The 121,896-nt window shown below is 56.0% G+C and overlaps 5 protein-coding genes across 15 annotated transcripts in view; 3 read left to right on the forward strand and 2 right to left on the reverse strand.

Moving 5' to 3' along the window:
• Nucleotides 1-2,085, forward strand: part of LOC120405449 (mas-related G-protein coupled receptor member H-like) — a 15,429-nt gene extending 13,344 nt beyond the window's left edge. The window contains exon 2 of the mRNA XM_039539121.1: nt 795-2,085. Within this exon, the coding sequence (XP_039395055.1) occupies nt 801-1,805 (1,005 nt within the window). The 5' untranslated portion in view covers nt 795-800 and the 3' untranslated portion in view covers nt 1,806-2,085. The remainder of the gene's footprint in view (nt 1-794) is intronic.
• Nucleotides 2,086-13,014: 10,929 nt separating this feature from the next.
• On the forward strand, nt 13,015-30,587 carry LOC120404571 (proto-oncogene Mas-like). Of its 2 annotated transcripts, none has more exons than XM_039537343.1 (2): nt 13,015-13,085; nt 28,912-30,587. In XM_039537343.1, the coding sequence occupies exon 2, from the start codon at nt 28,918-28,920 to the stop codon at nt 29,920-29,922; it is 1,005 nt and encodes a 334-aa protein (XP_039393277.1). In that variant the 5' UTR covers nt 13,015-13,085; nt 28,912-28,917; the 3' UTR covers nt 29,923-30,587. The 2 variants fall into 2 exon arrangements, with proteins under 2 accessions (XP_039393277.1, XP_039393276.1); XM_039537342.1 differs by lacking the exon at nt 13,015-13,085 and adding an exon at nt 20,402-20,502.
• A 25,075-nt stretch (nt 30,588-55,662) lies between these two features.
• On the reverse strand, nt 55,663-81,503 carry TNKS1BP1 (tankyrase 1 binding protein 1). Of its 6 annotated transcripts, none has more exons than XM_039536602.1 (13): nt 81,431-81,503; nt 79,408-79,548; nt 74,495-74,645; nt 73,184-73,961; nt 71,973-72,045; nt 68,757-70,505; nt 65,269-67,448; nt 60,131-60,431; nt 59,342-59,489; nt 58,800-58,936; nt 57,426-57,592; nt 57,106-57,179; nt 55,663-56,129 (listed from the first exon to the last, which is right to left on the reverse strand). In XM_039536602.1, exons 2-12 carry the CDS (start codon nt 79,426-79,428, stop codon nt 57,119-57,121), a joined length of 5,766 nt encoding a protein of 1,921 aa, XP_039392536.1. In that variant the 5' UTR covers nt 79,429-79,548; nt 81,431-81,503; the 3' UTR covers nt 55,663-56,129; nt 57,106-57,118. The 6 variants fall into 6 exon arrangements, with proteins under 6 accessions (XP_039392536.1, XP_039392534.1, XP_039392535.1 ...); XM_039536600.1 differs by having other exon boundaries at nt 60,131-60,434; XM_039536601.1 differs by having other exon boundaries at nt 60,131-60,434; nt 81,409-81,473.
• A 3,040-nt stretch (nt 81,504-84,543) lies between these two features.
• Nucleotides 84,544-99,298, reverse strand: SSRP1 (structure specific recognition protein 1). Of its 4 annotated transcripts, none has more exons than XM_039538114.1 (17): nt 99,171-99,298; nt 97,913-98,158; nt 96,525-96,710; nt 94,333-94,438; nt 93,274-93,464; nt 92,886-93,116; nt 92,490-92,593; nt 91,854-91,982; nt 91,112-91,333; nt 90,027-90,099; nt 89,351-89,489; nt 89,088-89,133; nt 86,788-86,905; nt 86,048-86,218; nt 85,614-85,702; nt 85,218-85,389; nt 84,544-85,122 (listed from the first exon to the last, which is right to left on the reverse strand). In XM_039538114.1, exons 2-17 carry the CDS (start codon nt 97,964-97,966, stop codon nt 85,054-85,056), a joined length of 2,100 nt encoding a protein of 699 aa, XP_039394048.1. In that variant the 5' UTR covers nt 97,967-98,158; nt 99,171-99,298; the 3' UTR covers nt 84,544-85,053. The 4 variants fall into 4 exon arrangements, with proteins under 4 accessions (XP_039394048.1, XP_039394045.1, XP_039394047.1 ...); XM_039538111.1 differs by having other exon boundaries at nt 85,614-85,705; XM_039538113.1 differs by having other exon boundaries at nt 85,614-85,705; nt 99,274-99,290.
• Nucleotides 99,299-101,287: 1,989 nt separating this feature from the next.
• On the forward strand, nt 101,288-117,619 carry P2RX3 (purinergic receptor P2X 3). 2 transcript variants are annotated; one of them, XM_039537050.1, is made up of 13 exons: nt 101,288-101,757; nt 104,275-104,410; nt 109,851-109,922; nt 110,169-110,235; nt 110,622-110,715; nt 112,026-112,103; nt 113,025-113,166; nt 113,431-113,567; nt 114,292-114,385; nt 115,004-115,069; nt 115,851-115,928; nt 116,389-116,634; nt 117,471-117,619. In XM_039537050.1, the coding sequence occupies exons 1-12, from the start codon at nt 101,618-101,620 to the stop codon at nt 116,500-116,502; spliced, it is 1,218 nt and encodes a 405-aa protein (XP_039392984.1). In that variant the 5' UTR covers nt 101,288-101,617; the 3' UTR covers nt 116,503-116,634; nt 117,471-117,619. The 2 variants fall into 2 exon arrangements, with proteins under 2 accessions (XP_039392984.1, XP_039392983.1); XM_039537049.1 differs by having other exon boundaries at nt 116,389-116,576.
• Nucleotides 117,620-121,896: the final 4,277 nt, after the last annotated feature.

Consider the following 121,896-nt stretch of genomic DNA (forward strand, 5'->3'; position numbering starts at 1 on the left):
GTTTAGGAGAGTGAAAACAATCACAGCAGTGAAACAGAATGCTAACGCTACCAGTTGTTATAAAGTGCTCAGTGCTTACCGGCAGTTTTGTGATCCCCATGTTCCCTTCCCGCCCTCCCCCCCATGCCCAAAGTGGAAGGATATTTCCCAACAGAGCCTGGCACATATTGTATGCCAAATGCTGCCTAGAGACAGTCAGCTAAATTCTTAGTGCTTGTGGCACAGAAAATTTTCACAAGATCCTATGGGGAGGATCACAGTGACTGAGACACGGAGATTCTGAAGCAGACCCGCTCCTGCCCAGCTTTTGTAAACACACTTCAGGTGCTGAGAGGGGTAAGAGAAGGGTTTGCTGGATAGATTCTTTGGGTTTTTGCATTCATCCAATGGGGCATACTTTATACTGAGAAATCTCTCCTCTGATCTCTACCCCACTATCCACAACCCTTTCCTCTGCCAGTCCTGTCCAGACAGGACTGATGGCCCCTACCAATTTCTCTTACTCTCTCCCTCTCCATATCTCCCTCTCTGTATCTCCCCTTCTCTCTGTGGTTGTCTCTGTCACTCTTCCTCTATCGAGGCTGGTCCCCACCCATTCCTCCTTCTCTGTGCCTCTCTCTGTCCCCACCTTCCCCCATGGCCATTATCTCCCTGGGTATTTCTCACTCATATTCCTTGGGATCTGGTTGTTCCAGGCCAGGAGGTTGGGGAGGGGCTGAAATGATCAGTGAAACTTTGTGCTGGGAATGTCAGAGTCACTGATTTCCAATCCCCCTTCTGCTCTCTGCTAACAGGTGCGCATGAAAGACAAGGAGACACTGGCATCCCTCAGCAGAGGTTTAATGATGACTGAGCTGAGCACAACGTCCCTGCTTCCGACACAAACCAGCCCAGACTATAGGTATAATAAGACTGGTTGCCAAATACACAGTTTAACTAATGTGATCCTTAATGGTGTCACTGTGCTCATCTGTCTCTTCGGGCTGGTGGGCAACGGGGTCGTCCTCTGGCTCCTCAGCTTCTTCATTAAGAGGAATCCCTTCACCATCTACATCCTCAACCTGGCCGTAGCAGACTTAAGCTTCCTCCTCTGCCTGCTTGTTTGCCTCATACTTTATACTGTGGAATCTCTCTTCTGTTTCTATGAATTTCAGCAATTGCTGAGGTTTTTTCTCCTGCTGGTTCTGTTCGCCCACAATGCCAGCCTGTACTTCCTGACGGCCATCAGCGTTGAGAGGTGTCTGTCTGTCTTCTACCCCATCTGGTGCCGATGCCACCGCCCCAAGCACCTGTCTGCCCTTGTGTGTGCCCTGCTGTGGGCGCTCTCCTGCCTGGTAACCGGACTAATGTCTTATTTTTGTTATTTTCATGCAACTGAACACTGTCCGATGTCAGACATAGCCATGTATGTTCTGGATTTCCTGATTTTCGGTCCCATCATGGTTCTGTCCAACCTGATCCTGTTCATCAAGGTCCGACATAGCTCCCAACAACGTCAGCCTGGAAGGTTCTACATTGTTATCTTGCTCACCGTCCTCTTCTTCCTCGTCTTTGCTGTTCCCTTCGGTATCCAGCGCTTTTGCTTGGATTTTAATAATGTTAATATCCCCATTGAGATATGTAATGCACTGGCCTCTTTAAACAGCACCATTAACCCACTTATTTACTTTTTAGTTGGGAGCTACAGGAAGTGGCGGTTCAGGGGCTCTGTTAAGGTCGCACTCCAGAGGGTTTTTGAAGAGCATGCAGATTCCAGAGAAAACAGAGAAGCCACCAGGACAGACACAATGGAGATGGCTAATTAAATCCCTACAGCACCCAGCCTCAGAGACCTTATTGTGGATGTGGAGCTTTATTAATCAGTATGAAAATTAGCAGCTTCCTACTTGTTTAATTTTTCTCTAATTTTCCAAATACCATATTTGTTTGGCACTTGGTTATGATGTTATGTCTGTCTTGGAAAACTCGTCAGCATGGTCTCTGGGCCTATCAGATATATTTTACACATCCCCCAAGTTATATCTCCAGTGAGTGTATATGTATGCAAGGTGACAGTACATGATTTCTGCTTCTGACTACAAACCCATCTACTAGAAAGAGGGATTGGGAAAAAAAGGCATTTTGACAGTGTGGGCATGAGAGGAAATAACATACTGACATTAACATCGATGGCAACTTTATTATATTTGCCCAAAGCATAAGAACTAAAAAGAACAAAAGTTATTCTAAAGCACGAAATACATATAAATATCTATCTAATTAAACAGCATACACATTGCCCAATTCAGTATTAAGTATGATCATTAGAAAATTTAAATAAGTCCAGTGGGACACAAATAAAAGAGCAGTGAGTGAGGGAAATGTAATGGCTAGAGATCACCCAATAGCTATAAATAGGGGCCCTACCAAATTCACAGCTGTGAAAAACACGTCACGGAGGGTGAAAACTGGTCTTTTGTGTACTTTTACTATATCCAATACAGATTTCATGGGGGAGTCCAGCGTTTCTCAAACTGGGGGTCCCAACCAAAATGCGGTTCTGGGGAGTTGCAAGGCTGTTGTAGGGGGCGGGTCGCAGTAGCGCCATCTTTACTTCTGCATTGCTTTCAAAGCCGGGCACTGGAGAGCAGTGGATGCTGGATGGACGCCTAGCTCTAAAGGCAGTGCCACATTAAGTAGCAGCGCAGAAGTAAAAGGGGCAATACCATATCGTGACACCCTTATTTCTGGACTGCTGCAGACAGTGGTGCTGCCTTCAGAGCTGGACTCCCAGCCAGCAGTCGCAGAGCTTCCTGCAGCTGGGGGAGGTTCCTGAAGGTGGGTCTGACACGGGACTGGCACCTGCAAGGGAAGAGGAAGTCCCATCCCTCACCACGCTGGCCAGAACCCAGCAGCTGGAGCTTGGCATAAGGTTGGAGCCCTCGGCCAGGGCACCTCCAGCCCTGCCCCTCCTCGGCTCCAGCCCAGCGCCCCGGAACTCGGGAGTTAAAGGCACTTTGGGATGCTCTGGGGGGAACTACGGAAAATCCCCCCCACAATCACAGTACCCTGGGCAGTCGCCCACCCATAAGGCCAGCCCTGCTCCTCCCCAACAGATTGCGCCCAGCCAGCAGCTGCTGCTCTCTGGCCACCCAGCTCTGAAGGCAGCGCCACCACCAGCAACAGCGCAGAAGCAAGAGTGACAACAGCATGAGCCCACTACAATCGCTTTGTTACCTCCCCCATAGCCTCCTTTTGCATTGGGACCCCCACAGTTACACCACCATGAAATTTCAAATTTCAGTATCTGAAACCATGAAATTTATGATTTTTTAAAATTCTATGACTGTGAAATTGACCAAAATTGACAGTGAATTTGGTAGGGCCCTGGCTATAAGAAAGGAAACAGATATGGAGTCCCAGTCCCACTCCACAGCCATATGGCTGAAGTTTATATTTCAAATGTTTTCTCTCTTTTGGCCACCTTCTCTGTATCTTTAATTGAAGGATAAAAAGTGTTTTAATGGGAGGTGCCAAGAGTAACTTGAAATGAAACTGCTGGGCCACAGTCACCTATGTAATGTTGTAACAGTGTACAAAGGTATCGATAACATCGTCTCCCTTGTGGGCCCAAGACACCACAGAGTTACCCACACAACAGATGTTTAGCCATTTATCTCATGCTTGGCTAAAGTTCAAGGAAAGGAACTGGGCGTGGTTGGTACTTCCTATTGTTTCTGGTGTGAAGAGTGAAAGACACCACAACTGGTGACAAGGCTGGGAGCCTCACCCAGAGATGCGGTGGCACAGAGAGCGACTGTTAGGCAAGTGAAAGTTAAATGACAACTGCACCTCTTTCAGATTTGACAGAGATGCTAGTGCTTATGGTTTGGGGGCAGTATTGGCACAAGCACAAAGGATCTGAGAGGATGGTGGTTTTGTTCAGCAAAAGTCTAGTTCTGAGAGGGCACCACATGGAAGGAACTCCTGCAGTGGTTAAATCTAGAGAACATTTTCATCAGTATTTCTATGGGAGGAATTTTTGGTCAGGACAGACCATGCTGCCCTGCAATGGCTCTTTAGATTCAGGAATCCTGACGAACAGCTTGCCATGTGGTTGGGAAAACTACAGTGCTGCGATTTCCCATTCATGCACAAGCCTGGCCATAAGCATAGCAAGGCAGATGCCTTGTGTACATGGCCTTGTTGGAGAGACTAAATGCAAACATTCCCTTAGCAGAAGAGCAAACAATTGTTAGCTCACAGGGATGTGTGTACTAGGGAGTAGATGGTTGCCTCCTCTCATCCAATAATTTTCAGAATTGCACAAGTTCCTTGTTCATCCACTGGAATAATGGAAGTGGGGTTGCAGAAATGGATGCCAAAGCAACTAGAAACTTCCCAAAGAAAGGACCCTGATGTCAGAATAGTGTGACTGAAAAATCAATTTGCAAATAGAGCCACCCTGGAATGTAGTGGACCCTCACTATACCACTGTAAAAGCTTTCTGATTTGGAGGTGAAAGATGGAATATTGTATAGGTGATGGGAGAAGCCAGAAGGTGATGGGTACAGGTATCATATGGTTGCACCAAGTACATGGACAAAGGAGGAATTTTCATTGGACAAGTAGCATTTCTATTGGGCAATGTTGTGGTCCATGGCCGTCCGGCTCTGCCTCACTCCTTCAAACAGCCAAGTCATAGGGGCTTGTGAGTCTTTGGCCTAGACTCCTGGCTAGGCAGACAACAAGTAACGGTCTATAGCTCAGGCCCTTTGAGTGGGACAGAATCAGAAACAGTTTTCAGTCTAGCCTCCCGGCTAGGGCAGGCAGTGACCACAGTCTGGGGTTATGCCCCTCAGGGTGGGGCCACATAATAAATAGACTGTAGTCCAGGCCTCCTGGCTGGGCTGATGACCTGGACAGTCTCTTGGATCCTCCAGATGGGGCACAGCAGGGAGCAGGCTATAGCCCAAAGCCTCCTGGCTAGGGCCAACAGCAAACGAAACAATATGGAGGGCTCACTACCTTCAGGCTGGGGCAAGCCACAGGTAAGGTGCAGGCCTTCCAGCCTAGTGAGTAGGCCACCACCTCAGGGGTGGGGTTGGCAGCAAGGGGTAGGGGCATCTGAGCCCATCCTACTCCACTGGGTTCCAGCCCAGGGCCCTAACAGTGGTGGATGATCCCGCCACTGGGTCAGTGGGGATCCTTCTGAAACATCTCTCAGCAATATAACGGGATTAATGTCTGAGTTCCCTGGGATACTTCCTACCACCCTTCCTTGATGTGGCTCCATAAGTTCTCAGTCTCCTCGGGGTAGATAGCAGATAGCACTCCCAGCAATTCCTCACAGCAGTCAGTTTCCTTCGGGATCAGGGTGCGGCACAGCTCAATCCCTGATCAGGAGCTCCACAGTGAGGCAGAGACATCTGCCTCCTTCCCTGGCTCCAGCCCACCACTGTTCCCCCCCGGGGTTCCGCCCATTCCACCCCTCCCCCACTACAGCCCCTCAACCCCTTTTGCTCCTTTCTGCCCCCCACCCCCACCCCTCAACTGTGGCCCCAGGACAGAAACTCTGTCAGCAGGGAGTGAGAGCACCTCCAGTTCCAGGGCCACGGGGGGCGGGGGTCCAGGTGCTGCGGCTTCCCCCGTTACCCCCTGCACTTCCGTTGGGGACCAGGGTCGGGGCGCGGGGGCTTCTCCCACCCCACCCGCCTGGCGGTTCTGCCAGAGAGCGGGGTTGGACCCAGGGGCTTCCCCCGCCACTCCACAGCTTCTGCCAGGTACACATGGGGGTTGCTGGGGCTTCCCCCGCCCAGGGGCTTCTGCCGGGGACAGTGTCAGGGACCACTGCTGACCGAGCCGTTAAAAGTCTGGTTGGCAGCACAGCAGGGCTAAGGCAGGCTTCCTGCCTGCCCTGGCTCCACGCAGCTCCCGGAAGCAGCAGCATGTCCCCCCTCCAGCTCCTATGCACAGGGGCAGCCAGGGGGCTCCACACGCTGCCCCTGCCCCAAGTGCCACTTCCACAGCTCCCATTGGCTTGCCCAGCCCAAAGCCCCTCCCATACTCCAAATCTCTCAGCCCAGAGCCCCTCCTGCACCCCTCATCCCTGGCCCCACACCAGAGCCCACATCTCCAGTCTGAGCCCTCATCCCCCCCTACACGCCAGCCCCCTGCCCCAACCTGGAGCCCCCTCCCTCATCCTGAACCCCTCATTTCTGGCCCCAACCCAGAACCCAGACCCCCAGTCCAGAGCCCTTCCGCCTTCCCACACCCCAACCTCCTGCCTCAGCCTGGAGCCCCATCCCATACTCCAAACCCCTCAGCCCCATCCCCCAGCCCAGATCCCCCTCCTTCACCCCAAACCCCTCATCCCTGGCCCCACCCCAGAGCCCACACCCCAAGCTGGAGCCCTCACACCTTCCTACATCCCAACCCCCAAAGCCAGCCCAGTGAAAATGAGTGATTGAGTGAGGGTGGGGAAAGCGCGCAACAGGGGGAGTGGCCGACAGAGTGAGTGGAGGGGGGAAGGCTCAGAGAAGGGCAGGGCCTCAGAGGAGAGGCAGGGCAGGGGGTGTTCGGTTTTGTGCAAGTAGAAAGTTGGCAACCCTGGGCCCGGGTCCCGAGTCAGACTGATTTGTGTGTGGACGGGAAAGGGGGCTTGGGCTCAAATCTGAGTCAGACGCTGGGCTTAGCGTAGACTAGGGGTCTCCAACGCGGTGCCTGGTTTTCGGCGGCATTTCGGCAGCGACGCCTCTGGATGACGCTGCTTGTCGGCGACGACGCCTATTGACGTTGCCGCTTGGCAGCATTTCGGTGGATGCTCGTCCGCTGCCACGGTCCTCCGTTTCTCGTCGTCTGGCGCCCGCCAGACGAAAAAGGTTGGGGACCACTGGCGTAGACGTACCCTGCCACAGCCAGGATGCCCATCGGGAACCATGTTTCAGACTTAAGGGAGCAAATCCTAACCTCCTGCATCGGTGCCATGGTCTCAGTCTCATCCCTGAGTTCACAGCAGCACCTGGTGGTGGCTTTCCATGTCATGTGCTCTAAGCAGCTACAGCTCCTAGTGGTATTTCCTGCCTGTGTTTAACCTCCCTGGGTGCCTTTGTGGTATTTCCCTTTTCTTACTGGTGTCAGGGGCCCTTTACAAGGCAAGAGCATCTGTGAACACCATTGAGAGGCTATTTGCTCCCTTTTGCAGCTCATTAAAAATGCTGTTCAACCAGAATGGGCCTAAACCTCTGGGGTGCCACCCCCTACAAGGCCATTTACCACCCTGCCGTCATATGGGGACAGGGCTTGCCAGGCTGAATCAGATCACATCCAGCCCAGTAACCTGGCTCCCCGCAGCATCAGCTGCTTCAGCAGAAGGTCTCTAAACCTCTGCAGTGAGCAGTCATGGGATAATCTGCCTGACTCCAGGCTAAGGGTTTCTTTCCAGACCCCAGCCTGTTAGAGGTCAGCTCATTCTCTGAAGCATGAGGATTTATAGCCTTAATAAAACTCTTGGTTTCTTAACCTCCCCTGCCACTCGCAATTCTCTCCTTGTCCCTACGACTGTCCTGTTCTGTTTGGAATCTGGCTAAGCGCTGGGCCCCAGGCAGCGGTGAGTCTCACAGATTATTATTGCTGCGTGTGTGGAAAAGCATTCCTTTTCTGTATTGCTTTGCTTTGTTTTGAATTTGATTTGATAGCAGCCTTCAACTACCTGAAGGGGGGTTCCAAAGTGGATGGAGCTTGGCTGTTTTCAGTGGTGGCAGATGACTGAACAAGGAGCAATGGTCTCAAGTTGCAGTGGGGGAGGTCGAGGTTGGATATTAGGGGGAAATTATTTCACTAGGAGGGTGGGGAAGCACTGGAATGCGTTGCCTAGGAAGGTGGTGGAATCACCTTCCTTAGAGGTTTTAAGGCCCGGCTTGACAAATCACAGAATCATAGACTATCAGGGTTGGAAGGGACCTCAGGAGTTCATCTAATCCAACCCTCTGCTCAAAGTAGGACCAATCCCCAACTAAATCACAAAGCCCTGGCTGAGATGATTTAGTTGGGGCTGGTCCTGCTTTGAGCTGGGGTTTGGACTAGATGACCTCCTGAGGTCTCTTCCAACCCTAATCTTCTATGAATCTCTTGGGTTTGGCTAGAGCATATCTTCTGGAGAGGCACTCACAAGCTGGAGCATCCACTACTTCCCTTGGAAGTTTGTCCCAAGGTTAATCACCCTCACTGTTAAAAAATTGGGTCATCATTTAATTCAAATGTGTTTGGGTTGAGCTGCCAGCCACTGGGTCTTGTTATGCCTTTCTCGGAAATTAATACACCGTGCGGTCTCACTGTTTTTGTAGTCCACCATCCCTCTGTGTTCTCCTGTTGTCTCTTAATTGAGTGTCAGCTCTTTGGGGAAGAGATTGTTTTTGTTGTGTGCTTGCACAGTGCCTAGAGCAATGGAGTCCTGGTCCAGGCTTGGCACTATGATCATACAAATGATTATGACTATATAATTATGATGATGCTGATGCTAGAATCCCAGCCTCATTGTCTTATCAGTTGTTCAGATTAAATACCTTATGTGAAGAAGAGATTCAAGCCTTTTGCCTCGGTGTGATAATGAGTGCACTATCTCCAAGGGCATTTTGTTGGTAACCCCCAGGCAAGACACAGAGAGGCTGACCTAGTCAATGAGACTGTAGGAAATTTGCCTGTCACATCTCTCCGCTAAAGAACTGAACATAACTAGGCTGCTTGACCGGCATGCTAGTGGAATCCTGTGGCGGGGTGATGACTCACCGGTGTGGCGCCTCCTGCTGGTCATCCTGGGAATTAGCTCTTTCAGTCCAGAATGCCCTCTGAAGACCAGTGTCTCACCTGCCGCTGGCTCCCATGTCCCTCCCAGACCCCAGTGCCCCCTACATCAGGGTCCTGTCCCCAGCAGCAACCCAGGGGAACCCCCAACCCTCTATCCCCACCTCACCTCAGTGGCTACTGCCAGTCACCCTCTAGCCCCTGCTCCCTGGGGCAGACTGCAGTCTGTAAACCACTCATCATCGGCAAGGGGGGTTGGACCAGCTGCTTCTGCCTACTCCCAGGCTACACTTCCATAGCCACACTACCTTTCCTGGCCTTTAGCAAGGCCTGCAGGTTTTTCCAGGCTGGAGCTCCCCAGCTCCTCTGGCCTTCCCCCAGCCCTGCTGCACTCTAGGTACCCTGCTCAGCTCCCTGCAGCCAGGTCCATCTTTCTCTCTCAGCTCCTGGCTCACAGCCCTTTTATAGAGCCAGCTGTGGCCTAATTGGGGCATGGCCCAACTGTGGCTGCTTCCCCCAATCAGCCTTTTCTTCTCGGCTTTCAGCCCCAGCCCTCTCCAAGGACCTTTAACCCTTTCACAGGAGTGGGGTTACTGCCCCGCTACAAATCCATTGACTTATTTCCCAGACAGAGCATCACGCGTTTATCAGCAATCAGCCTTGGCATTCCCTTTCCCATGGATCACTTCCATATCATAATCCTGGAGCACCAAACTCCATCTTGGCAACGTGGTATTTGCCCTATTCATTTGATGTGGCCAAGAGATTGGGGAGCAGTCAGCATCCACAGTGAAATGTCCTTCAAAAAGGTAGGGCTGTCATTGGCTGAGAGCCCCCCCCCCCCATGGCCAAACATTAATTTCCCCCGTCTCTCTTTTCGCTATACCTTTTCCAAAAGGGCATAAGACTTCACTCTCAATACTTGCTTCAACTGCTGTGTTCTGAGAGGGGCTCTATTATAGGGGGGAGGGATAGCTCAGTGGTTTGAGCATTGGCCTGCTAAATCCAGGGTTGTGAGTTCAATGCTTGAGGGGCCTATTTAGGAAACTGGGGCAAAAATATGTCAGGGATTGGTCCTGCTTTGAGCAGGAGGTTGGACTAAATGATCTCCTGAGGTCCCTTCCAACCCTGATATTCTAGATATCTACCATAAGTAGCATATCTGGTCCTCATCACCATAGTATCTAAGCATCTCCCAACACCCCACATGAGGTGAGGAAGTACTTTTTCACATGTGGGGAATTCAGATACAATAAAGCTAAGTGACTCACTAAAGACCACACTGGGAGACTGTGGTGGGAGCAGGAAATTGTATCCAGGTCCCCGAAGCCCTAGGCCACCACCCTAACCTCGGGCCCATCCTACCTGCCTGCTTTCACACTACTCTTCCCGACTGTTAAGTAACAGCAGACAATTCTGATGCAAATGTCATAAGTCCCATTTATACCAGCCACCCTTGGAAGTGGGACCTGGCTTTGCCTCTATCCAGCCATAGACAGAGAACACGCTTATGTACTTCCAGGACAGAATCTCCTCCACCACCACCCCTCACATGATTATGGCCTTAGCCATGGTTCCCTGACTTCCTTGCTCCTCAGGCAGTAGATCAGGGATTCAGCATGGGGGTCACCACTGTGTAGAAGATGGAAACCATTTTGTCCTGCTCTGGAGAGTGGGCGGACCTGGGCCACAAGTACATGAAGATGGCCATCCCATAGAACAGGGCCATGGCCATCAGATGGGAGGCACAGGTGGAGAAGGCCGTCCACTAGCCCTGGAGGGAGCAGATCCTCAGGACAGCAGTGACGCATACATAGGTGGCCAGGATAAAGGAGAAGGGGATGAGCAGGGTGAAGACGTCCCCACTGAAGATAACAGTCCCGTTGTAGCTGGTGTCGGCACAGGCCAGCTGCATCACCGCCAGCATCTCGCAGAAGAAGGGGCCTATCTGGTTGGGGCCTCAGAAAGGCACCGACAGGCTGAAGATAGGCACGATGGAGAGCAACAAGCCAAACAACCATGAGCAAGCCACCAAGGCGATGCAGGCCCTGAGGCTCATGACCTCCATGTAGTGCAATGGGAGGCACACCACCATGTAGCAATCGTAGGCCATGACAGCCAGCAAGAGGCACTCATTAATCCCGCAGGACAACGCCATGTACATCTGCCCCTTGCAATCGATGTAGGAGATGGCCCTGTGCCAGACATCAGGCTGTGCAGCATGCCAGGCATAGCAGATGTCCAGGAAGGAGAGGCTGCTGAGGAAGAAGTACTTATGGGTGTGGAGGTGCAAATCAAGACGGATCAGCCCAATGATCACCATGTTGCCAGGTGGGTGACTAGGTAGGAAGCAAGGAACAGAGCCAGGAGCATGGCCTGCACCATGGGCCAGCTGGAAAGGCCCAGCAGGATGACTCGGTCACTAGTGTTTAGTTCCCCTTTCTCATGCTGCCAGTGGCCCACTGCCTGTGTGGAGGAAAGGGAAAGATGGAGAAACACTCTCAGGGCCCTGTGCTGCTGCTGAATCCACACCTCGCTCTGCACGATCTGAGCTCCCAAGAGGAAACAAAACATTCTCCAAGCCTTTGTATTTGCAGAGAAATTTTCCCACTATTAAACAGGGGAAGCCTGCCTGACTCTGCAGATGGCCTTCCTTGATATTTATACATGATAATCATGCCAATCAAACCTAGCTCTTCTATCGTGCTTATGAGCCAGGGACATTTTGTTGCCAATTGGCAGACAGTGTAAAGTTTTACAAGGATTCCCTGGGTCAGATGTATGGGTATTAAGTGGCATATGAGATCTCTACCAAGAGCCAGTATTCCACTGATCATCATAAGCATTGCGGACTGTTTGTATGGATAATGTTTACGGAATATGTAGATGTACTGAAAATTAGATTCTCAAGGTCTAAGTTAAGGCAGATTCACCAGAAGATGGTAAACCTGCTCCTGACAGGTAGGAAGGGACACTTTTCTCTCCTTGGTGTGCATTGTGTAATGTCTGCTTCACAATGGAGGCCTGTCTCCAGACTGAGCCGAACGCTAATCAAGAGACGGTGCAATCAACAAGAAAGAGGCACACAGGAAAAAAACAGCCAGTGGGAGGTGTCCAGTTTATGAATAAAGGCAATGGATTGGGGAGTGTAACTGGGACCACGGAGAGACATCCAGGATCTTTTCCACTGATGGGGCAAGCTGACAGTCTGACTTGCCTCCTGAACGGATGATCACAGGCAGGCCTGAGCTTTTGCTCTGTAAGATAGGCAGTAACTAGTTCAGTCCATCTAGGGTCTAGAATGAGACAAGCCACACAAGATCTGGTACATAACCCTCTGGAACAGGGCGGGAGCAGACGTTATTCCGAAGGGTAGGCGACAGTATCGATAAAGCCTCTTATGAGTCACAATAGTCAACAGCTCTTGGGACTTTTCATCAACGTGCATCTGTAAATATGCTTGACTCAGATCAATCTTACTGAACTTTTGTCCCCCAGCCAGGCCTGTGAAGAGGTCATCGATGTGGGGAAGCGGATATTGCTCTGCACACAACACTGCGTTGACAGTGACTTTAAAATCACCGCAAATCCGGAGGGAGCCATCTTTCTTCACTATTGGAACGATAGGAGTGGCCCATGGGCTATGGGTAACTGGTATTAGGACTCCATTGGTCACCAGGCGCTCCAGGTCCGCTTCAACTTTTGGCCTGATGGCATATGGCACAGTTTGGGCTTTCAGATATTTTGGTGGACTGTCAGGTTTAATGTTCAATATCACAGTGATTCCCATCATACTTCCCAGATCCTCTCCAAAAACAGCAGCATGTTTACTTAGTATAGGGGTTAGACTGGTTTCTTCTTTAGTCATTCGGTGCACTTCTGCCCTGTTCAGCTGAATCTTCCCAAGCCAAGACCTACCCATTAAGGCTGGGTAATTAACTCTCACCAAAAACGGTGGCAATTTTGCAGCCTGTCCATTGAGCTCCACCTTAACATCAATAGTGCCCAACATGGGCACAGCTTCTCCCGTATACGTCTTCAGAACAGTTTTTGTTGCCTTAAGCGGAAGATGCTGTAGCTTTTCTTTATACACAGTCTCGGAGACCTGCGAGATGGCTGCACCGGTGTCCAGTTCCATGCGTATAGGTTTGCCGTCCAACAACAGGGTTACCCAGTATTCATGTGAACCCACTGCCAAAGACAAAACATGCAGTGGCACTTCCTCTTGCGATGAACGCCGGGAACAGTACGACCACTTGTAGAGTGCCTATCTTGCCACGTTCGGGGTCTCCACAAGGGATGATGTGAGTATATGGAAAGTCATAGGCTGGATGTGTTGACGGTCCTTTATTATCTCTATCTACTTGGCTGGGTTGGAGTATTTGTACTTTTGCTAACAAAAATATTACAAGGCTGTCATCCAAGTACTATGTGACATTCCTGCAGTATTTGTAAGCTTGCAAACATCATTTTAGGGTACCTGATTAAACGTGCAAGAAAATGCAAGTGGCCTCAGTATAAAAGAGGCAGCGAGGCCTGCCTTAATTCCAAAGTGAATTAAACTAAACTGAATTAAGGGCACTTTAATTATGAATAAAGTGTCCATACAGGAATTGAATGTGGTTTAATTAATTCACTTTCAAAGTGAATTTGAATTAACTTTCCAGAGAATTCCTGTGTAGACAAGCCATGAGTCTGTAAGGAGCAGGACCTGCCATGAGATTAACTGATTCAGGGATGTCTGCCTGGGTTGGGAAAGAGCCTGAGACAGTCATTTTGTGATGAGGGGGAAATGCCCAACACATCTCAATGAGGTGTTAACTCTAAGATCCACTGTTCTGGGGGTCTTGGTAACACCATGGTGGGAGACTGGTGGGAGGAGCGTGCAAGGAGCCTGGCACCACAAACACACTCAAGGAGAGGGACCCCTCCACTACCTCACCTGCCTTTCTGTGGGGAGAAGGGAACTCTTGTTGCTGCTTCTCTCTCACTGCCACCAAAATTCAAATCAAGGGGGTGGAGCCATAGACTGACAGGCATTTCCCCAAAGACCCTTCAAAGGGTCTGAACTCTGCAGCCAACAGGGAATCCCTAACCTTGCCGAGTCTCACAGGGTAGCTCCAGTCTTGCCAAATCCCCAGATCCTGGAGTCCTGTGACATCATGACAAGCTCAACATTCCTTCACGGTAACCTGTTTCTTGCTCTTGTGGTTGTGGAGAAAATCTGGAAAACAAAGCCACGGAAGGATCCCAAACCAGCAATCAAATTAAAAACCCCAATAGGTTTTTTTTCCAAATCTCATGATTTTCAATCCAATCAGTTTTTGAAGCCTGACTCATGATTTTTGAACATTCCAATTTGACAACACTGAAAGTCCTTACAGAAGGCTTCATTTGGAATCCGTCCCGACAGCCTCAGCCTCTGCCTTGCCCCTCTCTGTTCTTGAGATGGGGGATCCTGGTTTTGTTTCCAAATGTGCTGAGCATCCATTGGCTTCACTGGGAGTTGAGGGTACTCAACACTTCTAGCCATGAAGCACTGTAAGGCACCCAAGGTTGCAGTGCACCCAGACCCCCACTAGTCTGGATTGTACCCTATGTCACACTATCCCCATATGATCTGTCTCTCTCTCTTATCAAGCTATTTTCTGTCTACACATCCTAGTGTCTACCCCACCCATCCCTTCATCCCAATCTCTAATCCATCTTCCTGTTTTTCCATCCTTAGCTCTAAACCATCCATCTGTCCTTCTTTTTGAATAACTAATCTAATCCATCTATCTAATCTAATTTCTACTTCAATCTCTCATTCCTTTATCTAATCTCTAAACTCACCTCTAGTCTCCTTGCCACCCTGTTGCTCTACCAACTAATCTCTGATCTAATCTAATGTAGGGTTTACTTTATTTTAGGGAGGTAATAATGTCAAGAGGGTGGAGGCCAACATTATAATGGTGCGAGGATGTTTGTGTAGGACAAGTATTAGTGGTGGAGGTCTGTGATGGGGTGGAATAGGCCCAGAGGCAGGGCTGCCCAGAGGGGGGGCAAGTGGGGCAATTTGCCCCAGGCCCCAAGCCCCACAGGGGCCCCCACGAGAATATAGTATTCTCTAGTATTGCAACTTTTTTTATGGAAGGAGCCCCTGAAATTCCTTTGCTCCAGGCCCCCTGAATACTCTGGGCGGCTCTGCCCAGAGGCCCCCTGCTGGAGGCCTCAGTGTCCTGCCACATCCGTCCCAGGAAAAGAGTAGTAGAGGAGTCCTCCAAGCTACATAGAGAGGCTGAGGGGGATGCAGCCAATCAGGGGGTTGCAGGCTAGTATAAAGGCGCTGCAGTGTAGACCAGAGTCAGTTGCTGCTCAGGGCCTGAGGAGTGAAGCTGGTGCTCCTAGCAGACTGAAGTCTGCAGCACCATGGACAGCTCAGAGCTGGCAGGGATGGAGGAGTGAGGAAGAGTTCATGGTTGGCTGCTGGGACTGAACATAGAAGAGCCCTGAGGTAAGGGTGAAGCATTGGTAAAGGCTGGGGCCACGGGGAAGTGACACAGGGAACTGAAAGCAGTTTAGTTAAAGGGACACGGCAGCACATGGCTGCTATTCTTAGGGTCCCTGGGTGGGGACCCAGAGTAGTGGGCAGACCTGGGTCCCCTCCATAAGCCACTGGGGAAGTGGCCTGCAATTGGACAGTGAAGGAGATCTGAATTGTTAAGAGGCCCAGGTGGATAGAACAAACCAGAGTGAGCGAACACACCAGAGTGAGCGAAGAGTCTCCAGGGTGGAAGCCCTGGGACACAGTCTCCTACTAAGGCCAGAAGCACCTAAAGACTCTGTTGGTCTAATGCCTGTCTGAGTTCTGTACAGACTGTGACTTGGCCAGAGAGCTGAGTCACTAGAAACAGCCAGAAAAACTTCCAGAAGGGGTCACCACAGACTGAAATGCACAGACACACACCTGAACAATGGGGTGCTTGCAAAAGGTGGGTGCCACCACATTGCAAGGTCCCAATCACAGCCAGGCTTCCTCTGGGATATGGGTTAGCAGGGCTGGGGTGTGAATGCGTTGGATGCTAAACTCTTGATATGCGCCCATTACGCGTGGAGGAGATGGGATGATTTTTGTGGCTGCTTAGATGGGTGGATAGAGGTGGATTGGGAAAGGATCATTTTCATCCCTTTGTCCTGCAGTCCTGGAGTCTTCAAACCTCCCCTTGCCCTGAAGAGTGAGAGCCACTGGATAATGGGTCAATTCTGTAGTAACCTTAGACAAACCAGGTCAAGATGAAATAAGAATATGCTTGGATCCAAGCAATATGAATAAAGGGATATGAACGGAACATTTTCAATTGCCAAGAGGAGATGAAATCACCAACAAGTTGGCAAAAGCTGCAACTTTCACTGTCATAGAGGCCACTAATGGATTTAGGCAAATACAGCTGGATGACCAAAGTTCTGGACTCTATATGTTCAGCACACCATTTGGCAGATACAGGTTCACCGGATTTCCTTCTGACATGTGTGCAGCTCCTGAAGGGTACTGAAGCGTGATCCAAGGTGCTGAATGTTACGTAGACGACAACCTGGTGTGAGGGAATTCCAGATGAGAACAGGATGAAAGGCTCAGAAGAGTTATAGACAGGTGTCATGACAGGACCCTGCAACTGAACAAGAACAAAAGCAAATTGGCTCAAACAAAGAGAAAATAATTGCGGCATCACTTGACAAAAGAAGGTCACACGAGTATCAGTGGGAACAGAGACCTCTGCCCAGTGACTCTGCTCCGGTGAAGGCCCCTCATTCAGAATGTCCCCATGTGCTGAACCTCTTCCATATTCCATAAAGAACCACATCCAGATGATGGGGCATCTGCAGGAGAATGCAGAAGATGAGCTGAATGTACAGCCTTCACTTCAGCCCACAAGACCATACTACAGGGGCTGGGCATGACCAGATAGCTCTGCTGCACAGGCTAGCAGCCCAGGGCCTCCCTCCAAGGGAAATGGGTAAATGAGGGGTTACTAAATATTTGAATTTTTAACTCTTTCAATTGTCTCCCCTTCCCCATCCCCTGGGGTGTGTGGGTGTGTTCAATAAATGTGTAAAGGAGTTTTTGCTCCTCGGGTGATGCCCAGCAACCACAGCCAAGTTCCTAACTAATGTGGCATTAGTAGCTGCCCTAAAGGGTGAGATGGTGTCAGCCCCATCAGCTGTGTTTGCAGCTATTCCATGGACACAGAAGAGTCACACCTACAAAATGTCTCCAGAGAACTCAGGAGGGCCAACAAAAGAGTGGAAACAACAAATTGCACCTGGACAGCAAGTCCACGTGGATGTGACACCTCCACCCATGTGACCCAAGGACCTCTTGATGCCAACAGGCAGAGGGTATATGGGGCACAGGGATCCCACTGGCTCACCAAAAGGGATCATCTGCTAAAAACTTGTGTCACATTGGTCGTCATAACCATTGTGAGATGTATGTATAGAAAATATGTGAGGAGTAACGTATATCTACTCAAAATTATGTTCTCTGGGTCTGTAGTTAAAGACAGGTCACTCAAATGTGACATACCTTGAGAACTTCTCCAGATGGGGGATGGGAGACACCTATCTCACTGGTGGACCATTGTGTGCCATACAATGGAAGAGTAGTAGCATGCTGAGTTAAATGCTAATGAAGAACTGAAGAAACTTCAGAAAGGAATTAACAGTAGGGTGGGAAGCCTATTTTCAGGTAAACACCACAGGTCTATTCTGGTACATTTGAAGAGGCAAAGAGACACCCTGTCTTCCTTCTGTCAGTGAAGATAAGCTGCCAGCAGGCTTGATATTATGAAAGTGGGATCTCAGCCCGCTTGGTTGAAAATGCTGGGAAAAATCAGAGAATCATAGAATATCACAGTTGGAAGGGACCTTAGGAGGTCATCTAATCCAACCCCCTACTCAACACAGGACCAATCCCCAACTAATTCATTCAATCCCAACTAAATCATCCTGTGGATGTGGATGTGGATTAAGCTATGGGAGACTGGGGAATGTCTTTTGTAAGCTAAATTTAGTCTCTAGAAAGCAGGTCATGATTTTGTTAATAAAATTCTTATTTGTTATCACTTGAATCTCTGTTCTTTGATAATAAACTTACTCTTGTTTTCACTATATCACTATATCTAAGTGCTGAGTGGGGATCCTGAATTGAATCTGACAAGCTGGTGTAGCCTATTCCTTGGTAAATAGCGGATCTAAGAATTCTGGGAGTGTTCAGTGGAACATGGGCTGAGCAGAGGGACACTCGGAGGACGGTGTCTGCCTATCAACCACCTGCGCAGAGTCAGGGAAGCCTGGAAGGCAGTGCTTGTGTTGCCAGAGACTGGTGGAATTGGGGAGCTGGTTCACAGCCAGCACAAACAAGACTTTCTTGCTGCATTCCCTCTAAGGCGTGTTGCCTGAGCGACCACGCAAGAGGGCATCAAGGGCCGTGCACCTAATTAGTGGAGCCATGAAAGTGAGGCTCCACTAATTAGGTGCCTGGACCATGGAGAGGATGTACATATAAGAAGGTAAGGTGGTGGGGGGGGAATAGAGCTAGGTGGGGGGCTGTGGGGTGAGGTGGGGCGGGGAATTTGGGCATGCAGGGCTGCAGTGGCCAGGGAGAGATGCCTCTCCCCTAGCCCCAGTTGGGCTCCAGGGTCCAGGGACTCTGAATCAACCTTCCTGAATACGCCTTACTGCATAACTTTCTGCTGCAATCACATAAACCCTTAGAAATGCTGGCTTCTTCTGCTCCTGACATTCCTAGCCATGTATTTGGGTTCCTGCCTTCTTCCTCACTGTCTCCATGCAGGGCCATCCTTAGGCACCCCTGGGCATAGGCACTGACTCCTGCTGAAGATTATAAAATCACATCTCTAAAAAATCCTTGCATAGATTTTTAGATCCACTATCTGAGTATTCATCTTTAGCCTTAAATGCTTGGATCTTCAGACATATAGGGTTTTTTTAAATAAATCCTTCAAAAAAACTCTTATCTAAAATACACATCTTAATTTTAATTACTTTAGTACAAAAAACTTGTTTCCAAAGTCTTTCTGTCCATCCCTTTCTTTCTTCACCCCCCTGTTGAAGAGAGGCTAGCCCTTAAAGGGACAACACCCCTTTCCTTCCAGATAGCTGGACAAACAAGTTTCCCTCTCTTTACTTCTGACTATTTGATGAACTAGTTTTAAAAGAACTCTCCAGCAAAATCAGTACCTTCGTAAGAGAGAAAATCCTTTGTTATGCCTAAAATCTTTGGAAACATATTTTTTTAAAGTTGGTAAATTTCATAAACATGTCTGTTATGGAGATTACACAAAGTAAATTAGTGTTGCCTTTTTCTAAAAAGTAATTAACATTGTGATGAACACAGTAAACCTCTGTGACCGATTCATTTAAAATTAATGTCTTTATTTCAGTGAGTTAAATACATAGTCATCTGGAATGATTACTTTATGAAGGCTGAAGAGTGCATTTAAAATATAAAAATCATCTTAGAAATACTGATTAAGAAAATGTAAAACAGAGAAGAGCTGCATCATGTATTCCATAATAATTAATGTTGTATTCAGCAGGGCAGCTGACTTGCCCTTACTGCAAATAAATCTCTGACAAACTTCAGGGTACAGTAACTCCTCACTTAATGTTGTAGTTATGTTCCTGAAAAATTAGACCTTACGCGAAACGTTGTTAAGCGAATCCAATTTCCCCATAAGAATTAATGTAAGGGGGGGGGGTTATGTTCCAGAGAAATTCTTTTCACGAGACAAAAGACATTATATACATACACTGTATAAGTTTTAAACAAACCGTTTAATATTGTACACAGCAATGAATGATTTTGAAGCTTGGTTGAGGTGGTGGAGTAAGAGGGTGGGATATTTCCCAGGGGATGCTTTGCTGCTAAATGATGAACTAGCACTCAGCTGAGCCCTCAAGGGTTAAGACGCTGTTGTTAATGTAGCATCACACTCTACAAGGCATCATGGACTGAGGCAGAAGGGAGGAAACACAATAGATGCAGGGCAGTAGCTGCAAACACTTCCCTGCAAAAACTGAATATGATGATGAGCCCACGCTATCCAGCTGGAGCGCACCACTCCCTCCTCGTGACAGCACATGCACGGCTGCACAGGAGCTGACTTTCCAAAGTGCTGGGGGGTGCGGGCATGAGTCAGAGAGAGAGAGAGATGTGCATTGCCCCTTTAAGTACGCTGACACCACTTCAAGTATATTGCCCTTTTATGAAGATCCGCCCATTCAGAGAGGAAGCAACAGCTTCCAGCCAGCTCCCTCCTTTCTGTCCCTCTCCTCCGCTTTGTGGAGCGGGGGTACAGAGCTTGGGGGGCAGGAGCAGGGGGACATCCTGACATCAGCACCCCCTCCCCCAGCAAGCAGGAAGCTCCTGGGAACAGCTCCAGGGCAGAGGGCAGGGCAGGAGCAGCAGGGCAGTGGCGGGAGGGACAGCTGAACTGCTGCTGGGCAGCTGTCAAGCCACATACCTTACAGGGAATTTAGGGGAGCTGATGAGAGGTGCTGCTGGCCCCCCCTGGTTCTAATCCCCACAAGGAGGGGCTGCTCTTCCAGAGGACAAAGCGGCAGCTGCCAAACGATGCTATAAGGGAGCATTGCGCAACTTTAAACGAGCTTGTTCCCTAATAGATCAGCAACGGAACAACGTTATCCGGGACAACGGTAAGTGAGGAGTTACTGTATATCAAAATACCTGTGACTAACATTTTTTATTCCTAAATTTAGTGCTTTTAATTAGGTACCTTCTATATGTCCAGTCGTCACCTTCTGGCATGCAGTGGAAAACGTGCTCCATTTTCCTTGAAAAAACCCACCCTTCTGCAATTTCTTTCTGTCATTTGCTTCATTTGGATTCAGGGATTTGGCTGGAAGGGGGTGAGCAGGGAGGGGGAGGGAAGAGAGGAGGGAGACAGTGGGGCAGGGCCTGGGGCAGAGCAGGGGTGGAGTATGGGCAGGGCCACAGGCAGAAGAGTTGGGGAGCCAGCCTCCCCAAGCGGCAGCTTCTTCCACCACCCATGACCGCAGGCAAGAGCAGATCAGCTCCCGCACACCCAGCACGCGCTGCAGTGTCTTTAGACAGGGGCCACATTCACAGAGCCGAATGCACCGGTGCTGTGCATTCTGTGTGAGGGCGAGGGTACGGGGGTCTCTGCAGGATACTGTGACTCTCCGCCACTGTGAGGTGTGCCGGATGGCTCGGTATCATTTGCTGCCTCGTCCCTCCCATCCTGGGCTGCGAGCCCAGGCTGCCGTCGGGCATAGGGGCACCAGTTTAATAATACTGCGTAGGGCCCCATAAATCCTAAGGACGGCCCTGTCTCCACGTCTCTTTTTTTTTCCCTCCCTCACAAAGCAGACCTCATTGGATTTCCTGTACTTCTTCTCAGTCCATTACCCTTAAAGTGACAGAGCCTGACAGCAATCAGGACCTCCCTCAAAATGAGGAAAGCAGTAGGGACAGGAGCAGTTACAGGCAGCCGGGGTCTTCTTTCAGAAATAGGCATTAGGGCTCTGACAGGGAAGGCATGCAGCAGCTTCTGAGCTGCTTACCAACCCCTTGCACTCCTCCGTCACAGAACCATAGAATATCAGGGTGGGAAGGGACCTGGAGGTCATCTAGTCCAACCCCCTGCTCAAAGCAGGACCAATCCCCAACTAAATCATGCCAGCCAGGGCTTTGTCAAGCCTGACCTTAAAAACGTCTAAGGAAGGAGATTCCACCACCTCCCTAGGTAACCCATCGAGAAGATCTGGAATTAGTCAATGCCTGGAACAAAGTACCAATGATGAAGACAATAGAGACACTTTTAAAGACCATTTATACAGTCTTCTGGAGATCCTCAGTCTGAAGAGGACAATTTGAGGAAATGGCAAATGTCACAGAAAATGAGTATTGTTTAAACCTATAAATGAAGTGAGGTGGCTATCGAGACATTTCACTGTAAGTACTTTGATGTGTAATTACGAGACCCTTCTTAGATACTTGAACATGAAATCTCAGAAAACAATAACCCGATAGCAAAGTACTTCCCGACTATGCTCTCTGACAATAATTACCGTATCACTAACTGCGTGAAATGATGTCTTATATGAATTAGCAGAACCGACCAAATGCTTTCAGAAGAGCTCTTTAACAAGAGTGGAAGCTGTACACTTAGCAAGGGCCAGGTTGACCACAATGGCGTAGCCAGGTTCTAACATCAGGGGAAGCGAACACATAAAAATAGGCGCCACCCGCCACCATATCAAATTACTAGTTACATACTTTTACATTTGTAATACATATTTATTTTGTACTTAAAATAAAAACACAAGAATGATATTGTTTTATAAGTATGTGTGTTATTTTGCATTTAAAATATAAAAAAGGTTTACAGTATTGTATATAAAATCAAAACATAATAAAAACACGTGTTATTTACTTATTTTATATTTCATACTGTAAATCTATTTTAAATGAAAAATAACACATGTACTTATAAAACATCATTCTTGTGTGGCCCCTAAAAGCAGGCAGCACACAGGAGCAAGGGGGGGGGGCACAGTCCCCGCATGAGAGAGACAATCGGACAGAGGTGGGTAGGGTCTGTTGGGGGTTTGCATGGGAAAGAGGGGGTGGGGAGCTGCACTGGGAGACTCTCCTATGCAGCACCTAGCCATGATGGCTTTGTGCATCATGAGGCACTCGGGAAAAGGAGGCAGCAAGAGAGAGGCGGAGGAGGAGGTGCCCTTCCCCTCCCAACTGGGTCTATGAGTCCCTGATCTCACAGAGTCTCAGCGCTGCAGGCACCCAGCCCCCAGGTACTGGGCTGCAGTGCAAGCTAGAGGGGCTGATACAGAGAAGTCAGGACCAGTCAGAGCACTTCCCATGTCATCATGAATACTCGCTCCGGGAGAGCTGGGTGAGGTAATATGGCGGGGATATATTTGATTGGACCAGCTTCTGTTGGAGAGAGAGACAAGCTTTTGAGCTTTCACAGAACTCTTCTTCAGGAAGAAGACAGAACTCTATGAAAGCTCAAAAGCTTGTCTGTCTCTCTCTCTCTCTCTCACCAACAAAAGTTGCTCCAATAAGAGATATTACCTCACCCACCTTGTGGCTCTAATTTCCTGGGAACAACAGGGCTACACCAACACCGCCTACAAAAATGCAAGATTCACATGAACAGCAGAGTGACCCCCATCACACCAGGACACTATTTTCACAATTCATCTCAGCATAATGTCATCATCACACCAAGGCAGTAGCACTGTCAGCACAAGCACACTGGGATCCACACAGCAGGATAGTCGTGTCGGTTTAGCTCTCAGTCTCTGAGTCCATCCCCACTAAGCTAAGTCCAAAGGTTCAGCTAAACACTAGGGTACCTGCAAAGAGCTGTACTAACAGCAGGATCTACACTGGCACAATAGGAGGAGTTGCATGTCAGGGCACTGATTCCCAAGGCCAGTGCAAGGCAATATGGGATCCAGGCACCAGGTCCTTAGAACCAGAATTTGTACTCACAGGAGAGCGGGATGAAATTAGAGAAGTTACGGAAGGCAACTCCCAAGAAACAAGGCATTGACCAAATGGCTGGGTGGATGTTAAACCACCATCACCAGCCATTGTGTGCAGCAAGTGAATGGCAATTAGTAACTTAATGACCACCATCCCCAGAGAATTACTCAGCCCTGGGACTCAGCAATGCCTCCCCCTCCTCCCCACATGATCAGAAGCCCTTCCCTTAGGAGACAATTCAGGTTTCTCCTGATAGGAGAGGGAAAATCAGGCTACCTCGCCCTGCCCCCCAACATGGTGCCTGGACTTGTGTTTGCCAGAGCACATGGACTAAACCAAACATACTACAACAGCAGATAGTTCGTTCCAGCCTTCCCTTGGGAGACGATTCCATCCACACCCCCAAGGCAGAGATTGTGCGGCTATGACGTTTCCCCTGATAGTCTCAGTTTTCCTCTCCTACTCCCCCACCTCTATCCCTTCCCCACTGCCTCTTCCCTTCCACCCCTCACCCCCTAAGAGGCAGTCACTCAGATGCCAGGGAGGGGGAAACCAAGCACACTACATGGCCACTGTCTCTGAGAGGCAGGCGTCTCTGCCTGGGCAGGGAGGGCCAGCAGGGACACCACACCCAACAGGAGACCAGGAGATGCACCTCCCCTCCCACTAATGCCTGTCCTGGTCCAGCTGCCTGGGTGCAGGAGATGTTTTTGGAGATGGCTCTGGCTGAGCCCCCTGCCCCTCACCATGCAGATGGCCATCCCACCGGCAGCCAGGTGCTGGTTCTCACAGCCACCTGGGGAGTTTCCAGTCCCCCCTCCAAGCCACCCTCACCACAAGAAAGACCCCCCCCTTTGAAATACACTTACCAGCTGCTGCTATTGGCTGCCTTTAGTTGGGTGAGAGGTTAGGAGCTGCTGCTGCAGAGCCAGAGAAAGCACCCCTGCCACAGTGCCACAAGAAGCAGGAGGAGAAGGAGGTGGGGTCTCTCAGCTGCTCAGACCCTTGCTCCAGGGGCAGTTCCCCTCGCTGATTAGCTGGTGGCCAAAAACTAGCTAAACAGCGAGCACTCGCACTCCCCTAGCTAGCTACCCTACTGCCCCCGCCCCCACCCAAAAGCTGATGGCTTGTGGACCCCCACGGGCCCCATAAACTGTTGACTGGTGGGTGGGTGCCCCTGCCCCCTATAGGGGCATGCCCCGACCGACCCCCTTCTTCCCCAAGGTCCCAGCCTCTCCTCCTCCCCAAGAGCCCAGCTTGCTGGAGTTCAGTTCTTTCCCCCTCCCCTCACTGATTAGCTGTCTGTCTCCCTCCTGCTGGGAGACAGCTAATCGGCGAGGCAGGGAGGGGGCAGGGTTTATGCAGCACACTAGGGGAAGCCAGCAAAGCCTGCCTGCCTGCCAGAGCCCAGCTTGCTGGAGCTCAGTTCTTCCCCTCCCCTCCTGCTGGGAGACACAGCTGATCAGCGGTGGCGGGGTATGCAGCAAGCTGGGGGAAGCCGGGAAGGCCAAGCTTCAGAGCGGAGCGTGGGCCTCGCCCCTGGTGCCATGGTAACCCCACCTAAGGCGTGGCTTTTTTGAAAATGTGCTGAGGGGAAGCTGCTGCTTCCCCTGCACCCCACTAGCTACGCTACGGGGTAACCAGACAGCGAATGCGAAAAATCAGGACGGGGGTGGGGGGTAATAGGTGCCTATGTAAGAAGAAGTTCCAAAAATCAGGACTGTCTCTATAAAATCAGGACCTCTGGTCACTCTAGGACCCAGATCCACAAGATGAGAGGACAGTATCGTGGAGAAACAGTCTCTTGGAGCAACAATGTGGAAAAATCTAATTGCATCGAGCACAAGAGATGAACAATTCAGCTGTGAATCTATTCTAAGTTTCATATAATTACTGTGTAATCATCTGAATGAAAGTTTTCCAGAAAAGCAACTCAATGAATGACAGGGGCGGCTCTAGGTATTTTGCCGCCCCAAGCACGGCAGGCAGGCTTGCCTGCGGGAGGTCCCTGGTCCTGCGGATTCGGTGGCATGCCTGCAGGAGGTCCGCCGAAGCCACGGGACCAGCAGATCCTCCGCAGGCAGGCCGCCGAAGGCAACCTGCCTGCCACCCTCGCAGCGACTGGCAGAGCGCCCCCCGTGGCTTGCCGCCCCAGGCACGCGCTTGGCGTGCTGGTGCCTGGAGCCACCCCTGATGAATGGGCAGCTTTTGACTTTGCCTCACTTTCACCACAACAAATCAGTTATGAATTTGGTACTGAAAACATTAGCAAGCTAGTTGATAAATACAGAAAAATTTTGGACCTTGGTCAAGTGAAGTCATCTGCCCAAAACACCATGGAGGAGGAGGAGTTCATTGTGAACTATTACAATGATTACAAATACATAATTGCAGAGAAACATGAAGCAAAGATGATGACAAATTTCCAGGAAGTGGTGACTTTCAGTCTACAAAATACAGAACAATCCAGTATAGTTTCACAACTGGTGGATATATGTGCAACCTTTCAAGCTTCCAGTGCTGATTGTGAGTGTGGCTTTAACCTTATGAATAATATCAAAACTCAATCATGAAACAGACTGAAAGAAGATCACCTGGATATGCTAATGAGGATCAAATTTCACACTTCAAGTGGTGGAGAAGTAAACCTTTACCACTCTTCCAGTGTTTATATACAGTGTCAAGACAGAAGAGAAAAGGTTCATGATCAGTGGCAAGTATCTGCCCCATCATCTGGCTTGCCAGCTACTGACTCAGGGTCTCATTCCAGTGATAATGATTAGTGGTCTCCTAAATCAAGAAAATAAATAAAGTTATTTCTTTCATGTGTCAAAACAAAATGTTTAATTTTATGTCACAAGTCACAACAAAAGTGTGTGTGTGTGTGTGTGTGTGTGTGTGTGTGTGTGTGTGTGTGTGTGTACACAATCCTACATAAAGGAACTAGATAAAAAACTTTTTTTTGTCAAGCCAAGAAACATAATCTTTAATGTCAAGGATAAAGAAAGTGTAACAATTATTTTATTTCATGCATCAATACTAATGATAAAATATTTTGTTTCCTATGTCAAGAAAATGGCTAATTTTGTTTTATGCCTCAATGGAATAGATACATGTACGTTCCTAAAAGGCCACTGAAAATTTTGCAGTGTTAATTTTCTTTTTATTTGATTTCATATTAAATAAACATCTTAAGCAGTGCACCTTGTTAATTAACCCTGGTTTTAATATTCTTCCATACCGATGAACTTTTTAAAAACAATATATTATATCTAGGTTTTTTGTTTGTACTGGTGGCGCACATCCGCATATTACCAAATATTAGTGGTGCACATAAAATTAATTCCACACGTGGATGGAAAAAATTAGAGGGAACATTGCTCCCTTGTGCTAAGGACAGTGGTAGCCAGGGACACTGGAATGAGGGGTAGGGGGCCATGCACCCCCCCCAAACACACACACACACTTTTTACCATAAGGGTGAGCGTGGTAGTGGGACCTCAAGGGAAGAAGTGGTATGAGGGCGAGCAGGGGAAGCTCTAGGAATTGCGGCGCCCCAAGCAGAGCGGCACGCTGCGGGGGGCGCTCTGGCGGTCGCCAGTCCCGCGGCTCTGGGGGACCTCCTGCAGACGTGCCTGCGGAGGTTCCGCTGGTCCCGCGGCTCTGGTGGAGCATCCGCTGGCGTGCCTGTGGGAGGTCCACCCGAGCCGCGGTACCAGTGAACCTTCCGCAGTCATGCCTGCGGGAGGTCCACCCAAGCCGAGGACCAGCGGACCCTCCGCAGGCATGACTGTGGAAGGTCCGCTGGAGCCGCCTGCCGCCCTGCCGGCAAAATGCTGCCCCAAGCACGCGCTTGGCGCGCTGGGGTCTGGAGCCGGCCCTGAGGGTGAGGGCTTGGGGGCGGGGGATGGGGGCCACAGTTCAGGCACCTGTGGCCCCCACACTTTCAGGGCTCTTCTGCCACTCCTGGTGGTAGTGTAGGCCAAAAGCCTAATGGGGAAAAATTGTCTTGAGTAAATTGTACTCTATTTTGCTTTATACTCCATTTTGCTAGCTTTGAATTAGTAAGAAGAAATTGTAGCCTTGAAGTAGCAAGAAGAAATTGTTCTGAGTTTATCCTTTGCAGATTGTGTTGATTGTTCTTAGAAGGATAGAAGTTTTATGGCTGTAATTCTTGCCTTTGAAATCATTTACTGTGTTATGTGTGAGTGAAGAATGTATGCTATGATGATTAACAGAATAGAGATGGGAGGCACCATACTGATGGAGCCCGGATGGTCGAAAGGGGAGTGGAGGGTGGGTGTGAATGGAAACATATGCTGATTTTAATGCTTAAATTGTACTCTCAATACACGCAGAATATTGCCTTATCCCCTTTAAAAAGATTCTGTGCGCTTCTTAGAAGCATAACAGTAGCAAGGTGCCTCACAACCATGAGTACCCCTGGAAAACATCACAGTTATTAATGGGGGACTGAATTAAGGTTGTGGATTTCCTGATTCCAGACCATGTCTGCCTAGCAGATAGTTTGTCCTTCTTAATACAAACCTATTTACCACAACATCAATTTAAAAATATACTCCCAGGAAATCTATCTTTAGGGATATGTAGAACATACACCACGTACCAGACTCATGTGTTGAGGCCAATTCACACACTAGTTACCACAGTAACTATTACACCCTAAATACCCAAGGAGCCTTTCAGTTATAACTGGGCCATTTTGTGGTATCCATCCCTTGAGTTTTAAGCTTTGAGGAGCCATTTCCTGTATGTTTAGGAGAGTGAAAACAATCACAGCAGTGAAGCAGAATGCTAACGCTACCAGTTGTTATAAAGCGCTCAATGCTTACCGGCAGTTTTGTGATTCCCATGTTCCCTCCCCGCCCTCCTCCCCATGCCCAAAGTGGAAGGATATTTCCCAGACAAAGCCTGGCACATATTGTATGCCAAATGCTGCCTAGAGACAGTCAGATAAATTCTTAGTGCTTGTGGCACAGAAAATTTTCACAAGATCCTATGGGGAGGATCACAGTGACTGAGACACGGAGATTCTGAAGCAGACCTGCTCCTGCCCAGCTTTTGTAAACACAGTTCAGGTGCTGAGAGGGGTAAGAGAAGGGTTTGCTGGATAGATTCTTTGGGTTTTTGCATTCATCCAACGGGGCATACTTTATACCGAGGAATCTCTCTTCTGATCTCTACCCCACTATCCACAACCCTTTCCTCTGCCAGTCCTGTCCAGACAGGACTGATGGCCCCCTACCAATTTCTCTTACTCTCTCCCTCTCCATATCTCCCTCTCTGTATCTCCCCTTCTCTCTGTGTGTGTCTCTGTCACTCTTCCTCTGTCGAGGCTGGTCCCCACCCATTCCTCCTTCTCTGTGCCTCTCTCTGTCCCCACCTTCCCCCATGGCCATTATCTCCCTGGGTATTTCTCACTCATATTCCTTGGGATCTGGTTGTTCCAGGCCAGGAGGTTGGGGAGGGGCTGAAATGATCAGTGAAACTTTGTGCTGGGAATGTCAGAGTCACTGATTTCCACTCCCCCTTCTGCTCTCTGCCAACAGGTGCGCATGAAAGACAAGGAGACACTGGCATCCCTCAGCAGAGGTTTAATGATGACTGAGCTGAGCACAACGTCCCTGCTTCTGACAGAAACCAGCCCAGACTATAGGTATAATAAGACTGGTTGCCAAATACACAGTTTAACTAATGTGATCCTTCATAGTGTCACTGCGCTCATCTGTCTCTTCGGGCTGGTGGGCAACGGGGTCGTCCTCTGGCTCCTCAGCTTCTTCATTAAGAGGAATCCCTTCACCATCTACATCCTCAACCTGGCCGTAGCAGACTTAAGCTTCCTCCTCTGCCTGCTTGTTTTCCTCATACATTATACTGTGCAATCTCTCTCCTGTTTCTATGAATTATGGCACTTTCTGAGGTTTTTTCTCCCGCTGTTTCTGTTCACCCACAATGCCAGCCTGTACTTCCTGACGGCCATCAGCGTTGAGAGGTGTCTGTCTGTCTTCTACCCCATCTGGTGCCGATGCCACCGCCCCAAGCACCTGTCTGCCCTTGTGTGTGCCCTGCTGTGGGCGCTCTCCTGCCTGTTAACCGGACTAATGTATTATTTTTGTCTTTTTGTTGGAACTGAACACTGTCGGATGTCACTCATAGCCATATATGCTCTGGATTTCCTGATTTTCGGTCCCATCATGGTTCTGTCCAACCTGATCCTGTTCATCAAGGTCCAACATAGCTCCCTACAACGTCAGCCTGGAAGGTTCTACATTGTTATCTTGCTCACCATCCTCTTCTTCGTCGTCTTTGTTGTTCCCTTCGGTATCCAGCACTTTGGCTGGTATTTTAATTATTCTTATATCCCCTTTCATATAGGTAATGCACTGGCCTCTTTAAACAGCAGCATTAACCCACTTATTTACTTTTTAGTTGGGAGCTACAGGAAGTGGCGGTTCAGGGGCTCTGTTAAGGTCGCACTCCAGAGGGTTTTTGAAGAGCATGCAGATTCCAGAGAAGACAGAGAAGCCACCAGGACAGACACAATGGAGATGGCTAATTAAATCCCTACAGCACCCAGCCTCAGAGACCTTATTGTGGATGTGGAGCTTTATTAATCAGTATGAAAATTAGCAGCTTCCTACTTGTTTAATTTTTCTCTAATTTTCCAAATACCATATTTGTGTGGTACTTGGTTATGATGTTATGTCTGTCTTGGAAAACTCGTCAGCATGGTCTCTGGGCCTATCAGATATATTTTACACATCCCCCAAGTTATATCTCCAGTGAGTGTATATGTATGCAAGGTGACAGTACATGATTTCTGCTTCTGACTACAAACCCATCTACTAGAAAGAGAGATTGGGGAAAAAAGGCATTTTGACAGGGTGGGCATGAGAGGAAATAACATACTGACATTAACATTGATGGCAACTTTATTATATCTGCCCAAAGCATAAGAACTAAAAAGAACAAAAGTTATTCTAAAGCACGAAATACATATAAATATCTATCTAATTAAACAGCATACACATTGCCCAATTCAGTATTAAGTATGATCATTAGAAAATTTAAATAAGTCCAGTGGGACACAAATAAAAGAGCAGTGAGTGAGGGAAATGCAATGGCTAGAGATCACCCAATAGCTATAAATAGGGGCCCTACCAAATTCACAGCTGTGAAAAACACATCACGGATGGTGAAATCTGGTCTTTTGTGTACTTTTACTCTATCCAATACAGATTTCATGGGGGAGCCCAGCGTTTCTCAAACTGGGGGTCCCAACCAAAATGCGGTTCTGGGGAGTTGCAAGGCTGTTGTGGGGGGGGTCGCAGTAGTGCCATCTTTACTTCTGCATTGCTTTCAAAGCCGGGCACTGGAGAGCAGTGGATGCTGGATGGACGCCTAGCTCTAAAGGCAGTGCCACATTAAGCAGCAGCGCAGAAGTAACTGGGGCAATACCATATCGTGACACCCTTATTTCTGGACTGCTGCAGACAGTGGTGGTGCCTTCAGAGCTGGACTCCCAGCCAGCAGCCGCAGAGCTTCCTGCAGCTGGGGGAGGTTCCCGAAGGTGGGTCTGACATGGGAGCGGCACCTGCAAGGGAAGAGGAAGTCCCATCCCTCACCACGCTGGCCAGAACCAGCAGCTGGAGCTTGGCGTAAGGTAGGAGCCCTCGGCCAGGGCACCTCCAGCCCTGCCCCTCCTCGGCTCCAGCCCAGCGCCCCGGCACGTGGGAGTTAAAGGCACCTTGGGATGGCTGGGGGGGAACCACGGAACCCCCCCAACCACAGTACCCTGGGCGGTCACCCATGTCGCCCACCCATAAGGCCAGCCCTGCTCCTCCCCAACAGAAAGTGCCCAGACAGCAGATGCTGCTCTCTGGCCACCCAGCTCTGAAGGCAGCGCCACCACCAGCAACAGCGCAGAAGCAAAGGTGACAAGAGCATGAGCCCACTACAATCGCTTTGTTACCTCCCCCATAGCCTCCTTTTGCATTGGGACCCCCCACAGTTACACCACCATGAAATTTCAAATTTAAGTATCTGAAACCATGAAATTTATGATTTTTTTTAATTCTAAGACTGTGAAATTGACAAAATCGACAGTGAATTTGGTAGGGCCCTGGCTATAAGAAAGGAAACAGATATGGAGTCCCAGTCCCACTCCAAAGGCATATGGCTGTTTATATTTCAAATGTTTTCTCTCTTTTGGCCACCTTCTCTGTATCTTTAATCAAAGGATAAAAAGTGTTTTAATGGGAGATGCCAACAGTAACTTGAAATGAAACTGCTGGGCCACAGTCACCTATGTAATGTTGTAACAGTGTACAAAGATATCGATAACATCGTCTCCCTTCTGGGCCCAAGACACCACAGAGCTACCCACACAACAGATGTTTAGCCATTTATCTCATGCTTGGCTAAAGTTCAAGGAAAGGAACTGGGCGGGGTTGGTGCTTCCTATTGTTTCTGGTGTGAAGAGTGAAAGACACCACAACTGGTGACAAGGCTGGGAGCCTCACCCAGAGATGCGGTGGCACAGAGAGCGACTGTTAGGCAAGTGAAAGTTAAATGACAACTGCACCTCTTTCAGATTTGACAGAGATGCTAGTGCTTATGGTTTGGGGGCAGTATTGGCACAAGCACAAAGGATCTGAGAGGATGGTGGTTTTGTTCAGCAAAAGTCTAGTTCTGAGAGGGCACCACATGGAAGAAACTCCTGCAGTGGTTAAATCTAGAGAACATTTTCATCAGTATTTCTATGGGAGGAATTTTTGGTCAGGACAGACCATGCTTCCCTGCAATGGCTCTTTAGATTCAGGAATCCTGACGAACAGCTTGCCATGTGGTTGTGAAAACTGCAGTGCTGTGATTTCCCATTCATGCACAAGCCTGGCCATAAGCATAGCAATGCAGATGCCTTGTGTAGCTGGCCTTGTTGGAGAGGCTAAATGCAAACATTCCCTTAGCAGAAGAACAAAGAATTGTTAGCTCACAGGGATGTGTGTACTAGGGAGTAGATGGTTGCCTCCTCTCATCCAATAAGTTTCAGAATTGCACAAGTTCCTTGTTCATCCACTGGAATAATGGAAGTGGGGTTGCAGAAATGGATGCCAAAGCAACTAGAAACTTCCCAAAGAAAGGACCCTGATGTCAGAATAATGTGTGACTGACAAATCAATTTGCAAATAGAGCCACCCTGGAATGTAGTGGACCCTCACTATACCACTGTAAAAGCTTTCTGATTTGGAGGTGAAAGATGGAATATTGTATAGGTGATGGGAGAAGCCAGAAGGTGATGGGTACAGGTATCATATGCTTGCACCAAGTACATGGACAAAGGAGGAATTTTCATTGGACAAGTAGCATTTCTATTGGGCAATGTAGTGGTCCATGGCCGTCCGGCTCTGCCTCACTCCATCAAACAGCAAGTCATAGGGGCTTGTGAGTCTTTGGCCTAGACTCCTGGCTAGGCAGACAACAAGTAACGGTCTATAGCTCAGGCCCTTTGAGTGGGACAGAATCAGAAACAGTCTTCAGTCTAGCCTCCTGGCTGGGGCAGGCAGTGACCACAGTCTGGGGTTCTGCCCCTCAGGGTGGGGCCATGTAATAAATAGTCTTTAGTCCAGGCCTCCTGACTGGGCTGATGACCTGGACAGTCTCTCGGATCCTCCAGGTGGGGCACAGCAGGGAGCAGACTATAGCCCAAAGCCTCCAGGCTAGGGCCAACAGCAAACGAGACAATATGGAGGGCTCACTACCTTCGGGCTGGGGCAAGCCACAGGTAAGGTGCAGGCCTTCCAGCCTAGTGAGTAGGCCACCACCTGAGGGGTGGGGTTGGCAGCAAGGGGTAGGGGCATCTGAGCCCATCCTACTCCACTGGGTCCCAGCCCAGGGCCCTAACAGTGGCGGATGATCCCGCCACTGGGTCAGTGGGGATCCTTCTGAAACATCTCTCAGCAATATAACAGGATTAATGTCTGGGTTCCCTGGGCTACTTCCTACCACCCTTCCTTGATGTGGCTCCATAGGTCCTCAGTCTCCTCGGGGTAGATAGCAGATAGCACTCCCAGCAATTCCTCACAGCAGTAAGTCTCCTTCGGGGTCAGGGTGCTGCACAGCTCAATCCCTGATCAGGAGTTCCACTGCGAAGCAGAGACATCTGCCTCCTTCCCTGGCTCCAGCCCAACTGAAGTGTGAGGCCCGCCTCTTATACTTCTTGCCCCACCCCTCTGCTTCCGGTGGGTGTGGCTTGGCTCCAATATTGGCTGTCAATCAATATTTGCTGGTAGCTATGGACTATTTACAAAATAATAAATAAAGAGTTTGTGACAGTAGCTGGGATCCTAGTGAATTAATTTTTCACCACATTTTGGGCCCTGGGTGAGTTACACACAGATCAAGGGAGAAACTTTGAATCCAAAGTGTTTCAATGGGTTTGTGAGATGCTAGGATCCACAAAACCTGCACACACACACCCCAGTCCGCCCCCATTGTGATGGGATGGTGAAAAGGTTCAATCAGCTCCTGGAGAATAGCTGGCTACCTTTCTTGGACAGCATCAAAGAGACTGAGACCACATACCCATTTCTTGTGATGCCTTATAGAACAGCATCAAGGAGAATACAATATGTACCCCAGCACTCCTTGTTTCGGGGCATGAGCTAAGGAGACCAGCCAGCAAACCTTTTATAGGGGGTTCCTGAAGAAGAACAAAATATTTGGACTATGGGAAAATCTTGCAATTCAAAACTGAAAAAGCGCCAGTCTTTTCTGGCAAGCATTTCAGGATAGCCCCTGACAAAATGAAAAGGCTGTATGATGTAAGATCCTATCGGGAAATGTTTCCAGAACCCTAGGAGAAGGAAGGGTAGGAGCCTTAAAGCTGGCTAAATCTTGTGAGGGACCCTATACGATACTGACCTGACTAAATCAAGTGGTATATAGGATATAGCATGGTCTGAAGTCTAGACTCAAAGTTACCCATAACAGACCATCTCAGACGGTATCGGGGGACAGCACCTCAGAGTGGCTGCTCCCCAGAAACTAAGAATGTAGTTGTGGAAGCTGAGGCTGGTGAAGAGGGAAATGCCAGAATGCCACATCCTGTCCCTGAGTACCTGTACCTCCCCCTGCCTGGTCCCACAGAGGGGATTCACGGGTCTGTCTTCAGTCGCAGTTTGGTTCAATCTTTACTCAGCTGAATAAGCCCAGGGCACAGCCCCTCCCCACTCCCCACCCAGCTGCGCCCTCTTGAAAAGATGTGAAAATGGCAAGGCCATCATGTCTTGTTGCTACAGGCAGGGGCAGCTCTACCTATTTGGCCGCCCCAAGCAGTCATGCGCGGGAGGTGCCCCAGAGCCCCGGGAGCAGCAGACCTCCCGCGGGCATGGCTGCGGAGGGTCCGCTGGTCGCGCGGCTCGGCTGGACCTCCCGCAGCTGCGGACTGTTCGCAGGTCCGGCGGCTCCGCTTGAGCTGCCGCAGGCGTGTCTGCGGGAGGTCCAGCCGAGCCGCGCGACCAGCGAACCGTCCGCAGTCATGCCTGCGGGAGGTCCATTGGAGCCGCAGGAGGAGTGCCCCCGCGGCAGGTCCGGTCGTCCCGGGGCTCCGGTGAACCTCCCGCAGGCATGACTGCGGCAGGTCCGCCGGCCCAGCCTACTGCCCCCCCGGGAAAGGGCCACCCCACGCGCGTGCTTGCCGCGCTGGGGTCTGGAGCCGGCCCTGGCTACAGGGGTAGCCAATTGATTTTGACTACCTTTGAGGCTCACCATTAACAATGTTCAAGAAACCAACTAACCAAGCTTAGCCAATTTTTTGTCTAAAGACCAAGTAGCACGGTACAAAGAGAATGTATACATAGCCCTTCCTCCGGGAAGCTGTTTCTCTCAGCACATCTTACACAGATGCTCTGAAGAAGAGGTTACTCCCCTTGTGCAGTGGCTGTGGTTCTCCGAGATGTGTGTCCCTATTGGTGCTCCACTTCAGGTGTGCATGCGCCTGTTGAATGAAGGTTCTTCTTCGAGTGATTGCTCCTATGCATTCCATTTAGGTGTGCGTGCCGCGCGTGCACGGTTCTTCGGAACATTTTTACCCTAGCAACTCCGGTGGGCCGGCTGGGCGCCCCCTGGAGTGGCGCTGCTATGGCGCTGGATATATACCCCAGCCGGCCCGCCCGCTCCTCAGTTCCTTCTTTCCGCCCGTGACGGCTAGTAGGAACAGTGGAGTGCTCCCTTTCCTCCACAGCCCTAGCGTTCTCAATAGTTCTAGTGTATATAGTTGTTAATAGTTTGTTAGTTTTCTTGTTAAAGTTGTATAGTTAGTGTATAGTATAGCAGTTAGGTAATTAGAGGGGTTAGCCCTCTTCTTCCGCCCCGGTGCGGGCTTATGCCCGGGGCACCAGGATTCAAGCCCTGCGTGGCTTGCCAGCGGACCATGCCGGTGAGTGACCCGCACGACTCTTGCCTCCGCTGCCTCAGAGAGTCGCACCGGTCAGATAAGTGCCCCATTTGTGTGGCTTTCAAGCCGCGTACGAGGAAGGAGCGGGACTCTCGATTAAAACAGCTCCTTATGGAGTCGGCTCTCCAACCTCCGGCACCAGCTCCGTCAGCGCCGAAGCCGGCCTCAGTGAGCAGCGCACCGGCAGCACCGAGCCGCTCTGGTACCGACGCGTCTCGGCACCCGGTACCGAGGACCCGGCACCGCTCCCTCTCCCCGGGGAAGAAGCAAAAGGTGCCGAAGACGGCGGCTGCAAAACAACAGCACAAGCCGTTAGCCCAGCCACCACCGACTACAACGGTACAGGCTGAGGCAGTGCACAAGAAGTGCACCGGGCCGTCGACTCCGGCGCCGCAAGGGCCGTCGAGTCCGGCACCGCCCAGCTCCCCGGTGCCGACCGAGGACGAGCTGAGGCTCCCGTCTATGCCAGAGGCGTTCGCAACGGCGAGGGAGCTGATTGACCTCGCAGCGGATACGGGCCATCAGCCACCGGCACCGCCGATGCGGACTCTGAAATCCATGGGAAAGCCTCTGATGATGAGCCCTCCTTCTCTGGGTGGCCGAGATGATCGGATCACCATGATCCGCTCTCGCTCCCGTTCTCCTTCAAGAGGGCGATCGCCACCGCACCGGGCCCGATCCGCACGGCGGTCGACGTCGAGGCGCCGCTCCCCATCTCGTCGCCGGTCGCAGTCCCGGTACCGCTCGCAATCGCGGTACCGGTCGCACTCCCGGCGGCGTTCCAGGTCCCGGTTGCCGAGTCGCCGGCACCGCACCAGGTCCGGCTCCAGACATCGCGGGCGATATCGCGATTCGCGCAGCCGCTCAAGACGCCGCCGATCGCGCTCGAGGTCAGTCTCCCGGCACCGCCGGTCGAGCTCCCGGCGCCGCAGGTCGAGCTCCCGGCGCCGCAGGTCGAGCTCCCGGCACCGCCGGTCGAGCTCCCGGCACCGCACTTCGCGCAGATCTCTCTCGCCGATCAAGCCACATGACGACCGGCACCGTCCATCGGCACCGGAGAGACAGTTTATCCCGGCACCGGATGTTCACCCGGGTACCGCCACGGCCCCTCCCTGGCCTTCGAGGGAACCCTCAGTTGTTCCTCCGGAGGGCAGTGCGGTTGACTTCAGAGCGGGGTCTATTCCGCAAAACCATGGACCTCAGCAATGGGGGTTTTGGGTACCCTGGGCCCAACATGAGCAGGGGCCTCCCCTTCCACCGAGACAGCCAGGTTCGGCGCGTTCAGTGCCAGAGGCCACTGTAAGCAGGCCACCCCCATCTCCCACGCCACAATCTGCCACCAGCGGTACACTGTTGGGGCATGAGACACTGGCACCGGACAGACCAGACGCGGAGCCAGCCCCTGAATAGGTGCTGCCCGGTCACTCCTCGTCCTCCTCTCCCGACGAGGCGGTGGCGGGGGCGTCGCCATCAGAGCCCCCGCCGATAGACCTCAAAGCCCACCAGGACCTTCTTCGGCGGGTAGCGAAAGCCATCAACCTGCCCATCGAAGAGGTCCAAGAGGTCGATGACCCCATCACGGACGTCATGGGAGCAGACGCCCCCGTGAGAGTAGCGCTGCCATTCATCCGCACAATCCAGCGGAACAATGCCGCCATCTGGCAGTCGCCCTCCTCCGTCCCTCCCACGGCACGCGGCGTGGAGAGGAAATATTCGGTACCACCGAAAGGGTACGAATACCTTTATGTCCACCCGACTCCGGACTCATTGGTAGTCCAATCCGTGAACGACCGGGAGCGTAACGGACAGCCTGCCGCTGCGCCGAAGTCAAAGGAGTCCAGGCGCATGGACTTGTTGGGGTGCAAGATTTACTCCGCCGGCGGTCTCCAACTCCGCATCGCTAATCAAATGGCCCTGCTCTCCCGGTATACCTTTAACATCCTGGGATGCCTGGGAAAGTTCGCGGAGCTGACCCCACAGGACTCCCGCCAGGAATTCTCGGCGCTCCTAGAAGAGGGCAAGTTGGCCTCCAGAACCTTGATTAAAGCTGCGGTCGACTCAGCAGACTCGGGGGCCAGGACTGTGGCGTCCGGTGTGACCATGCGACGCATCGCGTGGCTACAGTCATCCACTTTGCCACCGGAGGTACAATATACCCTCCAGGACCTCCCTTTTGAAATGCAGGGCCTGTTCTCGGAGAAAACTGATACGAGAATTCAGACCCTGAAGGACGGACGAGTGGCAATCCGTACTTTGGGGATGCATACACCAGCCACTCAGAGGCGTCCGTTCCGACAACAGCCCTATCGGCCCGGGCCGCAGGCCAGGTCTCGGCCATTTAATAACCGCAGGGCCCCATTCCGCCACAGACCGTCGGGCGGGCGGCGTAACCAGTCCCAAGGCTTGTCCAAGGCTCCTCAAGGTCCCAAGTCGACCTTTTGATGGGACGCCCGAGGACGGCACACCACTCTCCCCTCAGGATCCATCCCCGTTGTTTTCAAGCCGCCTTTCCCGCTTCCTCCAGGCGTGGTGTTCGGTAACATCAGACAGCTGGGTGCTCAACACCATCCAGCACGGCTACCGCCTACAGTTTATTTCGCCCCCTCCCTCCCACCCACCCTCCCCGTCCCTCTTCAAGGACCCCTCTCACGAGCAAGTCCTCTTACAGGAGGTCCAGTCTCTGTTGAGCGTGGGTGCCATCGAGGAGGTGCCTCCCGACAGGCGGGGCAGGGGATTCTACTCCAGATATTTTCTCATCCCCAAGGCGAAAGGGGGTCTTCGTCCCATCTTGGACCTCCGGGAGCTGAACAAGTACCTCTGCAAGCTCAAGTTTCGGATGGTAACCTTGGGGACCATCATCCCTTCCTTGGATCCAGGAGACTGGTTTGCCGCCCTCGACATGAAGGATGCTTACTTTCATGTGGCAATTTACCCCCCCCACAGACGCTACCTGCGCTTCATGGTCAACGAGGCCCACTACCAGTTTGCGGTGTTGCCCTTCGGCCTCTCCACCGCACCGCGGGTATTCACCAAATGCATGGCGGTCGTAGCTGCGGCCCTCCGTCGTCATCGGATCCACGTGTATCCATACCTCGACGACTGGCTGATTCGTGGCCGTACCCGAGAGCTGGTAGCGGCTCAGGTATCCGAGATACTACGTCTGTTTCGATCTCTCGGCCTGCTTGTCAACACCGACAAGTCCCACTTAGTTCCGACACAAAGAGTGGAATTCATAGGAGCCGTCCTCGACTCCACTCTGGCCAGAGCCTGCCTCCCTCGGGCTCGGCACGAGACGTTGGCATCCCTGATACGGACACTTCAGGCCTTTCCAACGACAACAGTGTGGTGCTGCCTTCGTCTCCTAGGTCACATGGCAGCGTGTACATTTGTGACCGCGCACGCAAGGCTGCGACTTCGCCCGTTCCAAATGTGGCTGGCATCGGTGTACCGCCCTCAGCGCGACCCACTGGACATGGTGGTGGTGGTGCCGAGTCCCGCTCTTCAGTCGCTCACCTGGTGGCTGGATCCGGAGACAGTCTGCGCAGGGGTTCCATTCCGCCCTCCTCGCCCGTCGATCACCCTGACCACAGACGCGTCGGCGCTGGGATGGGGGGCTCACATAGGAGACCTGCACACCCAAGGTCTCTGGTCAGCCCAGGAGCTCTCCCTCCATATCAACGTCCGGGAGCTGAGAGCGATCCGTCTGGCATGTCTCGCCTTTCGGACCCACCTTCAGGACCGCTGTGTAGCGGTGTACACGGACAACACCACAGCCATGTTCTATGTCAACAAGCAGGGCGGAGCTCGATCCTCCCCGCTTTGCAAGGAGGCGATGCTCCTCTGGGACCTTTGCGTGACCCACTCGATTCGCCTCGAAGCGTTTTTTCTACCGGGAGTGCAGAACACGTTGGCCGACCGTTTGAGCAGGTCCTTTGCCTCCCACGAGTGGTCCCTTCGCCCAGATGTGGCTTACACAATCTTCCAGAGGTGGGGGTTTCCCCAGATAGACCTCTTCGCCTCCAGGCCAACAGGAAGTGCCACAGGTTTTGCTCCTTCCAGGGTCAAGCTCCAGGCTCCCTCTCGGATGCGTTTCTCCTGCCATGGACGGAGTCCCTCCTCTACGTGTTCCCCCCGTTTCCCCTCGTCCACCGAGTATTACTCAAGCTTCGGAGAGACAGGGCCCGCGTAATACTCGTCGCTCCGGCCTGGCCGAGACAGCATTGGTATACCCTGCTGCTCGAGCTGTCGGTTCGGGAACCCATTTCCCTTCCGCTATGGCCGGACCTCATCACCCAGGACCTCGGCAGGCTTTGTCACCCGAACCTGCAGTCGCTGCATCTTACAGCTTGGTTCCTGAGTGGTTGACCGACGCAGAGAGGGGATGTTCGGCAGCGGTGCAGCAAGTTCTGCTGGAAAGCAGGAAGCCTTCGACGCGCTCTACCTACCTCGCGAAGTGGAAACGCTTTGCGCTATGGTGCGACCAGCGAAGTCTTAACCCATTCTCGGCCCCCATCCAGACCGTCCTCGATTACCTCTGGTACCTGAAAGGTCAAGGTCTCGCGATCTCGTCCCTGAGGGTGCACCTGGTGGCTCTGGCAGCCTTCCGGCCCACTATAGGAGGGCGCTCCGTCTTCTCCAACCCAATGGTAGCCCGCTTCCTTAAAGGGTTAGACCGTCTCTACCCTCAGGTGCGTCCGCCTGCTCCGACTTGGGACCTGAACCTGGTTCTCGCCCAGATGATGGGCCCGCCCTTCGAGCCCCTGGCCACGTGCTCTCTGCTCCATCTTACCTGGAAGGCGGCCTTCCTCGTGGCGATCACATCCGCCAGGCGAGTCTCGGAACTCCGCGCCCTGACAGCAGGTCCCCCATATACCGTCTTCCACGGGGACAAAGTGCAGCTTCGACCATATCCGGCCTTCCTCCCCAAGGTGGTGTCGGCCTTCCATCTTAATCAGGAGATCTTCCTCCCGGTTTTCTTTCCAAAGCCGCACGCCTCACCTCGTGAACAGCAGCTCCACACTCTGGACGTCCGTAGGGCCCTCGCCTTTTACATCGACCAGACAAAGTCCTTCCGGCGTTCCTCCCAGCTCTTTGTGGCAATTGCTGAGCGCATGAAAGGTGAGCCGGTTTCCTCACAACGGATTTCATCCTGGGTGACGTCCTGCATACGAGCGTGTTACGAGCTTGCTCGCGTCCCCCCGTGCCGCCTCACCGCACACTCGACGAGGGCGCACGCCTCGTCGGCCGCCTTCCTGGCCCACGTTCCCATCCAGGACATTTGCAGAGCGGCTACCTGGTCTTCAGTCCACACCTTCGCTTCCCACTACGCGTTGGTGCAACAGTCTCGGGACGACGCAGCCTTCGGCTCCGCGGTATTACACTCCGCCACGTCTCATTCCGACCCCTCCGCCTAGGTAAGGCTTGGGAATCACCTAAATGGAATGCATAGGAGCAATCACTCGAAGAAGAAAAGACGGTTACTCACCTGTAGTAACTGGTGTTCTTCGAGATGTGTTGCTCCTATCCATTCCAGACCCGCCCTCCTTCCCCACTGTCGGAATAGCCGGCAAGAAGGAACTGAGGAGCGGGCGGGCCGGCTGGGGTATATATCCAGCGCCATAGCGGCGCCACTCCAGGGGGCGCCCAGCCGGCCCACCGGAGTTGCTAGGGTAAAAATGTTCCGAAGAACCGTGCACGCGCGGCGCGCACACCTAAATGGAATGGATAGGAGCAACACATCTCGAAGAACACCAGTTACTACAGGTGAGTAACCGTCTTTTTTCCATTTGCCATGTCTGTCCAGTCCGCACATGCGTCCCACGTATCCTCATGCCGCACACCGAGCGTATATAGTGCTGCTCAGGGGAACTGCCCTCCGTTCCTTCTCCATCCAAACATCCTGTGGAAACAGTCCAAAGCAGAGGGGAAGGAGGGCAGATAGTGGAACACCCGATGCGGGACACATGTCGACAAACTGGAGTTACTGCACAGGGTGCTGCACCTCATCTTCTCTGAGCAGTAGTGCTTATCTCTGCCCTCCTTGTCCTTCATAAACAGTACTGGGGGCCTGTCAGCGCCATTTTTTTCTTTAGAGCTCCAGGATTTTCCAGCACCACTGGTACTGGGGGAGCCTTTGCCTCTACCAAGCCGAGAAGTCGAGGCTTCTGACACTGTGGATTTAGTGGGGGATCTGGGCCTTATAGGAGTTGGCTCCTAATGATGAGAGTCTGAGCTCCTCTTCCTTGAAGCTTTTCCTCCACAGCCTTCCCTTTCCTGGGGGAAACCTGCACTAAGGTTGAAGAGGCCATTACTCCACAACACAGGCATTGAGCAATGGAGGAGTGTAAGAAAAAGAAGCGGGGAAAAAAGGAGAGGGGAAGATTGGATGGAGAATGACTGAAAAACTGGAATCATACATAAAAATAAATATTTGTCTTCCTGTGTATTATCAGCTCTGGGAGGGGAGTGGGATTTAGTGCAGCCGTTCCTAACCTTTTTGCTGGTGCAACCCCATTTTAATGAATTATTTCCTCCTAGTACCCCAGACAACAAGGAGGACACCATTTTGCAGAGCAATATGGCGTCCTCCGCACAGTGTGACCTTGTACGTATGGTGCATGCATGGTCACGCTGTACAGAGGATGCCATTTTGCAGAGCAATGTGGCGTCCTCCATGCATCATGACTCGCACATCCCATGCATGCAAGGTCACAATATGAGGAGCAAGGGCATCCTCCGCATACTAGGGATTGCCACAACCCACCTGCTGATGGTGTGACCCACAGTTTGGGACCCGCTGGTTTAGTGGGGCTGGGGCTGGGCACCAGGGCATCTCGATTTTATCCCAGCTCTGGGAGGAGAGTGGCAGCTGCTACCTGTCCCTGCAAAACCTGAGCCTTTTAATTCTTCATCCGCCTTTCTACATTCTGAGTGATCTGCCAAATGCCCCATTTGGCGCAATTCCCTGTTCCTGGGCTACCCGATAAATGCTTTTAAGATTCACAGCCTGTCCCGACCTGCCTAACTTCTCTCCCTCATACTGACTGAACCTTGTCTGATAATCTCCCAGCCTTCCCTTCATTCCAAGCAGACTGTAAGCAAGAGGGGTATTCAAGTTACTTATACCGTAACCTTCTCCTTGCTGTTTTAATTCCTCCCTTGGATCCTGTTCCCCTTTTGACCCTTCTTTGAGTCCTTTAATTTGTTTCCTTTTTTGTGTAACTTGTACTTCATAGCACGCGTCCCGGGGGTCACTTTTGTGTCGCATGGTCCACCGGAGTGAACAAGCCCCCCCATTTAGTTAGTGCCTTACCAAAGATTCACAGGCTGCCTTATTATTGTTGACCCCTTGTCACTGTTAAATCTTGTGCTTGGGCATGTTGTTATGTGAGCAGAGCCTGCCTGAGCTCTCCCCGGACATCTAGTGATGAGCTGGGGAAGAGAACTTCAGGCGCTGACCTTATTTGCATGGGCACACCCACCCTGCCTAGGCACAAAGCATGATGGAGCTGCTTTGCCCAAGTGATCACTATTGGTTGGTCATGGATCACAAGTCTCTGTTATCGGGGCAGGGGCACCAAGGGCTGTTATCCTTGTTATGGGAATCAAGGGCAGCAGGACTGTGCTTGGCATGTCCCGACTGAGGGACTCCCCCTCAACTAAACTGCACTCACTAAGGGGGAGACATGAGTACCAAAGTCCAGTGAGCTGAGAGAAGATGGAGATAGGTATTTGTGTCTGGTGGTGGTAGCTGTTCTGACTAGTCCCAGACACCATTCTCTCTGCACTGTGAAATAACAGAACTAAGTGAGAATCAGTTGAAAGTCTTGTATGTGCCATAGAGCTAAAATCACTGCTAATAGGGTCTATGCATTAGACCTACTTTGGGACAGTGTCTCTGATGCCAGAGAGTGCACACTGTGCATTAGTGTAGCTGGGTGGTTACTGGCTCCTGCCCTGAGGGGTTTAAAAGCAGCCCTGCAGAGGGCTGCAACTCTAAAAGCCTGGGCTGACTGGGGGAAGTGGCTGCAGCTGGGGCCATGCCCCAATCAGGCCCAGCTGGCCCCTATAAAAGGCTGTGAGCCAGAGGCCCAGACAGTCTCTCTCTAGCTGTAGAGGGAGAAGGGCCTGGCTGCAGGGAGCTAGACACAGGGTACCTGAGTGGAGCAGGGCTGGGGACAGGCAGAGGAGCTGGGGAGCTCCTGCCTGGAAAGCCCCAGGCTGTGGCCTAGCACAAGGCCAACAGGTACTGTGGGTTGCAGAGGGCAGCCCAGGGGTAGGCCAAGGCAGCAGGTCCAAACCCAACCTTGCCAGCATGCAGGGGCGGCTCTAGAAATTCCGCTGCCCCAAGCAGGGCGGCGCACCGCGCCGCTCGCACCGCCCTTCCCCGGTCCCGTGGCCGGGGCAGACGTGCCTGCGGACGGTCCCGTGGTCCCGTGGCTCCGGTGGAGCATCCGCAGGAATGCCTGAGGGAGCTCCGTCCGAGCCGCGGGACCAGCGCACCCGCTGCAGTCATGCCTGCGGCAGGTCCGCTCGTCCCGGGGCTCCGGTGGACCTCCCGCAGGCATGACTGAGGAAGGTCCGTCGGAGCCAAATGCCGCCCTGCCAGGACAATGCCGCCCCACGCGCCTGCTTGGCGCGCTGGGGTCTGGAGCCGGCCCTGCCAGCATGAGTGGCTGATACTGCAGTCTGCCCCAGAGCGTGGGGCTAGATGATGACTAGCAGTAGCCTTATACTGAGGCAAGGTGGGGATAGTGGTTGGGGGTTCCCCAGGGAGGGGAGACCTAGATTGGAGGGGTGTACAGCCAGGGGGCAGCACCCCAGTTAAAGGGGCACCGGGGTCCAGGGAGGGACATGGGAGCCAGAGGACAGGCGGATCAGTGGCCTGCAGAGGGCGCTCCGGAGCTGGAATGAGCTAATTCCCGGAGAGACCAGCAGGAGGTGCTGCAGGGGTGGGTCCACTCATCTACAATTAGAAATGAGGCTCCCCCATGACCAGCTCAAGTCACTGAAAGCTGTGTTAAGTGTGGGGACTGAAGGCATCCCAGCAGAGAGGAGTAGGTGGCTAGTGGAGCGGCGGGTGGCCGGTGGAGAGGAGCCTCCTTGTCCCCGTCCCCAGCACAGTGAGAGGTGAACTCTGCACACGCACCTCTGAACTCTGGGTCTGCACTGACCAAGGACAACAACTGTGAGTGGGGTGTGGAAGAGGGAGGGGCAGGGTAAAGGAACTTTTGGTTGCTGGACTTAAGAACCTGAGGGGAAAGGACACTGCCCAACATTCTCTGGGGCGCGGCTTTTGCTCATGGTTTATGTGCTTGCAAGAGTGGAAGTGTTGCCCCCCTAGAGGTGCCCAGGGCATGGTATGCAATTGCCCCAGGTCACCATGTGGGGGCTCGAGCCGGTTCTTTGTTGCACTGTTGACAAGGAACCCCTAGTTATTGAACCCAGCCCTTGTTGCTGCCAACTCCAACTGGCAGAAGGGTTACAGCTGTTTTACCCATTGGCTCTAATTACTCTCTGTGTGTCCTTACAATCTGGCCTCTTCCCCAGAAAAGCATTTCCTTTTTATTAGCTTCTGTTAACGGCTTATTTAAGGCCTTTTGCCAAAGCCTGGACACAGAGAAAAGTTGCCGTGACACGGATTCAAACAGAGATGGCTGCAGTTTGCGTGGCAGAGTATGAAACTCTACACAGTCATGGCTATCAACACCAGAGCCTTTGCCAGCAGCCCTTTCCACAGGCCCGCACCTTGCCATGCACAGAGCTCCATGCAGGAAATGGAGAAATGCTCTTTGGCTTCTTGTTTGTATTGTCTTTGGTGAGCAAGAATAGTTGTCAGGAACAGGCCCCCAGAATTTGGCACCGTGGCTAAGCTGCCTTGTAAACAGGAGATCCCAGTGGTGCCGTGGGGAGCTAACTTTGGCTCTTTTTCATCTGTCTTCGGAGGAAGCGGAAAGGCTTCCCTTTCCAAGCCAGGCAAGTGTTTTGAGCGCACCGTTTTCCACAGAAGGGCTGCAAAGGGAAAAGCATCACGTCCGTGCTTGGTAAAAGGTTGCAGTGACTCAGTGTGACGGGTTGGATCACAGAAACCCTCTTGGGAGCTGCCACCCGATGTGCCAAGACTACTTCTACTCCTGCCTTCCCTGCCAGCTCAGGACTCCAGCACCCTGTCTTGATGAGCCAGACACTCCCATCTGCTCCAGCAAAGACCCAGGGTCTGAATTACGTGCCCCAAAGCTGCAGGTTTACCTGAAAGCAGCTAACAGAAGTGTGCCTGTCTTTAACACTCAGATACACAACTCCTAGTGAGGTCTAAACCCAAATAAATCCGTTTTACCCTGTATAAAGCTTATGCAGGGTAAACTCAAATTGTTCGCCCTCTATAACACTGATAGAGAGATGCACAGCTGTTTGCTCCCCCACATATTAATACAGACTCTGAGTTAACTAATAAGTAAAAAGTGATTTTATTACATACAGAAAGTAGGATTTAAGTGGTTCCAAGTAGTTACAGACAGAACAAAGTAAGTTACCAAGCAAAATACAATAAAATGCGCAAATCTATGTCTAATCAAACTGAATATAGATAACATCCTCACCAGTTCCAGAATGCTCCCTTTTACAGACTAATCTCCTTTTAGCCTGGGTCCAGCAATCACTCACACCCCTTGCACACTGTCCTTTGTTCCAGTTTCTTTCAGTATCGGGGGCGGGGTTTGGAAAGGCTCTCTCTTTAGCCAGCTGAAGACAAAATGGAGGGGTCTCCCAGGGGTTTAAATAGACTTGCTCTTGTGGGTGGAGACCCCCCTCCTCACGTCTATGAAAAGTCCAACTTCAAGATGGAGTTTAGGAGTCACCTGGGCAAGTCACAGGTCCACGCATGACTCACCGTTTTTACAGGCAGCAGCCATTGTTTACATGCTACCTTGAACATCCTCAAGTAGACTTCTTATGTGGATTGGAGCATTCTAAGATCCATTGTCCTTTAAGTGTTTCTTGGTTAGGTACTGTGGTGAAGTGGGGGTGCGTGCAGGACCCTCTGGCTTCCCCAGAACACTGCATGGGAAGCACACGGAGGGGCATATGCTGAATGCTGCAAGGAGAGACCCAGGAGGTGAAGCCGTGTGAGCTTCTTGCCCTGGAGACAGTCTGCTCCGAGGGAGAGGAGGCTCCCCAGATTCCTGACTGGCTTTGTGGGGAGCAGTTCCAGAGCATCGCCCAGGGACTCCATGACAGGTACTTAACTTCAACATTCCTTTCTCCAGGAACTGACCAAATGCTCTACTGAGGTTATTTAGAAATCAAGCCGGTACACAGCCAATATTCATAACTTCGAATACAAAAATGATCCATGCATGCAAATAGGATTAATACATTCAGTAGATCATAACCTTTATGGATACGTTACATGGCATGTGTAGCATAAAACACATTCTAAGCATATTTCCATAAAGCCTTATGGGAGGTACCGTCACACTCAGAACCTAACCGAGGCTGCTGCCACCCCCCGAGCAATAAATACAATCCACCTCGCTGCTCATTTAGCATCTGGAACATCCACCTTGCAGAGCCCGCTGCCCTCTCCTGCATCTTAATTCCGACGGTTAAATTAACACTGGGTTAAATTAATATCTGGTACGTCCATGCCGCAGCCATCTCTGCAATGCTGATCAGGCACTCAGCGCTCGTGGCAGAGTGTCTGTTTCAACTCACAGACTGCAGGCCCAGCAGCTTCGACTTCAGCATCAGTAACACTGCCAGGAGGGTACCAAGTCATTGTAGTGTTTACCTGGCCCGGAAGGTTGGCCTGCTGAATCTCCCGCTGAGCTTCCCCACCCAGGGAGCATGGGAAATCCGTAGCCAGTCAGGGTTACACCTTGATTTTGTCAGCTCCTGCCTTGGAAGAGCTTAAGCACAGCCACTGGCTCCACGCAGAGCTGCAGGGAGGGGAGAACCTAAGCCAGCCAGCATTTCACGAGCAGTAGGAAAACAGTTTCCCTGGGGGCGGCTTCTCCTGTTGCTGCCTTCTGCTGGGTGTCTGTCACCTTCTGCTGGAGCACAGTCAGCCACGGGGCGCAGGGCGAGATGGGAGCCAGTGTCTCAGGCAGTGCAGCAAACCGCCACATGATGGTGCCAAACGCCAAGAGATGGGACCAGGCACAAGGGTTGGGAGTAAGTGACGCTAGGTGGCTGGGAGAATTGTCCCCTGCAGCCCATAACGCTTTGTGCAATCTAAGGGGCCTGTTTCAATCACTCCGAGTTGCTCATTTAGAAAAGCCGAATTCAAGCTGGAACAGGTGCAAAGAAGGGCAACATCAGAGGAAGGGCCACCCTGCCTTACCAGAGGAGACACAAGGAGCTTGGCTTAATCTAAACAAAGGCTGAGGGGAGATATGATTGTTCTCTATAAATACATCAGAGGGGTAAATGCAGGGAGGGAGAGGAGTTATTTAAGTTAAGCGCCAATGTTGACACAAGAACTAATGGCTATAAACTGGCCATCAACTAGTTTAGGCTTGAAATTAGAGGAAGGTTTTTAGCCAACTGAGGAGGGAAGTTCTGGAACAACCTTTCAAGGGGAGCAGTGGGGGCAAAAACACTTAGCTGGCTTCACAACTGAGCTTGATATGTCTATGGAAGGATGGTATGATGAGACTACATGCCATTGCAGGCAGCTGATCTGCGACTGCCAGCAGCAAATATCTCCAGTGGCGGGTGATAGGACATAGACGGGGAGAGCTCTGAGTTACGACAGAGAATTCTGTTCCAGGTGTCTGGCTGGTGGGTCTTGCCCACATGCTCAGGGTCTAACCAATCGCTATATCTGGGGTTGAGAATGAATTTTCCTCTGGGTCAGTGTGGCAGAGACCCTGAGGGTTTTCGCCTTCCTCTGCAGCATGGGGCTCGGGTCACTTACTGATTTGAAGTACAGCAGTGGTCCCCAAACTGTGGGGGTGTGCCCCCCCAAGGGGTTGCAGAGGAACATTCAGGAGGGAAGTGCAGCAGAGATCAGGCCAGCCCCCATGGGGAACACCCTGCACCCCCATGTTCATCCTTATAATACGATTGTGTGGTATCCAATGCAAAGTTTGTCATGTTGGGTGTCTTCAGAAGACTCATGATGCACTGAGTGTTGTTGTTATAGTAATGTTATAGGTTGTAATTTCATGTATATAGTTATGAGGCTGAAAATGTGTCCTCATGGCTTAAACCAAGCCCCAGGCAAAAACTCTCCAGCAGCAGAGGCCCAGGCAAACCTCGCCAATAGCAGATGGGCAGTTCACACCTCATCAGGGCATGTATAAGACAAACCCAGCCCAGTCTCACAGGAACAAAGGACACTGGCCTAGGCAGCAACAAAGGATCTGTTGGACTCTAGAGTGTGTTTCTTTGTTAAATTGACAAACTCATAAGCTTGCAGCATCCAGCAGGCAGAACTGGACACTGCAAGATGGAGGTTCCTAGGGTTGTGTCTGGGACCAGAGATATTGGCTCGTGTCATTCAGTTGCACAATCCAAGCAGCGACTGGTCAAAAGTGCTCACTCACATAGCTGGGAGCAGCTTACATGCCAGAGGCTGTGTGTGAACAGCCCAGGAGTGGGGGTTCTCACAGCAGAGCAGGGTAAGGCTGGCTCCCAGAGTTGAGGATTGGAGTGACCTAGATCACCAGGCCAGATAACATCAGGGGAATGTCACACACCCCCAGACACAGCCCTGCTGCAGCCCCCGCTCTGCCCCCAGACCAGCTGTGCCCTCATTCCCTCTCCGCCCCTGGGCCCGCTCCGCCTGTAGCCCCAGCTCCTCTGCTGCGGAAGCCTTGGGTGTGCAGCAATGTAGGGGGGATACAGACGGATTCCATTGCTGATAAGGGCGGGGAACGACAGGAAAAGTTGGACACCACTGAACTAGACTAAACGGTGGCGTCTCTGTAATTTGAAGACCTTAGACCCTGATTTAAGGACTTCAGTGACTCAGCCAGAGGTTCTGGGTCTATTACAGGAGTGAGTGGGTGAGGCTCTGTAGCCTCCCATTGGCAGGAGGTCAGACTAGATGATCACGATGGTCCCTTTTGGCCTTAAAGTCTATGTGAGTCCACACGCTCAGTGACTCAAAAGTTGCAGGCCAGACTGAGCTCTGCCATCTCAAGCACACAGCTCCCAGGCCTGTAGGTAGACACCTTTTCCCGGGATAGACACGTTTCTGGTGGTTTGAGTTCACTGCAGCAGGAGCTCCCAATCTGGACCATGCTTTATGGAGAACTGACTGGCACCTATCTGAAAGCAAACCCCCACATCTCCCATAAGAATGGCCAGACTAGGTCAGATCAATGGTCCATCTAGCCCTGTGCCCTGTCGTCTGACACTGTCAGCTGCTTCAGAGGGAATAAACAGAACAGGGCAATTAGTGAGTGATCCACCTTGTCGTCTAGTCCCAGCTCCTGGCAGTCAGAGGTTTAGGGACACCCAGAGCATGGGGTTGTGTCTCTGACCATCTTGGCTAATAGCTATGGATGGACCAATACTCTATGAACTTAACTAGTTCTTTTTTTAACCCAATCTGGCCTTTACACCGTCCCACGGCAAGGAGTTCCACCGGTTGATTGTGCAATGAGTGAAGAAGTGCTTCCTTTTGTTTTAAACCTGCTGCCTGTTAATTTCATTGAGTGACCCTGCGCCTTGTGTTATGTGAAGGGGTCTGGCTCACCGTGTCCAGATGCCAGAGCACACGAGCCATTCCCACTCTGCCCCTTTGGGAGCCATCTCCCCCTATCCCCTGTGCTAGGGCTTTCAAACAGGCCAGGGGGCTCAGGCTCAAATGGGCCCAGGAGGGCTGGCTGGAGCCGGCATGGATGGCAGAGGGAAGGCCACTTCAGAGGCCCAGCCCGGAGGCTGGGTGCATTGCTTGGCCTCCAGTCTGGCCCCCACCATTGAGGTACAGCACCATACAGAGCACAGGCCTGGAGCTGAGCCCTCTTTAACAGCCTTCTGCTGAGGTGGTGGCTGCAGGAGGCCCAGCTGTTGGGTTTAGTGGGGGATGCTGGGGGGTGTTGGTGGCCTGTGATGTACAGTCAGTCAGGTTCGATGAGCCAGAGGCCCCTTCTGGCCTTAAACTCTATGACCCTGTGTGACAAAGTGGGGATGTTCCCTTGTTATATTGTATGTGAGCCTATGTGAGTTTTACTGTTTTGCATGAAGACCATGTGTGCCTCAGTTTCCCTGTGTGCTACACTAATGCCTTGGTGGTGGGACTAGGGGTGTGTGACTTTGGCTAAGACCTCTGGAGCAGATGTGGGTGCTCCAGCTGCCTGCACGTATGCTATGGCCACTGCCCTTCGTAACCTGAGACCCAGGAGGGGGACACGACCAGGTGACCCTTTGCCCAGGAAGCGAGACAAAGACAAGGAGGAGCAACAGCAGCTGTGTGGTAGGTAAGATCGCTGGTAGCTGGGCAGTCTCCCTGGGGAACTGGAAGAGGGGGAGTCCTAGGCATCTGACCCGGGACTCCCCAAGATGGACTTGGCTGAAAGTCACTGATTTCTGTGCTAGCAAGCTCCGTTCTGTGCTGTGTTCCTGCTGACTAATAAACCTTCTGTTCTACATGCTGGCTGAGAGTCACTGATGACTGCGGAGTTGGGGGCAGGGCCCTCTGGCTTCCCTAGGAGCTCCGCCCAGGCAGCTGTGGGAAGGGCCCAGATGGAAGGGGATGCTGAATGCTCCGAGGTCAGACCCAGGAAGGCCGAAGCTGTGTACACTTCTTGGCCTGGTGACAGTATGCTCAAAGAGAGGAGGCGTGGTCCCCCAGAGTCCTGGCTGGCTTCATACAGAATAGTTCCCGAGAATCGCCCCGGTGACTCCATGACACCCTGACCCAGAGCCGGAAACTCCAGGGGCAGGAGAACTTCCCTGCGGTTCTGTCCTGGCTCAACAGATCTGGAATGGCAGCACAGGAGCGGAGAGGCCCTCACCCTGCAGCCATGCTTGGCTAACAGAGGTCGAGAGGCCTGGGGTTTCCCTGGGTCCCTCCCTACGCAGGGCTTACACCCTACACTAGTTCCTCTGCAAGGGCAGAGTTCTCACTTCCCCACGGAGGGGTCACAGTCCTGGGCAGCATTCAGTCCCACCAGCCTCCACCATTCCCATCTGGCCTCCACAGGAAACCCCCCATTCTTCTTTGAGCCCTTGTCATTTGCTTTGTTCCCCTGCTCGGGTCACCTGCTCCAACTTCTCTCTGCAGCCACTAGGGCTAGAAACTTACAGTAAAAAAAAAAAAAAAGCTGGAAAATTACCAACCCCCCTCCCCCCGCCATCAAACAGAAAAAAAAAATTCTGAGCAGCTCTCCCAGTAATATAAGCAGGTAAACAGGCTGACGTGACCTGAATGGCGCTGGCTTCGACACACAAAACAGTGAAAATCCAATGCTCGACACAGCTGGAATCTCCCATACTCGGACACCTCTCCAAGAGCCACCCTTCAGCTCCTCCTGCTTAATACACGTGTGCAGATCCTAGATTCCAAGCTGTGATCAGCTAGGCTGACTCCTGTGTAACTCAGGTCAGAGAACTGCCCCCAACTCATTCCTAGAGCAGAGCTTGTAGGAAAACATCCAATTTTGATTTTAAAATGGCCAGTGATGAAGAATCCACCATGCCCCTTTGTCAAGTTGCTCCAGTGGTTCATTGCCCTCAATATTAAAAAGTTACGCCTCATTTCTAGTCTGAATTTGTTGAGCTTCAACTTCCAGCGATTGGGTCATGTTCTACCTTTTTCTGCTAGCCTGAAGAACCTGCTATTAAATAAAATATTGGTTCCCCACATTGCCCTTCATGACCGAAGATGACGGTGTGAGTACGATGGTGGCTACAAAGGCCAACACGCGAGTGGTAGTCCTTGCTGCATTGAGTGCGTATGTAGTTCGCTATCGAGGATGGGATTACAGGCTGTGCCTGCTGAATCTGCTGCTGCTTACGCCTCAGACTCTGTACCTCAAGAGCCGTTCGGGGGTTAACCTTGAACTGAGTACCCCCATCATTGACTGCTGCTTGCCAGCACCATCTAGCTGTCGTGACTATTCCAGTTGTCAACATCAATCTCGCACTGCATCAAGTCATGCTTCTGCATGTCCCTGAAGGGTTTCTTCTGGCCCCCTCGTGTGCGGCTATCTCCTCAATTCGCCATACAGCAACTGCTTTGGCATTCCGGCATCATCCATCCTCGGCACGTGACAAGCCCAGCGCAACTGACACAACGAGCATGGCCTCAACCCTGCAGAGTGGCTGCATTCCAGAACCTCGTCTTTAGGAACTTTATCCTGGCAGTTGATGCAACGTATGGCACACAGATGTCGTAAAGATCACAGTGTGTAAATACCAAGTCACCCCTTAACCTCTCCGTTAAGCTAAACGGACTAAGCCCCTTGCACAGCCAAGCCAAGAGGTTATCTCCACAGAAGTAATTTATGGTGCCCGTTTCTGCTAGTCAAAGATACAGCACAGATTTACTTTCTGCTGCAGACTGCAACTTCCTCCTTTTAACACCCACAACAGCCGCAGCTCCTGCTATGAACTCGTTGACCTCTTCAAGGTCCCTTCCACTGTACATTTCTGTAATTCTGTGATGATTATTAAGTTCTAATAAAGCAGGGATTGCAGAGGCTGAAATCAGGGCCCCATTTTCTCGGCACTCCCTGTCCCCAGGAGTTCAGAGTCAAGTAGAGATAGTGGGGAATTTTTCAAGGATTTTTTAAAAAAATATTTTTGGCCAAAAACTGCCAATTCATTGACACCGAAACTGTTTGCAGAACACAGTCGGTGTTGACACATTTCCCAACTCAAAAAAACTGTTGAGAAAAGAGTTCTAAAGTTGTCTAAACATCGCCCGGTCATTTTCAAAACTGAAAGTTTCAGGTTCACCTTTGGAAACATCCTTAACGTTTCAAAATTTAATGTAATTTGTGCTAAAAAAATAAGTTAATGAAAAATAATCAACATTGAAAACATTTCAAAAGGAAGAAAAAAAAATTTCAATTGACCCACCCCTCAGATTTTTCCTTTGCGAAAAGTTGACAGACATTTTGGCTCCATTTGGGATGGAAAAACAAACTGAAATGTTGAAAATTCTCCCAGGCTGTGAAGACCATTTCCTGGACGGCCCTACAGCCTACAAAACCAAGACAAAGGCAGGGATGGGCAGACCACATGGTTATGCTCCAGTTCTAACTCTATACTCTAGTTAAAAAAGGAATGATTTAAGGACAAGTCTCTGACCTGCATTACACAGATCAGAACAGATGATCACAATGGTCCCTGCTGTCCTTGGAATCTCTGAGTCACCTCAGTATCTTTGAATGGGAACAGAGACCCAGCCCCCCAAAGGATTCCTGAAATCAATGGAATGTAGGCATCTAGGTACCTATAGGGATCTGAGCCTAAATAACTTGGGCAGAGAAAGCGTGCGGCCCAACTGAAGCCAGTGCTGCTGAGTCTCAGTCCAATGTCTTCACCATGACGCCTCCCGTCTTCTTCCATTCATGGCTTTATCTCTGGGGACAAAATGCAGAACCGTCATTCTCCGCAGATGAGATCAGTCTAAGGAGAGGACAGACCACCCTGCTCATCATTTGAGCCAGGGCTCCTAGAGATGAAGGCCGATCAATATGCTGTGCCCGTAAAAACTAGAGGAGGAACGCACCCCCCGTTCCTCAAATGACAGCACTGAACTGCACCGCTCCAAGCACACCCGCTGTGACTTGACTCGTGCTAGCACCCGGTGCCAGTTCCAAGGGAGACAACTATGGTTAGGAAGTTGTTAGAGGTTCCGTCGGGCTCTGTGAACTGGCCCATATCGTATGCCAGGGAAGGTCCGTGTGTGTGGGCTGTGAACCCACGGGGGCTGTCATGCCTGGGGCAATGCTCAATGGAGAGGTGTTATAGACATGCCGGTAAGAGCATCTGAGCCACATCTGCACTAAGGCTTCAACCCGCAACCCCACCCAAAAGCTGCTCCAGGAGTGAAGTACACAGCTCAGCTTTCCCCAGCATAGGCCACACCCCTGTCCCTGGGTGCCAGGGGAGGGATCACTCAGTGGTTTGAGCATTGGCCTGCTAAACCCAGGGTTGAGTGTGCAATCCTTGAGGGGACCGCTTAGGGATCTTGGGATTGGTCCTGCTTTGAGCAGGGGGTGGGACTAGATGACCTCCTGAGGTCCCTTCCAACCCTGATATTCTATGAACAGGGTGAATATTCCTGACCACAGGCAGCTCAGCTAGCATTAGCGAGAAACTGTATTTCCAGGGGTCAATAGCTCCACTGGGGTCAATGAAGCTGAGTCTCTGGCCTGTGGTGGATTCAGACCCCTTCCCCCGGAAGAAGGGGGAGAGAGGAGTGGGGGCCGGGGGAGAAGGCAGAAGAGGAGAGGAAAAGTTCTGGGCCCTGAGGCAGGCAGGGAGTCAATGCCAGACTGCCTCAGCCACTCAGCACTACAGAGCCAGAGCCCCCAAGCTCAGAAGCCACCCGCTGGGGCTTGGATTCTGCAGCCCAGCTCCCATCCAGGGCTGGACTCCACCAGCAGCTTGGCCCAGAGCCCACGAGAATGGCCTGCACCCCTCAACCCAACAGCCCCCAGCAGACCAGCGGAGATGAATTCCGAGAGGACTGAGGGCACAAGCAATCCAGAGAGCACAAGGTGTCAGGTCTGGGCTTCCCTCGTTCCAGCCTCCCGAAGGCACTCTGCCAGGTGCTATCCTCTGCCCCCTGCTGGCCGAGCAGGGCCTAGCGAGTGAGGTCTGGGAGGGCAAAGGGAGACACATAACAGGGACGCGCCCAAGACCGCAGCCGCCCCCACCATTACCTGAAATTGTTTATTGTCTCATCAAGTGGCATAGAAAAAATAATCCATTGCTCTTGGCCAGGAAAGTGTAGGATAGCAGCAGAGAGCGAGCGAACGCTCTGGCCCCAGGGCTCCCCCCGCCCCCAGCTCAGTGGGGAAGGAGGAAGGATCAGGGCCAGGCCCTGTCACCGATTACAAAATAATAGAGGCTTTAGACTAGGTACATGGTATAAAGGAGAGAGCGAAGGAAGCAGCCAGCTTGCGGGGGCAGGGACAGAGGGACCCCGCAGCTCAGGGAGCGAGCATGATACAAAGTGCATAGATGTGCCTCCCCTGCCCCCAGTCCCACCCCCAAACTGCCCTGCCGGGGGTCCCAGCTGTGCACAGTGGGTGGGTGGTCTCCAATCACTGCGCCGTCCCTTCCACCCCGACGAGCCTCTTTGGAGAGTCAGCTGTCCCAGCCCCAGCAGCAGGAGAGAAATGCCTGGAAGATAAAGGAGAGATGGCAGGCATTGGAGGGGGAGACTGGTTCTCTGCAGCACCACTGCCCCTCTGGAGAGAGCCTGGCCAGCCGCAACTGTGTGTCATGTGCCCCACACTGTCAAGGGAGATTCTCCCCAGCTCAAACGGTCCACACCTGTTTCTGCAACAGGAGGATCTAAGCTTGAGTGGCATAAAGGCAACTGTGTAGTGCTAGACAGGGCTTCCAGTCCCTTCCTCACCAGGAGGATGTTTTCCTGGGTGGACCCATTCGTGGCTGGCTGGGGGAAGGGAGGAATTCCCTAGCCAGATCCATCCCCCTGTTGGGGCAATGGGGCTCTCGGCCCTTCTGCCAGGGGGGGACAATTCCCGGCCGGATCTGTCCCTGTCCGGAAATGTTACCCCACTGTTCAGTGTGAATTTCGCCTTTCAACAGGCTTAGTCCCTGCCCTCTCCAGACAGGCTCAGAGCCAGAGGAAGGACTAGGTGCCAAGCACCACAGCGTCCACCAGGGGGCGCAAAGAACCCCAACAGCCCATGGCCACACTGTTTTGCAGCACTATGGCCTGAGTCACACATGGCCCGTGGCTGGAATTCAAGAAGCAAGGGGGGGAAGGATATCACCGGCCTGACCTCCTGAGAGTCAGCACATCCCCAACCTGCTCTGGGGGTCCAGGGGCCAAGTCCCTCCCCCAAACCGCATCCTGCAGCCATGCCTCTGAGATCGGAGGTACCAGAGCAGGGTGCTGCCCGATCGCCACTGGCCGACAGCCCACTTGTACCCGCGTTACAGCCCTGACCCGGTGGGTCTGGGCCAAGTGTGCCTTGGCAGCGTCACACCCGTTTGCAAGAGGGATCGTGCGTCGCACCAGCCGGACGTGGCTTTGCAGGGAGCTCCGTGGGGCATGCAGCATGTCGTGTGCAAACTGCCGCGGTGGGAGCGCGACGCAGCCTCCGGCGCAGGCACACGGGGCCCTCACCTGAACGGGGCCATCAGGATTTCTTCTTTTTCAGCTTCAGCACTTGCAGCCAGTGGGGCGAGGCAGCATCTGACCTGTGGGGGCGAGGAGGCAGCGGCCATGGCAGAACTGACAGGGAAAGGATGGAACTTCCTCACCCCCCAGGGACTACACCCCCCAACACCATCACATCTACACACACCCAACCCCACAGGGTCTACACCCCCAACCCCACAGGGTCTGTGCACCCCCCAACACCTGCATTAACACCCCTAGGTGCATAGGCACTCGCTGAAAACCACAAACCCAACCTCCCACCAGAGATGCCCCCATACACTCACCCTGAGGATTTCTCTGGCTTGGGGGGCAGCACCAGGGGTTTCCCCCCCACGCCGGGGATCTTGCAGGACTTGGAGCGCTGGACGTGGGGCTCCTTGGGCGTGGCTGGCTTGGCCTCCCCCAGCTGGGCCCCCTCTTCTGCAGAGCGGTTCCGGCCCCGCAGCTTAGCCTTTGCGCGGGGGGAGGGTAGGGGTGTCTCAGACAGACACATGGATGCCCTGGTTCTGTCTGTATGTCGCACACACACCCCACCCCTCCCACAAACGGCACGTCTCCCTCTGACCCTCCCCAATAGGGTTGCCAACTGTCTAATCACACAAACCCAAACACTCTTGCCCCACTCTCTGCCCCGCCCCCACCCCACCCCTTCTCCGAGACCCTGCCCCACTCACTCCATCCCCCCCTCCCTCCGTCGCTTGTTCTCTCCCACACTCACTCACTTTCACTGGGCTGGGGCCGAGAGGTTCAGAGTGTAGGAGGGAGCCTGGGGCAGGGGGTTGGGGTGCAGGAGGGGGTGCGGGCTGCAAGCTCTGGGAGGGAGTTTGGGTGCTGGAGGGGGCTCAGGACTGGGGCAGGGGGTTGGGGTGTGGGAGGCGGTGAGAGATGCGGGCTCCGGCTGGCTCCCTGCCTGCCCTGCCCCCGCACCACTCACGGAAGTGGCCAGCACGTCCCTGCAGCCCCTGGGAGGGGGGCCAGGGGTCTCTGTGTATTGCCCCTGCCTGCAGGTGCCTCCCCCACAGCTCCCACTGGCCACAGTTTCTGGCCAATCAGAGCTGTGGAGTTGGCACTCAGGGCGAGGGCAGCGCATGGGGTTCCCTGCCTCCTCCCCAGGAGCCGCAGGGACATGCTGTCTGCTTCTGAGAGCAGCGCAGAGCCAGGGCAGGCAGGGAGCCTGCCTTAGCCCCGCTGCGCCGCCAGACTTTTAGTGGCCTAAAATCTCCAGGACTGGCTTCAGTAGCCTCCGGAAGATAGAGCCGGATTCCGGGAGACTCCTGGAAACCGAGGAGGGTTGGCAACCCTATTCCCCAACTAAGGTGGGGGGAGCGGGTGTGTCATCCCTCACCGAGTCCCTGAGCCCTTCCACCTGATCTGGGACCTCCCCCAGCACCTCCCAGCCCCGACCCCCATGCCCCCAGCACCATCTTCACCACACACCCCATCCTGCACCTCACCACACAAGACTTCCGGCACCCACCTCACCCCCCAGTCCCACTTCTCCTCCCAAGACCCCTCCCCATGACCATTTCCGACACCCCCTTCCCACTCCCTCCCCTACTCAGCCCTCCCAACATCCCATGGGCACTGGCTGCATCCCTGGTGGGCACCCCATGTCATTCCCATCTCTCCCCCCACCCAGGAGCCCTGGCAGGCGCTACCTTGAGAGCTGAGGTGTTCAGGCCCGGGAAGAGCGGCACCTTCATCCCCTTGGCCACCGGCGAGGGCCGTGCCCGCCTGCTCTGGGGCTCCTCCACCATCTCCTCGTCTGAGGATGCCCAGCGCACCGTTCTGGGCTCTGAGGGGAGACACAGGGTCAGTGTCAGGCCATGCAGGGGCCACACGTCAGCACCATCACCACATGGGGACACACGCCAATGCCACCGACACAACGGCACACGTGCATTGGTGCCTGTGCCATGTGGGCTCACACACCAACACACACTGCACCTGGGAGTGGGGCACCAACACCATGCCCCATAACACCCCCACATACACTCACCACCCACAACGATGTGCCATTGGCACAACAGCACCGTGCCACCCAGAAACACACACCACCAACACACTACATGGCAACACCCACCACGGCCACACCAAGAGCATGAGAGAGAAACGCCACGCGGACATCACAGCACGTCACCGAACGGGGTCAGCACCAGGCCGGCCAGCGAGCCACGGCCTGCCCCGCCCCAGGTCCCACCTGTGGAGTCCCGGAACATCCAGTCGGCCGCCTCCACCTCAGACAGCCCCAGGCTGCCTGCGGGGCGCGTGGCTGGCGCCCGGTGACCTCGCTTGCGGCCCAGGTTGGCTCTGCTCCGGTAGATGGCGCTGTCAAGAACTTCCATGTCCTGTTCATGCCCCGCGGACGGGGGGGGGGGGGGGGAAGACACCGATCAGTGCCCAGACGCGAGGGGAGGGCCCATGATGCCGATCCAAGAGTGCCGCGGACCCGTGCCGAGCCACGAGGGGAAAGCCCACGAGGGCGCCAGGCTGCCCCATCTGTCTCAGGGCTCCAGCAGGGACAATCCCAGCCAACCCCTCAGAGGGACCCGATCCCTGAGGCAACCCACAGGGAAGTGGACAGGGATGGGTGTGCTCCCTCGGGGGCCCTGGGACTCGATCAAGAGCCTATGTGACTCACCAAGGCCATCAAAGGGTCAGCCACCCAGCCCCCGCCATCTCCAAGCAGTATCCCCTGCAGCATGGGGGTCGGGGAGTCTCAACCCAGACATGCAGCCCCCCCAGCTGGAGGGTCGCCAGGGAGGGCATGGGGAGTGCTCCCCTCTGAAGGCAGCCCGCCCTGCCCCCCTGCCAGCCACCACCTGGTGCCCCCATCGGGCAGGGAAAAGGAGGGGGTTGAGGTCACCGCCCCCCCCCCCGGCACTGGCTCCCAGTGTGGGCATGGGGGTGGGGAGGAGCATGTACCCAACCACAACCAGCACCAGGTCCAGGCGGGAGCAGAGGCTGCTGGGAAATGCCCCAGGCTCACCTCCAGGAAGGCGAAGTCCTCGCCTGGTGGGGAGGGCTCGCTCACGTGGCGCCCTGGCTGGCTCAGCCGCCTCGCCTCTGTCGGCAGCCAGCCCCCATCCGTGGCATCCGATGGGCTGGGCGCGCCATCCCCCTCGGGCCGGGGCCCGCCATCCTCCTCCTGCGGCGAGGGGGGCGTGTGGGCGTCGGGGGCAGGAAGTGGCCCCCTCTCCTCTCCGGTGCTCCTGCGCTGGGCTGCTGCCTTGGCCAACATCTCTTCCAGCAGGGGGCTCGGGCCGGAGAGCCGGGGGCTGTTGGAGCCACTGCTGGGGGAGAGAACAGTGAGACCCTGCCCTCCCTGGTCCATGGAGCCCCCTCCCCCCGATCCCGTCCTCTGCTCCCAGACCCCTCCCCACACACTCCCCTCTGCTCCCCCATGCCCCCACTCCCCCTCAGCTTCCCCTCCCCCCATGCCCCCCACTCCCCTCCCAGCCCCCTCAGCTTCCCCGCCCCCCATGCCCCCCCACTCCCCTCCCAGCCCCCTCAGCTTCCCCGCCCCCCATGCCCCCTCACTCCCCACCCAGCCCCTCAGCTCCCCCTCCCCATGCCCCTCACTCCCCTCCCAGCCCCTCAGCTTCCCCACCCCTATGCCCCCTCACTCCCCTCGCCCCCTCACTCCCCTCCCAGCCCCTCAGCTTCCCCCATGCCCCTCACTCCCCTCCCAGCCCCTCAGCTTCCCCTCCCTATGCCCTCTAACTCCCTCCCAGCCCCTCTACTCCCCTTCCCCCAATACCCCCTCACTCCCTCTGCTTCCCTTCCAGCCTCCTCTGCTTCCTCCCCATGCCCCCTCACCTTCCCCTCACCCCCATGCCCCTCTGCTTCCCTTCCCCCATGCCCCCACTCCTCCCAGCCTTCTCTGCTCCCCCTCCCCATGCCCCCTCACTCCCCTCCCAGCCCCTCAGCTCCCCTCTCCCCATACTCCCCTCCCAGCCTCCTCTGCTCCCCCTCCCCATGCTCCCTCACTCCTCCCAGCCCCTTCTACTCCCCTTCCCCATGCCCCTCAGCTTCCCCTCACCCCCATGCCCCTTCTGCTTCCTCCCAGCCCCTCAGCTTCCCCTCCCCCATGCCCCCTCTGCTTCCCCTCCCAGCCTCCTCTGCTCCCCCCTCACTGTGCACAAGCCCAGGCCTACAGCCCGCTCACCTGGCCTGACGAGGCCTGCAACAGACAGGGCTCCTCGCAGCTTGGCCTGGGCCCCTGCCCAGGAGCTAGGCCAGGAAATGAGCACAGCTCGCCCCAATGCAGCACTAACTCCAGGGCCCCAACATTCCCTCCAAGTAGATCAAAATCATTATCCCCATGGGGAAACTGAGGCACAGGGTGGGATGGCGACGTGCCCAGGGGTTCAGTAGCAGAGCCCAGTGCTGCCCCACTGACTCAGCAGGATCTGGGGTTTGGGCAGAAGAGACTGGGCATCAGAGGCTGGTCAGCAGAGGCAGCGTGTAGGGTCGATCAGCCCACTCCAGAGGTTGGGTGGGGGCAGTTTTTAAACACTGGACACTCCCGGCCGCTGGCCCCAAACACTGGGGAGCTCAGCTGGGGCTTTGAGGGCAGTGGTTCTCTGCGTTTTGGAAGCTCTTCCTCCAGGCCCCCTCCCTGCTCCAGGGAGGACAAATGGAGCGTGTCAGCAGGGCGCTCGGACGCCACACTGATGGGCAGAGCGACGGACGTACAGACAAGGGGTAAAGGGGACACATGGTGCTACTCCAGCCTCAGCTACCCCAAAGGTGGGGGGCAGCAACACACTGCTCTTGGCGGTGCCTAGCTGCCGTGGCTTGGCTGTTAGCTCTGCAGTGCCAGGTTTGTCCGGCAGGGCCCCGATCCTGGGCAGCGCCCGGCTACAACCCCCGAGGCTGTGCCAAGCCGGCAGCCAGGCCATTGGGTTCCAAGCCCCACCCAACAGCTGACATGATCGCCAGCAACTGGACGGCTACTCCAGAGCCAATGACATCGTCCACCACCGACTGTAGCCTGGGTCCTTCTGCTCCAGGGACTCCAGAGGGGGAAGCCATGTGCCAGAAGCCCATAGGCTCCCTGGCTGTGAAGGGGCTACTCAGATGCTGGGGGACGCCAGCGCCCAGTGTTCCCTCTAATTTTTCCCACCCATGTGTGGAATGAATTTTGTTATATGCACCAATATGGAGGCGATATGTGACCCATCACCTTCATATCGGTGCACATAACAAAATGCATGTGATGGGGGTGGGGTTGAGGGGTTCAGAGTGTGGGAGGGGGCTCAGGGCTGAGGCAGCGGGTTGGGGTGCAGGGGTGTGAGGACTCCGGCTGGGGGTGCGAGCTCTGAGGTGGGGCCGGGGATGAGCGGCTCAGGGCTGGGGCAGATGGTTGGGGTGAGGGCTCCGGGTTGTGATGCAGGCTCTGGGGTGGGGTTGGGGATCAGGGATTTGGGGTGCAGGAGGGTGCTCCGGAGCTATGGCGGGGAGACAGGACTCCCCCCAGCAGCACCTGGACTGGGTGAGAGAGGCGCCTCCCCCCACCACGGCAGCTCTGGTGCTGGGGTGCAGGATAGGCACCCCTCCCCTGGCCCCTGCAGGTCCAGGCCTGGGCTGGGTTCAGGGAGGAGTTCCACGGCCACGACAGGTCCAGGTCGGGTTGGGGGCCGGACGAGGGGCTCCCCTCCCCTGGCCACCGCTCCCCTGGGGGGTTCCCTGAATGTCTGCATGGCATTAAATAGGCTGTTGTGCGGCCCTGCAGCTTACAGGGAACTCGGACCCCAACCCCTGGTTACTCCATACAGGCCAAGCGAAGCTGTTAGATCCCGCGGAGGAACATGGTAGGGACACATTGCCTGAGAGCTGGGAAGGAATCTGAAGCACTAAGCCAGTGAACGAAAGGAGGCCAGCTGAGAACAGCTACTCCACGGGAGGGGAGGGGTGATGATGAGGCTTTAAGGCCGGGGCTCTCAAACTGGGGGTCATGAGGTTATTACATGGGAGGTCATGAGCTGTCAGCCTCCACCCCAAACCCCACTTTGCCTCCAGCATTTATAATAGTGCTAAATATATTAAAAAGTGGTTTTAATCTATAAGGGGGGAATCGCACTCTGAGGCTTGCTATGTGAAAGGGGTCACGGGTACAAAAGTTCGAGAACCACTGCTTTAAGGGGAGTGCCACGGCACACGAGACGTCTCCAAAGCAGCCCAGCTCCCGTGCAGAGAGATGGGCCATGGGGCTGGGCTCTAGACTGGGACACCGATCTGGGTCCTGCCCCCCCCACTCTGCTCCAAAATGTTGGCTTCGCTCTCCTCCCTCTCCCTGCCCGTGTTCTCCTCTGGGATGAGAGGCCGCTGCTGGCGATCAGCCCTCAGACAGCACCCCGTGGGGAAAAGCACAAAGTACACACAACAGCTGTAGGGGGAAGGGTTCTTGGCAAGGGACCCTCCCTCCCCCCAATTCTGGAACTTCCCCCTTTCATAGGCATGAAGGCCAGAAGAGACCAATCTAGCCCGACCTTCTGCATAACACACCCAGTTACCCCCGTCCTGAGCTCAGTGACTTGCGTTTGACTCACGCTTGTCTTCCCGGAGGGTGGCCAGGCTTCATCTGACGACATCAAGGGATGGAAATATTCACTATCTCCCTTGACCGTCTGTTGCAGCTGTTCAAAGTGTGGCCCGCCCTCCTACTCTGAATGTGTCATTTGGTGAGGGCTCAGGTGACTAGGATCTGGGAGATGAAACAGGCTTCCAATTTCCACTGTGGTTAATGATTTGGGGGGGTGGGCCTCCATTTTGGGGGGGACCAATCTGAGATGGCTTAAAGGGGCTCAGTTCTCAGAAAGCACCGAGCACCTGGGAAGGAGGTCCCTTGAAGGCACTTCCAGTTGGGCTGATGACTTTGCTCAGTGGCTCTAATGGCTGAGATAAAAGACCCCGCACTGGAGACTACTAAAAACATGGGAGCCAAGGCGGGAGGGGAAGCACCGTAAGCATGGACGGCCCGTTCTCCTAGCGTGAGGAAGCTAGTGGCAGAAAGTCCCGTGGGCCTGATGCACCATAGACTACGCACTGGACAAGGGACTGGGGAGGAGAAAATAGATGGGTGGCAACACTCGCCAATGAGACGAAGCTACTGGATGGCCAAGGTCACTCATCCAAGGCCAGGAAACCCAGGGAAAGATGGAATTCACCAGACGCAATCAACAGAGTGTTGTAAGGAACAGCCTGCCCGCCTGGGCCAGGGGGCCTGTGTCTGGCCACCCCTGATCAACTCTCAGGGCCAGCTGGAAAGGGGTGTTCTAGACCGGGCTGGTGGAGCTCACCGGGAAGGGAGCTGGGCTTTGATTCAGGGGGGCTGAACGGAAGTGAGTACCCTCCTTTCAGCACACAGAGATGGGAGGGAAGTGTCTCAGCGCTGGAGCCCAGCGCAGGTGGAGGAGTGACTCTCTGGGCGGACGTCCTGCCTATGCTGAAGAATAAAATTGCCCTGAGACATGCGGGTGGGGCAGCACCTCCTGCCTGGGTAGCCGCCTACAGCCCTGAACTAACGGGCTGTGGGTGAACAGCAGAGCTCCTGGCAGGGACACAGGCAGCTCAAATCCAAGCCCAGCTGAGCCAGCAAGAAAGGGGTCTAAGATGCAAACGGGAATGTTCCTGTGGCCACGGCAGCGACTGGACTCAAAGCCTAGGCGCCGAAGCAAGGAGGGTAACAGGAGAGGAAGGAGGGGGTCCAAAGGTAGTGGGCAGAATGCGACACAACTGCCCTGATCAAGCCAGCACGAGGTGGTGCATGACCATGCTGGATGGCAGTCCAAGGGAGGCATCCCCAAGGAGAGGAGGTGTTAAGCAGTGGAACTCACTGCTGCAGGATGTTTGAGAGCAATGAGCTCAGCAGCAAACAGGCATCAAACATTTAGGCAAGCACAGTGGTGCTGATCCCCACAACAAGAGTACTCTGTCTAAACAGCCCCACACTGGTATTGGGATGAGATCTCCCACTTTCCCTTCGGCCCCACTGAAAACAGCTGCTGTTTGAGATCGGACCCCAGCCTAGGTGGGTCACCGGCTGCTCTGATGAGCAGTGAAGGCCAGGATGGAGCACCCTACACTTCAGCCCAAACCTCATGCACCCAGCGCAGCCCTCACCTGTCTCCATGTGGCTCCAAGCCAGCCATGGCTGTGGCATAGGTTTGTTTCCCATGTACGATCCCGACCTCGCTGGCCCAGTCCATCTGCCCTGCTCCAGCCTCCCTGGTCTCAGCGGAGCCCTCATCCCCAGAGCCAAGCTCACGGCTCCAGTCAGTCTGTCTCACTCTGGTCTCTGCCGGGCCCATGCTCTCAAAGCCACTGGCTGTGGCTGGGCCTCCCGGGCCAAGGTCACTGGCCCCATCTGGCTGCCCCACGCCAGGCTCTCTGGGTGTATCGGAGCCCCCCACCCTCAGACTGCTGGAGGGATCCATGCTGCTCACGCTCAGTTCGTTTGTCCAGTCCATCCATCCCCTGCTGGGCTCCTCAGGACGGATTGCTCCCAGGCCGACAGAGGGATCTGTGCCACTGAGGCCTAGCTCTTGGGTCCAGTCGGACTGCCCCACACCAGCCTCTCTCGGCTCATCCAGGTCCACAGTCCTGGTATAGCCAGCCCAGTCAGTCCGGGTCTCTCCAAGCTCTGCTGGGCCCAGGGTCCCAACGGCACCAGATGGATCCAAAGTGCTCAAGCCAAAGCCACCCGCCCGCTCAGTCCCAATGACGCCGAACTGGCTTTCGTGCTCAGCTCCTCTGATCCTGAAATCACTGGCACAATCCCTTCTAGCGAAGGGGAACTTGCTCTCCTGCCAGTCGGTGCCGCTCCACCCAGGCTTCCCGGCACCAGGCTCTTGGGCCGCGCTGTCGGAGTCTCCAACACCAGAGCCAAAGGCACTCTCCCGGTCTGTATGGTGAACGCCATATTCACCAAGCCAAGCTGGTTTGTCAGGGCTGAAAGCTCTGTCCTGCCGGGCACCATCACCGACCCCGAACTCGCAGGTCCAATCTGGCTTGTCCTGCTGGGTGGTATTGCCAACATCGTATTCGCAGGTCCACTCTCTACCCTGCTCATTGGTCTTGGCACTGCAGTCCTGGGTCCAGGCTGGCTTCCCAGCACCAAACTCCTTACCCTGATGGTTGGTATCACTGATACCGTACTCACGGGTCCAGTCTAGCTTGCTGGTACCCAACTCTCTATCCGGTTGGTCTGTATCTCCGACACCGTGCTTGAGGGGCCAGTCTAGCTTGCTGGTACCGAACTCTCTATCCGGCTGGTCTGTATCTCCGACACCGTGCTCGAGGGGCCAGCCTGGCTTGCTGGTACCCAACTCTCTATCCTGTTGGTCTGTATCTCCGACACCGTGCTCGAGGGGCCAGCCTGGCTTGCTGGTACCCAACTCTCTGTCCTGTTGGTCTGTATCTCCGACACCGTGCTCGAGGGGCCAGCTTGGCTTGCTGGTACCCAACTCTCTGTCCTGTTGGTCTGTATCTCCAACACCGTACATGTTGATCCAGTCTGGCTTGCTGGTACCGAACTCTCTATCCGGCTGGTCTGTATTACCACCACCATGATCATAGGTCCAGTCTGGCTCGCTGGTGCCGTACTCTCTATCCTGCCAGGCTGTATCACCGACACCGGGCTGGCGGGTCCAGTCTGGCTTGCTGGTGCCGTACTCTCTATCCTGCCAGGCTGTATCACCGACACCGGGCTGGCGGGTCCAGTCTGGCTTGCCGGTACCGAACTCTCTATCCTGTTGGTCGGTATCACCGGCACTGTGCTCACAGGCCAAGTCTGGCTTGCCGGTACCGAAGTCTCTGTCCTGCCGGGCTGTATCACCGACACTGTGCTCACAGGTCCAGTCCGGCTTGCTGGTACTGAACCTCTTGTCCTGCTGGGCACCGTCCCCAATGCCGTAGGTGCTGGTCCAGTCCAGTTTCCTGGTACTGAACTCCCCATCCGGGCTGTCAGCACCACCGGTGTTGTATTGGCTGCTCCAGTCTGGCTTACTGGGGCTGAACTCCCCGTCCTTCTGGCAACCGTCCCCCATGCCGTAGGCGTCGGGCCAGTTTCCGTGGCCCACACTGGAATCGCCCAGCAGCTCCGTCTCTTTGTATGCACCGCTCCAGTCCTGTGTGCCGGTGCCAAACTCCCGATCCTGCTCCGTCTCACTGGCTCTGTAACTGCCGGGCCAGTCGGTCTTCCCCGTGCCTGGATCTGTGGCCCAGCCAAACTCACCAGCCCGGTGGGCCCCTCTGATGCCGAACTCGCTGCACAGATCCTTCCGCGACCAGCCCAGGAGATCCTGGGAGGGGAGGAGGAGAATAGGGTTAAAAGAGGCAAGAATTGGGGGAAGGGGGGGGTGGGGAAGATATGAGAGCATCAACCTCTCCATCCCAAACCGGCCAGGCTGTATGCAAGGCAGGCAGGATTCCAGGGGATCTGCCTCTTGGGGGCACATCCCCCACAGCTGCGGCATTGGGGTCTCGGGTTACCCTCCACTCCTGAGCATCACCTCTCCGCCCAGCAAGACAGGCAGGAGACTCGCCCACCCTTGCTGAGGTCTCCAGTTCACTAGCCCCTCTGATCCTGGCCCAATGCCTTTTGCTCTCAGGGACCGCCCTTCTGCCACAGCACTTTGGGGGGGAGGGGGGGGGGGGGGAGGTGAGATCTCACTGGGCAGCCCCAGCCAATCCAACCCCCGCCCCAACAGGGCGGCCACAGGAACGAGGTCCCCTAGGTCCCCCCACCCAGATGCCGTCGGAAGCACCGTCTGTACTCACAGCCGGACAGGGGGCGCTCCATCCGCTCACGAGCCGAGCACGCTCAGCCTCGTCCCGCAGCTCCAAGTTAGCCAAGAGTCGCTCCAGGACAGACATCCCGCCAGCCTCCCTGGCCATGGCTATAGCAGGCCACCCCATGCACCCCAAGAAGGAGAGCCCGGGAGAGGCCAGGTCTACTGCTGTCTTCAGCGGCTCTCCCTGTCCCAGCTCGCCCCAGCACGCTCCACCCTGCCTCTACCCAACCCGTCCGACTGCTCTGCACACTCCGCCAGCAGCCAATGCCCAGCCCTGCGGAGCTCAGCGGAGAACGCCCACCCCTCGCCCCAGCAGGGAGTTAACCCCTTCCGCTGCCACAGCCAGGGATGGGCTGAGAAGGGGGCGTTCGCCTCCCCCACACTCACCTGGGGAGAGCGCCCTCTGCGGGGCCTGGGGAGATGCCCCCCACACACACACACACACACACTGGGGAGATACCCCCACACATATCCCCCAGATCCAGCAGGAAGTGCTCTGCCCACAGTGAGATGCTCCCCCTCTCCCCTCCCCCACACTCACCCTGGGGAGAGCGCCCCCTGCAGGGCCTGGGGAGATGCCTACCCTCACCCACATACCCTGGGGACATGCCCCCACATACATCCCCCAGATCCAGCAGAGGGCACTGTACCCACAGTGAGACCCTCCCCCTGGGGAGAGCGCCCCCTGCTGGGGCTCGGGAGACACCCCTCCCCTACACTCACCCTGGGGAGAGAGACACAGAGACCAAGTCCACCACCCCCACTGGTGCCAAGAGATTCCCCCTTCCCTCCTGCACACGGTCACCCCTCCTTTACCTCTGGCCCTGCAGGGTCCCTGGGCTCAGGCGTGCCCTTTCTCTTGGTCTCATCAGCACTGGGCGGGGGCGATGCCAGCAGCTCATCCAGCCAGCGGGCATTGGGATGCGGCTCAGAACCCTCCTCGCCCGGCCTCGGGCCCTCCTGGCAGCTCCTCACCGGCGCCAGGCCCAGCACCAAGTTGTCCTCCTGGCATCGGTTGGCACCAGCTGGCCGGGGAGTGTCAGACAACAGGATGAGGGCGGCTCTCTCCTGGCCTGGTTTCGGCTCGGTCAGACGCAGGGGGGCATCCAGGAGTGGCCTGCCCTGCTCCTCCCAGACAGTGCCCGCCTCATCCACCACTGCAGGGCCCTTCAGCTCAGCCACGGCCGGCTCCGTTTCTGCCACGGGGCCTCCAGGACATGTGGCCTCCGTGCCTCCCACCTCAGTTGCTCCCTGATCACATGGGGCCCCCGTGGCACCATCTAGGTGGGCAGAGCTCCCAGCAGCCTCGGCGTCCTGCCAATCCAGCCTCTCTGAGCTGCTCCTTTCCTCAGACCCTTTGGGGGTGGGGGCCAGGCCCTCCCCATCCGAGTCCCCCTGCTCAGAGAGGCCGGAGTCATCCGCCTCTCTGATGGGGGACCTGGGGGGCTCCCACTCCGCAGTCCGGGATGGGAACGCCCACTCAAACGACTGCGACAGGGACCAGTTGGACTCGCCCTCCAGGGGTGGCCCGGAGTGAGGGGGCCCTCCCCGAGGCAGGGCAGCCAGGGAGCCCCCCAGCACCCCCATTCCTAGCCCCTTGTCTGGCAGCTGCACCACCCCGTCTGAGGAGCGCCGTAGCCCCAGCTGTGGACACCGGAGGCTCTCGTCCGCTGGTGCAGGCCCCGCACATGGCTCCGCATCGCTGAGGGGTGAAGGGGAGCCCCGCTCAGGAGATGGGGGGCTATATGGGGACACCAGGGACTCAGCAGGTCTATCAGGGGACCCCGGAGACCGAGAGACTCTGGTGGGGAGCTTAGGACACAGATTGGGGGTCTCTGGGGATGAAACAGGCGCTTCGGGGGCCCCTGGGGAGTGAGTAATTCTGGGGGGCAGCTCAGCACGGGCATCAGGGGGGCCTGGTGCCAGGACCCGCCCTGCAGGGGGGCTGTGGGTGAGCTCTGTGGGGGCATCATGGGCGCCTGGTGCTAGGGCCCGCCCTGCAGGGGGGCTGTGGGGGAACCTGGCAGGGGTATCAGGGGAGCCTGGTGCCATGGCCTGCCCTGTAGGGGAGCTGTGGGGGAGCTTGGCAGGGGCATCAGGGGGGCCTGGTGACAGGGCCTGCACTGCAGGGGGGCTATGAGGGAGCTCTGTGGAGGCATCCGGAGTGCCTGGTGCCAGGCCTGCGGGGAGACTAGATGGAGGTGGGGACCCCTCACCAGGAACCTCCAGAGACCCCAGGGAGCGGGAGATTCTGCGGCAGGGCTCAGCTGGAGCGTCTGGGGCACCGGGGGCCGGAAACAGTCCTATGGGGATCTTAGCCAGAGACTCTGGGGTGCCTGGGAAGCCAGGCCCGACCTTGGAGGGGAGCTCAGTGTCGGTAGGGGTGGAGCCAAGTGCAGGGAGCTCGACAGGCACAGCGGGGGACCCTGGGGCTGAGGCAGGATGCTCGGCAGGAAGGATGGGGGCCCCTGGGGCCCGGGCAAGGCCAGCAGAGGTGCCGGGGGCCGGCCCAAGTGGGAGCTCAGCAGGAGCCACGGGGATGGGGCAGGTCCGGGCCAAGGAGAACTGTGAGAAGAATGGGAGATCAGAGTCATTATCCATGCGCTCCCCAGACCGACGGGGCTCCCCCCGGATGGCTCCCAACCACCAGTGCCCAGAGCTTCTACCACCATCCCCAGACGCTTCCCAACCCCCAGCACCTGGAGTGTCCCTGCCACCATCCCCTGAATGGCCCCTGAGCCCCATCGCTAAGACCTTCCCCCACCCCCAGTGCCCAGGGCTGCCCCCCGTCCCCTAGATGGCCCCCAGTCTCCAGCTCCTCCGCCCCCGACCCCCAGATCTGGGGCTCCCTCCACCAGATGGCCCCCAACCTCCAGGACTCCCCCCCCCAAACCCACATTGCCGTGGGGCTTCCCCCCATCCCTCAGACAGCCCCTGACCTCCACCACCCAGGAACCGCCCTTGACCCCCAGATGCCCCCTGATTTCCACTGCCTGGGTCCCCCTGTCCCTTCCCCATGGGGAGGATCTCACTGGAGGCATCAAGGATGTTCCCCACATCACTCAGCTGGATCCCAATCTCCCTTGGGGGGGGGCTGCTGCCCAGCCCTGTCCCACCCTTTGTGCTCAGGCGACCCCTCCAGCCCCACTCCTGCCCCACGCCCAGCTCCTAGCTTAGCCTCAGCTGCAGCCTCCCATGATCTAGGGTGCCCTCCCCTTCCCCACTGCGGGGAGCCCCATGGTCGGGAAATGAAGGCAGAGAGGAGGAGGAGGAAGGAAGCAGGAGGTATCAAGCTATACGGCTGCAGAGTGGCATTCAGGGCTTTGAAGACCCCCAGTCCCAGGGCAGGAGGGTCAGATGCTCCTTCCCCCACCAGAGAGAAGGGAAGGGGGCCCGAGGGTCAATTCCCCACTCCGCCCCCACCAGGAAAAGGGAGTTAATGGTTAACCTCTTCCTCGCTATCTCCCAGGCATCCTGAGAGGAGTGGCTGGGAGGGGGGGAAGGTGTTCCCGCCCCACCTTCCCTGTCTAGAAGTTTGGCCAAGGGCCCGGTGGTGCCGGGAACCGCCCGCCTGCCGCATACCTGCCAGGTCAGCAAGCCCAACGCGGTGAGTCAGGGCTGCTCCCTCCTGGGCGCAGGCATCCGGGCTGAGAGCAAGTGACGTGTTCTGAGTCCCGGGGCCGGTGAGCCAGGGCTGCTGCCGCAGGGGGGGAGCGCCCCCCTCAGGAGACCCTGAGTCAATTGGCTGGCCTGGTCTCATGTGTCGACCCCGCCCCCCAGGGCTGGGCAAGATAAAACAGCATTGGCCTAGAAGCCTATGGGTGGGGGACCCATGATGCCATGCAGGACACCTGGGTTCCCGTGGCCTCACTTCCTGGGAGAGCTGCAGGAGTTGGTGCCCTAGAGCTGGCAGAGAAGGGAGAGGAGACACGCACCCCAGAGAGAGGGAGCCCAGGAGGAGACAGGAGAGCCCAGAAGGAGAGCACCGAGCAGAGCAGCTGCCACGCTGGAGGGGGCGAGCCGAGAACTCACACCAGGGGGGGATGGCGGCTTCCTGCGTCCGGACTGGTCCCCGTCGCAGTTGGCGCTGGCCGGGGAAGAGCCACTGAGGGAGAGAAAACACGGAGAAATGGGGGGTTAGTCTCCAGAACATCTGAAATATTCCTTGCGGGTGGGGCACTGGACTCTGGACTCCTGGGGTCTATTTCCGGCTCTGCTGCTGGGTGCTTTGGATGGCCCCTCCCCATGCCTCAGTTTTCCCATGTGTAAAATGGGGATAATGATACCTACTTCCTTGCGAAAGTGCTTTGAGATCTATGGATTTAAAAGCTCTCTAGAAGAGCTCGACACTTATCTTCACCAGGATCCACCCTGTCCCCTCTAACTCCACAGTCGCATCCCATTCAACTCCCTCCTCCATTGATGGCCCCTTCTCTCTACTACAAACCCCTCACCCTTACATCCAAGGCCTGTCAGAACCTCACCACCTGCCCACAGCTGATCTTCTCCCATCCTCTCCCACACCACCCCAGTGCCCCCTGCACCTGGATCATGCTCCTGGTCCACTCTCCTCTTCCAAACATTTCTCCAGAGACCCTTCCTACCTGGCGCTCTTGCCATGCACCCCCAAGTTGTGGGTCTCAAACTGCCAGCTCTCGGGGACTGGGAACATGTCCCAAGCCCCCCTCCCTCCCCCCCCCCATCTACTGTCAACTCACCTTGGTTTAATTAAACCAAGTGCACACTCCTGCCATGTGGACCTTTACTGAGTGGCTTACTTTGGTTTAGGTTAACCGCGTTCCTAACCAACTCAAAATAAACCAAGGCCTTGTGGACATGTTATAATTATCGAATATCCACTCCCTTTGGGAATCGTGCCAAGTTCGTGACCTCAGCCACATCCTGTGGCAAGGAGTTCCACAGGCTAACTCTGCACTAAGTGTTAAGGTCTCGTCCATATGCAGAGCTGCACTCATCTAACTACAGGGGTGATTTTATACAGGTGCCAAAGAGCTGTTTGGATGCCTCTAGGATTCTTCTCCACCTCCTGGAAGCACCATATAACAATCCCCTTTCTGGCTTCCTCTCCGCCTCCCGGGGGGAAGACCAGGCACCAGATCCTAGCGCCTTTGCCAGATTCTTACCCACAGTGCAGTGCAGCACACCTTGCCGACTCCCCGGAACAGACAAGGCCATTACTCACAATGCCCTGCACGCCCCACCCCTGCACATCAGTCCCTCACCTGTTCCTGGAGGCTGTGCCAGAGTCTCGCTCTGCTTCTCCGTCTGGGGGCTCTGGCGGGCGTTCTCCAATGGGACTCGGGCTTCCTTCTCTCTTCGTCCTGCCAGCGACCGGCTTGTCGCCACAGGACGCTCTTCTCTCCTGAGCTTCCGGGGACCCAGATTCCCAGGAGGCCTCAAAGCCAGGGGTGACAGCGTCACCTTCCCCTCCCTCAGCACTAGGGTGTCTCCAGAAGGCGGCATAGCTTTTGGGCCCGAAGCGGGAGCTGCTGTCAGGGCTGAAGGTTGAGCGCCGGCCCCAGGCCAGGTCGGGACTGCCCGGACCTTCTTTGCGGGGGTGCTCCATCTTGGCCAAGATCTCTTCCACCGTGGTTCCGGGGAAGCGCTCCGGCTTGGCCACCACCGGCACTGGCTTCACTTTGAACAGGGCAGCGCCCTTGAGAACTCCTAGGGGCCCCCCCGCAGGGGGCGTCACAGGAGCCAGCGATCTCTCTTCTGTGGTAGAGGGCAGGGCTCTGACTGCGGGTGGCGGTGCCCCCTTCACAGTGGAGGTCTCCGCTGGGGGGCTCTTGAGGCTGAAGGACAGGCGTTTAAGGGAGGTGCTGCTGCCACTGTACGGCTTGGGACCCGCCAGCAGGTTGATCTTCTCGGCAGAGGGGAACTCGAGGCGGGGGGGCCGCGACCCAGGGGATGGCGGCGGGGTGCAGGGCTTGGCTGGTACAGCCGGCTTGGGCAGCGTGCGGGGTTTGGGCCCGACCGGCGGCTTCAGGCGAGTGTCACCTGGGGCGGGGGAGAGAAAGAGACCATCTCAGAGCCCAGCCACGTGGCGAAGAAGCACCAACAGTGCACCCCCCGGAGCAGGCACTGCACTGGTCAGCACCCCAACAGGAACAGCCCAGGCAACCCCACTCTCCAGACTGGCCACTCTGGGGTGGACATGGCTCTCCAGGGCCTGCGCTGACAGATGCTCAGTGCTGGGGGGTTGTGATGATGGCGCCAGGCTGAGAACGCAAATTTGTCTCACAGATGGACCCCTGAAAAGCAACTGGGAGCCTGGCCCCCATGTCTTACCTCCCATCCGCAGAGCCAGTCTGGAGCAGGATCAAAGCCAGCGTCCCCTGGCAGGGAAAGGTCCCGTTTCCCATTCCCCACTCACAGGCATTTTCTGAACTCAGTGATGCTCCTTGTTCCCTGGTGCCCATTACTCAAATGAGCTGCTCCCTAGCTCTGTTATTTTCCATCCCAGCCCCCCCGCCTTCCCCACACACACACACACACACACACACACTCTTCCCTTCCCCACCAGCATGTACCTGTCCTAGGGCTGCCCGCCGGCTCCCCACCTCTGGCCCCCGTGCCGCCATTGGAGGTAGGGCAGGGAGGTGAGGAATGCAGGGGGTGCGTCTGGGAGGCCATGGTGGCACCTGGGTTGAGGCTCGATGAACTTGATGCACACGTCAGCCCCTAGGAGAGAGAGAGGAGAGGGATGGTAGATCGGGGCTGGCCTGGAAAGGAGTAGCCAGATTCCGTCCCCTCACCCCCACCCCAGCTCCCATCCATGGCCCGATTTCCCAGCATGCCCCTCAGCTCCATCTCCAGCCCCCTCCCTGCTGCTCCTGTGAAAGCCCCACATGGCCCCATCACGGCCCGCCTCCCTCTGGTCACATCATGCTGTTGCCTCCCGAGGATGCCCCCTAGCTGTGCTGAGCACTGTACCGCCCCCCACCGCAGGCCCCACATCTCACTGCACAGCTCCAGCCACACCCCAACCTCCACCCTTCTGCATCCCATGTACAGCTGGCAAACAAAGCCCCCTACCCCAACTTCCACCCTGCCCCCCACACAGTGCCAACCCCTGCACTCCTCCCACAGTGCCAGGCCCCTGCCTCCCTCAGCAGTCCCATGCACAGGCCAACTCCCCACCCCTACCGCCACATATGGAGCCAAACCCCTGTACCCTCCAGTGCCAGTCCCCCGTCCCCCAGCCCTCCCCACACATGCCAGCCCCCCTTTACACAGTGCCAGCCCCTGCCCCACCCAGCCCTCTGCACACGGTGCCAACCCCACTCCCGCACAGCCGCCCCACGTTCCCTCATACGGGGCCACGCCCCACGCCCCTCGCTACACAGTGCCCCCCCAAGCCCATTCACAGCGCTGACTCCCCATCCACACGGTGCCCACCCGGCCCCTAGCCCCCACCTCTGCCCGCCCCCGCAGGCGCGCACGCACAGTGCCCACGCCCCTCTGGCTCTCCCGCGTGGTTCAGCACCAGCTGGATTCTCCTGGGCCGGCCGCGGGGAGCCTGGATCTCCCTCCACGCAGCTGCCTCATCGCAGGCCGGGCGAAGGGGGGGGCCTGGGGCGCACAAGCTCCCGTGACTCAGGCAGCAGAGACGAGAAAAACCAGCTCTCCCGAGGGCCTGACTCCGAGCCCGCCCCCACGTCTGAGTCCGAGCCCCCGCCCCGCCCCTTCACCACTCCCCCTTTCTGCTCCCCCCAGCCCCGCCTCCCTTCCCCGCCCCTTCACCACTCCCCTCTCTGCTCCCCAGCCCCGCCTCCCTTCCCCGCCCCTTCACCACTCCCCTCTCTGCTCCCCCAGCCCCGCCTCCCTTCCCCCGACCCTTCACCACTCCCTCTCTGCTCCCCCAGCCCCGCCTCCTTCCCCCAGCCCCGCCCCTTCACCACTCCCCTCTCTGCTCCCCAGCCCCGCCTCCCTTCCCCGCCCCTTCACCACTCCCCTCTCTGCTCCCCTCCCTTCACCGCTCCACCTACCCCACTCCCAGCCCCGCCTCCTTCACCGCTCCTCCTACCCCACTCCACCTCTCTGCTCCCCAGCCCCGCCTCCTTCCCCGCCCCACTCCCCAGCCCCTCCCCTTCACCGCTCCTCCTACCCCTCCCTTTTCTCCCCAGCCCCGCCTCCTTCCCCGCCCCACTCCCAGCCCCTCCCTTCACCGCTCCTCCTACCCACTCCCCTCTCTGCTCCCCAGCCCCGCCCCACTCCCCAGCCCCTCCCTTCACCGCTCCCAGCCCCGGCCCTTCACAGGGCTCCTCCTGTCCCACTCCCCTTCTCCTCTCCCCGCCTGCCTTCCCCTACCCACTCCCCCAGCCCCTCCCCTTCACCGCTCCTCTTGCCTCACTCCCCCTCCCCACCCCGGCGCAGTGGGAACCGACCTCCGCCCCTCCCCGGGGAGCTGGCGTCACAGCTGCCCCAGCCAAACCGGGCGGGACGGGCACATCTGGAAGCCATCGGGTTTCTCTCCCCCTTCTCCCCTCCCCCAATTTCCCAGCCTCCTGGCGCGGCGCTGGAATCCGAGGCGGCCCAGCTGCGCCGCGGCTGCTGGCTCCCGGCTCCCGGCTCCCGCCTGATCTGCGCAGCGAGCCGGGCCGGGCCAGGGGGAGGAGGGGTGGCGTTCCCGTGCCAGTCCCTCGGGCTTCTAGGGGACAGGGCGGGGCACGAATCGGGGGGTGCTGGGAGGGCGGGGCAGGATGGGCCGCAAGGGTTGGGGCCGGAGGGAGTTGGGGGGCTGCGGGGCAGAACAAGAATCAGGGAAGAATGGGCATGCGGAATTTGCTGTCCCCCATACCAATACCCCCCATCCCACCATGCCCCCTCCACAAACTCTGCCTTCTCCTACTGTGCCAATCCCCTCCACATTGCATCCACCCTCTGCCTCCCCCCATGCCAATACTCCCCACACCCCATAATACTGTGCCCCTTCATCCACACCCTACCTCCCCCAGGCCAATACCCCATCCACACAACCCTCCCCACACCCTGCCTTCCCTCCATTGGGCCAGTACCCCCCACACTTCATCACCCCCTCCCCCACACTCTGCCTCCCCATGCCAATACCCCCATGTCCCATCCACACAAAGCCCCCTTCCCCACACCCTGCCTCCCCCCATGTCAATACCCTCTTCCTCATGCCCACTCCTCTTGTGTCCCCTGATGCTCTCCTGCTTCTTCCCAACACTGCTGCAGCCTCCTGTGTATGGCCCTTGCCTCCCTCACACACCGCGCGCCCTGACATCACCAGACCTTCCATCTGAGTGAGGATTCCTAGTGCTATCACCACTGGCCAGCAGACAGCATCCCCTCCCCTACCTCCTGGGCCCCTTAGCTCTGCTCTGAGACCCTGCACAGTGCTCCCTTCGGTGGGTAACAGATCCCAGCTTGTGCCAATCCCGGGGCAAGCCAGACTGAACATCGGCAGGATCTGAACATCTCCGGCTATCCTGTCTGCTGGGAGGCAAGTGGTTCAGTGGGCAGGTGCTGGGGGAGGAAAGGATGGTCATGGAGGGACATTCCCCTGGTGATCTGTAGCCCCAACCTGCCTCTCCCACTCCTGGGGAATCCTCCTGCACCCCGAAAGTGACATACCCCCAACACCATTGCAGACAAACTACACAGATTAGGCCAGGGCCCCAGGGGCTCTGCGGCGATAACTAAACCATTACAGAGCGATTCAATTACAGCACGGGTGGTCCCCAGGCGAGGAATCAAGTGGAAGAGGTTTTAAGAGCCGTTCGGGCCCCAGGGAGAATTAAGCTGCTTCCAGATAAGCCCTGGGAGGAAGGTGAGTCTCAGGGGCCACCAAAGGAGAAGGCTCGGGGAGGAGGTCAAGTAGAGGGATTGAAGAGCCAGCTACAGGGTTCATGGGATAGTCACAGAATTTAGAAGGGTCTATAGTGATCGTCTGTAACACTGGTCATAGGACTTCCCTGACCAATTCCCTGACCAACTAGAGCAGAGCTTTTAGGAAAACGTCCCCTCTTGATTGAAAACTTGCCAGTACTGGAGAATCCACCACAAGGCTTGATAAATTGGTCCAATGGTTAATTCCCCTCATTAAAAATGTCCACCTTATTTCCAGTCTGAATTTGTTTAGCTTCAGCCTTGGCTCGTTAGATCTTTGTCTGCTAGACTGAAGAGCCAGTCATCAAATACTTGCTAAAATAACAGGTAGCTCCACAGAGGGGGTTGAGAACAGGATCAACAACGTAGACCATGTCTACAGCCAATCATGGACCCAAAGGAGAAGTCCAAGGACAGTGTGCCCTTGTTGCCAAGAAGGCTAATGCCATTTTGGGCTGTATAAGTAGGGGCATTGCCAGCAGATCGAGAGACGTGATCATCCCCCTCTGTTCGACATTGGTGAGGCCTCATCTGGAGTACTGTGTCCAGTTTTGGGCCCCACACTACAAGGAGGATGTGGAAAAATTGGAAAGAGTCCAGCGGAGGGCAACAAAAATGATTAGGAGTCTGGAGCACATGACTTATGAGGTTTAGGTTGGATATTAGGAAAAACTTTTTTCACTAGGAGGGTGGTGAAGCACTGGAATGGGTTACCTTAGAAGTTTTTAAGGTCAGGCTTGACAAAGCCCTGGCTGGGATGATTTAGTTGGGAATTGGTACTGCTCTGAGCAGGGGGTTGGACTAGATGACCTCCTGAGGTCCCTTCCAACCCTGAAATTCTATGATTCTATGACAGGGGAGCTGTGGTTGGGGTTCTGTGTAAGTGCAAGAAGGTGGATGGTGGTTTCTGGCCACACTGGGACATGGAGAAGAGAACCTAATCATCAAGGTGAGAGAAAATCCCTGGGGGAGGAGCCTCAATAGAGATACAGTCCACAGGCAGAATAGCAAGCAAAGGAGACTTGGGCCATGCCTACACTAAGGGCATTACAGCGTCACAGTTAAGGTGCTGTAGCTATGCCGCTGTAATGCTGTAGTGTAGATACATGCTACAGCGACAGATGCGGGGTTTTCATCACTGTAGCAACACCACCTCCCTGAGCGACAGTAGCTAGTCCAATAGAGCATTCATCTGTCCACTACACATGGATGAGTCACGCCTCTGAGTGCAGAAAGTATGTCAGCCTAAGGCTAGGTCTATATACACTTACTTCAGTATAACTATTGAAAAATCCACACCCTGAGTGACGTCATTATACCGACCTATCCCTCAGTGTAGGGAGTGCTGTGTTGGTGGGAAAGCTTCTCCTGCCGACGTAGCTACCAACCTGTCTCCCGTCGTCTTAGAGCATCTTCACCACAAGCGCTACAGCGGTGCTGATGCAAGTTTCTAGTGCAAATTTTAAGTGGAGACCAGGCCTTGGGATGGAGGACAGTTCAGGCAGAAGGAGACCAAGATTACCAAGAAGGAGGGTAAGCTGAAGCCAGGAAGGGAATACCCAAGGTGCCAGGCCTCTGAGGCAGGTCTTACCTGGGACGCCTCCATGTTCATATGGGAAATGTTCAAACCAAGCCAGGAGCTCTCTTCGGACAGGCAGAGGAAGTGAGCAGGGAGGAGTCCAAAGCTACACAGTCACAGCTAAAGGTGGTGCGCAGGAGACCAAGGGTTTGTCTACAGTACAAAATTAGGTCTACTTCAATTAGGTCGACCTACAGCCACCACAGCAATTAAATCAGCTGTTGGTCTCCACACTGCTGGTGGTGCATATCCTCATCAGGAGCGCTTGCACTGACTGAAGTGGGTCATTGTGGGGGCACTGACAGCGACACAGGGCTCACAAAATGTGAAATAATTGCATCTGTGAAACCGACAGGAATGTCAGTTTCACTGCTGGTTGGCTCCCTGCTGTGAAATTGAGCCCCCTGGCTCAGAGCTCAGGCCCGCGGGGCAGAGGGCAGTTCCAGCTGTGAGCCCCAAGCCCGTCTTACAGCTCAGGCTGTCAGCACTGGGGGGGGGGGGGGCTCTAGTTGTCAGCCCCATGCAGGGCTGACAGCCAACAGGCGACGTAAGTAAAGCAGCATCTACACGGACACTGCATCGCCCTGAGCACTACTCCTCCACCAGAGGTGGAGTGCTTAAGTCGGTGTAGTGGGGACTTACATCAGCAGGAGCCCCATTGTAGTGTAGACACTGACAGAGTTAGGTCGACCTAACTCCGTAGTGCAGACCAGGCCCAAGCCTGCGGAGGCAAAGTGAAAAGAGCAAGAGGGCCAGGCCCTGCATGGCTCCAGGGAGCAGCACAGTGCAATGGACAGGACCAAGCCCTGGCTCGCAGGGACTCCAGCACCCGCAGAGCTAGGGGACAGCCCAGCTAACCAGGTGCTCGGATCCAGGAGGGTGAAAGGCGAAGCTGAGCCTTCACCGTCCCCCTCCAGCAGGAAGGAGAAGCTGATTAGCTACTTTGCGGAGAGTGGCTATGAGCCATTGTCACCAGAGGGAAACCAGCCCAGGAGGGAGGGGAAGGGTGGCAGGGAGCTGTGCAGATGGGGAGCGCTGGGGAGAAGAGGGTCAGCAGCTGCAGTGGGGAGGCTGGGATCAAGGTGCTGGACAAACACCACCAGGCAGGGGTGGAGGCAGAAGGGCATGTCCCGCTGTAGGCAGGCAGAGGGTGGATGCAGAGAGGGGCGGTCAGGAAAGAGTGCATTGCTGATGAGGGCACAGGCAGGGCTTCAAGTGGGAGGGTCGGGGGGAGGGGTGCACCCCTGACAGAAACCTGGGGCGGAGTGGCTGAGGGTGGCACTGTGAGCCCTGTAGGGTGACCAGATGTCCCACTTTTATAGGGACAGTCCTGATTTTTGGGTCTTTTTCTTATATACCGGTAGGCTCCTATTACCCCCCACCCCGTCCTGCTTTTTCACACTTGCTGTCTGGTCACCCTAGAGGCCTGTCTGCCCAGATCGGGTGCTCCCAGAGACACAAACACACACAGCCCTTTGCAGATAACTCTATGGCCTGGCTCTGGCATGGCCAAACGATGGGAGGAGCCGTGGAGGAGATGCAGGTTGAATCCTCCAGGGCAGGCAGAGGCCGAGGCCACAGGCCAGGGAGGGGAAGCTGGGATCAGCCCCAGGGGGCGGCTGGGGATCAGTGACGCTAGCGAGGGGCACCCTGGGGACACTGCACTGAGACCCCCAGTGACACAGTGTGTCTGGCAGGGGAACCAACCCCCCACCCTGGCATCCATAGCCTGCCCCTCCCCCACCCTTTCCCACCCCATGTGTTCCTGTCCTCCATCACCCCGTCCCTGCTGCCAGTGCCTCCCACCCCGGAGCTGTTACACTCTGCAAAGTTTGTGACTTTCCTGCTCCTCCCCATGCTTCGTCCCTCCCAAAGCCTCAAAACCCCAGGCCCCTTCTCCAAACCCTGCAGCCTAGCAAACACCCACCCCCCAACCTGGGACCCCCAGCACCAGACGCCCCCCACCCCCCGTTCTCACCCCTCCCCCCCGTCACACCCCACTCTCCTCCCTACCCGGGGCCCGGCGGCTCCTCACCGGGCTCCGCGCCGCGCTCGCAGTCGGCACCGCCCCGACCCCTCCGCGGCATATTCATGAGAAGCAAAACAAGGGCGGGGGCGGCTCCGCCCCCTGCTGCATATTCATGAGCTATGCAAATAACCCCACCCTGGGCACGCCCACTCCCACATGTGACCTTGCTGAAGCCATCGTCCACCAGGCAGGATGTGCCATACAGGGCGGAGGTAGAGCCTAGGGGCCCCTCCCCAGCCGTTACTGGAGTACCAGTCTCGCCACTCCCATAGGGCATGACCCCTTCAGCCCTACGCCCACAGCCTGGAATACCCCTGGGGCCTCTGCCAGCCGGAGAGCCAGGACCCCGCTGGCACTAATCCCTAAGTGGGGAGGGATCTTGTCCCCAGCTCACGTGGGGAGTGTGTGTGTATTCACCCCAGCTGGTATCACAACAGGCAACTCCGTGCCTGCCAACTGCAGAGGGCTGGCTGCTAACCCCCACCCCTCTCAGCCTGAGCCCCCACAGGCTGGTAGCAGGTGTCCTGTGCCCCAGAGCCAGTGCCCCACACCCCAGAGCCAGTGCCCCATAGAATCACTGCAGCCCACACTGCCCAGCTCCAGTGACATCTTAACTATTCACCCCTTCTTGCCCCCTAGCTCCCCTAAAGCCTCCTCTGCCCTCCCCCAGGGAATAAAGGCTCCTTGGTGCATCCTTAGTGTAAGAGTGACATGAATTTTAATGCTGGAGGGATAGGGCCAGAGGCTGGAGTCCCCTCTCCGAACACCCCTCACGCCCACCTTGCACAGTTTGTGAAAGCCTGTTTGCTAATTAACATCTCTTGGGAAACCGCCAGCAAGGAGGGCAGGGCAGGGCTCAGGTGGAGGACATTTGTCCACATTGTGCTAAACTTAGAATCCACCTCAATTTGTTTCACCCAGTCAGACACGTCAAATGTCACTCTCTGGGTGTGAGATCCACTTGTTAGCATGCTTCACTCTCACATTCCTAAGCTTCTCACTCATTTTGCATAAATAAAGATTTACAATGGTTTTACTTAGGCAGAGCAAGAGAGTACATCTGTGACTTAGGGCATGGAAAGCCACTTTCCAAGCTTGTGTACTGTGGTGACCATGGAGACTACAGGCTCTACCTGCAGGAGAGGAGGCTGGAAGGGGTGTGTGTGTGAATACTTGATTGTCAAGAAAATATGAGTTTGCCCAAAAACAAGCAGGACTTGCTTGAAAGTTTGCAGGTTCTCCAAAATAACAGTTCAAAATTTAAAATCACACTGGCCAAATTCATGTCCTCAGGGCTCTCCAACCATCTAGGCTTTTATTTCAACCAGTTAATAATTGTTTTTATTAAAATGCACTGGTTTGCATTGCATAGACTTCTCAAGTGCCCTAGTCTTTAGTATGAATGAGGATATTTAAGTGTTTCATATGCAATATTAATCAGTGTACACTTTAAAACAAACTATTAAGTGCTGGTTACATTAAAATCCTGGACTGGAAAGGACCAAAGGAGAGTCCCTGTCTTAAGCAATGACCTAACACACCACCTGGAAAGTCTCACTCTTAAGGACAACCTACCCCTGGCACCTATGCACATGGTGGCTGCCTGGCAGCCACCCCTCATAAGACCAACCAGTCTCATCATGGCAGCTGCTTACATTGCCCAGTACCCAGGGCAAAACAGCCCCCTCCTTACAGCTGGGGTAGGATTGCAGGACGAATGCAGCGGCTGGTGTACCTACACCACGCTCTAGCCTTGTGTGATGGGAGGGGTGAAAAGGGGAGGCTGTCGTGGAACAAAGAAAGGCCCCACCGTCCACAGGCTTTGGTCTGATTTTGGTTGTTGGGTTTAGTGCGCAGGTGTTGGGCAGCTGTAACGTCCAGGTGGGCAGATGTGGCGGTTCCGGCTGGTTTTAAACTCCACGCCACTGCTGGGCCCCTGTTCTAGCGTAGTACACGGTGCTTGAAGAGAGGAGTTGCCATGGCTGCCTGCAGCTCTTCCTTCCCATTTACTCCTGGCAGCTGTGGAGTTCTGGTAAATAACCCACAGAAATCAGGCCAAAGGAAATGGGACCCTGAAGAATTTCCCATGGGAGCCAGCTTCCATCTGCACAATTAACCTGCTGCAGCCTTGGTTATAAAAGCCACTGCCTCTGGGGCACATTCCTCTCCCTCCCCCAGCACACGCCGCTCTCTTCCCTCTCTAAGAGCTGCAGCCTGGCAGAAGTGCTGATTCGATTAGAGTGAGGCAGAGTGTGCCCTCTGACACACAGGTGATTGGAAGTGGAGCCACAGATACTTTAATGGAGCACTGAGGTCTGATAATAGGCTCTAATTGGATCAGGCCTCCTTCCCCCAACTCAGATTAGTTGTCCTGGCAGCAAGGCCTGCGCTGGCTGTAATGGAGATGGATGCTGCGTCCACCGTCTGGGCAGCGCCTCACACTCCCCTTCGCCCACTCTCAGCGCAGTTCGAGCTGGTCAGAGCTCCAGGCCCAGAAGGGGGAGCGATGAGCCCTTGGGGCTGCATGGAGGGCAGCCGCTAGCAGAACCAGGGGGAGGGGAAGCACTGAATGCCAACCAAGTGCCCACAGCCCCAGGACACTGCATCCCTCAGCAACACGCAGCTGGGAGGTACTGGGTGTGTCAAGGAGGGAACAGCTCCCGCCGCCTGGGTCACAGCACTCCCTGCTGGGCTACAGTTCCCTACCTTAAGCCGTTTCGGGAACAACCCTCCCAGCCTTGCTGAGGCTGGTGATGGCCCCGGCAGCAGGAGAGGGCAGGGAAAGGAGCCCTGAACACTTGGCTAAACCTCATTGTTATCGACTGCCTCCTTCATTAGGTGGCTCCCCAAGGCGCCTGATGGCCTTTAATACAATTAGGACCACAGCTTACTGGAACGCAGTGAGATACGGCTCTGGCCCAAATTCAGCCCCACATTGCAGGCAGAGCTGTTCCTGCTGCGATGCCTGGGAAACGCAGCCGGCGGGAGGGGAGACCACAGCTCCAGAGTGGCCTCCTCTCCCCTCTGGCAAGAGTGGGGCTTTGCCTGCTCTAGAGGGGAAGCTGTCGGCACTGGGAGGTCTGGCCCCTGGCCCCGCTCCGACAGACAGAAGCTCCGTCCAAAGTCACTTGGTTTTTATTCCATCCAATTGCCGCGTGAACAGATCAGAAATACAAAAATAAACAGAACATAAAAAACACCGATAGAGCCCGACTACAGGCCAAGGGACGGACCCCTCCCAGCCAGCTAGCTCCCCCCTGCCGGGCCTGCGGGCTACCCCCACCCACCCCCGTTGCTGGGAGGGCTTCCTGATAGAACACAGGGGGCTCCCACAGCATGGAGAGAAAGGAGGGGTGCACCCCCTCCCCTGCTCTCTAGCACCCTCTGTCTTTCTCCAGAGTTCAGCCCAGGTCCTGCAATTCCATGAGAGAGGAGGGGGCAGGGAAGGTCCGGAAGTAGGGCAGGTTCTAGCCAACGGAGCAGCCGCGTCACCCCTCCAGCCCATGCCCCTGGCAGAAGGGATGTGGAGGCATTGGGGAGGCGTGGGGGGTGTCTAGGCCTCAATTCTGTGACCTATGACCTATGCAGTCAGGAAAGGGGCAGGGCTAAAGGGAGGGGGAGGGGTTGCTCTAATCCGAGCCAGAAGCTGAGTCCTCCAAGCTGGGGGGCGTGCTGGCGATTTCCTCCTCCTCCGAGTCCTGTGGGGGGGGAGCGGAAGTGTGTTAACAGGAGACCACATACAGCCACAGCTGCCGCTTGGGGCAGGCGCCCCTCCTGCCCCACCCGCACCTACCTCCTTCTTGTTGTCACCAGAGCTCTCCTCACTGGAGACAAACTCCTTGCTCTTGAAGCTCTCGCCCAGCTGCTTGGCGGGGGACGTGGCTAGGGCCTTGGACGGTGCCGCTTTCCTCTCTGCTTTCCCCTTCCCCTGCTGCTGCTGCTGCTTCTTCTTCTTGGATTTCTCTCTGTGCAGGATGGGGGACAGCGAGCAATCACAGGGTCATCCCAAGCCCCTGCTGCTGCATTGGTGGAGGTGCCACAGGCCTGGGAGGAAACAGACAATCCTCCACTCCTCGCACTCTACATGGGCCACACCTTTCCCCGTCAGCTCGCTGCCTACCCTCCGGGGAGACGGGGCCACGGCCCTTCGTCACCCACCCCAGTGTTCCCAGCAGCCCAGCCAACTTACTTCTTGGAGCTCTCCGATTTGCCGCCCTCGCTGTACTCCTTCATGGCCTTCTCGTAGTCCCTCTTGGCATCTTCCGCCTTGCGATCCCACTGCTGCCACCAGAGCACAGAGTTGGTGATGCCTCTCCTTGCTCACCTGCCCCCCCCCACCTCAGTTTCACTTCTGATCCCCATCAGATACAAAGCTACCCCCAGCATGCTTTGCCAGCCGGCCAAAAACAGATGCCCATGCCCATCCCCTCCCTGAACAAGACACAGCCCCTGCCCCATGTTGGGTTGGCCTCCAAGACTTCTTCCATCCGGTTCCCCAAGAATTCCCCACACCAGGCCTAAACCCAACACTACCCCTATCATCCCCAGACACAGCCCCCTCCCCCAAACACCCACACCACCAAAAGACTGTTACAACATGCCACGCCCCCAGCCCAAGGCCACCTCTTTCTTCTCCTTGGACATGCCCTTCCAGAGCTCCCCAGCCTTCTTGGACAGGTCGGTGATGCTGATGCCGGGGTGGTCTGACTTGATCTTCTCGCGGCTGGCATTCAGCCACAGCATGTAGGCAGACATGGGCCTCTTCGGGGCGTTGGGGTCTTTCCCCTTCTTACTCTGGCAAGAGGAGGAGGCAGGTGCAAACACAGAACAAGCAGGGGATCCATCAAGACGTAGCTCTACAGTTCCTTGGGCCAGAGGCTCTGGCCCCGATGGCAAGGGCCCCTTGTGCCCCCCATTAACACTGGGGCAGGGCCTTCGATACCCCAGCCCTTCCCCCCAGCAGCCAGACTCACTCACGGGGCCCAGGCAGCACGAGACTAAGACGAGGGAACTAGGGCCAAGGAGCCCAACGGAGCCAGCGGGGCAGGAACGCAGGGAGGCTGTGAGGTGAGACTGGGGTTGGGGGAGTGGCACGGGGCTGCAGAACTCCGTGGCATGGAGGGGAGTCACTCACCCCCAGCTGGAGGCTGCTTAGTGTCCTGAGCTGGGGAGCAGCGGGACCTTCAGGCCAGTTCCCCATCACAGAGGACACTCACTCGTGGCCTCATCAGCCCCGTAAGCAGAGCTCCCAAAGGCTCAATCTCCCCACAGGGCTGGCCTGCGTGCTGGAGGTAGAGGATCCCACTCCTCAGAGCCAGCGGTCGGGACCCACGCAGCCCCCTCTGCCAGGGCGGAGCTCTCACCTCTGATGGCTTCTTGCGGGGCTTGCGCTCCTTGACAACCTTGGCTTTCTTGGCTGGCTTCCTCCTCTCCTCACGGTCGCTGCCACCATCACTACTGGCAGAGACTTCGCTGTCGAACCTGCAGGAGGGAATAGGAGCCTGGCATCAGCCCCTCCTGGCACCAAACACCACTGCTCCCAGGGCCAGCAGCCCTAGCTCAGCGAGATCAGGCCTAGCATGGGCAGATTGCTCCAGGGGTGCTGGCTGGAAGGGTTAGGGCATTCACAGTATGGCTTGGGCATGGCAACAGGAAAAGCCTCCTCACCTGTCCCCTGAAACACGGTAGCAAGGGGCACTGCCAAGCACTCTGGGCAGGGTACAAGGGGCACAGCCAGCTCTTCCCCACACCAACTGCTCCCGCCCCAGACCTGCTGGCAGCAGAACCCGAGTGGCAGAGCTAAGCACAGACATCCCCGCTGGAGAGACGTGAGCCCCTCTGAGCAGAGTATGGGGCACAGCACAGGCCCGCTCCCTCTGGGCCACTTCCCAGCCTCCCAGGTGACGGGTTCCCCGTTCCTGACACGGGACCCCACCTGGGACCAAAAGGGAATATTCTATAACATTGTTATGAACCTCAGTTTCCCTCTATACTTTGCACTGCTATGCAGGGGTGCAAAAAGGTTAAATCTGCTCTAAGAGCAAGATCCCGTGGCTGGCTGGGGTGGAAGAAGGGTCGGCAAAGGACTGGTGAAAACCAACCCACATCAATGAAGCATCCAGCAAGAGAGCAGGAACCCCAATGGCCGGGCTGTTCACCCCTAGAGCCACCAGCCAGGAGGAAGGAGACGTTCCCTCAGCCAAGAAGCAGCACAAAGGCCCCAGCGGGAGAACAAAGGGGAAAGGAGGCCGGCGGCCAGGCCTCGGAGCTGACAAGGACCCACATGGAGACAGAGGCCATAACAGCTTGGCTGGCTAATTGCACCGGCGCTGGCCAGGCTGGACTATGGCTCAAGCTTTGCCTCTCTGTGCGAAGCCAAGGCCTTGCCGATCCCGTGGGCCAGGCGGTTCATGTCCCCCCGGTCTGGGAAGGCTGCTGCTGTCGCTGCAGATACCCCTGACAGCACGGCACCCCGAATGGGGATGATACAAACGTCCTGCAGGGGTCTGGCTGGGCTGGATTTGCTGCAGGGAGCCATGGAGAGAGAGAGGGGGATTGCTGGGGCCCCAAGGCCCAGTTTGGGAGTCCTGGAGGCCATGGGCCTGCCCCTGTAGTGCGTTAGGCCCCAAGGACCCACACAGGGGTCACTCCCAAGGAACTGGTTATAGGATGGGCATGGACTAGACACTGTGGATCTGTGACACCACCCCACAACCCAGCGGATCTTGGTGGTGGGAAATCTTCGCCAGAGTTCTCCCTGTTGCCATTTGCTCCCACCGTGCCCTGAGTAGCAGCCCCAGATTCCTGGTCCTCCGAGGTCTGGGATTCACAGAGCCGCACAATGTCCACCCAGTTATTGCTGCTCCGTGCTACAAAGATCTCTTCTCCGTTAGGCAGTCCCCTCAGCCTGGATCATTTCTGTGGCTGCCAGCAGCGTTCCCTCTGGCAGGCATGCCAGCTGCGCTGCTCCAGAGCACAAATCTCAGCAAGCAGCAGAGGCAAAAACCTAGTGCCTATTCTCTGCTCTGAAACCACCCTGCCTCATTCAAGGAACCTATGATTTGTATTGTGGTAGCGCCAGTCATGGATCAGGGCCCCCCTGTGCAAGGTGCTGTACAGGCACATAGCAAGAAAGACAGTCCCTGCCCCAGACAATGTAGGCAGCCCCTCGATTTCAACCCACCACTGAGATGCAGCAGCCTCAGAGGGGAAAGGCAGCAGCTGTTTAACAGCTCAGGACAGGAAGAGAAGAACCCACTGGGGCTACGGGGCAATTTAGGTCAGCAGAAGGGAGTTCCCCAAGTTGATGGCTGGCCACTTAATGGCCTTAAACCTGTGCAAAGAGCCAGGGAGACAAAAGCCTCAGACAGCAGCACCAGGCCACCTAGCGCACTGGAGCACTGGCAGAGGTGACAGTGCCTCTGGCTGAGCCATCAGCTCTGGAGGCCCCATAAAGGCAGAGTGCCCTGTACTGAGCCACTTGCTGCGCGTGGCAGCAGGGCACCGCACAGCACACAGGGAGGCCAGCGCTGACGGCACTACACGCACAACGTCCAGCCCCGGCGGCCACCGCAGGTAGGGTTCCCATCCGAGAATGGGCCAATCAAAAGGCAAGGTCACAGCTCGAGAGCCCCATGCCAGGCAGCCCCTGTCCCCTACTCACTCTTCTGCTACGTCGTCCTCCTCCTCCCCGGGGTTAAACGACTCATCTGGAAGGAAAGGGAATGCAGGGGTCATTCTTCCTCTCTGGGTGGGGGCGGGGCAGGAGAGGGGGATGGGGATGGCAACAGCCCAGGGGAAAGGGCTGAGTAAAGAGTATGGGAATGTCTCTCTGACCCCAGCTGAGGGCAGATCTCTCAACCATGGGGAGGAGCCCCAATCGCTGGACAGCAGGGGGTGGATCTCAGGCACAGGGGCAGGTCTCACCAGTCTCCTCCCCAGACTCATCACTGCTGTCATCAGCATTCTCCTCCCGGATCTTTCCCTCCTCCTTCATCCTCTCCAGGTAGGCATCATGCTGGTCTTCGTCAGAGTCAGCATATTCATCATAGGTCTGCGGCATGGACTGCATGGGGAGCAGGGAGAGGTCACATCAGTGCCACTCTCCCCCTCTCCCCCCCCCACAGAGGGGAAGCGCAGACGCCACCCCCCCACCCCAAATGTGCAGAGAACTGAGAACTACAACTCCCAGCATGCACCTGGGTGCACCCCCGCCCCACTCTGGGAAAGGATCCTCAGCACTCCGAGCACAGGCTGCATGCAGGGACCAGAGGAGCGGTGTTAACCGGGTTAGGTGGGGCCCACTCGGCAAGGAGATCAGGGGGGAAGGGGCACGGCCCTTCCTTCCCTCCCATGGCTCATGCGGGGTTACTGTGGTTAGTGGAGAGCACCACAGCCATTCAGAGGAGACCTGCACCAGGAGGAGGGGAAATCGCACGGACCTTTTTCTTCTACAAGGGCAAGGAGAGAAGAGAAAGTGAGGAGGCAGAATCTGCAGCAAGAGAGAGAACGAACCCCTACCCTCACCCAGCAGCTATGGAGCTCCCGGTCAGGATGGGACAGGGGACCCAGCCAGCGCCCAGCCCCGCCCCACTGCAGGTACCTCCTTGTGGCCTCGGTTCTTGATGTTTAGCTTCTTGGCGTTGACAAAGTCAAACAGCTTCCCATACTCCTCCCTGCAGGGGGGTGACAGTGGGGAAACGGGGTCATGGAGAGGCGGAGTCTAACGCTCCCCCATCCACGAGCGAGCAAGAGGGCAGTGCACGGTGATGGCGTGGAGAATGGCAGCCCTAGGCTGTGGTGCCAAAACTTCCCAGGCCTGAGTAAGGAGCAGGATACCAATGCAGGCCGTGAGACAGGACTGTGTCACATGGAAGAGGGCGGCAGCCCAGGAAAACAGATGGGGCAACAGCCATGGGTACAGAGGGGAGAGAGCAGATAGCAGCTGCTTGCGGGGGGAATTCACGCTCTCCTCTCTACGCCGCTGAAGGTGTACCGCGTGCCCAGAACGGGCAGGGGCCCCAGGCTCTCCTCTCTATGCCGCTGAAGGCGTACCGCGTGCCCAGAGTTGGCGGGGGGCCCCAGGCTCTCCTCTCTATGCTGCTGAAGGTGTACCGCGTGCCCAGAACGGGCAGGGGCCCCCAGGCTCTCCTCTCTACGCCGCTGAAGGTGTACCGCGTGCCCAGAACGGGCAGGGGCCCCAGGCTCTCCTCTCTATGCCGCTGAAGGCGTACCGCGTGCCCAGAGTTGGCGGGGGGCCCCAGGCTCTCCTCTCTATGCTGCTGAAGGTGTACCGCGCACCCAGAGCGGGCGGGGGGCCCCAGGCTCACCTCTCTATGCTGCTGAAGGTGTACCGCGTGCCCAGAGCGGGCAGGGGCCCCAGGCTCTCCTCTCTATGCCGCTGAAGGTGTACCGCAGGCCCAGAGCGGGCAGGGGGCCCCCGGCTCACCTCTCTACGCCGCTGAAGGTGTACCGCGCGCCCAGAGCGGGCGGGGGGCCCCAGGCTCACCTCTCTACGCCGCTGAAGGTGTACCGCGCGCCCAGAGCGGGCGGGGGGCCCCCGGCTCACCTCTCTACGCCGCTGAAGGTGTACCGCGCGCCCAGAGCGGGCGGGGGGCCCCCGGCTCATCTCTCTACGCCGCTGAAGGTGTACCGCGCACCCAGAGCGGGCGGTGGGGCCAGGCTCACCTCTCTATGCTGCTGAAGGTGTACTGCGTGCCCTGCTTGGTCTCGATCTCGAAGTCGAAGGAGCGGGTGGTGGTGGTGCCACGGGCGAAGTTGACAAAGGAGATCTCATCGAAGCGAATGTGCACCGGGGGCTTGTGCACATAGATGAAGCCACGTTCCAGAGGGTAGAGCAGCCCCGAGCTGGCCTTGTAGGAGCAGGTGATGCACTGGGCTCCCGAGTGCCTGGGGACGTGGGGAAGGGGGAGGAGAGAGACAGACGGGGTTACACCAGCAAGGCTCCCATGCACAGACGCTGCCCCAGGGGACAGCAGCCGGGGGGGGGGGGTGGATAAAGGGATGAGAATCTGTTGTCTGAGGCACAACTCTCCTCCCACCCACCACTGGGAACTCCCAGCCACGGGACGGGGAAAAAAGTCCACCAGAGCCAGGTATATAAGGACGGGACCTCACAGGTCAGTCATTTCTAAACATTTAATTAGCAACAGGCTCTGTATCCCACTCCCTGCCACCCAAGCTAGCCAGTCCAGCTGGTGCCCCTAGAGAAGAAAGGGCCCATATTCGATTCTCCACCCCAAGACAATCTCCCGCCCTGGGACTGGATTGGAGCCTGAACCCATTAGATGGAAAAAGGCCCCGTGTCCCTTTCACCACCCCCTCAGTTAGACAATACCCATGCCCTGGGACAGAAGCCTCCTAGAGAGGAAGGCCCCACGACCCACTCCCCTGCCCGCCGTGTGCTCACCCCTGGAAGTTGCCGGGCACGGTGATCTTGCGGTTCACCAGCGCTTTCATGACCCGACTGACCATCTCATAGAGCGAGCCGGACATGTTCTTGGTGAGTCGGCCCTCGAAGCGCTTCTCCACCTCATCCCTACGGCACGGGGAAAACGGCAGCATGAGGACAGAGGGCAGGAGAGAGCCCAGCACCGGCAGGAACAACGCGGGATGACCCAGGAGCTCCCACGCCAACTGAGAGAGACAGGAGCATGGGAAGCTCTCAGCACCCAGCCATGAGAGGGCCGCCAAGGAGGACAACACATATTCCTTGGGCTACAGCATCTACTCCCAGGAGAAGAGCCCCCCCGCCCGAGGCTTGGAGGTGAGCCAACCTGGATGGGGCTGGCCAGACACTCAGGCCAGACAAGGTTTGGAGTCCATATCGGATTGGAGGGATCCTGCCAGGAGCATGGCAAGGCTAGCAGAGGATGGGTATGGCTGGGGGGCTGCCTGGGGATGGAGACAGGATGGCAAGGGGGGGGAGAAGAGTGGGGTCAGGCTTGGGCACACGGCAGAGCCAGGCTGGCAGGAGCAGAGGGATCCTGACAGGGTACAGGGCTGGGAGCAGGGCCAGACCAGCTAGGGAAGGAAGGCCACTCACTCATTCATGTTAAGGGTCAAGGAGATGTCCTCGTCTTTGGAGAAGAGCAGGATCAGGAAGTGGTAGCGCGTCTGGCCCTGCTTGATCGGAGGGTCCAGGCTGATCTGGAAAGGAAGCCAAGGACATGGACAGGTGAGGGATCCCAGTACCCCAAGATCAGGGATCTCCTCCATTCCAGCTCCCACCTCCATGAAATATCCCTCCCAGGTACCACAGGGCAGTCCCCTCCCTCCCAGTTCTCAGCCCCCAACAGAAGTAGCTGGTCTGGGCCTTTTGATCCGCTGGCTACCCCGCCCCCCAGGCACACTGGAGTGGGATCTGCCAGCCCCCCCATTTCCCCCGAATGCAGTGTGTGTGGGGGGGAAGGATCTGCCAGCCCCTCGTCCCCCTCCTCACCACAAAGAACATCTGGCGCTGGTCCTTGTGGGGCAGCAGGAAGAGGCGCAACACAGTGGTGTAGGGGATCTTGTAGTCAAAGGTCTTGCCGTGCAGGTGCAGGAAGGTGGGGTAGATGCGGATGTCATAGCGACCGCGTGGTGTCAGGCACTGCAGCTCCCGGAAGATGCAGATGGCATCCCCGGTCGCCTGGATCACGTCTGCCTTGGACAGCACATTCTGGGCAAAGGCCTAAGGGTGGGGGAGGACAGGGAGCCTTTATTCCAGACAGCTGAATGCAGCCCCCCCATCCCCTTCACACAGGCCACAGCCCCATTCCCCCCAGCCCACAAATTCCCACCTCCCTGTGGGCCACGCCTCTTCCACCCCCAGCTCAGCCCACACGCACCTCCACAGGGTCCACGCCATCCTCCTGCGTGGGCGGCACGTAGAAGCGCACCTCCATGAGCGACACCTCGGCGTCGTCGTTCTGGTGGAACTCCAGCGTCACCTCATTCTTGCCCGTGGTGCACTGGGACACGTTGCTGAGCGGGATCTCGAACACGGGCTGCTCCCCGATGTCGAAGGACAGGAGCTGGCCTGCGGGGAGGGGGAACCCCGTGGGTCGGCAGGGGGCAGTGGACCACCTCGTGCAGCCAGCCACTCCTCCCGTCAGACAACTTCCGCAGCCGGCAGCCCGGAAGGCAAGGACAGGGCTGAGCAGCTACAAAGTGGTGCTGGGCAGACAAGAGCAACTCAGAGCTCCCCCACAACAAAGCGCCCCCTTCAGGAGAAGGTGGAGCTACAAGCTACTCCCTCTCTGCTGCACACTTAGCCATCCACTCCCAACGCCAGCCCCCACATCCTGTGCTCCTCTCCCTGCTCTACACCCCTCATCTCCCAGAGCTGGCCTTCACCGCAGGCTTAACTCCAGCTCAGTCACGGGTTCTTTCCCAACACGCTCTGTGTTCACACGCCGCTAACAGCGCTGCAGCCAGCACTCCCCAACTGCAGGCGGCTGTTAACACGTACTGCTACCCCGAGGTAGATGCAGTTAAGAGACAAAGCCACAGGTGCTCACGCCCATTGAGACATGAGGGCCTCCAATCCCTTCCCATCAGCCCCCTGACCAGAAGCCAACTGTCTGTCTGCCTCTGCTCGGCTCTCCATTTGCAGCCTCTCCACTAGCCTCCATCTCCGGTGTCTGGTAGAGGAGGAGGCTGGCTAACTTGCCCGGGGATGAGCGTCCAGAGAAGTTGGCCCCAATGCCCCGCGAATACGAGCCGAATTCCCCAGGGAGTTGTGGCGCTATGAACCTTGGGCTGGCTCTATTGCTTGCCAGGGCCAGATACAGCGCCAGCACGGGTGTCACAGCAGGGGAAACGTGGCTGCACTGTCACGGGTTAGGCTACCGCGGGTAAACGTGTCCCATGCTTCACAAGCAGCGAAGACACAGCCCCAGAGTCACCTCCAAACTTCACGGTCCCCCAGTTCCAGCCCTTCACACACAGATCCTTCTCTGCCAGCTCCAGACGATAATGGGACTTGAAGAACTCCGACAGCTTGTCAAACTCCTGAGTGGGAAGTAGAGAATGGCCATCAGAAGCCACCATACTCCAGCAGCCTGAGCCGTGATCCCAGGGATCCTCCCTCCTCCCACCCGATCACCCCAGGGCTCCTTCCCTCCCAGAGAGGCCCGGCCAAGGCTAGTACCCCCCAGCGAGGAGCTCCAGCGCTCTCCCATCTAGGATGGCTCATGCAACACACAGCACGTGCCAGGAAACAAGTGAGCTGGGGAAAGACTCAGCCGCTAGGAGAACTACGACCACAGAGCTAAGGGAGAGCGAGCAGGAGTTACCAGCCCCGCATCTTTGCTGGACACTCGTGTGGAGCTGAAACCTCTCGTAGGGATACGCCCTAGTACACGACTGGCAACTGCAGAGGAGCCAGTCACAGACCCCAGCCGGTCAGAGCAGCCTCAGCCAAAGCAGGGACACTTACATGTTCAAAGAACTCCCTGCAGTTTGACTGGACTTTCTCTACCTGGTGCTGATGGGCTGTTTGTTCCAGCCCTCCCCCGCGCCTAACTTCCCTTTCAGCTGCGTGGCAACGCAGCAGCCTATTAAGCGCTGCGCAGACGCTCAGGGCTGTGGTGGGGAGAGATTCCTCTCCCACGGCCCCGGACCCAACCCAGCCACAGCCGAGGAAGAGGTGCTCTTCCCCCAGGCCCAACCCAGCCCTGGCCCGGACCTGCCACGGCCAAGGGAGAGGCACCCCTCCCCGCCAGCCCAGGTGATGAGGGGTTTGAGGTGCAGGCTGGAGTACTCCCCCCAGCATCCCCAGCCCCACCCCAGAGCCATCCCTTGGGTATGGCGAATCGGGGCAACTGCTCCGGGCTCCACACTTCAGTGTGAATGAGTCATGCAGGGGGCGATAGGCCGGCCCAGGAGGGGTGGGGTTAGGGGGTGCAGGCCAGCCCGGGGAGGTAGCAGGGGGCTTGGCGCCAGCAGCAGGGGTGGGGCCCACACTCACCAGCGGGAAGCGCACGTTGTATTTCTTTTTCTTACACTGCCTGCATCCTAGTGCCAATGGAATATGCCAGTGCCAGGGTGACCCCATCCACTGCCCTTCCTCCTCAGACCCCTTCCTTTTGCAGGACCCCCCAGCACAGGGGGCCCCCTCGCCCCTAGCATAGGTGCCACCCTCTGACTCTCCATCATCTCTTGCCCCCCCCCAGCACCGGTGTCCCCTCCCCACACCAGATTTCACCTGTATAAAAAATGTTAAGGGGGCCCCATACAGGCTGATTTGTCCCAGGCCCCACACCTCCTAGGGATGGCCCTCCCAGAGCCCACCCCCCCAGCTGGAACCCTCCTCCCGCCCACCCCAACCCTGCCCCAGCCCTGAGCCCCTCATCCCTGGTCCCACACACCCCCGACACATGAATTGTTATGTGCACCAATACGAAGATGATGAGTCACACCTCACTTCCATATTGGTGCACATAACTAAATTCATTCCACACACAGGTGGGACAAATTAGAGGGAACACTGCCCCTCGCTCAGTCTCTTTGCCTCAACTTCCCTCAACACCTGTTCCATTCTCTCCCCTGCTTCCCTTCAGCTGATCCCCCCCTAACTACACCCACCAGGGCACTAACAAGACACTTGCTGCCATCACATATTTCACTGGGCTTGTGTGTTCCACTCCTACTCCCGACCCAGTGTCTGTCTGGTCTATTTAGACTAGAAGTTCTTCAGGGCAAGGACTATCTACTACTCTGTACAGAGCCTAGGGCAATGGGACCCATTCTCAGCTGACCTTTTGGCATTACCGTAATAAACACAATTAATTAAAAAAAGACTCTTAGGAGAGAGCCTTGAAGCTAAAACTCATGGCAAACTGTTTGGGCCAAGAACAGGATCCTTAGGGCAGGACGAGGGAGGTGTTTAAACAGAGCCAGACGGGATCCAGGGCTTGTGAGGGTGTGGGCTGCATTGAGGCACTAATGCCACAGCGGCAAATCCAGGAGATGGCCCAGCAATTGTCACCTTGTAGCTGGTTGGGGATGCCCACCCACGTCACTTCCCCCTGGGGGTCCTGGCACTGGTGGGGTGGGCGCTTCTAGAAGGGGGAGCCGGCCAGGCCAAAGGTCTCACCGATTCCCTGAAGCCGTCATACTTGTACACGTGTCCATTCTTGGTGAGCAGCTTGAGGCCATGGCCTAGTGCCACCCGGCGCCAGATGCCCTCCGCTAGCTCTGAGGCCTGGATGTTGTCCACCTTGCCTGTCTTGCTGTTCTTGAAGATGACGCCCTGGCGGCTCAGCCGCAGTCGCCCATCATTCTGGCAGAGAGAGACAGGGGTTGGTAGGGGGCACAGGGACAACACTCCAAGAGCTAAGTGCACACGCTGGGGAGAACAGCAGTGGTGACCCTCTGGAATGGTGTCACAGAATACACCCGGAATCCCACATCAGTCAGCAACACACTGCCTCCTCCAGGGAAAAGGCTACTTAACACCCATCTGCATGGATGTAAAACAGAAACCCCACTATCTCTCCTCTCCCACACAGGGGTGCATGCACCCCATATCTAACACACACCACTAAACCCACCCCAAACACCCTCCCTCGCCCTCATGCAAGCTTCACTCCAAGATCCCCTCGCCTCCCACTTCAACTACCCCCCATGCATCACAGGGCCATAGCACCAGCTCTCCAGTTTACGTCAGCCAGAGGGGCACCGTCAAGCCTTTATTCGCTTTAGCTAGAGGACTGACTGGCCGGCCACTTAGGAGCAACAGCCCAAACAAGGGCATTTCACAGATGTAGGGACAACATTCCCCAGTGTAACCATCATGAGCAACAGCCAAAGATTTGGATTTCTTGGCATGGGAACCGACTCATTTATAAAGCTCAGGGCACCATGCACCTTCGCTGTAAACTGGCAAACACTCATGTCTGGGAATAAAAAGAATCTTGCACGGCATTTTCTGAATGGCTGAAACTTGGGAGCCTTTCAGGCTAGGCCACCCATCAATTCCCACAGCACCTGGTGACACCATGCAACCATTTAGAACAAAATGCAAGGAGTCTGCTCCCTGAAATCCAACGGGCTGTGAACTTTGGTCAGCCGAGTGTTACCTACCAGAGCGGGAATGCAGCCAAAACACTGGCGCTAACTCCCCAACACCCAGGAAAGTGTCACTGGATCTTTAATACCTGCAGGGGTCTGGCCATGTTTTGTCTCATCAGAATGATGCAGCCCTGCTCTCCTAGCATGCTGCTTGATCTGTGGGCTCCGTAATGACTCAGGGAAAAAGCACACACCCCTCCCCCATGTCACTTACAGCTTCTGGGGGGGGGTGGCACTCCAGCTGTGACCCCCACTTAGCTTGAGAGCTGTAATGAAAGCGGAACCACACTTCAGCACCTTGTCTCAGCCCTAGATACACCACTGCATCAGCCACAACACCACCACCTTCCCAGATTCTCTGCTTCCCACCCCCAGGAAGGAATGGCTTTCCAGGTTTCCTGCGTCTCTCACCATGGACCCCTTCACCTCCTGGTATATTTCGTTGAACTCCAGCGTGTCTGCCATGATGGCCCCTCCCCCACTCTGGCAGGGTCTGTCTCCCAGAGATGGGTTTGGGAGAGCTTTGGAAACTAGGTTCAGTCAGGAAGCTCTTCAGAGATGAAGAAGTTCTTCAGTCCCCTCCCGAGTCCCGCATGCCCGGGGTAGCACAGAGGGGAGGAAGCTGCAGCTAGGGTGAGTGTCAAAACAGCAAAGCACCTGGGGAGGAGAGGAGAGAGATGACCCCACCAGTAGGATGAGGCCAAGCAGGGAGCCAACTCAGGAGCCCCCAGAGAGTGAACCCATGGGGTAGCCACAGAGTAGATACAGGGACAGGCTCCCACCCACCCAGTAAGCCTCACCCAGCCGGGCCTGGGCAGCTGGAGAGCATTACAGAGCTCTCCAAGGGTGGAGGCTGAGCCCCAGCAGAAGGATCAGACAGAACCCTCCTCATCCCTGTCTTCACCCCACCACCAGACCCTTCTAGAGACCGACCCCCTCCCTGCCCCATCCTCCCCCAGACACCAGACCCTCCTAGAGACCGACCCCCTCCCTGCCCCAGAACCCCCTGCCCCATCCTCCCCCAGACACCCCTCCTGCCCCAGAACCCCTGCCCCATCCTCCCCAGACACCGACCCCCAGCCCTGCCCCAGACACCAATCCACCCCACCCACTGCCAACCCCATCCCCAGACACCGACCCTCCCCATCCCCTCTCATCCCTGCCCCAGAGACCGACCCCCTCCTTGCCCCAGGACCCCTGCCCCATCCTCCCTCAGACACCAGACCCTCCCCATCCCCTCCTCCCCATCCCTGCCCCAGAGACCGACCCCCAGCCCTGCCCCAGGACCCCACCCCATCCTGCCCCCATCAGACACCAGACCCTCCTGCCCCAGAGACCAACTCCTCCCTGCCCCAGAACCCCTGCCCCATCCTCCCCAGACACCGACCCCTCAGCCCTGCCCCAAGCACCAATCCACCCCACCCACTGCCAACCCCATCCCAGACACCGACCCTCCCCATCCCCTCTCATCCCTGCCCCAGAGACCGACCCCCTCCCTCCCTGCCCCAGGACACCCTGCCCCATCCTCCTCAGACACCAACACCCCCACCCACTGCCAACCTCCCCCCTCATCCCTGCCCCAGAGCCCCCCTGCCGCAGGCCCTGACCCCACCTCTGCCCCAGGTACCAACCCCCCCGGGGGTCAATTTCCCGCCTGCGCAGCACAAACCTCATGCGGAGCCTCCCTCCCCACCGGAAGCCGCCCCCCCCGCATCCGCCTTCCGGCTCACGCCGGCCGTGAAGGGCTCCAGGCGCGTGCGCACTACGCCTACCATAGAGTCCCAGCGGGGCTTCGGCTAGACGGGGCCCCCTGGGGCGGTTCCAGCTCCGCTCCCGAGCTGTCTGGCGGCGCGCGCACGCGGAGCGACCCCGCCGCCCCCATCGCCAGGCCCCGCCCCTCGACCCCTCCCCCACCTCCACCCTGACGCTCAGCGGCCGCTTAGCCCAGGTCCGAGCTCTGCAAAGGCCCCAGCGCGTCGCCCCGCCAGGGACCCTGCAGCGGCGGCGGCTGCGAGCCCCGTGCTGGGTGACCCACAAACTGGGGGGCTCGTAGGGTGACCAGAGAGCAAGTGTGACGTAGCAGGATGGGGGGGCGGGGGGGTAATAGGAGCCTAGATAAGAAAAAGACCCAAAATCGGGGCTGTGCCTATAAAACCGGGACCTCTGGTCACCCTGGGGCCCCGCAAGCTGCTCCAGCTTGACTGACAGCTCCCCAGAGCTGCTCCCCCTCTGCAAAGGCCTGGGGCACCTCGGGGGGGGGGGGTCACACCAGCCGCCTGCCCCCATCGCAGGGCGCTTGGGCAGCCTAGCCGGCGTTTACGCTGCCGCTCCTGCTCGCCCAGTGCCCCGGAGGAGCAAACCTTACTGGAGAGTCCATGAGCGGCTGCTGCTTGGAGGGGGCCTGGTGGGGTTTGCATTTCTCCGCAACATCCTTCCCCAACTGGCCTGGAAAATCCACCCACCCCGCCCCCCCCCCCCCCCGGGCTGCGGGAAATGACTGGGTGAGGGGTCGTTTCTCTTCTCTAGCAGAATGGGGGTGTCAAACACTGCAGAAGCCACCAGGCCCACTGGTGCAAGTTACTCAGGTGACTCCCTTCTTGGCAGCCTAAGCAGAGGGGTCAGGGCCAAGGATAGTCTGGGCCTTGGGGGATGGGGATCTGTCTCACGCCCGCCCTAGAGATGGGTCCCCAGGGGAAACCAAGCAAGGGCCCTTTGTCAGCCCATACTGCAGGGCAGGTGCAAGGATGTTTCACACCCTAGGTGAAACTTCCACCTTGTGCCTTCCCGAGCCCTGTGGCAGCTCTCTGCCCCCGCCCCAGCTCCCCCGCTGCCCACAGCAGCTCCCCCTGGCCCAGGGAGCCGTGCGGCAGCTCCCTGCCCCAGCTCACCTCTGCTCCGCCTCCTCCCCGAGCACGCCGTCGCCGCTCCACTTCTCCCACCTCCCAGGCTTGCGGGGCCAATCAGCTGTTTGGCACCGCAAGCCTGGGAGGGAGAGAAGCAGAGCCGGAGGCGGAGCAGAGGTGAGCTGGGGCAGGGAGTTCCCCTGCGTGCCGCCCCCCCTTACTTGCTGCAGGTGGCCCTCCCCGCGCCCCTCGCCCTAGGTCCCTCAGCCTAAATACTGACAACGACCAGGGAGGCCGAAGATCTGGCCGCCGCGGTCACCACCAAAGGACCCGAAATGCCGCCCCCCAAATGCTAGCGCCCTAGGCGACCGCCTAGGTCAGCTAATGGGTTGCACCGGCCCTGCCATAGTGTGCATGCTCTGAAGATAAGTACAGAACCTCAGGCTCAGGAACTGCCACTGCCTAGCATCTTCCACCAGCTGCTAATTTGTCCCCAGAGAAAAATCAGTGTGGTATTTGTTTAGCTGGCTCTCTCCTTTCTGGCTATACTTCCACTGCTGCCTGTGTGTTGTGCCAGGGATGGAATCGTCAGGGGCCGCAGGTTAAGATTGAGGGGCACCAGCAGAGCTGTGGCGGTGGGATTGGATTGCTGGGGACTGTGGGTCATGATTGAGGGACATCAGCAGAGCTAGTACGGGGAACCCAGGGCTGGGCTAGCATGTGGATTTGGGTCAGGACTGAGGGTCACTGGCAGAGCTGTGGTAGTAGGACATGGGCTCTGGTCAGGATCGAGGGGCACCAGCAGAGCTGGAGTGGGGTGGGGTGGGGGAGCCCATGGTGGGGATAGGGGTTTGGGTTGGAAGTGAGGGGCACCGGCAGAGTTGTGCGGGGGAAGGATGAGAGCTGAGATGAAATGCGCAGACAGCAGATTCCTTTCTGGACTCATGGAATGCATTAAAGACCTTCCCACTCCCCCACACCCCAGAGACTCCAACTGGTAATGGATGGGCTAGGAAGCCCCACCTTTCCCGGATGGCATCACCATGGGGCGGGGGGGGGGGCCGGAGGAGGAGTATATTACAGGGGTCCCTTGGCTCCAGACAGCCCAGAGTAGCCGCAGGACACAAGAAGACTCCACTCCTGTTCCCTGTCTTAAAGTGACAGCCCTCCCAATTAGCTCTGAGCATCCGTCACCCCCTGGGGTACCCCTTGCCCCCTAGTCTCCGGTCCAGCATCCCATCTGCCCTGGGCTGGTGGGCACGCCCTGCTCCCGATGCCCATGCTCTCCTCCAGCATGAACTGCGTAGCCGAGTTCTTCACCTACGAGACCACCAAGTCGGTGGTGGTGAAGAGCTGGACCGTTGGCGTGATCAACCGGGCTGTGCAGCTGCTCATCATCTCATACTTCATCGGGTGAGTGGACCCCAGGCCAGGGGAGTCTCACTGGTACTTGGGCTTCATGGCCAAACCCCTTTCCCCCTGGGCCTCGTCATCTGGGGGATCTGCGGGGGAGGGATAGCTCAGTGGTTTGAGCACTGGCTGCTAAACCCAGGGTTGTGAGTTCAATCCTTGAGGGGGCCATTTAGGGAACTGAGGTAAAAATAAATCTGTCTGGGGATTGGTCCTGCTTTGAGCAGGGGGTGGGACTAGATACCTCCTGAGGTCCCTTCCAACCCTAATCTTCTATGAGTCCCAGAGGACCAGGAGAATTACCCTCCAGGGTGCATACCATCATACACTGATCTCCAGAGACCCCACTCCTGGAGGAAGGAGGCTGGGGCATGAGCCAACCTCACCTTGGCACAGACTTACTCCCAAGGCTAAAGAGCCCCGTTTGCCCACTGACCCAACCCTGCATGTGGGTTGCAGAGGTGGGGTGGGGATATGCTCTCTATGGAGTGTAATCAGCTTGTCCAGCCGCAAGGGTCTCTCTCCTCCCCACTCCTAGCTGCTGATGGGTGTTGCCAGGTGGGGCTGTGCTGGGGCACAGAAGAGGTCCAAGCCCTTCTGGCCCTAACCACTGGGGCCAGACAGCTTCTCTTAGAGAGGCAGCTATCCCCTTCTGCCACCAATGTGCCGAACTAAAGAATGGGAGGCTGGCTTTGGAGAAGCCTTTTGTGCCTGGTTGTACACACTGTCCAGCCTGACAGTGCCCGGCCCCGCCCATCAGCCTCCCTGCGGGAGAGTGCAGAGACAGCCGTTGGGTTGGGCGTCCGGGCAGGGCTGGTGTGTGTGTGACTCTGTGTGAACAGGAGGGGCAGGGCTGTGTGTGGATCTGAGGAGTGAGGGTGCGGGGAGGTTGGGGGGGGTGCTGGGAGGAAGGGGTGTAGCAGAGGTTGTGTGAGCAGGTGGGGGCTGAGAGGACGGAGCAGAGGGTTGATGGGCAGGATACACGGAGGAGGGGGTGTTGGGAGGGTGGGGCACTTTCTCCACCATCAGTAAAAGCCAAGGGAATTAACCTGCAGCCCTTCCCCAAAAGGGTTGCTGTACCACGGATAGCGCCCCCTCTGGCCCCCACCACAACCTTAGTGGCTCCCATGCCACCCCTTCCCCCCGGTGCATGGTCCCCCAGCCCAGTGACATCCACACAGCCCCTCTCCTTCACCCCCTGCCCCAGGGACCCCTTTGGCACTTTTGAAAATGGGACTTGTGCTCCTAAATCACTTAGATGCTTTGGATTATTTCATCCTAAATCCCCGTGATTTCCAGTGAGGTTCAGGGCCAGATTTTCAAAAGCTTTTCACTCCCTTTCATGCCCCCAAACAGAAGCCCAGATTTCCAAACTATCTGGATGATTGGCCCTGAGTTCTTGTAAACAGTCGGGCTGCACCAGGAGCCATCGTGTGCTTGGTGAATTTGGTCCCCGTTGTGTGCAGGGTGACTGCAAAAAAAAATCTGACTTTGTGCTCTTTTGAAAATCTCTTTTTTGGGCTCCTAAGTCCTGGGACGTTAGATCCTGCATTACCTGGGCACTTTTGGAAAATCTACCACGGAGCAACAAGAAAAAGCAGTGAAGGTAGCGGGGGTACAACTGCAGAGAAGAATCTGCAGGGGGCCACTAGGTGGCACGAGATGTTTAGGAAGAAGAGCTCTGTGTGGCTTTTACATCCAGGCTGGCTCTGAGCCTGCTCCGCTCACTCGTTATTTTAAAGGGACATTTTAACATTTGCTGCCACTTTTCAGAAGGAAGTGTCATTTCAGTAACGGGGGTTACTGAATCAACCTACCCCCAAAATCAGGCGACTGTCTTATAAAATTCTTTGCCTTCTGGGTCCTGAGCCAGTAGGGGACATGGGGGTCCTGTTATCATGTTCTTCTTGGTAATCAGCATGGCTAGACACTTGCATTTCATTTTTGTTGATGAAAGCAAAGCTTGCCAAGGGGCGCTGATGGCTGTGTGCCAGCATTTAAACGGGTAGGTAATCCCCCCGCAGCAAGGAATGAAGGTAAACGGACGAGCTGCCCCAGGTGGGCAGCGGTGCAGCGTGGGATGGCAGCAGGAGGGTGGTCAGGAGCAAAATGGTCCTTTTGAAAGGGGATGCGTCCACCCACACTGGAATTCCAGGAACTCAGTTTGAAAGAGCTCACCCGCTTCCAAAATGGATTGATGAATGCAGCACAAGACGTTGGATCGTTTGAAAACAGGACACGTGTGTGGACCCAATGCAGTTTAGGCTGAAGAAAACTAAAGTTAACCCGAACACAAAACCGTTTCCATTTAGACACATTAAATCCCATGACTCCAGGAGATGGGGCTCTAGCAACGCCAGCAAACACTCCCAATAAAATCCCAAGAGTTGGGGACAATGCAAAGGGATCTTCACAGCTGTCTCCTGAACCTGTCCCAGGTCGGCGAATTGTGGGGGAGTTTCCCCAACCTGCCCCTCTGATGAGAGGCTAATGTGGGTCTCTGTCCCTCTCTCCCCACAGCTGGGTGTTTCTCCATGAGAAGGCGTACCAGGTGCGGGACACCTCCATTGAGTCCTCTGTGGTGACCAAGGTCAAGGGCTTCGGCAAATACACCAACAGGGTCATGGACACAGCAGACTACGTTACACCCCCACAGGTAATCCTCATGCTGGAGAGCCAATACCAGAGGAGTGGTTAAAAATAGTCAGGACTGGGGTATTGTGCGATGGGAGCTAAGGATGCCAAAAAGGGCTGGAGGGACTTGATTATTACTGCTATTATTCATGTTATGGTAGTGTGCGTCCAGAGGCTCCAGCTGCAATCAGGGTCCGGTCATGCTGGGCTCTGCTCAGCCCAGACACACGCAGAGACAGGCCCTGCCCCAGCCGAGATAAGGGCCTCTTGGGGCCGGGCACTGCCCAGACACGCAGCGAGAGACAGGCCCTGCCCCAGCTGAGATCAGGGCCCCGTTGTGCCAGGCACTGCACAGACACACAGCGAGAGACAGGCCCTGCCCCAGCCGAGATCAGGGCCTCTTGGGGCCGGGCACTGCCCAGACACGCAGCGAGAGACAGGCCCTGCCCCAGGTGAGATCAGGGCCCCGTTGTGCCAGGCGCTGCACAGACACACAGCGAGAGACAGGCCCTGCCATGATTGAGAAAATGAGGAGATAAATAATACTTTGTCTAATCTTATCTAGCTATCGCTTTGGGACAGGAACTCTCTCTCATTAATGTGTGCAGCACCTGGCACAGTGGAGACCCCGATCTTGGCTGATACTACAGTGATATAATGAATACTGGTCCCTGCTATCTGCTGCTTCAGCCTCTAAGCTTGAAGTCTGTCGGATTGTTTTGCATAAGAGTGTGGGAAACTGACATGCAAGTCTCAAGGATGAGGCTCGTTCTTATCTGCTGGGAGGCAATAACAGGATAATAAATTAAAGGGTTGGCCAGGATGTTAAATAGCCAATGAAGTTATAGCTGTGCTTGTCTGTACCTTTATAACCAATTTATGCAATTGCTTGATTGCCTGCATTTGTTTAATTGTATAATGCTGAGAGAAATAAGAGGACTTAGCTGCCTGCCATACTGAACTGACTGCTTGTTCATGCTTGCCTGAGAGGCAAGGCAGCGCAACAGAAGTCAAAGAACTGTATCCCTGATACCTGCCTTATTCAATTAAACAAGCAGCTGTTGGCCTGTGTACTCCCGAGTGCAGGGAATGTCCCCTATGTACCCCTTCTGTGAGAGGATGAGGACCCTAGATCAGAACAGGGAGAGATCTGTGAGCGTCATGGCAGAGGAGGGGGTTGAAAGAGGAGAAGGCAGCAGCTTTATGAATATAGAGGGGGAGACACTCCTCCCCATGGGGGATCTGTGAAGGGACCCATGAGCTGGAGGAATTTTGTTCCTTTACTTTGGCCTCATCAGAATCATAAAGCAAAACATCTGATCCCTCCTTAGAACCGCCTAGGGCATAGAAGGTTAAAGACAGCATTTTCCTGAGCCGTCAGCAGCTTTCCTGTGTCCCCTTTACAAGCTGTGAGCACAAGCACACAGTGTTCAGGATAAACAGACCGGCCTTGACATTGCATTGTAGCTACTGCTCCTTCCCCCAGCTTCAAACAGGGACGTACAACGCAGTGCTCTCCTGCTTGGAAAGTCCCAGAGCAGGTGCAGAGTAAATTAGGAAGACGAAGGATACAGAACTAGAACTGAGCAAAAATTTTAGTTGAATTGGGAGGGAAGCAATAATTGCTCTAACCCCTAGGTCACGCTCTTCCTGGAGAAACCACAAGAACTCAGTATGGGGTGGTTTCTCCCTCTAGTGGCTGCATCATGTAAAGCCTGTTGCTGGCTGAGAGCTAACATAGCTGAGAGACAAGGTGAGTGAGATCATATCTTTTAATGGACCAACTTCGGCTGGTGGAAGAGCCAAGCTTTCAAACCGCCCAGAGCTCATCTTTAGGTCTGTTAGCTGAGATAGGAGGGGCTCATGCTTTTTAGTCTACAGATCCTGGGTGAGTCAAATGAAATTCTGTTTACATTGTTCATTTCTAATCACCTGTTTTTTGGGTGGATTTCCCCCTTTTTGCGTATTTTGAAAAAAAAAAAGGGGGCAAATTTGAATTCAAAAAAGCAAAGTGAAAAATGACACAAACCATCTTGAAATGAAATGTTTTGACTTTTCGGGGTGGGGGAGGATGCTGGAAAATGCATTTTTCGATGAAGGATCTGTTTGTCAATAAAAAAAAATAATAATTCTCCCGGCTCTATGAAAAGGGCCATGCCTAGGGATCGAATCAAGGTGCTTTGATCTAAGAGACTTGCTGGTTGAAAAATTTCCATTAAAGTTGTGTTTTAGTGGAAATGGGGTTTTCAACTAAACGCATTTTTTGAGAGAGGTGCCCACTTTCCTCAGAAAATGTAGATATTTTTCGTTAAAAAGACCAAACACCCCAAACTCAAAACAATATTTCCATCAGGAATTGCTTTGTTCATTCCTCATGGGAATTGTTGTTCATTTGCCTCTTGTCCCTGTTCTTCTGTGTGGGTTCGGCTCCCTGGCCAGGCTACATTTCCCATGAACAGTTAGGGGCTTTCATGACACACCCACCGCCCTTCACCATGAGGGGAGACTGCAGTGCATCATGGGAGATGTAGTCTGGCTAAGAAACGTGGCCTAGAGAGGAGAGCAGGGAGGGGGTGGGGGTGCATGAGGCACTGGAACTACAGCTCCCATGAGGCACCACAGTGATGTTTCCAAATGGAAATATTTTGATTTCTAGTTATTTTTGCCAACAACTCAAAATTTCCTGTGGAAATAAAAGGCGTTTTCAGACCCGCTGTTTCTAGGAGAAGGAGCCCCTAGTGCTGGGACTGCAGATCTGGCCCATTGACTCCAATGGAGCCATGGTCCATTGATGTGAGTTGGGGATCTGGTCCAGTGTCCAATACACATGCACACTGAAAAGCTGCAGCTATGCTGAGGCTGACCTTACCCTGAGGCTTGGCTGCTCAGCTGCAATAAGCAACTCGCTCATTTCCCACCAGCCCCATGATCTGCTCTGGTCATTAAAGGGGCCAGGACCATTAACCCTTCCCAAAAGGACTTGTGGGTGTGTCCTGACAGGCTGGTGAGGCGGCTGGTCACAGAGGAGGTCAGTGCCGTTCCGTCACCTTCACTCATGCGAGCGCCAGGGAGCGCTAGCCACGGGGCTACTGGCTTTATGCTGAGAGGCAGGGGGCAGAGTGGGCTGGCCAAGCCCTCCTCAATGGCCCCTGTGTCCCAGCCTCGCCTACTGCCCTGAGGTCGCTGCTATAGCTCCCTATGGAGGACAGGCCAAGGGAGTGCTCAGTGGGCATGTGAGACGCGCTTGGTTCTCTGGACTTCACAGCTGAACATGATGGGCAACCCCTGCTGAATGCATAGTGAGACAGGCTTGGGATGGCTGGCTGCTGGGCTTACTCTGAAGGCTAAGTGTCCTCTGCGTGTCACTGCCCCACTCCGTGCCTCAGTTTCTCCTCCCACCCTTTGTCTCTCAGATTGTAGCACTTTAAGGCAGGGACACAACAGGGCTTTGATCTCAGCTGGGGCAGGGCTTGTCTCTCACTGTGTGTCTGTGCAGCGCCTGGCCCCACAGGGCTCTGATCTCAGCTGTGGCAGGGCCTGTTTCTCACTGTGTGTCTGTGCAGCACCCGGCACAACACAGCCCCTGATCTCGGCTGCAGCAGAGCCTGTCTCTCACAGTGTGTCTGTGCAGCTCCTGGCACAACAAGGCCCCGGTCTCAGTTACTGCTCTCATACTGTTACAAAAAATATCACACCCTGGCTCGTATATCAAAGGGAAGTTCACACACATAACACACACTCTGGTACAACACAGTTTTCACTCATGTTGTCTGGAATCACTTTGCTTCTCTCATATCACAGGGTGGATGAGCCCTAGCTTCAATCTGGAGAAGACTAAACCCCTGGGTGTGCGAAAGTTGTCTGCATCTAGCCTCAATTTCCAGCGTGCTGAGAGTAATCCTTGTGCAATTGACCCAGTAGCCTGGGGAACAAACTGGGGTTCCCTTTTGGATCATCTTTGCACAATCAAAACACATAAGGGCTTACCGCTCCCCTGGCAGGGACCCCCTTGTAATGTGCGCTGGGCTCGGTGGTTGAGAATGCTGCAGAACAGCGGTTGTTACGGCTAATGTGCTCTCTGGCTCGGACAGGATCCCTGCCCAGAGGTTGTGCTATAGAGACCACAGTGCATCTTTAGCCAGCTGGGGTTGGTAGGAAAACCTACATGGAAACTCCAGCTCATACAGCACCCAGTTGCCCACTGGCCTGGTAAGTAGAGACCACAGCAAACCCAGGCCATGCAGGTTCTGTGTTCGGGGGGAGGGATAGCTCAGTGGTTGAGCATTGGCCTGCTAAACCCAGGGTTATGAGTTCAATCCTTGAGGGGGCCACTTAGGGATTTGGGGATTGGTCCTGGTTTGAGCAGGGGGTTGGACTAGATGATCTCTTGAGGTCCCTTCCAACCCTAATGAACTATGATTCCACCAGCTTTCTGTATCGAACACAGAGCCCTGCTCAGAATCTACAAGGTTTAGGATTTGAGCTCACCACCCACGCATGGTGCCTCATACAGATCCCAGAGCTCCTGGGGGGGGCAGGATTCCAGCTATGCAAGACATGATCAGGGCTGATCAGATGCAACACGTGCATGGTCAGGAGCAAGCTGTGAGGCCTGTCTCCAGGGAGGAACACACCCTCCCACACAAGTTACCTTGGGGAACCAACAACATTTTGGGTTCCTTGGCAAATAGGAAAAGTAGGGGCCGGGGGAGAAATTGTTTCAGGTCCACCAAAAATGAAGTATTTTGAAATTTTCAGTGAATTGGAGGCGGAGGAATCATTTTGGGTAGAATAAAACATTTTGTTTTGATTGCGAGTGGATTTCAAATAATTTTTAGAAAATACAATTGTTGGAAGTTTTGAAAGGAAAATCTGCTCCGCACTGAAAAGATGGAAAGGTTTCACTGCGCAAATGTCTAAACCAGGAGTCGGCAACCTCTGGCACACAGCTTACCAGGGTAAGCACCCTGGTGGGCCGGGCCAGTTTGTTTACCTGCCGCGTCAGCAGGTTCGGCTGATCGCAGCTCTCACTGGCCTTGGTTCATCATCCCAGGCCAATGGGGGTGGCGGGAAGCTGCGGCCAGCACATCCCTCGGCCTGCGGCACTTTTTCTAATCGCTTGACAGCCCTAATAAAAATATCAAATGTTCTTGTTGGAAGGCTGCCACATAACAGGATTTTATTTCTTAGAACACAGAACCTTAACACACTAAAACCAAAAGCAGAGTGAGACAAAGCAGGCTGCTCCCTTGCACAACTCACCCCACCTTACTCTAGGCTGGCTCTCTGCAGACTGATGCTGATCGCATGCAGGCCTGGGAAATCCCCAGAGAATTTAAAGTGATCGCTCACAATTTTAACACAGTTTTCAACATACCCCAGCTTCTAACTGTTTCACTTACTCTGTCTCATCTCTGCATCCTTCCCTATCCTATCTCTCTGACCCCATCCCAACTCTGCAGGGGATGTCCGTCTTCGTGATCATCACTAAGCAGATTGTCACAGAGAACCAGGTGCAAGGCTTCTGCCCTGAGGTAAGCAGGTGCGGAGCGAGGGAGAATGGTGGGAGGGCTTGTGAAGAGGGAGGAGGGTTGATCTTCCCCAGCTGAGAGTGAAGCTATTCTCTGGAGAGGTTCCTTTGAGGTACCTGCTGTTGGGGCATCTGGGGTCCCCCTCTGCCATCAAAGTGGTGGCAGGAGAGGGGGAGCTATCTATGTGCCTGCCTGTTGTCCCTGGGACTCATTCCCTTTGCCTGCCTCCCCCTTGCTCTCCTTTTCCAGAGTGAAGTGAAGTACAGCTGTGTGTCTGACAGCGACTGCCAGAGGCCCGTCCCTACCACGGGAAGCGGTAAGAACCCAGAACCACACAGCAGCTCCAACAGGAGGCTGGGACCTAGCATGTGGGCATGGTGGACGGATGCCCGGGCATGGTGCGATGGCCGGGAGGGAGCAGCGTCAGGCTGTGTGGTGGGGGTGAGGGATCGGTGAGGAAGGAGAGAGTGAGGAATAGATGAGTGGAAGAAGCAGGGGTGGATGGATGGATTGATGTGTGGCGGTGTCTGAACCTGCCTCTTCCGGATGGAAAATCAGGAGCTGGGAGGTGGTAGCCAATGCAAACCTCTCTGCAGGATCCGGGCTCTGTGGGGGTGGCAGCCGGGAGCCATGTGGGCACAGGAGGCAGGGTGGAGGGGCTGGGAATGGGGCTTGTGGTGCTAATAGGGGGCGGTTTCGCAGGGATCCTGACTGGCCAGTGTGTGAACTACAACAGGAGCCTGCGGACCTGTGAGATCCAGGGCTGGTGCCCGGCTGAGGTGGACACCGTCCAGGCGTAAGCTGGGCCCTTCGGGGCAGACCCCCTTTCCCCTGCTTCAGCACCCTGTTCTGTCCCCAGCCTGAGAGCCCTCCTGGAAGTCACTGGCACCTAGAGGAGTCTGGGGCGCCGCACCAGGGCCACCTCCTGGTGGCAGTTGTGCTTGGCTGTGTCACCTGTTCCGTATGGCCAGGGGTGGGGAACCTCCCACATCCTGAGCTCTCGACATGGGGGGGGACCCCACTGCGCACTGTGCTGTGGCTATTCTCTGCCCCATAGGGCCCATAGAGGGTGGATCAGGCTGCATTGTGCTGTGGCTATTCTCTGCCTCATGAGGCCCATAAGGGAGGTGGAATATCAGGTGGCACTGCACTGTGGTTATTCTCTGCCCCCCAGGGCCCATAGGGGGTGGATTGGGGCCGTGGCCTGGTGGTACTGTGCTGTGTCTATGCTTTTGCCCCTAGGGCCCATAGGGGGTGGATTGGGGCCATGACCAGGGTGCACCGTGCTATGGCTGTGCTCTGCCTCACAGGGCCCATAGGGGGTGGATTGGGGCCGTGGCCAGATGGCACTATGCTGTGTCTATGCTCTGCCCCACAGGGCCCATAGGGGGTGAATTGGGCCGTGGCCAGATGGCACTGTGCTGTGGCTATGCTCTGCCCCACAGGGCCCATAGGGGGTGAATTGGGCCGTGGCCAGATGGCACTGTGCTGTGGCTATGCTCTGCCCCACAGGGCCCATAGGGGGTGAATTGGGCCGTGGCCAGATGGCACTGTGCTGTGGCTATGCTCTGCCCCACAGGGCCCATAGGGGGTGGATTGGGGCTGTGGCCAGATGGCACTGTGCTGTGGCTATGCTCTGCCCCACAGGGCCCATAGGGGGTGGATTGGGGCTGTGGCCAGATGGCACTGTGCTGTGGCTATGCTCTGCCCCACAGGGCCCATAGGAGGTGAATTGGGCCGTGGCCAGATGGCACTGTGCTGTGGCTATGCTCTGCCCCACAGGGCCCATAGGGGTATTTACTGTTTAGTCACCTTAAGCTCAGGCTACTGCCACCCACACTGTACCTGGGCTCAGAGCTCATCCAGCCCGACAGGATTATTCCCAATCACAGCAGCGCCCCTCAGGCCAGGCCATGCACGGCTCTCCCTGGTTGTGCAAGGCGCTGCACAGACTCCACAGACACAGAGAGCCTTAAGCTGCGGTGGGTAAATAGCCAGGAGCAGGGGGGCAGATGGGGATGGGACGTGGCCACCCAGGCAGGCCCCAGGCCACAGCCCCCTGCCCATGTCCCGTGTGGGTGACTTCCCGGGGCTCTCTCCCTGCAGGCCCATCATGCTGGAGGCAGAGAATTTCACCCTCTTCATTAAGAACAGCATCCGCTTCCCGCTCTTTGACTTTGAGAAGTGAGTACTCGGGGCGGCTGCATGGGGTGTGTACAGGCCCCCTCCACCTCAGCTCTCCTGGGGTCAGGGCCCGACGCTCAGGGACACGGAACCTGCTTTGCCTGGCGTTGGCAGCATAGCGGGACCTTGAGGTGGGTGGAAATGACCCCCGAGACCCCATGGTGGAGGAGTCTCCCCAGCCGGCCTGGGGCTGGGGCAAGGGCCCTGCACTCACCCTGCTCTCAGACACTGGATCAGGGGCAGGCGGCGCTGCACTGTGGTTATTCTGTGTTCCCCAGGGCCCACGGGGGTGGAGTGGGGGGCTTGGCCAGATGGAACCGCATAGTGGCTAATCTCTGCCCCCCCAGGGCCCCTAGGGGATGGAGCAGGGTCGTGACTGGGGGTGATGGCACTGGGGCTGTTCTCTGCCCCCCATGGGCCATGGAAAGTAGGGTCTAAGTCCGTGCAGCCCTGAGGCTGCTCTATTTGTTATTGAGGACCAGGCAGGCCCCCAGAGTATGGCAGGTGCAAAGCAGGTCTGAAGCGCCTTTACCTCCCCATCTGAGCCTGCCTCAAGCACAGGATCTGGCTAGCTGAGGATCGGACCCTCAGGGTCACAGAGAGCCATGCCCCCAGGCTGTGTTCGTCCAATCGGCCGCATTGCAGATAAACAGGACTTCCCAGCTCCTGGGGCCACCCTCCTCCTGGTGATGGTCGAGATTTCCCTGCAGCTGGGAATAACAGCAGGGGAGCCTGTGGCCGAGCCAGCCAGGGGGTTAGGGTTGGGGTTATGGCTAGGATTCGGGTTAGGGTTGGAGGCTATGGAAGGGGGTTAGGGTTGGGAGTAGGCTTTGGGTTTATTGATGGGGTGAGGTTAGGGATGGGTTTTCCCCATGGGACCCTGTTCTCACAGTCCCCTCTGTGTGTCTCCTTCCCTCCAAGAGGTAACCTGCTGCCCAACCTCACGGCCCAGGACATCCGGACGTGCCGCTTCCACCCAGTCACCCAGCCCTTCTGCCCCATCCTGCGCCTGGGTGACATCGTCCGCTTTGCCGGACAGGATTTTTCCAAGCTGGCCTCCACGGTGAGATTCGCGACTCCTCACGCTGGGCTCTGGCCTGACAGCCACATGCCAGGAGAGAGCACACGTGTGATGGCGCATGTGAATTAGGACCATCTCCAGGGGGCGTCCTTCAACACACAGCAGAAGGGGGCAGCTGCAGGGGACTCTGGGGCCTTGGTCAGTCCCTTAGAATGGGGGAAGGGGTCGGTCCAGTGATACGGCGTAGTAGCCCCTCTGTGGTGCTGCCTGGGGCAGTTTGGCCTAACACCCCATCTCTGTGCACAGGGAGGAATTCTGGGGATCAAGATCGGGTGGGTGTGTGACCTGGATCGCTCGTGGGAGCACTGCGTGCCCAGCTACACCTTCACCCGCCTCGACAGTGTCTCCGAGAAGAACAGTGTCTCTCCCGGCTACAACTTCAGGCAAGCGCAGCGGGTGTACACGCACACACGCGAACACACGGAAAAAGTTGTGAGAGACCCTGGGGTTAACTCATTCACTTGGACACGCTCGGGGCACATGTCCCTTCTCTCACACGGGCATACAGCACCTTCCAGCTACACACAGACACATCACATACCCCTGACTACGCACACTGCCCTCTACACACTAACACACCAGATACACCCAACTACATGCACAACGCACACTGCCCTCCACATACACACTAGATATACCTGACTCTACACACATCACTTTCCAGACACACAGTGACACACCAGATACACCCAACTACACATACCACTTTCCACATACACACTGACATACCAGATACACCCAACTACACGCACAACGCACACTGCCCTCCACATACACACACACACACACCTCATACACCCTACTGTACACACACTCCCCTCCAGTTCCACACCAAATACACTAAATTACACACACTATCTTCTAGCAACACTGACACACCAGACACACTATTACACACACTCTCCCAGTTACACCCCCACACCTACATACTGACTCACCCAGTTACATACACCCTCCCCGCTACACACACTACCTTCATACCAGACCCTTCCTTCCACACACTGTGTGTCACCCCCCCACACGCACACAGCCGCCCGTCGGTGTGCACACCTTGGTGCACCAGGGACCAGGGGGTGGCAAGTCACAGCCCCTCTCCCTGTCCCCCAGGTATGCCAAGTACTACAGGCGGGAGAACGGCACTGAGTACCGCACCCTGATGAAGGCTTTTGGCATCCGTTTCGATGTGCTGGTCTACGGGAACGTACGTACGGCCAGGCAGCCGGCAGGGTCAGTGAGGGAGCCAGCACTGAAGCCCTAGGATAGGGAAAGGGAGTTGATGGGGAATCACCAATGTGTATGAGGGGTCCATACAAGGCTCGTAGAGACCACCCCGTGGGCATGTATAGCTCTTGGCCAATCAGAGCATTGGGGCTCCTCCCCTCCATGTGCAGGCCCAGGCTTGGGACCTCCCCCCCATGTGCCTGACTCTCCATGCCACCCCACCTCCTGTTGGTGAGGAAGGTTCCAGCTTGGCCCCTCCCTGTCCTTCCACCCCATGCAGTGAGAGCAGAGGACTCCCCCACATGGACTCAGGCCCCTGCCGAAGCGCCATGGGGTGTAGGAGGAGTTGGCTGGCTGTGGTCATGCGCTTGGAGATGCAGCACCACCTGGTGGCCATGTTTAATGGAGGACAAGAGCCCCAAGACTCACGTGCCCAACGGAAGCTACAAGGCAGGAGGGGAGGGGGCACAGATCCTGAGGCTGGTGTGGAGAGGGGGTTACACCACCCTATACAGGAGAAGGAGGGGGGGCTCCCCTCATGTGGCGTCCTAGGGGCAAACCTTCCCTCCCGCACTAACTCCACTCTCTGTCCTCTCAGGCTGGGAAATTCAACATCATCCCAACCCTGATCAACACTGTGGCAGCCTTCACCTCCGTCGGGGTGGTGAGTGCAACAGTCTCTCCGCCGCCGCCTCCTCCCCCTCTGCCCGCTCCACAGGAGCCGGGGGGAGCAAGCCCCAGGCTGCAGGGAAAAAGGAGGCCCTGGGCGGAGCAAAGAGCTGCCCATCTGGGCACAGGCCTCCTTGCTGCTTAGTGAAGCCCTGAATCAAAGGTCAAATCCAGGCTCGCCAGGGACTGCAGAGCCGCAGAGAGAATCCAAGATGGCACCATGGCGATGACACAAGGGGAATCCAAGATGGTGCCATAGTAACAGGGTGGGAGGAATCCAAGACAGAGCTGTGGTAACGATGCAGGGGGAATCCAAGATGGCAGCATGGCGATGGCCCAGGAGGAATCCAAGATGGCAGCATGGCGATGCCACGGGAGGTGCTCCAGCCTCCACTCAGCAGTGTCACCCACCCCACTCAGTGTAGGGCTCTGTCCCTGCTCGTGCTGGCCGGACCCCAGAGAGGGTTACCGACACTCCAGCAGTGCGGGCTCTGAACGCACGAGCCCGGGCAGCTGCGCTCAGCCCCGCTCTGAAGGGGAAGGGCTAGGCCAGCTCATCAGCCTCTCTCAGCTCAGGATCCATGTCCAGCCTCCCGCTCCCAGAGCCCTCCCCCTCCCCCCGCCATGAACCCAGAGGCCTGTGGGTCCTGCCCTGCTGCCTTTGGGCCCCTGTCATCCCCAGGTGACTGGGGACAGCCCCACACCCAGAAAGGAAGGCCCCACCCTCTGCTGAGCCTGGCTGGGCCCCCCTTCAGCCTGTCTCCCCTCCCCGGCAGGGCACTGTGCTGTGTGACATCATCCTCCTCAACTTCCTGAAGGGCGCAGAGCAGTACAAGGCAAAGAAGTTCGAAGAGGTGAGTGCAAGGGAGGCGGAGCCCAAGGTGCTGCGGAGCCTGGCACACCCAACGGAGAGCGGAGTGCTGGATCTGGGGGGTGCTCCTGGCTACTCCAGTCCTGGTGTCTCCCAGCAGGAGGCGCTGCAGGGAGCAAGGCAGGAGCGCTGGCTGTGGGGGGAGCTCCCAGCTGCTCCAGTCCCAGCCTCTCCCAGCAGGGGGCACTGTGGGGAGTGGGGTTGGGAGCGCTGGCTGTGGGGGGAGCTCCCAGCTGCTCCAGTCCCAGCCTCTCCCAGCAGGGGGCACGGTGGGGAGTGGGGTTGGGAGTGCTGGCTGGGGGGGCAGGCTCCTGACTCCTACCAGCAAGGGGTGCAGCATGGCGGTGGCAATAGCCTGACAGTCCCTGCCATGGGAACTGTCTGTGGGGAGGTCACTCCGTGCCCTTGTGGTGGGCGTTGACCCGGCTCTGTGCCCCCTGCAGGTGACGGATGTGACCCTGCGCCACAGCCCCGTGTACAGGAGCAGCCAGATGCTGGGAGGCCGGAACGACGAGAAGCAGTCAACCGACTCGGGGGCCTACTCCATCGGCCTCTAGCACCCCTGGCCCTGGCGACTGGACAGTTTCCTACCCACCCCCTGCTGCCGCGGGCACCTCGCCCCTGCTCACTGGCAAGGGCATCTTTTGTACACCCCCCTCCTGTGATCCTCTGCTTCTTCCTCATCACCGGTCAGAGTCTTCCTCATGGGCCCCCTCGCCAAGGGGGTGGAAATCTCTCCTCCAGCACGTCCTCATGAAAGCGCTGCCATCTCCCTCAGGAAGCATGTACCATTCCCTCCCCATCGAACCTGGGCAGTGCCAGGGACCAGGCATGGCAGGCAGGGGCCAACATGGCTGCTGCTGGTACCGGCACCACTCGATTACCAGCGTGCCTGGCACTGTACTGGGCAGCACTCCTCACCCTGGGGAGTGTGTGCACCTCAGCAGGGGGCGCTCTCTCTGGGTTTGGCTGGGTGCTGAGAGCTCAGGAGGGCGCCCTTGGGACTGAGAGGTGGATGGGATTGGTTCCCTTGTCCCAGCAGGGGGCGCTCTCTGGGTTTGGCTGGGTGCTGAGAGCTCGGGAGGCAGCCCTACCGACTGAGATGTGGATGGGATTGGTTCCCTTGTCCCAGCAGGGGGCGCTCTCTGGGTTTGGCTGGGTGCTGAGAGCTCAGGAGGGCGCCCTTGGGACTGAGAGGTGGATGGGATTGGTTCCCTTGTCCCAGCAGGGGGCGCTCTCTGGGTTTGGCTGGGTGCTGAGAGCTCGGGAGGGCGCCCTTGGGACTGAGAGGTGGATGGGATTGGTTCCCTTGTCCCAGCAGGGGGCGCTCTCTGGGTTTGGCTGGGTGCTGAGAGCTCGGGAGGGCGCCCTTGGGACTGAGGAGTGGATGGGATTGGTTCCCTTGTCCCAGCAGGGGGTGCTCTCTCCAGCACTGAGAGAGGCACCCCAATGGTGGGAGTGTGGGGTCTCCTTTCGCCAGCGGAGGGTGCTCTCCCCACCTTTGCCTCTGTTTCCATCCTGGCAGATTCCCAGATTCCAGAGGGGGGAGGAGGAAGCAGTCCTGGGCGTGACGGGACATCCGGGCTCAGAGACGTGCTATTACCCCCCCTCCAGTGCTGACTTCACTCTCCCACGCCAGGGCTTTTTAATCAATAAAACTCACTTTCTTGTCAGTGTCCCGCTGGGCTGGGCTGGGGCAGGCGCGCAGGTTGGGGCTCTCTCCAGGGCTTGCTGGGGGACATGGAGGTGGCAGGCACACGCAACCGATGCTTCCTGCTCTGTGTGGCCGGTGTTACCGTCGCCACCGATCAGCGCCGGATTGGCCAGAGCCAGGGCTCGTCTGTTCCTGCCCAGCTAGGGAGATTGCTGAGATTTCAGCACCAAGACCCCCCCTGCTCAGGGAAGCAGTTGTACCTCTGCTTAGCAGAAACACCTTAGCCCGTGTTGGGCTGGGGCTCTCCTTGGGGCGTAGCCTCAGCGCCTGAGCCCTCGGCTACAGCCGAAGTTGTACCAGTCCTGGCACGGGCCCCACCAGTGTGGACCTGGTTAGTGTCACTGGTCGGGGCAACCGCCCCTGTTCTGCCCCAGCCCTGCCCCAGCCCCACCCCCACTCCACCCCTTCCCCAAAGCCTCCCGCCCCACCCCTGCTCCACCCCAGTCCTGCCTCTTCCTGCCTCTGCTCTGCCCCCTACCCCAAGTGCCCCCCCCCCAGCCCCCCCCCCGCCCCCCCCCCCCCGTGCCCCCCCCCCCCAAAGCCTCCGCCCCCGCCCCAGCCCTGCCCCCACTCCCCTGAGGACTGAAGCAGGGCCGGGTCTGCACTCACCGGTGGTGGGACATGCAGCAACCTGGCCCCAGCCGTGCTGCTGGTGATGCTGGGGGGCAGGTTCTTCCCTGCCCCCCACAGGGGGGCTGCATAGGGCCCCAGAATAGCTAGGGACGGCCCTGTCTAGCTCCCCAGCCACTGCCTTTCACAGGGGGAGACCCATGTCTGTCTTCCTCTTGCCAGGCAAGCACAGGGTTACTCCCTCCCCGTGCAGAGAGAGGCACCCCAGGGAAGGGAGTCGTCCCCCAGCAAGGAGCGCTCTCCCCACCTTTCCCCTTCACGTGTCCTGGCTGATCCTTTCGGGTACAGACTGCCTAAGTAGGCCTGCTTGCTCTCCCTCCGTTGGCCAACAACAGCGTAACTACCCACAGAAGGTACCGCTCAGCTCTTCTAAGCAAGCGCATTTTATTCTTATGGTAAAAGCACTACAGGGAAAACATTCAAACCAATAAAAGAACCTACATGCCTGCTACTCAGCTCATCCGAGCTCAACTCCTCCAGTGTGGGGCTGGCGGGAGCAGCCCCCACCCAGGGGTTGCCCCGGCATTACACATTTGTCATACTTTGCTCAGAAAGAGAACAACCCGTGACTCTGACTCAATCATTGCTCCCATTTGGGCCTGTGAAGAGATCCTGAACAGGCCATCAGCCAGACACTGGGTCGCTGCTCACCGTGCTGCTGCAAAAGGAGGGGATCAGGAGGGCTTTGAGGTGGGTCATTTGCATTTTCCTTCCCTTCTGTGGATTTCCCAGCAAATCCACTTCAGACGTATTGTCCCCAAAAGTCCTTTGACGTCCCTAATGTCTTCCCACGATTGCATTAGACATGGCCTTCCCTCTATGCCATGTCCCAATAGAGCAGAAACATTTGCCTTTTCAATACACCGGCCTCCCAAAATACTGACACTTAATTCAATGAGGTTCAACTTCGTTCTGTAAGGTTTGTCCGGGCTATTGTTGTACCTGTCACAGCCAGACCAGCGTCATGGTGCTTTATACTGAGACAGCGACCCCTGTTTGGGAAGGGGAGTGAGCTTCCCTGGTTTGAGGGTGCCTGCCCCTTTAAGGCCAGGAGGCCCGGTCTAGCCAGCCCTGGTTCAATCAGCCCAGGCTGTGCCATAATCAGTGGCCTCCCAGTCTATGAGAGCAGGACTAACTGGGGTCACGTGATAGCAGGAGTCTGGCCCTCAAAGGGCCATGCCACCCCATCATAGCACCTTTGCAACTTCTGCCCTAGGGATGGTACCAGTATAAGTGTGCCAGTAAATTACCCACAGCCGTAGCCATGGTAATTATTGGGGCTGCTCAGCGCTGGCGACCCTAACCCTTGGAGGTGCCAGCACCATGCCAGGACTTGGAGGCAAGCACTGTCGATACATCAGCAGCTAGGACTGGGAGGCACTAGCCCCCATGGGTGCCAAGAGGCATAAGCTGTGACAGCCCACCATGAGCAATAGAGGTTCCTGTTTGGGGACAGGCAGGGCTCTTCAGGGCTGATGTGTGCGGTGCCCTCACCACTCCAGTCTCCAGTGAAGCAAACAGGAGCTTGCGGGTTTCCATGCCAGGCTCAGCATCTCTCACTGGGGCGCCTCAGTTGCTGCCGCGCACAGACTTGCACCGGCCATACTGTCTGGCACTTGCAGCCTGTCCCGTACACGGCCCTGGGTACAGTTCCTGGGTGTTCCTCTCTGCATCCAGCTTCTCTGCAGCTCCCTGCTGCCAGGCAGCCACTGCTTCATAGGATTGTCCTGGAGTCTCCAGGAATTAAAGATGAATCTTTAATTAAAGATTCTGTCATGTGAGGAAACCTCCAGGAATACGGCCAACCAAAACTGGCCACCCGACTTCCCAACAGAACTCGGTCACTTGCGGCAGGATCTTTTCATGGATTTTTTGCCCTCTCCTCCTACCTGGCCAGTGGGGAGGGGGTTGATGGAAATCATAGGTGCCTGCTTGGCATGTTCATCCCAGAGAGACCTCAGTACAAGCTGTCCATTGAGCAGGCCTCAGTCCCTGAGGCTATTTCACTCTTCATTTAATATCTTGGCCCTGACCTACCCCAAGGGAAAAAATACACGCTCCTGGTGGCACAATCAGTCAGCCAGTGGTATTTCTACAATATGTGGGCTGAGTAATACCAAGGTTATTCCAATGGCTGCAACAGACTCTGGACAATTCAGACTGGAAATCAGGTGTACGTTTTTGACAGTGAGGGTAGTTAGCCATTGGAACAATTGACCAAGGGTCCCAGTGACTTCTCTACCACTGGCAATTTTTCAGTCAAGAGATGGGCTGGTTTTCTAAAACTCTGCTCTAGGAATGATTTCAGGGCAGGTCTCTGGTTTGTGTTATACAGGAGGTCAGACTAGATGACCATGATGGTCCCTCCTGGCCTTCGAATCTATGAAATATTGTCACCCCGAAGCATTCAAAAATGGTCTCCGCTCCCCCAAAACTCCTAAGATTGGTTTAACAATCATGAGATTTTTAAGGTTGGACTCTCAGTTCTCTTCTACATCTGGAGTCTTTGCAGTCACGTTTGTAAGCCTTTCTGGACAGCCGCGAGGGTGAGACTTCTCTTCCTTGTTAAATGGATGCCGGGAGCTCCACAGAATCACCTGATTCCAGGAACTGGGCTGGAACAGAAACCCCCACATATGAAAATATGCATCCTCATGTCTGGAGAGATAGCAGGGAGCAAGCTGCGTCCTCTGTCCAGCACGGTGGACACAAATGCACATTCTGGGCCCGTGACCCAAACTCAATCCTCTTAGGGCCAAGCTGGGTGAGATCCGACATCTATCTATCTCAGTACCCCATCATCGGCCAGTGCCAGATGCTTCAAGGGAAGGTGCAAGAACAGATCGCCAGCAAGGAGAAGATGTGTGTGTGCGGGAAAGGGGATTAGCGCTAATTGCCAAGAACTATTTTGTGCTGTAGACACTCAACTGCTGAGGCCTGACGCAAGACACCAAACTCATCACATGTGCCATGATCCACCAAACAGCTGTCATACGGTGTGGGCTTGGAGTTCCAAACCAACCTGGATTCAACCCAACAATAGAGGCCAAAAGTCTGCTATGCCCATTAGTAATCGTGGACTATTTGCTCCACATTCCCCAGCTTAGTTTGAAGACTGTCATGTTGGCCAGTGAGAGAGTGAGACTGTCGTGGACCAGCAACAGAAAAAGCCCTTCCATCCTGCTCCCTGGACTTGGCTCTGCTCCCGGCCACATGGGGCGGGGAGCCATCGTCCCCTGCTCTCAGTGATAGCCAGTGACTCCCTGCAGTAAAAAATCACATCACCCCCTGGTATCGCTCCTTCCCGCCCCAGGACCAGAGCTCCAACTGCCCTTCAGCTCCATGGGGCTGGGCCAGGGGAAGTGAGGGATGGGGCAGGGGTGGCCAGGCTGGGGAGAGAGGGCTGGGTCCCTAAGGGCTGCCTGTCAGCATCTGCCCTGGTTCTAGCAGCTTCACCCCACGGTGGGAGCATCTGCCTGAGAGCCAGGAGCCAGGGGCAATGCAGGGGAGGGTGTGTGTGAGGTGGGGGGCATGTGGGGTGTTTGGAGGTTGGAGGCTTTAGGGAGTGCGGGGGGCTGTAGATGACGGGGGAGTACACTGGGTGTGG

Source organism: Mauremys reevesii, linkage group 4 (assembly GCF_016161935.1).
Source record: "Mauremys reevesii isolate NIE-2019 linkage group 4, ASM1616193v1, whole genome shotgun sequence".
In the NCBI taxonomy this organism is placed as follows: domain Eukaryota; kingdom Metazoa; phylum Chordata; order Testudines; family Geoemydidae; genus Mauremys; species Mauremys reevesii.

Bases quoted from the DNA above. Each gene is read 5' to 3' on its own strand.
- LOC120404571 (XM_039537343.1), top strand. From the start codon at position 28,918: ATGAAAGACAAGGAGACACTGGCATCCCTCAGCAGAGGTTTAATGATG.
- TNKS1BP1 (XM_039536600.1), bottom strand. From the start codon at position 79,428: ATGAACATGGAGGCGTCCCAG. The intron at 73,962-74,494 runs GTACATGCTGGT...CCCCCGCCCCAG, and splicing joins GGCGGGCAGCCCTAGGACAG to GTGACACTCGCCTGAAGCCG. The intron at 58,937-59,341 runs GTGGGACCTGGG...GTCTCCCCTCAG, and splicing joins GATGTTCCGGGACTCCACAG to AGCCCAGAACGGTGCGCTGG.
- SSRP1 (XM_039538111.1), bottom strand. From the start codon at position 97,966: ATGGCAGACACGCTGGAGTTCAACGAAATATACCAGGAGGTGAAGGGG. The intron at 94,439-96,524 runs GTGAGACCTTTG...CTTCCCACTCAG, and splicing joins ATGACGGCTTCAGGGAATCG to GAGTTTGACAAGCTGTCGGA. The intron at 91,983-92,489 runs GTGAGTGGCCTT...CCCGTGCCGTAG, and splicing joins TTGACCCTTAACATGAATGA to GGATGAGGTGGAGAAGCGCT.
- P2RX3 (XM_039537050.1), top strand. From the start codon at position 101,618: ATGCCCATGCTCTCCTCCAGCATGAACTGCGTAGCCGAGTTCTTCACC. The intron at 101,758-104,274 runs GTGAGTGGACCC...CTCTCCCCACAG, and splicing joins ATCATCTCATACTTCATCGG to CTGGGTGTTTCTCCATGAGA. The intron at 113,568-114,291 runs GCAAGCGCAGCG...CCTGTCCCCCAG, and splicing joins TCTCCCGGCTACAACTTCAG to GTATGCCAAGTACTACAGGC.